The 138320-nt window shown below is 49.4% G+C and overlaps 6 protein-coding genes across 12 annotated transcripts in view; 4 read left to right on the forward strand and 2 right to left on the reverse strand.

Annotated features, from left to right (window-relative positions):
* Positions 1-2496: 2496 nt before the first annotated feature.
* On the forward strand, positions 2497-12445 carry Bok (BCL2 family apoptosis regulator BOK). The gene is made up of 4 exons (XM_090355196.1): positions 2497-2742; positions 5101-5229; positions 8828-8991; positions 10173-12445. Exons 1-4 carry the CDS (start codon positions 2520-2522, stop codon positions 10296-10298), a joined length of 642 nt encoding a protein of 213 aa, XP_090211322.1. The 5' UTR covers positions 2497-2519; the 3' UTR covers positions 10299-12445.
* A 5185-nt stretch (positions 12446-17630) lies between these two features.
* On the reverse strand, positions 17631-56313 carry Thap4 (THAP domain containing 4). Of its 4 annotated transcripts, none has more exons than XM_090355198.1 (6): positions 56149-56313; positions 52604-53760; positions 30660-30819; positions 27977-28086; positions 26908-27011; positions 17631-17915 (listed from the first exon to the last, which is right to left on the reverse strand). In XM_090355198.1, the coding sequence occupies exons 1-6, from the start codon at positions 56223-56225 to the stop codon at positions 17796-17798; spliced, it is 1728 nt and encodes a 575-aa protein (XP_090211324.1). In that variant the 5' UTR covers positions 56226-56313; the 3' UTR covers positions 17631-17795. The 4 variants fall into 4 exon arrangements, with proteins under 4 accessions (XP_090211324.1, XP_090211323.1, XP_090211326.1 ...); XM_090355197.1 differs by lacking the exon at positions 56149-56313 and adding an exon at positions 55349-55659; XM_090355200.1 differs by lacking the exons at positions 52604-53760; positions 56149-56313 and adding an exon at positions 40238-40334.
* Positions 56314-56540: 227 nt separating this feature from the next.
* Atg4b (autophagy related 4B cysteine peptidase) lies at positions 56541-83841 on the forward strand. Its single transcript, XM_090355201.1, has 13 exons — positions 56541-56829; positions 67351-67452; positions 67594-67665; positions 70173-70271; positions 71440-71541; positions 71859-71931; positions 72901-72980; positions 75732-75925; positions 78305-78383; positions 78736-78881; positions 80921-80977; positions 81339-81432; positions 82224-83841. The coding sequence occupies exons 1-13, from the start codon at positions 56820-56822 to the stop codon at positions 82295-82297; spliced, it is 1182 nt and encodes a 393-aa protein (XP_090211327.1). The 5' UTR covers positions 56541-56819; the 3' UTR covers positions 82298-83841.
* A 1081-nt stretch (positions 83842-84922) lies between these two features.
* On the reverse strand, positions 84923-91105 carry Dtymk (deoxythymidylate kinase). Of its 2 annotated transcripts, none has more exons than XM_090355204.1 (5): positions 90953-91105; positions 90101-90209; positions 88574-88664; positions 86630-86755; positions 84923-85411 (listed from the first exon to the last, which is right to left on the reverse strand). In XM_090355204.1, exons 1-5 carry the CDS (start codon positions 91080-91082, stop codon positions 85301-85303), a joined length of 567 nt encoding a protein of 188 aa, XP_090211330.1. In that variant the 5' UTR covers positions 91083-91105; the 3' UTR covers positions 84923-85300. The 2 variants fall into 2 exon arrangements, with proteins under 2 accessions (XP_090211330.1, XP_090211329.1); XM_090355203.1 differs by having other exon boundaries at positions 86630-86827.
* A 6074-nt stretch (positions 91106-97179) lies between these two features.
* On the forward strand, positions 97180-114615 carry Ing5 (inhibitor of growth family member 5). Its single transcript, XM_090355202.1, has 8 exons — positions 97180-97250; positions 99239-99310; positions 105254-105420; positions 106875-106986; positions 107089-107182; positions 108961-109096; positions 109248-109309; positions 110884-114615. Exons 1-8 carry the CDS (start codon positions 97214-97216, stop codon positions 110924-110926), a joined length of 723 nt encoding a protein of 240 aa, XP_090211328.1. The 5' UTR covers positions 97180-97213; the 3' UTR covers positions 110927-114615.
* A 2922-nt stretch (positions 114616-117537) lies between these two features.
* The window catches only part of D2hgdh (D-2-hydroxyglutarate dehydrogenase), a 21583-nt gene continuing 800 nt past the window's right edge, over positions 117538-138320 (forward strand). The window contains exons 1-9 of one of the 3 annotated variants that reach the window (XM_090355205.1): positions 117538-117592; positions 118163-118466; positions 119444-119501; positions 120968-121107; positions 121861-122054; positions 124985-125153; positions 127681-127824; positions 128969-129111; positions 133783-133948. In XM_090355205.1, the coding sequence (XP_090211331.1) occupies positions 118172-118466; positions 119444-119501; positions 120968-121107; positions 121861-122054; positions 124985-125153; positions 127681-127824; positions 128969-129111; positions 133783-133948 (1309 nt within the window). In that variant the 5' untranslated portion in view covers positions 117538-117592; positions 118163-118171. Of the gene's footprint in view, positions 117593-118162; positions 118467-119443; positions 119502-120967; positions 121108-121860; positions 122055-124984; positions 125154-127680; positions 127825-128968; positions 129112-133782; positions 133949-138320 lie in introns of those variants that run through there. The other 2 variants (XM_090355206.1, XM_090355207.1) reach the window with 2 other exon arrangements.

Raw genomic sequence — 138320 nt, forward strand, 5'->3', positions numbered from 1 at the left:
CTGAGGTATGTTCAAGGGCCCTCATTACCATGCACCCTCCCAGGGCAGCTAAGTAGGTCATCTGAGAGCTTACCACACAACAGGCTGCGTAAGTATTTTCTGTGCTGCCAATTGAACTCAGGGTCTCACATTTGCTGGGCTGGCAACCTAGCAATATTGAGCGATATCTCCAGGACTTCTTCCATTACTTAATTTTGCTTCATGCCCAGGTCATCCTGGGCTGCATAACTCCTTGGTAAGACCACCACCAGGCAGCCATTCATGAGATGAGGTCTCTAGGACTTGTAAATGCAAGGTACTGATGGGTTACACTTGTCATCCTAGCTTCTCAAAAGTCTGAGATCTGAGGACTGAGGTTCAAAGCCAATCAAGGCAGAAAAGTGTGTGAAACGCTTATCTTCAACTAAACAGCAAAAAGCCAGAAGTGGAAGAGTGGCTCAAGTGGCAAAGCACAAGCCTTGAGAGAAAAAGCCAAGGAGGAGCTTGAGGCCCTGAGTCCAAGTCCTAGTCCTGTTACAGATACTGACATAGACAGACAGACAGACAGACATGCACACACGCACACAGAAAATAACTGTGGCCTTGAATCACAACCCCCCAGCCTCACACCTCAAGTAGCCAGAGTCACAGGCTTGAGACACTGTACTGGGTCAAACAAGTTTTTTGTGATGCCGGGATTTGAACCCAGGGCTCTGTCGTTCCTAGGCAAGGGTGGTCCACTGGAGCCATTTTCCAGCCCTTTCTGCTTTGTTCTCATCTGAACCTTGATCATTCTCTGGCATCTTCTGTGTAGACACCCGCTGAATGCCCCACGTCCAGGTTCGTCAGTGGAGGAGTCTCGAGCTTGCCTGGGGGCCTGAATGCGGATACTCGGGATGTCACCCCGAGTCGGTGAGGTCCAGTTGTGAGCCGCTGCAGTCGGCAGTGACCTTCCTAAAACTCAAGTCCACAGAGGCAGGGGTGGCCATTCCCGCAGCCGTGGGTGGAAGCGCGGCAGGGCCGGGCTCCCGGGCTTCCTGCGATGCGCTGGGCCGGTGCGGGGGTCCCTGCAAAATGGTCTGCAAGCAGGCGCTGGGGGGCTGAGACCTGAGGATCCGGACTCAACGCCGGCCCGGGCACCACAGGACCTGAGACTCACCTCCAAGGCGCGCGGGCGGGTGGGCAGGCGGGCAGGCGGGTGGGCAGGCGTCCAGGGGAGCGGGCGGGCGGGCGAGTGGGAGGGCAGGCGCCCAGGCGAGCGGGCGGGTGGGCAGGCGGGCAGGTGGGCGAGTGGGCAGGCGGGCGGGTGGGCGCGCGGGCGGGCGAGTGGGAGGGCGGGCGCCCAGGCGAGCGGGCGGGTGGGCGAGTGGGCAGGCGGGCAGGCGGGCGGGTGGGCGGGTGGGCGCCCAGGCGGGCAGGCGGGCGGGCAGGCGGGCAGGAGAGTGGGCAGGCGGGCGGGCAGGAGAGTGGGCAGGCGGGCGGGCAGGCGGGCGGCCGAGCGGGCGGGCGGGCAGGCGTCCAGCGGCGGGCTGTGGCGGCCCTGCTCCCCGAGAGCCCCGCGGACTCCGCCCCGGTCGCCTTCCCTTAGAAGGCGAAGCCCGGCCTCGCCTCCGGGGGCCTCGCCCGGCCCGGCGTGGAGCGCGGCGCCCTTCCCGCGGCCGGATCCCCGGGCGTGCGGCCGGGTCCCGCGCTCCGGGCTCGGGCGTGGACGGGCGGGCGGGGGCGGGGCGGGCGCGCGTCCCCCGGTTTGAATGGAAGCGGCGGGGCCGGCGGCGGCGGGCGGCTCCTGAAGCCGGAGACCCGAGCTCTGCCCCGGCCCGGGCCCACGACCTGCGGCGCGAGAGGTGAGCGGGCGGGCGCCGCGCCCTCCCCGGCGGCGAGCCCGGGACGAGCCGCGGGCTGGGTGGTCCGGGGTGGGCGGCTTCGGGGCCCCGCCGCCCCGCCCGCCTCGTCCCGGGCCCGCTCCGGAGGGCGGCTGCCGACCTGCCCGGGGCCTGGCGGGGACCAGGGGCGCTGGCGGGGGACTGGGGCGGGGGCTGGCAGGGCTCCGGGAGGCCTGGGGCGGGCGCTGGCGGGGACCAGGGGCGCTGGCGGGGCCTGGCGGGGCCCTGGCTGGGAGCTGGCCGGGCGGTGTCCGCCGCCCGCGGGCCTGGAACAAAGCGGCCTCCCGCGGGGCCTCCAATCCCGGCCGCCGCGAGCAGCCGCGTGAGCCCGAAAGGACTGGACACCAGGTTACGAGGACTGGGACTCAGCCGGGGTCTCGCGTGGACCACCGCGCCGCCTGACCCGCGGGGCTCCGGGCCGCGGGGAGGCTGCGCCCCGCGCCCCTCAGGCCTCGCCAGCCCCGCGCCCCCCGCCCCTCAGGCCTCGCCCGCTCCCCGCCCTCCGCCCCTGCGCCCTCCGCCCCTGCGCCCTCCGCCCCTCCGCCCTCCGCCCCTCCGCCCTCCGCCCCTCCGCCCTCCGCCCCTCCGCCCTCCGCCCCTCCGCCCCTCAGGCCTCGCCTCCGCCCGCAGGCGCGGCGCCCCGTCCGCGTGCCGGCCATGGAGGTGCTGCGCCGCTCCTCCGTGCTGGCCGCCGAGATCATGGACGCCTTTGACCGGTCGCCCACCGACAAGGAGCTGGTGGCCCAGGCCAAGGCGCTGGGCCGGGAGTTCGTGCACGCGCGGCTCCTGCGCGCCGGCCTCGCCCGGGGCGCCCCGGAGCGCGCCGCCCCGGCCCCCGGGGGCCGCCTGGCCGAGGTGTGCGCCGTGCTGCTGCGCCTGGGTGAGTGCGCCCGCCGGCTCGGAGGGTGGGTCGAGGGCCGCCGCCCACACCGGCCGGGGCTTGGGGGGCGCAGGGGCGCGGGGCGGGGGCGCGGGGCGGGGCGCGGGGGCCGCGGGGGGCGGGGGTCGCGGGGCGGGGCGCGGGGGTCGCGGGGCGGGGCGTGGGGCCCCGGGGCCGGCGGTCCCGCTCCGGTCTGCCTGTCGGCCGGCTCACACCCGAGACCCCGGCCCGCCCGGCGCTCAGACTCTGGGAAGAGGACCGGTTTAGCCACTGAACCTCCCGGTGACCCTTGGACTCGGCTGGGCTCAAAGCCCTTTGCGGGACCGCGTGTCCCGATGTTGGTTTTGGAAAGCCGGCCTCCTCCCAGCCCGCCGGGGGGGGCAGGCGTGGGACACTGGGCGCAGTTTCTGGGGTCACAGAGAGCTCAGGATCTGGACCCAGGAGGGAGGGATAGCAAACTCCTGCCATCTGCTCCCCTCGCCAGCCAGCCAGACCGGGGGTCTGTGCCAGGAAGGGGAGACGGCCTGGACAAAGTGCCAGTCCTGGGCTTGAACCCAGGGCCTGGGCACTGTCCTTGGGCTTCCTCAAGGCTGGAGCTCTACCCCTGACCCACAGCACCACTTCCAGCCTTTTCTGTGTATGTGGTACTGTGGAATTGAACCCAGCGCTTCATGCATGCTAGGTGAGCACTCTACCACTAGGTCAAACTCCTGACCCCAAAGACAAGGTCCCAAATGGATACGGGAAGCGCAGTCCGTGGAGGCCCGAGGGAAGGCCTGTGATGGGTCCCTGGCCTCTTGGGCTGACCCTGACCCTGGTGTGGGCTGACCCTGACCCTGGTGTCAGCTGTCACTATTTTGTGTGGCTCCCCTATGGGCATGTTGGGCTGGTCACAGAAACGGGGCTGTGTAGACCTGGCTTGCCCCAGGGTACGTGAGGGACACAGTCCATGGGATCAACGTTGTGCTGCCAGGAGGGGGACAGGGCACCTGAGAGTGGGGAGGAGAGACCCCTCCCTGGCATGGAAAGAGGCCAGAGGAAGCGGGGATTGAGGACTAGGCTGTGAGATCTGTTTGATCGGGAGTCCTCCGGGGCCATTCCCAAGAGGGCTCTGGAGTTGATGCTCTGTGACCTCCTCAGAAGCCCAGGGCTCAAGGCAGGGAGGAAGTCCTGCTTGACTCAGGCCTGCTGCCTGATCCGGCCAGCTTCCATCCCCTCAGACCTGCCTGGACCTTCGTCCCAGGCTCTGGGAGCAGGCACAAACCTTGCCCTGGCACTCCCCGCAGGCAGAGCCGTGAAGTCCTTCAACATCTTCCCTTCGATGTTGGGGTTCTAGAGCACAGCCCCTGCCTCCAGCTGAAGGGAACCCCAGAGACAGCTTAGACGTTAGAAGGTTCTTGTTCATGTCCACATACTTTTTTTTTGTCGTCTCAGGGTGAATCTCTTCCTGGTGTGGCGCTGGCATTTCCAGTGTGCCCCCCAGCCCCTCAGGCCACCACGAACAGGAAGCAGCCCACATTGTGCCATGTTGTGCCCCCACAACCAGTCCCCAGAGCCCCCCAGGACGTGTAGAAACAGATGCGCTGTTCTGCGAATTCCCACGGCAGCCCCCCTCCTCTGGACAGCCCCTTGGTTCTGTTCTCCTTCTAGGCCTTCGTGAGACGGGGGCCCTGACTGGCGCAGGTCCAGCGGGCAGCATTCGGCTGTTTATGTCGACTGCGCTGGGGACTCCCAGTTTGGGGCAGTGTGGATCTGCAGGCACCCTCTTCCCACTGCTTGCCCATGGCTGCCAGGAGAGGCAGCCAGGCTTGTAGGAGGCATTCCCTCGGCCTGACATCCAAACACGCCCTCTTGCTTGGCATTGGCGGTGAGGATGGTGTAGGGCCCAGGATCAGCCTCTATAGGTTGGTTCACTGAGCCATCACCGGATGGCGATGGGCCCTGTGGCTCCATGTCCCTGTGTGGCAGCCAGGGGCCTAACACCAGAGTGCAGGCCGGAGGCCTGTGGGGGCTCCCTGCCCTATCCTTCACCAGGCTGGGCTCTGGCTGCCTGCCCGCTTCCTCCTGCTGCCTGAGCAGCCCAGCCGGCTCTTGCCTGCTGTGAGTCACCAGCAGGCAGGGCCTATGCTCCTCCTCTGTAGGATTCCCGCCCCACTGCCCAGCTAGACTGGCCCTGGGGGGCTGGGCCAGCGCCACAGACAGGACTGGGAGTGCGGTGGCACTTCTGGTCTCCAGCTGGGAGTGGGTGGGATTCAGCCTGGGGATCAGGTGAGGTCGTGTGACCAGTGTGGCCCGGGGTCACCGTGGCGGTGGGGGCCGGGGTGCAGCGGACCAAGAGTCCTCTGCGTGTCCGCACAGGAGACGAGCTGGAGCAGATCCGGCCCAGCGTGTACCGCAACGTGGCCCGCCAGCTGCACATCTCCTTGCAGTCAGAGCCTGCAGTGACAGACGCCTTCCTGGCTGTGGCAAGCCACATCTTCTCCGCAGGTAGGACGGGTCCACTGCCCAGGACGCCCCGGGAAGGGCCAGCATTGTGGGTGAGGGTGGCCTCGCTGAGAAGACCAAGACCCAAGGGAGCCCATGAGGCAGCCTCACGGGTCCTGGGGCTGCTGGAGCACACACCTGACCTAAGCTGTGTCTCATTCCCACACGTGTGCCTCTGCTGAGGCTGAGGGTCCTTGGCGCAGGCCTGTCCAGCCGTGTGGTTCAGCACCGGGCCGGGTTGTGGTGCTCCACGGACGTGGGTGTGCCCCTGGGCCACCAGGGGTAGCTGCTGGCCGGACTCGGCCTGGGTTTCTCACAGCATGGTGCCGGGTTAGAGGGCGTGTCCAGCAGCATGTTCTGGGCCGCAGGTGGCAGCCTGTTGCTGGAGTTGCTCTCACCTGGCTGTGCCCACGCACACCTGTGAATGTGTTTCCCTGAGGCAGGGGTGAGCTGATCTGGCCACTTCTTTTTTTTTTTTTTTTTCTTTCTTTTTTTTTTATTGTAATTAGTAAAAGGGTTACATGATATTTGCCAGGTAGAAGGTGCATTAATTCACATACATTGATAGCCTTTCACATGTCTTGGTACCCATTTCCCCCCCCCACCCCCCTGATCTGGCCACTTCTGTGGCCCCATTTTTGCCCTTCCCCTAAGTTCAGCCCTTGTTCTCCTTGTACTCAGAGCCAGGCTCATCAGGCACTAAGGGACTCATCTCACAAGCTTTCCTCTGTCCTAGCCTGTCCTCAGAACCCCGCTGGACACCTCCTCCTGTCCTCTGCCGAACCACACTGGATGCCTCCTTTGTTCTCTGTCCTGTCCTCAGAACCCCGCTGGACACCTCCTCCTGTCTTCTGTCCTATCCTTAGAACTCCATTGGGCACTTTCTCCTGTCCTCTGTCATTGGAACCTTCCGGATACGTCCTCCTGTCCTGTCCTCAGAACCCAGGACACCTCCTGTCCTCTGTCCTGTCCTCAGAACCCAGTCAGACACCTCCTGTCCTCTGTCCTGTCCTCAGAACCCCGCTGGACACCTCCACATGCATCACATGCGCCTGTCCCGGGGTCTGCTGGGAGGGGAAGCTGTGGTCAGGCTGGGGAGTGTTTTGGGACCCAGGTCAGCCAGCGTGACCTGTGTGGGAATGTGGTGAGGGCTGGGCTCTGCGGAGTGGTCCGGCAAGCATTTGTTGGAAGAGGCAGCCAGTGAATCTCAGGGGGGAAGCCAGGAACCAGAGCCAGGCAGATTGGATGGAGGGCCACCTGTATCCTCTGGAGGCCTTTCTGCTTGCTCCGGGTGGCCATCTGCAGATCTGACTCCAGCCTGTGAGACAGGCCTGTTTATGAGCCGCAGGCTGCATTTATAAGGAACATTTCCTGCTGGGGACACAGCTTTGGCCTGATGGCTTATGGAACTGGGAGGTGGGCTAGGGCCCTGGATGGTGTTTGCGTGAGCAGGGAGAGGGCCAGGGCCAGGATAGAGAAGCCCATTCTGCCTGCTTACCCTTGCCCAGGGCTGGACTGTCTGGCCAGGGACACTGGCTCCGGGAGGTCCTCTAAGGGTGTCCAAGAGGGGAGAGTGGGGAGGGCAGGGGAGAAGAGCAGTATATCCCTCTTCCCAGATTGCTGATGCTGCGGCTTGAACTCAGGGCCTGAGCACCGTCCTTTTTTTGTTGTTATTGGTTGTGGGGCTTGAACTCTGGGCCTTGGCGCTGTCCTTGAGCTCTTTGGCTCAAGGCTTTTTTTTTTGCTCAAGGCTAGCTCTCTACCACTTGAGCCACAGTGCCACTTCCAGCTTTTTCTGAGTATGTGGTGCTGAGGGACGGAATCCAGGGCTTTGTGTGCTAGACCAAGCCACACTCCCAGTCCACCTGACGGTGGTCAGCAGCAGGGGTCACCCACTCAAGCCCCTGGAACCTGTCCCTCTGTCTTGTGGCAGAGTCCACACCCTGGTCTGTCCTCTGCTGGGGGAGGGGAGGTGATAGACCACGACTGCCTATGGGGTGAGGTTCTTAGGAACACAAAGGGCACTGAGCTCATCTGCACCTCGTAGCTGTTGTGAGCAGTGCTGCAGTGGGCACTTGTGAGCACGCCCACCATCTGCTGGTTTTGAGCTTGCAAGAGGCCATCTGGCTGGGGGAAGAAGGACTATTGCTGGTGGCATGCACTGTGGCCTCTCAGATCCTGTCACCCGCCAGCAACGCTAAGCCTAGTACCTGGCCTTCACATGGCTTTACATCGCTGGTGACAGTCTGCAACTCAGTTTGCCTTCCTGAAAGGATAGGGAGGAGGACATGTTAGTCCCCCCATCCCAAATCCTGGGCCTTGAACTCAGGGCCTGGGCACTGTCCCTGAGCCTCTTTGTTCTCAAGGCTAGCTCTACCACTTGAACCACAGTACCACTTCTGGCTTTTTCTTTCTTTTTCTTTTTTGTTGGTCACAGGGCTTGAACTCGGCCTGGGCACTGTTCCCAACCTCTTCAGCTCAAGACCACCACCCTACCCTTGAGCCAAGCCCCACTTCCCATTTTCTAGAGTTTCATTGGAGATAAGAGTCTCAGGTCCTTTTGTGCCCTGGCTGGCTTTGAACCTTGATCCTCAGATCTCAGCCACCTGAGCAGCTAGGATGACAGGTGTGAGCCACTGTGCCCAGTTCACTTCTGGCTTTTTCTGAGTAGTTTATTGGAGATAAGAATCTCCCTGACTTTTCTGCCCTGACTGTTTTTGAACATCGATCCTCAGATCTCAGCCTCCTGAGTAGCTAGGATTTTAGGTAAGAGCCACCAGAGCCCAGCTAGGAGACATGTTGTTTGAGCTTCTTGTTCCTTTTGTTTTCCTTTGGCATCAGGTTTGAGCTCAGGTCTCACCCTTGCTCATGTGGATGCTTTGCCATTTGAGCCAGGCCTCCCACCCCACTCCAGATGGAATCCCCTGGTAGCCCAGGTATTGTCACATGATGTGCCCCTGCCACAGACTCCCAGCTGACGAGCTTAGTCTTTTTTACCCCCTCCCTGCTTGCCATGCAGAGGGTGAACCTGGAGCCGTGTGCAGTGCTAGGCAGGTGCTCTGCCACAGAGCCACCTCCTTAGCCCTAACCTGCCCTGTGTGTGGTTCCCCTCTCCCCCAGCTCCGTATTAAGGAAACGTCACGTCCCATGGCTTTCAGGGGAAGGTTCCTCCCACAGTGCCTCCCTCCATCTGCCCTCTTGTGGGGATGTCCCCATCTCCGCCGGGCCCCAGGTCAGTGGAGTGGAGAGTCACCTCCTGTGGCCTCGGCTTCTTTATAGAATGCATAGACAGACCCTGTCCTGTTTAGAGACATGGACAGCTGGGGATGAGGCTCCCTGAAGCTCCCCTCTGTTTTCATTGTCCAACTCCAGGTCGGCCTGGGCTGGTAGGCAGTACAGGACTGACTGACCTGCCAGAGAGGAGGCCAGGTGCCCACTCAGGGTGGCAGGCTGCAGAGGAAGGCACCTGGCCCCGTGCTGCCATCCCTGGTCACCAGCCCAGGGTGGGGAGAAGGGGCTCAGGGAAGTCCAGCCCATCCTGTGACCCCGTGGACATGGGTCTCGGTGTCCCTGGCTGACAGGCAGCGGTCTCTTCCTGCAGGCATCACATGGGGCAAGGTGGTGTCTTTGTATGCAGTAGCAGCAGGGTTGGCTGTGGACTGCGTGCGGCAGGCCCAGCCTGCCATGGTTCATGCTCTGGTCGACTGCCTGGGGGAGTTTGTGCGCAAGACGCTGGCGACCTGGCTGCGGAGGCGTGGAGGATGGGTGAGCCCTGTGTGTGTGTGTGGGGGGAAGGGTGAGCCCTCTATATGTGTGTGGGGGGGAAGGGTGAGCCGTGGCGGGGGGCAAGGGTGAGCCCTCTATATGTGTGTGTGGGGGGTGGGGCACCTGAGTGCTGGTGCTGGAGGCGGAAGAGAAGACATAGGGAGGACAGCGGAAGAGGGAGATGCAGGCAAAAAGCACCAGGCTCCTCTGCTCCTGGATCCCACACTGACATGTCCCCTGACCCCTGTTCAGCCCAATTTCTGCTTCTTCCCATATTCTGGGCCCCCAGAATATGCTGCCCAGAGTAAGCTTGTAGGAAGTAGGCAGCAGTGGTGGGTGGGACTCAGGCCCCTGCAGGACTTATCTCCATACTGTGCACAGCACCCTCACCGTCCTCCTCAGAGCCCCGCCCCACCCACCCCAGAGGAGGGGAGGCAAGGCCTAGAGGGGTGGGTGTCCGGCCCTCCTCCATCGCTCTGCCCCCACGTGTGACCTCCCGGCACCCCCTCTGCCCCTATCATGACTCATGGCTGTCTGGAGCCCCTTCCCACCACCACCTGGCTGGCCAAACTGCAGGTGCACTTGGCTCTGGGATTGGAGGCTGCTCTTCCTGGGTGTAATCTAGAGTGTCCAGGGTCACCTTGGGCCAATCTGAGGGGACAGACATTTGGTTTGAGGACTCATGGGGTTGAAGTCAAACAGCTGACGGGCTGAGGCCCCATTGAGATGCGAGGCTGCCTGCTCTGCAGAGCCAGCCATGGAGCCAGGGGGTGGCCAACAGGTCCAGAGGGACTGTGATGAGCACCATGGTGTCCACACTGCGGAGAAGACTCAGGGAGAGGCAGAAATGAGAAGCCATGGAGTAGATACTCTCCAGAAAGGACCTAAGACATCCAAGGACTCTCCTTAGTTTTCTAGAAAACTCAGCCATGGCTCTCATTTCACAAAGAAAGGTCTGAACCTGAGATGACCCTTCCTGACTGATGGGGGTGGAGGTCGGGCCCCTCTCCACACCTGGAGCCCTGCTCTCCCTTTTCCTGTCCAATTCCTGGTGCCCTGATGGAACTTTTAATTAGCTACAAACCTACCCAAGAGTCCCCTCTGTGCTCAGTAGACATTCTAGTGCTAGGATGCTAGGACCCTGGGGTCTGGTCGTCTGACTGTCTCCTCTCTCCCCACAGACTGATGTCCTCAAGTGTGTGGTCAGCACAGACCCTGGCCTTCGCTCCCACTGGTTTGTGGCAACACTCTGCAGTTTGGGCCGTTTCCTCAAGGCTGCCTTCTTCCTGCTGTTGCCAGAGAGATGAGCTGCCCATCTGGTGTCAGGGGTCACAGCCTGGACCCCTGACCCTGGCCTGGGAGGTCTGCAGACACTGAGCCCAGTTCCTCTGCAGACCCCAGCCTCTGGGAGGGGCAGGGGAGAGGGCAATCTTTGAGCTTAATGTGTTGAGTTTGGAGCAGGCCTCAGTGCTACCTGTGGCCCTTCTGGAATCTTTGCCCAGAAAGTCAGGGCCAACTCGAGGCCACAAGGGAGGGGACCTGGCAATACTACAGTCTTATTTGATGCTCTAATCTGAGCTGGCTTTAATCCAATCCCTGTGGGTAGCAGGCCCTGCACATTTCTTTTGAGGGCAGCTGTGGCCTGACCAAAGCAGGAGCTATGGTTAACTGGCTTGTAAGCAGAGCATACCACTGATATGCTGGTTGCTTAAGCCATTTCTAGAGGGAGCATGCGTCCCCAGCCTATGGTGGGCTGTGTGGTGGAGTCCCAGGGCATGAGGCTCGGGTGAGCATGCCCAAGAGAAGAATGCGAGAAGGCTGGTCTGCATGAGTTGGATCCTAGTAAAACTTGACCCAGTAAAGGGCAAATGGGACCCTGGCTCTCTGCTTTCCTTGCCTGTCCTTATGTGACCACCACAGATGTGTCCAAGGTCCCTGGAGAATCAGATGTGAGGAAGTCCAGCCCTCAGGATGCACTAGTTCTGAACCATCCTTAGCCGCCAACGTCAGCGCTCCAGGCCGGCCGGGCTCCTGGGCACATGCACAGCTCCGCCTGGCCTAGTGGTTGGCATTCTAAAACAGCCCTGTGGAAAGTAGCTCAAGCTTGTTTCCCTCTTAGACAGGGTCACTGTTCAGTGGTCTTCGTAGGAAACTAGGAAGCATGGAGGTCTTCTCTGAGAACAACAGAGGAAAGGTTTCTGAGCTTCTCGCAGACTATTTAGATTAAAAGGTTCTAAAGCAGGCTGGGAATTTAGCCTAGTGGTAGAGTGCTTGCCTAGCATGCACGAAGACCCAGGTTCAATTCCTCAGGACCACATACACAGAAAAGGCCAGAAGTGGTGCTGTGCCTCAAGTGGTAGAGATCTAGCCTTGAGAAAACCCAAGGACAGTGCTCAGGCCCTGAGTTCCAGACCTAGGACTAACAAAAAAAAAAATAATAATAATAATAAAATAAAAGGTTCTAAAGCATTTTCCAACAGCAGAAATTGTGATAGTCAGAGTCTGATGTGGCAGTAGATGAAAATATTGCGATTGGGAGCTCCTAAACCAGAGACCAGGCCCTAAGGCCTTGAGCAACTGCACCAAGCTAGGAAGCCCTATGAGACTGTCTGATGGATTCTGATTGCACCGGACAAAATGATGGAAATGAGAAGTGCAGGGATTCAAATTCCCAGCAGAAGCACCCACTAAAAAAGCCCTCAAAATGACGTCTGCCCCAAAAGAGACCCTGCGTGCCTCAGCTGTGGGTTTGCTACCCATTCTAGAAGCTCATCCTTATAGCGGCCCGGATCACAACAGCCTCCCCGGATGCCTGCTGCAGTAAGGGCATTCTTGTCACTCAGGGAGGCCTTGAAAGTTGCTAGGGGACACCGAGTGCCTGGGTCCTGATGTGTCACTACAGCCAGTGGACATGGCCTCCGGCCTCCCAGACAAGCATCTCCCACCATCTTGGGACAACCACCCCACAGCGCCTGAGTGTGAAAGCCAACCTGGAGCTTGCCCTGCGTATCACAGGACTCCAGCCCAGCCATCTTTGCATTCTAGACTGCAACTAAATATGACATTTTCCAGGCCCCAAGAGAAAAGGCATGTGGCACTTCTAAAGACCTTGGTTTTTTGGGACCGGGAGTGTGGGCAAGTGGTAGAGTGCTAGCTAGCATTGAGAAAACCCACAGGCAGTACCCAGGCCCTGAGTTCAAGTCCCACGACCGCATACACACACCTTGGTTTTCACCAGGTGCTAGTGGCTCACGCCTGTAATCCTAGCTATTCAGGAGGCTGAGATCTGAGGATTGCAGTTAAAGCCAAGCCCAGACAGGCAAGTCCATGAGACTTATCTCCAAGAAACTACACAGACAAAGCCAGAATTGTGCTGTGGCTCAAGTGGTAAAGTGTTAGCCTGAGCCGTGGAGCTCGGGGACAGAGCCTAGGCCGGGAGTTCAAACAGAGAGAGAAAGAGAGAGGGGGGGAGGGAGAAAGAGAGGGGGAGGAAAGAGGGGACCCATGAAGTATGTGTGTGAAGAGAGTGGAGGGCACACAGGAATTTACTGACAGCTCAACAACTGAAGTTTTCATTGACTTGCAGGTAGGTGGAGGGTAAGGTAGGGCAGAAACCAGGGCCCCAGTTGGTTGCTGGTTGGTTGGCTAAAAGGTGGGCCAAGGTGGGCCACAAGGCTGCTGGCAGTGCTTACCGCTTGGGTGAATAGGGAAGCCCTCCAAAAACTAGGGTACCTGGAATGTGGAGAGGCTCTGCCCCTCACCAAGTCACCTCGGTATTCTTTTGGGGTGCCAAGCCTCCTTTGGCCTTCAGTGAGCACCTCCTGTTCCCAAGAGTTCCATTCAAGACTGCTGCCCTGCCAGCCTCCAGCGTGGGTTTGGTTGCCTCTACCACCTCAGCTTTGCCTGCCAGCCTTTGTGGGGCTGGAGGCAGGCCTGGTGTCCATCCTGGTTGCCGGAAGCCTCACACAGGTTCCCTCTAGTTTGACCCACTAGAGCAAGGCAGGTGCAGGACCATCTCACTTTGGTAATGGAGGCAGCCTTCTGCTTCCATGTGCCCCACAGGGTCCACGGGTGCCCATGCTCATACTGTGCATGTACACTCCAGGAATGAGTGCTAGCTGCCTGGCTGGGCAGGGCCCCCAATCTGTTCAGCCTCATTGGGACCTGTCCGCCCTCCTTGACTTATGCTTAGTTCACAGGACAATACTGGAGAGTGGACACCTGGCCTTCCAGCCTGTTTCCCCTCTGTAGCACAGGGCTGAACCTGAGGCTGCTCAGGTCTTCCAAGCAAGAGTCCCAGAGGACAAGGATTTTGTTAGCAAGGTCCCCCAGGACCCCTCAAAACCAGTCCCCTCCCCTTCTGCAAAGTCCTATCTCCCAGCCCTAGGAAATGTGAAGGCTATGCCGTGGCTGTGTGGAGTCTAATTCTGGTGGAACCCTCTGTACGACTGCCATTCAAGGGGGGGTCCAGTTGCTGGCAGATGGAGACAAGAGAGCAGGGTGTGGGGGAAAATCTGATGCTCGGGCTTCTGCCCTTCTTGGAACAAACTTTAATAATGTTTTATTAAAAACTCAGAAATGGGCCAGGTGAGTCCATGGGCAAACAGAGGATTAGGGCCTCAAAAACCATCCTTCAACACTCAGCACCCCTGACTCACATTCACTCCTGGCACAGTGTTCGGGGACAGTCGGCCACAGCATCGCCACGCTGGCCCTGCCCCCTTCCCACACACACCCTGGGCACCCCAGATCTGCCATTCCTGCCCCCCACTCACATAAAAAGATGGGGGCTGGGGCCCAGCACCCCACCTTGTTTCTGCTCTTCCCCAATAAAAATGAGGGTGGGTTCTGAAAAAAGAAAGAGAAATAGGCCAAGTTCTGGTGGCTCATGCCTATAATCCTTGCTACTCAGGAAGCTGAGATCTGAAGAGTGTAGTTTGAAGCCAGCCCAGGCAGGAAAGGCAATGAAAAACTTATCTCCAATGAACTACCAGAAAACCAGAAATGGAGCTGTGATGCCTGACAAAAAAGTTTTAAAAACTCAGAAAGGGGGCACTGGTGCTTTATACCTGTAACCCAAGCTACTCAGGAGGGCGAGGGATAAAGACTGTGATTCAGCCAGCACAAGCAAAGCAAACAAACATCTATGAGATTAATCTCCAATTAGCCAGTGAACAACAAAGAAAACCAGAAGTGGAGTTGTGGTTTAAGTGGTAGAGCCCAACATGAGAAAAACTGGAAGGAAGCTGGGCCTGGAGATCTGAGGATCAAGGTTCAAAGCCAGCAGGGGCACAAAAGGACCTGAGACTCTCCTCTCCCATTAACCTTTAGAAAAGAGGAAGTGGGGCTTGGCTCAAGGGTGGTAGCCTTGAGCTGAAGAGCTCAGGGACAGGGCCCAGGCTGAGTTCAAGCCCCATGACCCACCAAAAACCAAAAAACCCCGCAGGGACAGGGGCTGGGAGTGTGGCCTAATGGTAGAGTGCTTACCAAGCTTACAAGAGGCCCTGGATTCAATTCCTGGATACGACATACACAGAAAAGAAGCCAGGATGGTGCTGTGACTCAAGTGGTAGAACACTAGCCTTGAGGAGAAAGGACAGTGTAGGCTCTGAGTTCAAACCCCAGGGCCGGGGAAAAACCATGAGAAGGGGTATCAATGTGTGAGAAGTAATGCCCCTACTATCTGGTGAGTGTAACTGTAACCCCTCTATACAATAAAAAAAAAATTAAAGAAAAAAGTAGAACAGTGCCCTGGTTCAACGTTCAAGCCCCAGAACTAGCTCTGTCACTCTTGCTCCCCAAACTCAGCCAAAGGAAAGAACGAGACGAGGTGCTTATGCTTTCTGAAATTGATGTAGTCAACTAAGCTCAACTGGGGTGAGTCTCCGCCAATGCACGCACAAGGAGAGAGGAACCACATGGCACCAAGCTTCCCAGGGAAAGGCTGAAGGGAAGGGGTGAAGAGGCCAGGGGTCTCCAGGGATCTAGTGATGCAGCACTGGTCTGAAGGGAAGGGGTGAAGAGGCCAGGGGTCTCCAGGGATCTAGTGTGCAGCACTGATCTGAAGGGAAAGGGGTGAAGAGGCCAGGGGTCTCCAGGGATCTAGTGTGCAGCACTGATCTGAAGGGAAAGGGGTGAAGAGGCCAGGGGTCTCCAGGGATCTAGTGTGCAGCACTGATCTGAAGGGAAAGGGGTGAAGAGGCCAGGGGTCTACAGGGATCTAGTGTGCAGCACTGATCTGAAGGGAAAGGGATGAAGAGGCCAGGGGTCTCCAGGGATCTAGTGATGCAGCACTGATCTGAAGGGAAAGGGGTGAAGAGGCCAGGGGTCTCCAGGGATCTAGTGATGCAGCACTGGTCTGAAGGGAAAGGGGTGAAGAGGCCAGGGGTCTCCAGGGATCTAGTGTGCAGCACTGGTCTGGCATGGGTGGATCCCTAGGTCTCATCTCCAGCTCTGCAAAAACAGAAGGAGGGCAACAAAAGAAGCCCATGAAACAAACACGATGACACTCAAGCTGTCCTATGGGGCAGTGTGAGGACCGAGCACCATAAGAGCAATACTGGCCCACGCACATATCCAGCTTCCAAACCCTGACAGGTGGTTGGGGATCCAACACAAGGGAACACTGCCCTGGTCCCATGCTCCTAGTTCTACTCACCTCTAGGCAAAAGCCTAAGCCTCCTCCAGTCTGCTCTGTGGTCGGTGTGCACACACAGATGTGGGAGGTGCAGACTCCCCAGCACTCCGGGCTCTTTCAGCACTGTTCAGCGTCCTGGTTTTTCTTTTTATTCTTTTTTATGGGTCATGTGGCTTGAAGCTTGAACTCTGCCTGGGCGCTGTCCCTGAGCTCCACCCTACCCTTGAGCCAAGCCCCACTTCCCATTTTCTAGAGGTTAATTGGAGATAAGAGTCTCAGGTCCTTTTGTGCCCCAGCTGGCTTTGAACCTTGATTCTCAGATCTCAGCCTCCTGAGTAGCTAGGATGACAGGCATGAGCCATTCACCCAGCTCCTCCTGGTTTCTTTCAGGAGGCTTGTGGACCTAGGGCACCAATCCTGGGCTGTGAGAAAGGAGAAACCCCCTCTACCCTGCTGCCTTTCCCCAGAGTTCCAGTGGTGGCCCCTGCAGCTGCACTGGTGGGTGTTAAACTCCACTGTACCACTGGAGCATCCCTGACTGCATTACATGTGTCTGCATGCCAGGTGAGGCTTCTGATGCAATGGGGTGTGGTGGTACACACTTGTAATCCTAGTACATAGGAGGCTGAGGGTATGAAAATCTCAAGTTCAACGCTAGCTTCAGTAACAGTGAAATTGAACTATCTCAACAAACAACAAAGCTTTGCTTCATTTTCAGATACATTACAATCAGGTCATTACAACTGAAATTTGCTTGCGAATTCCAGTAAAAAAAGTGGAAGAAACCGGATGATAGGTATTGGGTCTTTGGATACTGATGAATGTTTATTGAATAAAACCCCACAAAAAATGAAAGCAATGTTCTATTACAGTAATAAATAAAAGTGGCACAATACTGATAAAACCTCTATCTTCAGAAGGTGTTTTGAATTCTTCACTCTTAAGAGTGATGAGAAATAGCTGGATTCTGTAGGCTCATGCCTATAAAGTTAGCCTGGGCAGGAAATCTCCTGAGTAGCTAGGATTACAGATATGAGCTACCAGTGCCTGGTTTCCATGAGACTTTTATCTCCAATTAACTCCCCCCCCCCCAAAAAAAAAAGCCAGAGTAGAGCTGTGGTTCAAGTGGCAGCTTTGAGCAAAAAAGTTGGATAGGGCTCAGGCTCTGAGTTGAAGTCCTAGGACCAAAGACCAGTGCACGAAAACAAAAACAAAAGTGATGAGAAATAACCATAGTCTTTTCATGCTACGTCATCAACCTTTAACTCCTGCTTCAGTGTTGCCAGTGCCACCGTGCCCAGAACTGCTCTGCTTTTGGCTGTCTTTCACCTTCAACTTGTCTAGTCTGTTGAAGATGAATAAGAAGTTTACATCTTGTTAAAACTGCAGGAAGATGGAAGAGACAGTCCATGTGTGTGTCCTGGTGTGTGTGTGCTACTCCTCCTTTTGCTCAAGGCTAACACTCTACCACTTGATCCATAGCACTGCCTCTGTTTTTTTTTCAGAGTACAAGACAAGAATATCACAGAATTTTCTGCCCAGGATAGCTCTGAACTGTGACCCTCAGATCTCAGCCTCCTGAGTAGCTAGGATTACAGACATGAGCCACCAGCATCTGGCCCTCCAACAATTTCTTTCTTTCTTTTTCTTTTTGCTAGTCCTGGGGCTTGAACTCAGGGCCTGGGCACTGTCCCTTAGCTTCTTTTGCTCAAGGTTAGTGCTCTACCACTAGAGCCCCAAGTGCCACTTTCAGCCTTTTCTGTGTATGTGCTACTGAGGCATCAAGCCCAGGGCTTCATGCATGCCACGCAGGCGCTCTACCACTAAGCCACATTCCCAGACCCTTCCAGCATTTTCAGACACACACACACACATCAGGAAGTAACCTAGGATGCAGGTCAGTGGTCAGCGCTGGTCTAAAAGCAAAGGCTGCACAGGGGTAGGATGAGAAGAGACAGCAGAACGTAGTCTAAACCGGGATGATAGTCAGAATCCTCAGCCATAAAAATAAAGGCCTTTTATTTGGTTTTCTGTGCCATTACAGCAACCTCTGGACAACACTCCTGGCCCAGCAGTGCCCGTGCAGCCACCCCCTGCGGCAGGACCTGAACCGCTGGGACTGGACACAGGAGCTGGGCCCCTTCCAGGGCTGTAAACTCACGCAGGGTCATGGGGTCACCTTCCTGTAGGTGACGTGAAGATGCTGGGTCATTGGCTGTGTACTGGTCGCCATGGAGACAGTCTGTTCAAGTTTGCCTTCGGAATTCAGCCTGAATTTTCGAGTAATCTGAGCAAAGAACAAAACAAAGCACCTAAGATTTCACTTTCAAAAGATTCAACCACCAAGGAAGCACTGACCTGTGCCAGGCACTGGCAACAGCCTGTAGCAGGCCAGCGCCCCCACTCTCACCCCCGGGTACTGCCTGGTCTCCATCGCCACGGGGCAGGCCAAGACCAAGGTGTTCTGTCCCATGCCCTTGGCTGCTGCCAGAGCCACACTGAATGTGGTCCGGAAGCTGCCTATTTCCTGCCTCAGCTAACATCCGCTCAAAGTTGTGCAAAGTGCTTTCCTGGGAGCTGGGGACCAGCACTTTTGGAGCCACGAATCCACCAGCCTAAACCATGGTGGCTGTTTCCACAAGACTGGGGTGTGTCCTGAGCCAGTCCTTGTTTGGGGATGCTGGGTAGTACAGGTGTAGCCATGCGACCGGCGGCTACGGATTCCACCCATCAGGACACTTGGAGCCGGTTCCTGCCTTGTGGCACGCAGACTGCTCTGTGACTCTTCAGCCCTCTGCAGAGGGAAGCTCAGAAGAATCTTTAAAGCTGCTGTGGTGGCTCACACCTGTCACCCTAGCTACTCAGGAGGCCGAGATCTGAGGATCAAGGTTCAAAGCCAGACCAAGCCAGCCTGGGCACTAAAGTCCCCGAGACTCCTATATCCAATTAATCACTAGAAAATGGGAAGTGGGGCTGTGGCTCAAGGAAGTAAGGTGGTAGCTTTGAGCTGAAGAACTCAGGGACAGTCGCTAGGCCCAGAGGTCAAACCCCATGACCTACAAAAAATAAACAAACAGGGGCCGGGAGTTTGGCCTAGTGGTAGAGTGCTTGCCTAGCATGCACGAAGGCCCGGGTTCAATTCCTCGGTACCACATACATAGTAAAAAAGCTGGAATTGGTGCTGAGGCTCAAGTGGTAGAGCTCTAGCCTTGACAAAGTCCAAGAATAGTGCTCAGGCCCTGAGCTCAAGCCCAAGACTGGCAAAACAAACAAACAGTCTGGCCAGTGGTGGCTCATGAATATAATCCTAGCTTCTCAGGAGGCTGAGATCTGAGGATCTTGGTTCAAAGCCAGCCCAGGTACTAAAGTTCCTGAGACTCTTATCTCCAATTAACCACCAGTAAACCTGGAAGTGGCGCCGAGGTTCAAGGGGGTAGGGTAGTAGCCTTGAGCCTTGAGCTCAGGGACAGAGCCCAGGCCCAGAGTTCAAATCCCATGATCAACAAAGAAAAACAACAAAACAAAACATAGATAGGTGCTGGTGGGTCATGCCTGTAATCCTAGTTACTCAGGAGACTGAGATATGAGGGTTGTAGTTTGATGCTGGCTGGGGCAGGAAAATCTGTGAGATTTATCTCCAATAAACTATCAAAAAGCTAGGAGAATTATGGTTCATATGGTAGAGTACTACCCTGGAGCAAAAGAAGCTCAGGGAATCACCCAGGCTGAGATCGAGTCCAGGACGAGGGCAAAACCAATCAATAAGACCTTTACCCTTTAAATGTGTCCTTTGAAAAGGACACAGAAGTGGAGAACAGAAAAAGTAGATACCCAACTAAAAATAATGGGCAGAAAATCCAAAAAGAACCTAAGGAGAAAAAGCAGCTCACACATGTATTCCTGGTTGCTTGGAGTTGAGACTGGGAGGGCTGCAGTTTGGGGTAAGCCCAGGCAGGAAATTTTGCCAGACCCCTTTTTTCAACAGAAGCCTAAAATAAGAAGATCTAGGCTTGGTTATGCAGGAAGCAAAGTTTCAGAGCAATAGGGTACCAGTGGCTCATGCCTATAATCCTAGATACTCAAGAAGCTGAGATCTGAGTTCAAATCCAGCCTGAATGGTAAAGTCTGAGGCTCTCTCATCAATTAACTAGCAAAAAAGTTGGACTGGAGCTGTGGCTCAAGTGGAAGAGATGTAATGTTTCAGCCAAGTGAGAGTGTAAGGAGATGTTCAAGACCTGGTATTGGCTCGCACACATGTGCAGAGGCATGTGTGTGTGTGTGTGTGTGTGTGTACAACACACATATATATATACAAAAGCACAAAAAGAGCTGGATGCAAGGCTTAGCTGTATAGTTCCTTAAGTCCCAGAATAAAACCCTGGTACCAGCAGAAGAAAAACATCTTTGTTGTTGTTGTTGGTGGTGGTGGTCATGTGGCTTGGATTCTTGGTCCTGAGTGTTGTCCCAGAGCTCTTCAGCTCAAGGCCATAGTCCCACTTCCCATTTTCTAACAGGTTAATTGGAGATTAGAGTCTCATGTTCTTTAGGGCCTGGGCTGGCTTTGGACTGCAATCCTCAGATCTCAACCTTCTGAGTAGCTAGGATTACAGGCGTGAGCCACATGCCCAGCAAGAAAAAGATCTTGCAGGACTGCAACACTACCATAAACCAAACAGATACATATTCCCCTCAAGAACCCATAGACATTTTCCAGGACAGAACATGTATTATGCCACAAATGAAGTTTCAATAGTTTAAAAGATGGCTATCACATACATACCTTCTCCAATCACAGCAAAATTACAAATCAGTTACAGACACTGGAAAATCCATCAGGCACTGGTGGCTCATGCCAGACTGACATCCTAGCTACTCAGGAGGCTGAGATCTGAGGATTGTGATGCAGAAAAGTCCCTGTGAAACCCTTATCTCCAATTAACCACTCAAAAAGTGGAAGTGGGGCTGTGGCCTTGAGCTGAAGAGCTCAAGTGGTAGAGTGTTAGCCTTGAGCAAAAAAAGAACTCAGAAACAGCAACCAGGCCCCAAGTTCAAGCCTCATACCTAGAAGGGGGGGGAGGAACTGGAAAATACACAAATTCATGAAAACTAAATAACACACTTTGAACAATCAGTAGATCAAAGAAAAAGCCACATTGGAAATAAGAAAATAGTAACAAACAAAAAAATTAAGACTGTGGTCCCTGGTGCAGCACTGACCACTTGGTAGTGAGGCTGAGACTGCGCTGAAGGGGCTGTGGAGGCCGGGGTCTGGCTGGGGACAAAGAAGGGCAGTGGTCAGCAGTGGGGGGAAGCTTGACAGTCATCTGACACAGAAGAAATATATACCCCACCACACACACAAAACTCAGTCTCATGTGGATTAATGGCCTGTAAAACTTCCAGGGGAGCTGAGTACCAGGGCTCATGTAAATGAATAAACAAAAAAATAATTAAAAAATTGAATATTGCAAATTGGCAAATGACATTTTTTTTTAAGAATTCATTTTATTTATTTTCTTTTTTGGTGTCAATCCTAGGGCTTAAACTCAGGGCACAGGTACTGCATAATTCTGCTGTGCACACATGACAGTTCTGGGGTCAGATTGCGTTGATTATCTGCTTGGCTTTCTGAGATATCACCACTGCTCATATCTTGATCATGAAAGCAGGCTAAATTTCCAAGCTACCTGGAGGCAAGGCCCACTTCCTGTTTTGTTTTCTGGAGGTCGATTGGAGATAAGAGTCTCTGGTCCTTTTGTGCCCTGATTGATTTTTTTTTTTTTTTTTTGCCAGTCCTGGGCTTGAGCTCAGGGCCTGAGCACTGTCCTTGGACTTTCTCAAGGCTAAAGCTCTACCACTTGAGCCTCAGCACCACTTCTGGCTTTTATCTATGTATGTGGTACCGAGGAATCGAACCCGGGTCTTCATGCATGCTAGGCAAGCACTTTAACCACTAGGCCAAACTCCCGGCCCTGCCCTGGTTGACTTTGAACCTTGATCTTCAGATCTCAGCCTCCTGAGTAGCTAGGATTACAGGCGTGAGCGACCGCACCACACTCAGGCACAACTTTTGATTAAAACTCAGCAACTTTTATATATTAGTATTCCTCCCAGAAAGTTACATAGAATGATCTCAGACTGTATGATGATTTCCCAAATAGGTCCCTGAATCCATGACTCATGTAGATTTTCTGCTGTATGTGGATGTGGAAATTGGGGATGTGCAATTCCTGTTTCTGGTGACCATCATCACATGATACGCTGGGTAACTCCTCAAACTACTTCCTGGTCTGTGAAACATCTTAGGGAATCAAACATTTGAGGATGGTGCATTACAGTTACACCCTCCTGGGCTTAAACCAGCTTGCTACCTTTATCTTCTTCAATCTGTTCTCCATGGCCATCACGTGTTACATGTTTCTTCTAATCTCTCCTAGTAGCTTCATTTTCCCTTTCACCACGTCTCCTTTTGGAATAGCCTTCCATTTTGATAACTCTAGACCTATGGGTCTATTTTATTCGGCAAATGAGATTTTTTTTTTTTGCAAATGAGATTTTTAAAGATACAGTCAGAAAACTCTGGACTTAATGGGGAAGACACTTTTTTTTTTTTTTTTTGCTAGTCCTAGACTCGGGCTCAGGGCCTGAGCACTGTCCCTGGGTTTTCTCAAGACTAGAGCTCTGCCACTTGAGCCACAGCACCAATTCTGGCTTTTTTCTATGTACGCAGTACTGAGGAATCCAATCCAGGTCTTTGTGCATGCTAGGTAAGTACTCCACCACGAGGGCAAACTCCCGGCTCTGGGAGGACACGTGTTTTTGAATACTGGAAGGTTGTAAGACCTCACTACATATCTGGCTACAAAGTCCCAGGAAAGTCCCAAAGTTTTCAGTTTTATCAAGACCTTATTTTAGTCTAACATTAAAATAGGGAGAAATAGAAAAAGAAACATTTTCTCATCCTCATGCAGGAAATGAGTTAAAGACTCAAAATAGTGCTTCCTGTCCTGTAGCTTTTATCTGAGCCGATGGAATAGAGGTGACCCTTACATCCTGGTTCTGAGTGGGTAAGATGAGGTACCCTTCAGGACGTTTTTTGGTGTCAGTCCTGAGGCTTGACCTCAGGGTTTTGCTCAAGGCTAACACTTTACCACTTGAGCCACAGCTCTAATTCAGCTCTCACATTTGTACAGTGTACAAATGTGGTGGGACAGACAGGAGGACCTTTCAAAGACAGTCCCTTACTTCCTGCTCTCTGGGGTTTCTATGTGCTTCTTCCTGGTCCTTAGTTCCGTGACCTTGATAGCCCAAAGTGGAAGCCCATATCTCCAGGCACATGCTTTCAGTTTCTGGGAATCAAGCCACTTCCCAGAGGACTTGGGGGCAGGGCCATGAGGCCTTCTCCGTAGCTCCAGAGCTCAGATCTGCCAACTCCATTGCTCTACCTCCACTCTAGATATATAGAAGAGCCACCTTTTGTTTAATTGGTAAAACGCAAAGCTATTTTTTTTGTAAGAATAAGTAAAATCAAAATAGTAGAATCCAAAACTCTTATAGATAACCTTCAGCAATATACCCAAGAAAAAAATTCATAGGTATACACATGGTATTAGTAGAATGAAAGAGAAGCTAAAGAGCAGGCAAGGGGAAAGTAGGACCCAGTGTTCTTCCATGATTCTGTAAAACCAGATGAACCTGACACTACTTAGGAAATATAAATATTCAGATGAAGTGAAGCCGAAAATCTGGATTGATGAGTAGTCACAGAGGCACTGGAAACCTGTTGATGACAGATAATCCGCAAGGATGTTTGTCAAAGAACAGAAAAAGCTAAAAAGTTTCTAGTTCAATATGGGAAGAATGATGATATCAAATTGGATGATGACATTTGAAAATAAGTTATTTACTATATTATGAAAAATAGCATTTATCTCCCCAAAGCAAACAACTCAATATTTGGAAAATTATTACAATTCAAGGCAGTCATAGCTTCAAATGGGAAAAACACAGAGTCTTTCCAGAAGAGGCTGTAAAAAGCATATAATAAAATTTAATTGTTTTCAGAGCCCAAGATTATAGCTATAAGAAAATTACAAGGGTCCAAGCTCAACACAGATGCTGATATTTCAGCTGTGTGTAGTCTCAACTACACGCAGGCTGGGGCAGAAAGACTGCTTGAGCCCAGGTACATGTGACCAGCCTGGTCAAGAGGGAGACACAGTCTCTAGAGCAAAAAGGAAGATTCCTCAGAGCCATCAATAACTAGAGGGACCTGGACGAGAACACAATAGCAGACTCACAAAATGAAAACTGGTACATGCAAAAGCAGATTTGAAGGTCAATATCTATTCAAAGCGTCTTTTTTATATACTATCTGATAAGTATAATATACTATGGAGGCATTGGTAGCAGCACACTAGATAATAGCAAAGGGCGACCTTGTGTTAGTACTGGGGCTTGAACTCAAGCTTGAGTTTTTGACTGGCTTTTGCTACACCTCCATTTCTAGCTTTTTGCTGGCTAAGTGGAGACAAGATGTCTTGGACTTGTCCGCCCAGATTGGGTTCCAACCTCAAACCCAGATTATCAGATCTCAGCTTCCTGAGTAGATAGGAATTAAGTGTGAGCTACACCCAGTTGTTCCTTTCTCTCCCCTCTTCCCCCCACCTTTTTTTTTTTTGTGCTAGTCCTGGGGCTTGAACTTAGGGCCTGGGTGTTAGCCTGAACAGAAAACCAAAAAGCTCAGGGACATCTCTCTACCACCTGAGCCACAGCTCCAATTCTGTTTTTTTGGTCATAAACTGGAGATAAGAGTCTCATGGACTTTCCTGCCTGCATGATCCTCAGATCTCAGCCTCTCGGGTAACTAGGCTTGCCAATATAAACCACTGGTGCCTGGTCTCTTTCTTTCTAGAAAGCATGGTATACATACTGGTGGAGAAGATTCACATTCTAGCCATATTGGTAAAATTAGCCAGGGAGACCACATTGGTAAGAGAACTCCTACCAGCGAACAGAAATTATCATGGCTGCAAAGATTTCAAGCTTGGAATAGCCAGTAATAAGGAAGTTCATCAATTTCTTTTGGATCTAAAACCTTAATGTGATGTCTCAGTAAAAAAGCTTGGAAGCCCACCAGGAGTTGGGCTTAATGGTAGAGTGCTTGCTTAGCATTCATGAAAACCCAGGTTCGATTCCTCAGTACCGCACACACAGAAAAAAGCTGGAAATGGTGCTGTAGCTCAAGTGGTAGAGCACTAGCTTTGAGCAAAAAGTGTCTAAGCATAGTGTCCAGGCCCTAAGTTCAAGCCCCAGGACTGGGAAAAAAAAAAAAAAAAAAGCTTGGAAGCCTAGCCTAGCATAACACAATGTTTTTTACTTCAAGGACCTCTGATATCCTATGTGGGTCTCACGGACAGTGTGATAAATAGAATCTTTTACGACTGATGATAGTGAGGTTTTTGGGAGAATCAAAGAGAAATGCTATCCTATGTTCCATTTACTAACTGAGAAAATGTCATCTGGTATATTCACAAATATTATATATATATATATTCACACATACATATACATGTGTGTATATATATTCATATATATGCATATATATGTATGTATATACACATATATCTTTTTGACAGTTGTGGGGCTTGACTTTAGGCCTGGCGCTGACCCTGAGCTTCTCAGCTCAAGATTAGTGCTCTTCCACTTAGATCTACAGTGCCATTTCCTAGTAAAATAATTTTTAAAAAAATCTTTTTGTATATTAAAAATAAAAACAAATAAAAGATGAAATGAAAGCCAGGGTATTGGTGTCTCATGCCTATAATTCAAGCTACTCAGGAAGCTGAGGTTGAGGATCACAATTTATAAACAGCTTGAAGGGAAGTCCACGAAACTCTTACCTCCAATTAATCATGAGAAAGCCAGAAGTAGAACTATGGTTTAAGTGGCAAAAAAAAAAAAAAAAAAAAAAAAAAAAAAGCTCAAGAACAGCACCTAGGCCCTGAGTACAAGCCCCAGGTCCAATACATACACACAAAAGAAAAAAAAGGAAAAGTACAAGGGGCAGTGGGAACCTGAGTCCAGATGCACACAGCAAACACCCAAGTAATGCTAAATAGCCTTGCAGCCAGGGCAGAAAGGAGTGTACTAAGCCACAGGCCAGAAGACATGAGACAAATAATGAAATCAGATTAACAGCCATAGCTCCTACTAGCTTCACACTAATACACATTGGCAAGTCCACAGTTCACTGCTCAACGGTCCTCTCTTCCAATAAGAGAAAGAAATAAAATGGCCTTCAGCCATAAAGGTTTATTTATCAGATTTGAAAGACCTAAGAGATGGAGGCGAAGTGGTGAAGAAGTGGGGGTCTAGTGACTCACATGCAACGCTAACAGGAGTGTAACTGTTAAGAAAGTAGCTGGAACTGGGCGTGGTGGCTACTCAGGAGGCTGAGATCTGAGGATCGAGGTTCAAAGCCAGTCTGGGCACTAAAGATTGACAGACTCTTATCTCCAATTAATCGCCAGAAAAGAAGTGGGGCTGTGACTCCAAGGGTAGGGTGGTAGCCTTGAGATGAAGAGCTCAGGGACAGCGCCCAGGCCCAGAGTTCAAGCCCCATGACCCACCAAAAAAAAAAAAAAAAAGAGAAGAGAAGAAAAAAGAAAGCAGCTGGTGTCATGGTTCAAGCCTCTAATCTTAGCTACTTGGGAACATAGTTTGAGATCAGCCGGGCTGAGGTCAGTTTCAAACCAGCTTTGTGAGATTTCACCTTGACTTAGGCTGGACAGGGAAGCAATGGCTGAGTACCGTGGCAGGTGCCTATCAAATCAGCAACAAAGGGAAACATGAAGACTGCAATCTAGGTGGACCCAGGCAAAAAGTGGTATCTTATTGCAAAATGGGCTGGCAGTGTTAGCTCCCTGCCTAGCAAATACATGTGCCAAGAATATCTTCTTGCCAGTATCCACCAACATCTAATATGGAACTATCCTCTGATTCACTATGAAAAGTGCATCCAACAAATATATTTGCAGAATTGTATGACAAATGAAAACATTATAACACAAAAACAAAGGGCTGCTTGCTGTAGGAAAACAACTACCTGTCCCACAACCGGGCTGACACCCTATGGTGGGAAGTTAAGGAATGAGACAGGGCCACAGATAGTCCACCTAGCAAGTGAAGCAGGAACACAGGTGGGTTAGAGGACAGAGTGACTCCATCAGCTACTTTGAATATTCCACAGAAGCACCTGAGAGGACAGGCTAGCTTACCTGCTCTACGTGGGGCTCCTTGGCAAAGGAGATCCTAGAGATGGAGTGGGAAGCGATGCACAGCTCCTGCCCATTTACCTCACCCTCCTCCACTTCCACGATACCTAAAAGGGAAGGCCAGTTAGTTTACCTCCTGGCTGCTGCTCATACCCTCCCTGGTCCTGTGCTGCGTGGTGAAGATTCAACTGGAAATCTACACTTTGCAACCATCCAAGTATCATATTTCTCTTTGTACTTAGCCTTTTGGATATCAAGACAGAAGACACAAGTGTTTTGTTTATGATGGTACTGGGGCTTGAGCTTCAGGACCTTTAGTACCATAGAAAGATGTCCTATCACTTAAGCCACACATCCAGTTGCACCTTTTTTTGTGAAGCAGAGTTTCATGTTCTCTAGGCTGGTCTGGAATTTGTGAACATAAGCAATTTTCCTGTCTCATCCTCCTGAGTAGCTGGGAAAGCAGGTCTAGGCCACAGGGGTCACCTTTTTGTGTTTGCTTTCCTCTTCTTATAGCACTCTTCATGGACAAGTAGCTCATGAAGAGCCACTCCCATAGAGGTGTCTTGGACCCCGACCTTCCTACCTGTACTCCTCAAAGGGCCAGCCAGCTAGCCTTGGGTGCAGCTCCACCCCAGGAAGAGCCCAGCCTGAGGAAGGGGAAAAGGATGGATGTGGGTAGCCTCTTGGCTTCCTTCTGTCTTCTTCCACACTACTCGTTCCCTGGCCAGCTCCATGCCAGGCTTGGAGTGAAACTCATCTGGACGAGTAGGCAAGGTTACTTTGCAGGTAAGGAGCTTGGCTGACTTCCGGGCAGACTCTATAGTCAAGCAGGCTGCTCTTGGACTCCTATCTCTTGATCAGCATCTGCTGGGGCACATAGGTACTAAAGGAGGGAGGATGCTAGGAAGAGGTCACACTGAAGTTCACAGCCTGTAGAGCACCATGTCTCCACTGCCCTACAACAGACGTTCAAGAACAGGGACACACCTGGAAGTCACTTGAGACGGGCAGCCCACTGACCAGCCTGCCCTGTTGCCCCTTGCCCAGGCTCCAGCCAGGCAGGCAATACCTGTATTTTGAGCGCTGACAAAGGCCACCTTGTTGCTGTCGGGCTTGAGGCGGATGAAGCCACACTCTCTGTGCATTGGTTTATGTGTGTCCGGGTGGAAGGAATTGAACCTGGATGGGAAGTTGAAGAGGTGAAGCAGGCAGCTGACCTTACCATAGAGTGCCTGGCCTGCTGGCTGTCACGCACCCTTGGAAGGAATAGCAGCCCTGTGGCCATAGAACAACAGAGCAACAGAGCTGTGTAATCTGGGAGGTGGTCCTCCAGGCCCCACCCCTCAGACCCCTTCTTATTTTTCCTGATTTTTTTTTTTTTTTGAATCTAAGGCTTCCAGCATACTGGTCAAGGCTCCTAGCCCCAAGAACTAAAAAAAATAAAAAATTATGGTAGTATAGGGGCTAGAACTCAGAGCCTTGTGCTTCCACTTGGCTTTTTTGCTTGTGGCTAGTGCTTTACTTGACCACAGCTCTACTTTTTTATTGTCTGTCATGGGACTTGGACTCTGGGCCTGGGTGCTGTCCCTGAGCTCTTCAGCACAAGGCCATCGCCCTACCCCTTGAGCCACAGCGCCACCTCTGGTTTTCTGGTGGTTAACTGAAGAGTCTTGTGGACTTTTTTGACCGGGCTGGTTTGAACCAAAATATTCAGATCTCAACCTCAGATCTCAGCCTCCTGAGTAGCTAGAATTACAGGTGTGAGCCACTTCTATGGTTTGAAGATAAGAATCTCAAAGACTTTTCTGCCCAAGCTGACTGGCTTCAGATTTCAGCCTCCTAAGTGGCTGGGATTACCAGAGGGAGACACCAGCGCCTGGTGGGGAATTTTTTCTTTTTTCTTTTTTTTTGGTCAGTCCTTGGACTTTCTCCAGGCTAGAGCTCTACCACTTGAGTCTCAGCACCACTTCCGGCTTTTTTTCTATGTATGTGGTACAGAGAATCAAACCCGGGTCTTTGTGCATGCTAGGCAAGCACTCTACCACTAGGCCAAATTCTCGGCCCTGGGAATTTGTTCTTAATGTGGTGGTATATTCTCTCCCAGAATCTCTCTTGGCTCTCTCATCCTTCATGATTCTCAATCCTAGGCACCCCATAAATACTGTGGGCAATCACAATCTTGGTTTGTTCCCATGGTAGAAAGGAAACAAGCACTGAGTTAGGGTACAATTCCTAGTTAGTTCTGGTCATCATTATGAATTTATAATGATAAAGATGAGGAATCTCTGAAGGGAGAGCCCAAGCCCATGGCTTATGAACTGTCTACCAGCATGGTGAATTGCACATAGGATCTATCTTTACAATTCCTATATATTGTTGCTATTTGATCTGTCTTCAAGATAACCCCTTCTAACAGACATATATTTTATATAGCAGTCACAGCCTTCCAAGATGCTAGGATTAGACACAGGCCATTGACACACAGCTCTCAGCATATTGGTAAGACAGGGCCTTGCTAACATTTCCTTACATTGGTCTTAAATCACACTCCTCTCCTTTCTCCACCCCAAATATCTGTTTCTTTAAAAGTTACTTCTGGGGTTGTAGCTCAAGTGGTATATCACCAGTCATGAGTGAAAAAGCCAACCAAGAGTGTGAGGTCCAGAGTTCAAGCACCAGTACTGGCACACATTCAAGGAAGAATCAGAATAATAGTACTGTTTTCTTGTCCTCTTGTCTTCAGTAACACTACAGTGATAAAATTCTGTACAGGAAGCTGGGTGTGGTGGCTCACACCTGTAATCCCAGCTACTCAGGAGGTTGAGATATGAGGATTAAGGTTCAAAGCCAGCTCAGGCACAAACGAACCTGAGACTCTTATTTCCAATTAATCTCTAGAAAACCAGAAATGGGGCTTGGCTCAAGGGGTAGGGTGGTAGCCTTCAGATGAAGAGCTCAGAGACAGCGCCCAGTTCAAGTTCATGCCCCATGACCCACTAAAAAAAAAAAAAAAAAAAAAAAAAAAAAAATTCTGTACAGGAATAGTGACTGAAATTAGGGATTTAATTAAGCATGTGTACTTACTTAATGCTTAGATTAACAAGCCTGTAATTTTTTTTTTTTTTGGGTGGCTAATGGGGCTTGAACTCAGCCTGGGCGCTGTCCCTGAGCTCTTCAGCTCAAGGCTACAGCCCTACTCTTCAACCAAGCCCCATTTCCCATTTTCTAGAAGTCCTTTTGTGCCTGGCCTGGCTTTGAACCTTAATCCTCATATCTCAGCCTCCTGAGTAGCTAGGAGTACAGACATGAGCCATCACGTCCAGCCTGTAATTTATATTCTACCTAACATCTTAAAATATAATGGAACCAGGGGCCGGGAGTTTGGCCTAGTGGTTGAGTGCTTGCCTAGCATGCATGAAGACCCGGGTTCGATTCCTCAGTACCACATACATAGAAAAAAAAGCCAGAAGTGAGTGGTGCTGAGGCTCAAGTGGTAGAGCTCTAGCCTTGAGAAAGTCCAAGGACAGTGCTCAGGCCCTGAGCTCAAGCCCAGGACTGGCAAAAAAAAAAAAAAAAAAAAAAAAAAATATATATATATATATATATATAACGGAACCAGAAAATATCATTTTTACCAACCCCATGTTTCAGCTGTTAGCTTCTGGAAAGGAAAAAGCTGCTTTTGTGTGCTCCTGCCTGTTGCTGGGATTACTCTCTGATCCAGGCAGCCCAGGAGGAGCGTTATGACTTACGAGAAGTTGAGCATGGGCTGGCCCACGTGGGAGATGTGCACCTCCTCCAAGTACTGAAAAGGCTGCCGTGTTGGGAAGGTTCCGGCTCCTGGAGGGTCTGACAGCCAGGTGCCCAGCATCCAGGACAGGGGCTCCACCACTGGGTTCATCTTGGGAGGCTCTGAAACAAATAATGAGGCAGTGAGGGGATCCTTCTATCAGCAGCCAGCTGTGTTTCCTGAAGGAGTGCACTGCTACAGAAGGATGCCTTCAGCAGATGCATCTGAACAAGTTGTAAGATCTGTCTTCAGGATCTCTGCAGGACACACAAAATACAACCCAGAAGGCCTGTGGAGTAAAGGGAGGACTGAGAGTAGCTCCCAGTTGAGTCAGGGATCCTAGAATATGGATTTAACAAAGGAGATAGTGAGCAAAAGGAAGAAAATGGAGCCGAGGGTTGCAGAGCAGTATGATGCCAGGGAAGTGTTATAGGTGGGACTAGAGTTTGAGGCTGTTTGCAGGCGATGGATTCTCCCTTCCTGCTGGGTTACTGGAGGGCTTAGCTTTCTCATCTCACTAAGGGTACGGGTGAGGACCTGCCCACCTGTGCTGAAGCACCAGGACCAGAGCTCTGAGAACCCCTCAGCCTATGACATCACAGAGCTTCAGACTGACCTCAGCAGATGTTGAGATGCAAGAAATACAGGGGAGGAAGGAGGTCCAAAGTGCCCGGGATGAGAACACCAAGGGCAGCTAGCACTCATGGCGCAGTGGTGGAACTGGGGCATGAAGCAAGAATGGAAGTGGGCAGAGAGCACCAAGCAGGCACAGGAAAATCTGTCAGCCTGCACTGGGGTGAGGGAAGCCCATCCCTGCTCCAGGCCTCCTTGCCTTCTCAGGGTACTTGTTAAAAGCTGCAAAGCAGCTGTAAAGGAAGGATAAGACCATCCGAACTGAGATAAAACTTCCTAATTACATATAAGGGAACTTCATAATCTGGATTATTAACAGCCCTTGATGGAAGAACTTGATGGCAAAGCCTGTACATACTGTCACCTGAGACTACTCAATCATCTTACTCTGTATGTTAGACACTTCTGGGAAGAGAACATTAAGAGCTTGTCCACAGAATACTCAACCATGCCTCCTGGAGAGCTCTAGTGAGGGCTGTGAGCCTCATATAAACAAGTGAAATTACAGGGTATACTAGTGGAGAGCCAGAAAGGGAATGAGGGCTGTTGGGGAGACTGGTAGCAGAGGTTGGCCTGGGCCTGATGGCAGAGGTAGAAATAATGCAAAGGACAAGGTTCTAGATCTACTTGAAGGGCAGAACTGACAGTTGGCTGATAGACACAGAAGAGGTCACCTGGAGGTTTTGGTCCTGAGCAGCTGAGAAGACAAGCTGCTTGCTCTAACTGAAAAAGATGTGGAAGATAAAGAGCTCAGAGAGGAGGTCTCATAGACGATAATCCTCAAAGCCCACTCATCTGCCTCAGATGAGCTCTTGGGCCTGTGAATGTGTGGAACATATACCAGGCAGCAGTGAGAAACCACTGTGCAGTCTGCTTTGCCTACCCATGGGCTGGACTCTATACTACACTGAACACAGCCAAGCTTCTAAAGCCCCTGCACTGTGGTAGTCCCAAATCGAAGCTCTGATAGGGCGTTCTTACCAGTTGATCATTGATCTTCAGCTACAGTGCGGGGCTGGCACAAGCTTGGCCACCTTGTACCCTGGGGCTTGGGATCATGAGATTGGTTTGCTAGTAATCTAATGTCTAGAACCCCCTCCAAATCCCCAGAAACAGTGACTGCAACTGCAACCACAGCATATACACAAGCTCTCCAGTGTGGGCTCCACTCCATGTGAGTGTGGGCAGGAGAAGACAAATGCTGTGCCCCAGGGGGGTCTTTGTGGGGTCCCAGAGAGGCAGGTGGGATGTCCTGCACGTTGCTTGGGAAATGCCAGTTCTTTACAAAGCCCTTCTCACACCCTTTGGAGACTGCTAGGCTTGAAATCTCACATGAAAGCTCGCCCTAGAAGCATGCAGCATGTCTGTCAGTGGGCATGTGCTGCGAGCCTGTGTGTCCTGTATGTGGATTCTGTGAGTACATATGGTCTGTGAGTATGTTCCTGTCTGCCAGCACTCTTGTCTCCACTCTCCTCAGAAGTTTTTTTGTTTTGTTTTGTTTGTGGGTCGTGGGGCTTGCACTTGGCCTGGATGAAGGCCCTGAGCTCTTCAGCTCAAGGCTACTGCCCTATCCTTAGATCTGGACATTGTCCCTTAGCACTTCAGCTCAAGGCTACTACTGCCCTACCCTTTTGTGCCTGTGCTGGCTTTGAACCTTGATCCTCAGATCTCAGCCTCCTGAGTAGCTAGGATTACAGGCTAGAGCCACTGCTCCACTTCAGGAAGTTTTTAATCTGTCCTGTAGCCAGGAAGGAGGGGATGAGCCATGTCTGCTCCCTAGGGTGGAAGGCTTGCAGAGGAGGCAGTACAGAAATTCTGGCTTCCTTAGGAAGGGCCTGCCTGCTCTTAGGAGGCAGAGCTAGGACTGGTCCTGACCACAAGGATCCTGTCCCCGCTTCAGGCCCTGTGTTCTGGATCCCAGACCTACAGCTTACTAAGGGGAAATTTCAACAGATGCAGTGGTGGCAATAGCACCAATCCACCCCAGATCTAGATGTCCTCCTTCAGGCCAGTACCTGCTTGAGCCTACAATGGCTAGCCTGCCCATCCTGGCCTCCTGCCCCTTTATCTCTACCCCTTCCTGTACGGCCATGCTCAACCTCTCTCCCAGAGTCCCCTGGTCCTCTATTCATTGCTAGATGATACCTTCTACCTTCAATAACAAGCCTTGCCAGGCATGGTGGCTCACGTCTATAATTCTACTCAGGAAGTGGAGATCTGAGGATTGCACTTCAAAGCCAGCCTGGGCATGAAAGTCCATGAGACTCTTACTTCCAATTAACCACTAAAAACTGGATATGGTTCTGTGGCTCAAGGGGTAGGGTGCTAGTCTTGAGCTTGAAGAGATCAGGAACAGGGCCCACACCCAAACCAAACAACAAAAAACCAAGCCTGATCCTCTCTGAGACAGTGACTTCTGCCCCTCCCCCACTCCTGCGTCCTACTGGGGAGACCCTGAGGGATCAGAAGGGAAAATCCTCAAATACTGAGGGTTAGAGATAAGGAAAGATAAGTCAGAGATAGAAAAAGGTAAACAATAAAGATAACAGACAAGGACAACAATAGAAAAGAATCAATAATGGAAAAAAAGAATAAGGACAACAATAGAAACAAGGACAGAGATGCAGAGAGAGATCAGAAAACCAAGATAGAGATTTTTTTTTCCTTCTAATTTCTGGGACTTTAATTTAGGGCCTTGAACTCTAGGCTTGACGTTTTCACTCATAGCTAGAGCTCAACCACTTGACCCATGCATCTACTTCCAGATTTTTGCTGGTTAACTAGAGGTTAGAATTGGGTAGGTTGGCAGGGGCTGGCTTCAAATTATGATTCTCAGATCTCAGCTTCCTGAGTAGCTACTACTCTAGGTGTGAGCCACTGGCACTCAGCTTATCTGAGGACTTTTCTGGGAATATGATCAATAAGTGAGTATCATCTCTGCCAATTCTAGGAATTTAGGAAAAAACGAAGATGGCAATCAAAAACTTTCCCCTAACCTAAATTTTCAGGGGAAACAGATCATAGATATAATCCTCAGTCACCTAGGGCCTCAACTAAAGGACAGCTGAATGTAAGAGGCTGGGATCCAGGCAGGATTCTGAACCCTGAGGCCTAGGAGGTTCCTCTGGTCTTAGATGTAGACAGGCAACTCCTATATTCAGCAGATGCTGGTACACTTGGCAGTATGGTGATGTGTGGTCAGATCATCAGAAAACCAGACACTCCTGGTCAGGTGTGCTGCATATGGCACTCAGAGGAAAAGTGTGTTTGCAGCCACTGCTTTCTACCAGCTAAGTGTGAAGCACTACAGGGCAAAGGCAGGCAGTTACAGAATGGAAAGAAAGTACAATGCAACTTACCAACAGAACACACTGTGGCTACCACACCACATCCTCTTATTGAGTTACGTTTGAGATCAGACTCTGTAGTCCAGGTTGGCAGTGACCTGGTGATGCTCCTTGCCTCAGCTTCCATAGGGCTGGAATCACAGGGGTCTGCCACTATGCCTGGCCACCACAGCCTTTAGAAACTGAGTCTATGGCTGGTGTTAGGTTTCTGCTTTTGGTTTCTTTTTCCTTCCTCTTTTTTTCCCTTTGGTCATGGGGCTTTAACCCTGGGTCTGGGAGCTGTCCCTGAGCTCTTCAGCTCTACCACCCTACTCCTTGAGCCACATCGCCACTTCCTCTCTTTTTTTTCCTTTATTTTTATTTTTTGCCAGTCCTACAGCTTGAACTCAGGGCCTAAGCACTGGTTTTGGGCTTTCTCAAGGCTAGTGTTCTACCATTTCAGCTACAGCATCATTTCTGTTTTTTTTTTTTCTATGTATGTGGTATCCAGGAATCGAACCCAGGGCTTTGTGCATGCTAGGTAAGCACTCTTACCACTAGGCCAAACTCCCAGCCCTTTTTTCTTTAAATTAAAAAACAAATGTTATTCTAAATATGATGTATAGAGGGGTTACTTTTTTATTTTTAGGGAGCAGTGGAGGAGAGAAGAAATGGAGGGAGGAAGGGTGAACAAATAAAAGTTATGGGATTCAGTATACACTATGCGGAACTACGCTATTTGTAGACAAGGATGGGAGGGGGAAACTGAGGTAAAGCAAAGGAAGAGGTGACATTGTCCAAATTGTACTCATTATCTGACTTAAATTGAGGCAGTTGCCTTTTCTGAAGACTGACCATATACTATACACATAAAACTTGAAATGGCAAGAAAACCAATGGTGAGTCATGAGCTGGTAGAAGTTGGGAGAGGGGCAGAAGAAAAAGCTAAATTAAATCACCAGCCAAATGGAAGTAGCCCAGGAAATTCTGTTATGGGGAACAGCTCCAATACAAGACAGAGAAGAGCTAAAAAAAAAAAAATCAAGAAACAATGAAATACAGCAAAGCCTCTTCACTGCTGAACGCCTCATGAGTATGAAGCAGGGCCCAGGAATTCCGCTGTAAGAACAGGCTAACAGGGAAACACCGGGTGGCTGATGCCTGTAGTCCCAGCTACTCATGAGGCTGAGATCTGAGGATCAAGGTTCAAAGCCAGCCCGGGCGCAAAAGGACCCAAGACTCTTATCTCTAACCTCTAGAACATGGGAAGTGGGGCTTGGCTCACGAGTAGCATGGTAGCCTTGAGCTAAAGAGCTCAGGGACAATGCCCAGGCCCAAGGGTAGGGCAGTAGCTTTGAGCCAAAGAGCTCAGGGAAGGTGTTCAGGCAGAATTCGAGCCCCATGACCCACCAAAAAAAAAAAAAAAAGAGAACACAGGTCCATACCAGCATCAGACATGAATGCTGCCTACCGCACGATGCATCACAGAAGTGGAAACAAGTAAACAAAGGCAGTATGTCCCAGACCATAAATACTGGTTAGCCCTAAAAAGAAATGAAGGCGGCACCAGTGGTTCACATTTATAACCTGAACTACTCAACCCTAAAAAGGAATGAAGGCGGCACCAGTGGTTCACAGCTACCATCCCTAGTTACCCAAGAAGCTGAGGTTAGAAGATGGCAAGTTGAAATCATCCAGGTAGAAAAGTCTGAGAAAGTCCATTTTCAATTAACCAGCAAAATGCTGACTGGAAGCATGACTCAAGTGGTAGAGTGCCGGCAAGCAAGTCAAGTCCACATGCAAGACCCTGAATTCAAGCTATGGTACTGGCAAAAGAAAAGAAAAAAAAAGGAAAAAAGGAAGACTATGTTAAAACAAGAGTAAACTTTTAAAAACATCATACTCTGTCCAAGAAGACAGTCTCATGGATGTCCATCACACTAACTGAAGACAGGTGGTCAGTGTTTCTCCATAGCCCCAAGACTACAGCAGATAATACGGCAGTAAGGCCCTCACAGCTAGCCAACATGTGCCACACATAGGCTACAGACATGAGCTGTCAGCAGGGCAGCAGAGGCCACATTGGTTCACCTGAAGGGTGGCTGGTCCAGAGATAGGCTGTAAGTATAAGATGTGTAAGTATAAGATGTGCCCTGTGCACTGGCTTTCGAAAAACAATCTAAAACTGAATTCCTTTTTTTTGTTCAGTCGTGGGGCTTGAACTCTGGGCCTGGGTGCTATCCCTGAGCTCTTCAGCTCAAGGGTAGTGCTCTACAACATTGAGCCACAGCACCGCTTCCAGTTTTCTGGTGGTTAATTGGAGAGAAGAGTCTCACCCACTTCCATGCTCAGGCTTGGCTTTGAACCACAATCCTCAGCAATTAGCCTCCCAAGTAACTAGGATTACAGGCATGAGCCACCAGTGCCCACCTCGAATTACATTTTGATTCCAAAATTCCAACTATCTTGATCATTTTAAATTAGTGGTTGTCACATACTGAATAATGTTTTAAATAATAAGGGTTAGATAAAAGTAGTTTTATTGAAGTGGTGCTGTGGCTCAAAGGAGAATACTAGCCTAGTGCAAAAAGAGCTCAGCAACAGTCCCAGGACCTGAGTTCAAACCCCATGACTGACAAAAACAGACGACAACAACAAGAGTATCTTTTTCACCTTTCTAAAGTGACAATTTAGGTGGCACTGGACAAGCACCATCCATATTCAGCACTGGGACTAAGCACTGTTTCCTCTCAGGAACTGCTGTGTAAGACAGACTTTATCAGGCCATGTGAGGGGGCCTAGCAATCCAGGGCTTGTTTGGGATTAAAACAGCCCACCTCCTAAACACTTACTCCAATTTTTAAGAATTCTGTGGCGTGGGAACCCCCACAGCCTGTCTGTGTGGTTCATGGGCTGCCACTGCCTTGGTCAGGCCAGGGGGGCCTACTGGATGCAGTAGCCACAGCTGCTCTACAGCACTGATCATCCTGTCCTCTTCCTTTCTTCCTCTGGCTGGAGCGTGTAAACCTTGTACACCTGACCAATGGCTGATGAACTCTAGAAAAATGTTTGCTCAGAGTATAATTATGGCCTAAACCTGAAATGACATCCTAATGCTTGCTTGAATGCGTGGTGGCACTATGTAGTGGAGATGCTACATTGGTGGCAGGGTCAAGTTGGAAGAAGTACATCAGTAAGCATTCCTCTGGGGCAAGTTATCCTGCCTATTCTCTCCCCCCTCCACCCAGAGTCTTGAACTCAGGGCCTGAGCAGTCCTTGGGCTTTCTCAAGGCTAGAGCTCTGCCACTTGAGTCACAGCACCACTTCCAGCTTTTTCTATGTATGTGGTACCGAGGAATCCAACCCAGATCTTTGTGCTTGCTAGGCAAACACTCTACCTGTAGGCCAAACTCTCGGCCCTCTCTCCCCGCCTCTGTTTTATTCTCTGTCTGCAATGAGGTGAGGAACCCTCTCCATCCTATGTTCCTGCTGCCACGTTCTGCTCAAGTGCATGTGGCCAGGACACCAGGGAATAAACCCTCCGAAACTTAGACCAAATGAATTTTTTCCCCTTTAAGAAGTTCTCTAATAATTTGGTAACAGTGGTGTAAGAATAACTAGCAAGTAGGCTTCCTGCTGTATTCATTGCACTGGCTAGCACACTTACTGGCTGCAATCAGGAGGGACTGACCCACTCACAGAAGTATTCAGTTACCAGCGCAACAAAAAGCGAAGGGACAGAACAATAAAACTCACCATAAAATATCTGTGAGAACTTGGCTATAGGGTTGGTGAGGAAAGGGGAGCATTAGCCTGGAGCAAGAACCAGGCTTCTGCAAAGTCTGGCCGGGTTTAACTGCACATCCAGAGTCGAAATGCCTTCATATAGAGAAGAGAAAACAGTGCCAAGTGCTGCTACCTTCGGCTTCCCTCAGTTCTAGGCAGATATTTTTGTTGTTGTTAAACTCGGGGCCTAGGCACTGTCCTTGTGCTTCCACTTCCAGCTTTTTCCGTATATGTGGTACTTAGGAATGGAACCCAGGGCTTCCTGTACGCTAAGTAAGCACTCTACCACTAGGCCACACTCCCAGCCCTAGGCAGAGATATCTAAGAGAAGGAATTCAGACAAGATGTCAAAAAGGGTCAATCACAAGGAGATGCAAAGGAGAGAGAGATGGGGGAGCCTCAGCAGAAATCAACATGGGTTTGCTCCAGAAGCATTCTGTGGTCAAGTCATGGGCAGGTCCAGAAAGGTGAAGGACTAGGACAGGCTGAACTGGGGCAGAGCCTCTGAGTCAGGCCACCAGACCTACAAATTGCCTGGCATCCAGCAATTCCTTTGGGCATGTGTGTATGAGGCACGTCTTGGCTGTGCTGTGCTGTAAGAGTGTGATCTAGGTTTTAGTCTGTCCTTCCATGCTCAATAACACGTGTCACCACATCTAGGTGAGTCTTGCTCAACAGGAGCTGCAGGAGGGAGGTACTGGTGTTGGGAGTGAGGACTCGAGAAGAGGGGCTGGAGAGGGGAGATCTGGAGCCAGTGTGACAGGATCACCAGAAGAACCACACAGGTGATGGGTCAGAGAAGCCAGTGTCCAAGGCTGTGGCAAGACTGTGAAGTACTGTGTTCCAGAAAAGCTGAGGAGGTAGACAGCAGTCTCAGGCCTGCACAGACCACCAAGGAGGACACCTGGGCAGAGGACTGGTAGTCCTATGGGGGAGCAGGCAGGGACAGACTGCAGATTTCTGCTGCTCATCAATTCTGGCTGAAATTAATTCATCAAAAGAGGTTGTTAAATTAATGTGACTAATTAAATTGATTTAAACTTGTTCTATTAACTGTGGGTCAGTGTGACATGGGAAACACACATTGATCCTTGGCAGGCCCATCCACAAGTTCAGCAGGTCCTTCAGAAGGAGAACTCGGGTACCCTGCACCCACATGTCCAGGGCTCCTATGTGGCAGGAGAGGTCCCTGTCACAGACAGGGGCCAACCACACAGCACTTGGAAATGAAAGGAGAAGCAGGATGAGGAGAGTCTATGGTGACACTAGAAGACCCATGCCAGGGTAAAAACTGGGACTAGAAGTGAAGGGAGGGCCACCAAATCCATATACCAGGCGGGTGCCAGGTGTTTGGCCTAGTGGTAGAGTGCTTGCCTAGCATGCATGGAGATCCGGGTTTGTTTCCTCGGTACCACATACACAGGAAAAAGCCGGAAGTAGTGCTGTGGCTCAAGAGGTAGGGCGGTAGCCTTGAGCTGAGGGACAACACCTAGGCCCAGAGTTCAAGCCCCAGAACTAATTATTAAAAAAAAAAAAAAAACAACACACAACAAGGAAAGAAAAGGAAGAGGAGATGGAATAAAAAAAAAGAAAAGAAAAAAAAATATAAGGATCTAGCTTATTTGCAACTTTCAATTTCCTTAAATAAATAAGACAGGTTTCTATATATACTTTTTCTGATTTCATTTTTCTTTTATTATATCTCCAGCAAAATGCAAAAATAGAAATTTAAATTTTCTACAAATAACATTTAAATTTCCATTTTTATGTCCCTAGACATTGAAAGCAGGCTTACCCATCCCTATGTTTTCTGAACTCCAGCAGGACACACTGTCAAGGTTCCTCAAGGTTGTTTTCTGCCAATTGACGGGAAATGTTTGTACCTGGCTGCTAATGTGCTTCCGGAAGTGAATGACAAATCCTAAGAGAGCATTCTGGGAAATGTAGTCCACTATCAAAGATGACTTCCCACAAGAAAATAGAAGACAAGTATTGGAAGCCGTGTGCAGGGTCAGGCTGGCCCATGAATCTGCATCACTGAGTAAGATAACCACACAAAGAAATAAGTTTGTCACGTATGAATGCCATGCTTCACTTTGAGCTATATCATCGGTATTGTGAATCACTTTCTGCTGAGACTTGATTACCATTGGCTACGAATGTGTTATTGCTTTATCACTCTCTGCTGAGACCTATAGTGAGAGTAAACACGTGGACCTGCCCTACCTTTGTGCTGATAAGCTCCTATACCCTGTATTAGCTGAATGGACTTTCTCAATAAACGAGCCTTCCTACTTACTATGTCAACTGAACAGGAAAGCAAAGAACTACTTCATTAGATGGGGAAAACACATTGACCCAGGCACATAACAGAAGCTAGAACAGTTATTCTTAGGGCTTCTGAAGTGTAGTTTTAGATCTTAAAGTCAGCTGGTCTGGCTGGAAGAGTAGCTCAAGTGTAGAGTACCTGTCTAGCAAGCACAGCTCCCCAAGTTCATACACAGTATTGCCATTAAAAAAAAAGAGAGGGGCTGGGAGTTTGGCCTAGTGGTAAAGTGCTTGCCTAGCATGCACGAAGACTCGGGTTCAATTCCTCAGTACCACATACATAGAAAAAAGCCAGAAGTGGTGCTGAGGCTCAAGTGGTAGAGTTCTAGCCTTGAGAAAGTCCAAGGACAGTGCTCAGGCCCTGAGCTCAAGCCCAGGACTGGCAAAAAAAAAAAAAAAAAAAAAAAAAAAAAAGATAGCGAGAAAGCAGACCTCCCACTTATCTTGGCTTGGGGATAACATGAAGTCATGAAGTCGGGACAGGCTCATCAGCATAATGGGATGGGAGAGCTTCCAGGTTTCAATTTCAGTGGTAAAAGGCATGGAAATTACATTCCCATCCTACAGTAAGAAAAGGATAGATGGGAACAAAGAAGGAAATGAGGCCAGTGGCAACTCTCCCAAAACAGAAGCAGCCCAGATTAGTATACTTAGGGCACAAATGATAGAGGGGCTGGGAGTTTGGCCTAGTGGTAGAGTACTTGCCTAGCATGCACGAAGACCTGGGTTCAATTCCTCAGGACCACATACATAGAAAAAGCTGGAAGTAGTGTTGTGGCTCAAGTGGTAGAGCTCTAGCCTTGAGAAAGCCTAAGGACAGTGCTCAGGCCCTGAGTTCAAGAGCCAGGACTAGCAAAAAAGAAAAAGAAAGATAGAAAGAATTACTCTGACAGAGTAAATAATAGAAGTTTAAGCCCTCTTATTTCTAGAACTCCAGGATTTGAATATAACCTAAGAATTCAAATTTCTTCCTGCTACCTATTACACCAAATTTTAGTAAGATCAGCTAATTTTAAGCTATTGGATCCATGCCTCGAAAACGTTGGTTATTAGCCCTTCCCATAATAATTAACATCATCACATTCATTTTCTTTTTCTTTTTTTACTCTCACCTTAGGAACCTTAATTGTTTTCATAATCTCACACTGAATAGTAACATGAGTCAGATTAGAAATCAATATACTTGCAATAATTCATTAATAACATTAATAATGCTCTACTGAAGCAGCTACAAAATATATCTTACCCAGGGACACTCAGGCTAGAGATTCCCAGAGGACCTAGTGACAAAAACAGGAAGATAGAGGATGTTGAAGCCTCTGGCACCTATTGCCACCATGGAGAGAAAACACCCCCACCCAAGTCAGTTCAGGGTGCTACCTCACACCAGTTTACCTCCCTTTCTGCCATCTACCCCTCATTGCTGTCCTGGATGAGCTCCTGCACTAGCCCTCAGACCAGGCTAAAAATCAAAATGGAGCTAGATATGGAGGCATATACTTGGAATCCCAGAACTCAGAAGGCTGAGCCCAAGAGAGTAATAGCCTGTGGAGGGCTTGAGGAATCTTAACTGTAGAATGTGTGCTTAGCTGAAGCCAATGAAATCACTCTTCACAGGCAAGGAAGAAACACTTCAGGTAAAAACCGAGGGAGTTTATTCCTTGCAAGGAGTATGGAAAGACTTTCATGGAAAAGTACATGATATAGTTCAGAAACAAACACGCACCAAGAAAGGAAGAGCATCATCAAAAAAATAAGGTAAAGCAAATCTCCTTTTTTCTTTTGCAGTGCTCAAGACTAAACTCAAGGCTTCACACATGCTAAGTTTCTCTTATTCTTTTTTTTTGGGGGGGGGGTGGGGAGGCTTGAACTTGGGTCCTGGGTGCTGTTCTTTTATTTTTTGTGGGTTATAGAGCTTGAACTTAGGCGCTGTCCCTGAGCCCTTTAGCTCAAGGCTATCACCCTACCCTTGAGCCAAGCCCCAGTAGCTAAGATTACAGGTGTGAGCCACTAGTGCCTGGCTCTAATTCATTTTTCTTTTCTTTTCTTTTTTTTTTTTTTTTGTCGGTTGTAGTGATTGAACTCTGGGCCTGGGCGCTGTGCCTGAGCTTTTCAACTCCAGGCTACTGCCCTACCCCTGGGCCTGGGTGTTGTCTCTGACTCTTCAGCTCAAGGCTACTGCCCTACTCCTTGAGCCACAGTGCCACTTCCAGCTTTCTAGTGGTTAACTGGAAGTAAAAATCTCACAGTCTTTAGTGCCCAGGCTGGCTTTGAAACTTGATCCTTAGATCTCAGCCTCCTGAGTAGCTAGGGTTACAGGCGTGAGCCCACCATACCCTGCCTGGATCTTATTCTTTTTTTTTGTAGGTCATGGGGCTTGAACTTGGCCTGGGCACTGTCCCTGAGCTCTATAGCTCAAGGTTACCACCCTGCCCCTGGGCCTGGGCACTGTCCCTGAGCTCTTCAGCTCAAGGCTACCACCCTACCCTTGAGCCAAGCCCCACTTCCCATTTTCTAGAGGTTAATTGAAGATAAAAGTCTCAGGTCCTTCTGTGCCCTGGCTGACTTTGGACCTTGATCCTCAGATCTCAGCCTCCTGAGTAGCTAGGATTACAGGTGTGAGCCACCAGGCCCAGCTCTGGATCTTATTCTTAATTAACCTTTTAGTAACTGTGTTATTGTACTTGAATAAAGTGAAATGACTGACAACAATCCATTCCAGAAAGAAGAGGGACTGTGAAGGGCAGAGGAGAAGTATATGGTGTTGCTAAAGATGGACTTGACTAATTCTGAATGTTGCAGCACCAGAGTCTGAGACTCTTATCTCTGATTAACCACCACAAAGCTGGAGGTGGAACTGTGGTTTAAGTTGTGGAGAGCTTGATCTGAGGGGGAAAAAGTTAAGGGACTTAGTGAATGATGTAAGTCCTCTGAATATCGAATGAACTGTTTAACAAACTGAATACCAGCAAGTGGGGGTGGGGGTGGTAATTAAGTGGGGAGGGGGGAGGCACAGGAATGGAGAAAGGGTAAACAAATGCAGTCTTACCACATTCAATGTATATTATGCAAAAACTGAACTATGTATCTTGAGGGTAGGGATGGCATGGGGAAAACTGGGTAAAATGGAGAAGGTGACATGATCAAGAGGTATCAGAACCGGTTTAAGGAAATGCTGACTCTCTGTAATTTAGAATTAAAAAAATAAAAAAATTTAAAAGGGACATCACTCAACACTCAAGCCCTGCACTCAAGCTTCAGTACTGGTAGAGAAAAAAAAAAGACAAAGGAAATTAGGGAATAAAATAAAAGAAGCAAATAGAAAGCAGTTATAAACATGGCTGATATTAATTTCAATAATCACTGTAAATAAAAATGGTTTAAATATGGCAATTAAAATGTCAGCAGATTTAAAATAAAAAGACAATGAGAAACCTGCTTTAAATACACATATGGCTTAAAAGTAAAGAGAAGATTGGTTATATTGGTACTTATTTATGAATTAATACTTGAGAATCTGAGACAGAGGGGTATTAAGTTTGAATGGATCTGGAACTCCAAGACTATATATATATATATATATATATATATATATATATATATATATATATATAAAATATATAAAGTGTGACTGTCGTCTCAGAAAAAGGAAGGAAAAAAAGGTAAAATACAGGCCGGGAGTTTGGCCTAGTGGTTAAAGTGCTTGCCTAGCATGCATGAAGACCCGGGTTCGATTCCTCGGTACCACATACATAGATAAAAGCCAGAAGTGGTGCTGAGGCTCAAGTGGTAGAGCTCTAGCCTTGAGAAAGTCCAAGGACAGTGCTCAGGCCCTGAGCTCAAGCCCAGGACTGGCAAAAAAAAAAAAAAAAGGTAAAATACACCATGCTAACTATTTTTTTTAACACTATTTATAGTAATGTCAGAAAAACATTTACCAAGCATAAAGAAGGATATGTCATTACACTGAAGGTATCAACTCTTCAAAACATTGGAGGACTCACTCAGTCATAGGGTTTAATGTCCTTCATGACAGCATCAGATTTGGTGAGACAAGTGGTTAAGACTGAATGGAGAAGCAGATGTGTCCATTCTTACAGCTGCCAGAAGAGGACAGGTCAAGCAAGCAGAAAGTCAGGAATGCTACAACTGAATGTCCACAGCCCCACCCAAGAAGGACCTAACAAGGTATATCAGTACTACTTTAGCAAGCAACACATTCCTCTCAAATTCACCTGGAACACTTAAGGAAGACCACTTCCATGTACTAGGCCATTTGAAAGACAGAAATGATGCTGCATCATTTCTGCTCAAATAGGAGTTAAACTAGCATGCTCAATGGAGTTAAACTAGAAAATTAGAAGTGCAAGGGATTGGGGTGACGTGTGGCTCTAGAAAGAGCCCTTGTCTGAGTTGCTTTAACACCACCTCAGCCAGCCCAAAAGTTCTCTGAACCACTTTCTTTGGGATTTTCACAGTGCCCTCTCTGTGGAGGCATCAATGATTAAATCATTAGCCGTGCAAGATTAACTCAATCTCCAGCTAGCACCTCTCCCCTCCATAAAAGCAGGGTGGCACTTTCAAACTTTCTAATTATCAGGCTGATTCCATCCCTCACAAGTGGCCTCTTTAGCACAACACCCCACTACCTCTTCTCTACCTCCCTCCACTGGACAGGGGCTTATAATGAATAACTAAAGATATATACCACTTAGGAAATTCTAAAGGTTTTAGGAGCTCTGTGCCGGAACTAGGCATAGAACAATCTATATTTCTTTCCTTTTCCTTCTTTCTTTAGCTGATAGTAGGGCTTGAACTCAGGGCCTCACTCTCACTTGGCTTGCTTGATTACTACTATTGCTTTACTACTAGGGATACCCTGTAGCATGCATTTTACTAGTTAATTGGATATAGAATCTCATGGACTTTTCTGCCTGAGTTATCTCTGAACTTCTATCTTCAACCTCCCCAGTAGCTGGGACTACAGGCATAAACTACCAGTGTCTGGCTTCAAATCTATTTCTTTTCTTTTTCTTCTGTTCATGGGGTTTGGATTTGGCTAGGGCACTGTCCCTGAACTCTTCAATTCAAAGCTACCACCCTACCCCTTGAGCCACAGCACCACTTCTGGTTTTCTGGTAGTTAACTGCACATAAGAGTCTCTAAATCTATTTGTGTGTGTGTGGGGGGGGGTATGGGGCTTGAACTGGGCCTGAGTGCTGTCCCTGAGCTCTTCAGCTCAAGGCTACCACCCTACCCTAGAGCAGCCAAGCCACTTTTCCTATTTTCTAGAGGTTAATTAGAGATAAAAGTCTCTGGTCCTTTTGTGCTTGGGCTGGCTTTGAACCTTGATCCCCAGATCTCAGCCTCCTGAGTAGCTAGGATTACAGGTGTGAGCCACCCTGCCTGGCTCTATTTCTTAATTACATCACAACCTCATTTTGAACCAAGGATTTGGCATTTCATCACAGCTTTTAATCTCATCCTATTCTACCTAGAGATGGGAGAAGAAAAGGAGATAAAAGACATATAGATTAGAAAGGGAGGGGGACAAGACAAAACAAACAACAAAAAAAAATACCTCACAAGTATCTCTTCATAGAGAATCTAAGACTGCAGAAAATCCAGTGAATCCAAAACAATAAAAACCTCCTGGAAACTCTGGGCACTGGAGGCTCATGCCTGTAATCCTAGTTACACAGGTGGCTGATATCTCAAGATTGGTGGGCACAAAGCCAGTCTGGGAATAAAAGTTCATGAGACTTTTTTTCTCACTTGGTTATGGGGCTTGAACTCAGGGCCTGGGCACTGTCCCTGAGCTCTTCAGCTCAAGGCTACTGCCCTAACCCTTGAGCCACAGCCCGACTTCTGGTATTCTAGTGGTTAAAGCTAAGAGTCTCATGGACTTTACTGCCAGGGTTGGCTTTGAACTGTGATTCTCAGATCTCAGCCTCCTGAGTAGCTAGGATTACAGGTATGGGCCACCAAGACTCTTATCTCCAATAAACTACTCAACCCCCCCCAACCCCCCAAGTGGCACTGTGGCTCAAGTATAGACTGCTAACTCTGAAGATAAAGAGGCTCAGGGATGGTACCCAGACCCTGAATTCAAGCCCTAGGACTGACAAACAATATAAAAACTCAACAGAAAAAGAAACAACCCAATCAAATGGTAGGCCAGGGATCTGGACACTTCACCACAGAAAATATAAGGGTGGCAAAAAAAAAAAAATCATACCTCACTATAGAACAGTCAATTAAAATAATGAGGTACTTCTATACCTGCTGAAATAGTTAAAATCCAAAGATCTGGGAACACCAAATGTTGAAGGATGGGAGTAACAAGTCTTCTTATTACTTTTGACATTGTCAAATAGTGCACACACTTAGGAATGTAGCTTAGAAGTTTCTAACAAAGCTAAATCTATGATCCCGTAACAACTTGTAGGTCTGTAACAAATTACAATGAAAACTTACATCCATATAAAAACCAGCAAGTAAGCAAGGAATAGCATTGCAGAAAAAAGGGACAGAAGGGATACATTGAGGCTGTTCTGGGAAATACAATGAATTCTCTATTGAAAACAAAAGAAGGCTACAGGCTCATGCCTATAACCCTGGCTACTGAAAAGGTAAAAATGGCTAGGGCATGATGGCTCACACCTTGTAATCCTAGCTACTCAGGAGGCTGAGATCTGAGAATTGAGGTTCAAAGCCAGCCCAGGCACTAAAGTTAAAGTCCACGAGACTCTTAGCTCCAATTAACCAGCAGAAAACTGAAAGTAGTTCTGTGGCTCAAGGGGTAGGACGGTAACCTTGAGCTGAAGAGCTCAGGGACAATGCCCAGGCCCAGAGTTCAAGTCCCACCACCGACAAAACAAACAAACAAAAAGGTAGAAATAGGGAATATCATGGTTTGAGGTCAGCCTGAGCAAAATGTTCAAGAATCCATCTCAATCAAGAAAAGCTGGCCGGGAGTTTGGCCTAGTGGTTAAAGTGTTTGCCTTGCACGCACGAAGACCCGGGTTCGATTCCCTGGTACCACATATATAGAAAAAGCCAGAAGTGGTGCTGAGGCTCAAGTGGTAGAGTTCTAGCCTTGAGAAAGTCCAAGGACAGTGCTCAGGCCCTGAGATCAAGCCCAGGACTGGCAAAAAAAAAAAAAAAAAAAAAGAAAAGCTGACTGTGGTAGTGTACATATGTCATCTCAGCTATGTGGAAGGATCATAGTTCAAGCTAGCCCGGCATAAATGCAAGACTGTACTGGAAAAACAACTAAAGCAAAAAGGAATAGGGGCATACATAGCTGCCTGCCTAGCAAGCCTCATGCTCTAAGTTCAAAACCTGAACTGTGCTTTAGCTGGCACCAGGTGTCTGGCTTAGTGGTATAGAGTGCTTGCCTAGCATGCATGAAGACCCAGGTTCGATTCCTCAGTACCACATACATAGAAAAAACTGGAAGTGGCACTGTGGTTCAAGTGGTAGAACTCTAACCTTGAGAAAGCCCAAGGACAGAGCTCAGGCCCTGAGCTCAAGCCCAGGACTTGGGCACTTTAAATGGGACAAAGGTTTTCAGTGTTGATAAAAATCAGGAAAAATGCATGCATCTAACAATGTCTTAGCACAGCAAGATTTGACATATACACAGGAGAAATGGGAAGGTCCAGAATCTCAAGGGACCAATCTTCCATCCCAGAAATTAATGGACTGAGCAAGCACCTAACAGGAAGTCAGGTAACAGATCAGCTGATTCACACTGTGAGCAAAACCCCAGCCTTGGTGGGCAGGGGACCATGGAACCAACAAGCAGGTAAAGAGGACTAATCCTTTTTCAAACCACAGCACAAGTCACAAAAACAGACTGTGTGTGAAGCCACAATGTAACTTCAAAGGATTTCAAAGAGTAAAAGGCTCTAAAAGGCTCCAGATTATAGAACTAGGGTTTGATACAATAAAATTTAAAGCAGCTGTGTGCCAATGGCTCACATCTGCAATCCTAGGTACTCAGGAGGCTGAGATATGAATTTGAAGCCAGACCAGGAAGGTAAGTCTGTGAGACTCATCTCCAAAAAAAGCCAGAATTAGAGCTATTGCTCAAGAGGTACAAAAAGCTGAGCTACCAAAAGCTTAGGGACAGTGCCTATTCCCTGAGTTCAAGCAAGCACCAGCACACAGACACAAATTAAATTCTTTTTTTTTTTTTTTTTTTTTTTTTTGCCAGTCCTGGGCTTGAGCTCAGGGCCTGAGCACTGTCCTTGGACTTTCTCAAGGCTAGAACTCTACCACTTGAGCCTCAGCACCACTTCTGGCTTTTATCTATGTATGTGGTACCGAGGAATCGAACCCGGGTCTTCATGCATGCTAGGCAAGCACTTTAACCACTAGGCCAAACTCCCGGCCCCACAAATTAAATTCTTAAAAAAAAGTTCTGCTTCTTCCCTCATCCACTTGAAAGCTTCTAGACCACTACTGTAAATACTTGTAGGGTTAAAGAATGAATCCCAGGTACTCAGGAGGCTGAGATCTCAGAATCACGGTTCAAAGCCAGCTCAGGCACTAAAGAACGCAAGACTTATCTCCAATTAAACAATAGAAAACTGGAAGTGGGGCTATGGCTCAAGGAGTAGGGTGGTAGCCTTGAGGTGAAGAGCTCAGGGACAACGCCCAGGCCCACAGTCCAAGCCCCATGACAGACAAAAAAAAAAAAAAAAAAAAAAAGAAAAAGGAAGAATAACTTATGATTCTATAGACGTAATGTTTTATTACGTAGATTATTATGTAGCTAGGACTATAGGCATGAGCCACCAGAATCCAGTTTCCTATACTTTTTTTTTCTTTTTTTTCCAGTCCTGGGCTTAAGCTCAGGGCCTGAGGACTGTCCTTGGATTTTTCTCAGCCTAATTTTGATTATGTTCTAAAATCTAAGTGCCAGTGATTATACAGAGATACCCTACCTGAATACTTGTTTGTTAAACATGTCATTTGAAATATGATGTAAAAATCAATGTCAATAAATTCTTTAATAAAAAAAAAGAAAGAATTGAGCTGATGCCAGTGGCTCATGCCTAGTTATGCAGGAGGCTGAGACCTGAAGATCAAGGTTGAAGTCAGCCTGGGCTAGAAAGTCCATCAGACTCTTATCTCCAATAAACTACTTGGAAAAAGCCGGAAGTAGTACTGTGGCTCAAGTGGTAGAACACTAGCTTTTACCAAAAGAGGCTCAGGTATAGTGCCCAGGTGAGTTCAAGCCCCAGAACTGGCACAAAACAAAGAGGGAATTGAAGCCCAAACAGCATGAACAAATCTGTGGGTATATCAGTGGGAGAGAACACCTAAGCCACAATTACAGGTGTCAGAAACATACCAGGACCAGAACAAGGAAATAAAACCAAGGGAAAAAGGAGGATCAAGTAAGTAGTAACAATGTAGATAAAGTTAGGACTACTTACTTGGGAAAAAAAATACTAGTTACAAACTTTGGAAGTCCAAGAACAGAAAAATAAACAAATAGCAACATTAAGTGTGAGAACTACAAAAGCAACCTAGAATTTTAAGGATACAGTGTACTTAAACACCAATTGGACTCAACTCCACTGGGGCTGTGCTTCTCAGGGTGGCCTGGAAACTTACCTCTTAGGATGTGCTGTTTCTCTGCCAGTCCCAGAGGCCCTAGAACTCAGAGGCCCTGGAACTCATTCTGTCTGAAGTATTAATCATATATTCACTGACAATAGATGAAATGAACAATGAAGTAAGAAAATGCTTTCTCCATATGTATATAACAAAGGATACTGCCATCAATACAGAGTATCTTAAAATCAAGTTTTAAAGTACTCAAAAGTAAAATAGGGGGAAAGCCAGAAACATAACAAATAAACAGATATACTCTACTTATTTGCACTGGGATAAGCATATGTTTGTAAAAGTACAGAAAGTGATCTAAAAGACTACATACCCGTGTGTGTGTATGTGTGTGTATGTGTGTGCACACTTACACATGCCAGAACAGGGGCTTAGTTTTTTCACTCATAGCTGGCAATATACCATTTGAGGTATATTTTCATTAAGGCATTTTTTTTCTTCTATTACATGATGCGCCTTTTATTTCTCTAACATTTCTAGAAGGAAGATGACCACTAAAGCGTTTTGCTGGCTATTCGGAGATGCAATCTCTAGCCTCAATCCTCAGATTTTATCCTTCTGAGTAGTAGGGTTATAGATGTTAAGCCATTGGCACTCAGTTGGATTAGTAATAGCTTTTTTGGTAGTTTAGTAAAGATAAGAATTTCACAGAGGGCCGGGAGTTTGGCCTAGTGGTTAAAGTGCTTGCCTAGCATGCATGAAGACCCGGGTTCGATTCCTCGGTACCACACACATAGATAAAAGCTGGAAGTGGTGCTGAGGCTCAAGTGGTAGAGCTCTAGCCTTGAGAAAACCCAAGGACAGTGCTCAGGCCCTGAGTTTAAGCCCAGGACTGGCAAAAAAAAAAAAAAAAAAAAAGAATTTCACAGAGGGCTGGGAGTTTGGCCTAGAGGTGGAGTGCTTACCTGGCATGCATGAAGCCCTGGATTCAAGTCCACATTTACAGAAAAACCCGGAAGTGATTCTGTGGCTCAAGTGGTAGAACATTAGCCTTGAGAAAGCTCAAAGACAGTGTCCAGGCCCTGAGTTCAAGCCCCAGGACTGGGAAAAAAAAAAAAAAAAAGGCAGTCGAGGTGGCTCATGCCTATAATCCTAGCTACTCAGGAGGCTGAGGTCTGAGGATCGAGGTTGAAAGCCAGCCCCGGCACTAAAGACTGTGAGACTTTTATCTCCAATTAACCACTAGAAGACCGGGAGTGGCACTGTGGCTCAAGGGGTACGGTAGTAGCCTTGAGCTGAAGAGCTTGGGGACAACACCCAGGCCCAAAGTTCAAGCCCCACAGCTGACAAAACAAAACAAAATATCCCATAGACTTTCCTGCCCAGGCTAGCTTCACACTGTGATCCTGGGAGCTCAACCTCCTGAACAGCTAGGACTAAAAAAGTAATCTACCAGTGCTGGCTCCTATACTTTTATTTATTTTGTTTGTATGGGGCTTGAACTGGGGGTACGAGAACTGTCCCTGAACTCTTTTGCTCAAGGTTAGCATTCTCCACTTTGAACCACAGTGCCACTTCTGGTTTTCTACTAGTTAATTAGAGATGAGAATCTCACAGACTTTCTTGTCTGGGCTGACTTTGAACTGTGATCCTCAGATCTCAGCATCCTGACTAGCTAGCTGCCAGAATCTAGTTTCCTATACTTTTCTTTCTTTCTTTTTCTTTTTTTTTTTTTTTTGCCAGTCCTGGGCTTAAGCTCAGGGCCTAAGGACTGTCCTTGGATTTTTCTCAAGGCTAGAACTCTACCACTTTAGCCTCAGGAACACTTCTGGCTTTTTCTAAGTATGTGGTACCGAGGAATCGAACCCAGGTCTTCATGCATGCTAGGCAAGCACTCTACCACTAGGCCAAACACTCAGCCCCATCCTATACTTTTCTAAGAGTTTACTTAGTCACTTTTATTTGCACTGATATCCTAACGTGGCTGGAACTGTGTCCAAATAAGCAGGCAATAGCTTTCCCCATTGTATGGGAATGCTAAACCCTCAAACAGAGCCTCCTGTGACTGACTGCACATGAGATCAGCCCTCCAACCTGGGTTTCCTGGTTTCATAAAGTAAGGCTACCAGGAGAGCCCCTCCTGAGACTGTAGAGAACATGTAGTCACAAAGGACTCAGGGACTGAGTCACACTTCAAGGAGACCTCTCCTAGCTGGTGGGAAGCAAGGGAGCACGCGCACTGGGTACTGACCACAACTGGGGGACAGCAGGCCACTCAGGTAGGGGAAGCTCACTCTCCTCAGCTCATCCAGCTTCTCCTGCAGCTTGCGCACCTGGCTATCAGAACGGCTGACCCTCTGCCGAAGACTCTTCAGCTCACCATTCTTCTTTTCTACCTGTTCCCTCAGGCAGCACACCTGGCTCTTGTTCTGCCGAGAGGAGAAGCAGTAGGAGTGTAGTGAGTCGATGAGCTTGCAGGCCCCAGATGCTGACAGGATAACCTCATTGATGGACATGGGGCTAGCGTCACTGTGCTCACTCTGCACGGCTTCTGCAGCTGGCTTTGGGGTGACATCGTTTGGAGGGGCAGAGGAGCTCTGGGAAGGCTTCTGAGGTGTTGCTGTGAGTGATGAATTTGGAGGGCTATGAGCTACACTCTTGTCAGGCCCCAGGTTACTCCCACTGCAGCTTGGCTCCACATCTCTCTTCGGTCTCTTTCGGTCTATAGGATCTCGAGGGACAGATGGCCTCTCTCGAGTATGCTTGGAGGAGAAACTGTAAGAGTGAAGAGAGCCTATAAACTTGCAAGCCCCAGACCCTGGAGGGGTAAAGTCCTCCATGGAAATACCACTCTTATCTGCCCCGCTCATGTCCGTAGAAGAGGTGGCATTTTGGTGGCCAGCCTCTGCAGCAGACATTTCTACCTCTGCCTGGCTGCCCACCACTGGAGCGATCATTCTGTCTCCTGAAGTTCTTTCCGAAGACTGCTGCTCCTGCTCCCAACTGACAGCAGTGGTGGCCTCAGGTGTGGTGTCACCTTGCAGAGCAGGTCGCTTCAACTTGCGTGAGTCTGGCCTGGCCATTGGGTTTTCACCAGAGGAAGAGGGGACTGCGGCTCCTCTCCCAGATGTGCTGTTTGTGTGTCCCCTCATGCTCCCAGAGGCCTTGCTGGTATCCTTTCTCCTAGCCCGGCCATGGCCTCCAGACCCTCTCTTACTCTCTGAGAGGTGGAAGATGGAGGGGACCGCAGTGGGCTTGAGTAGGCGGTGCTGGTCCTCCAGCCTTTTGGAGAAGCTGTCTTTGGTGAAATGTTCGCTACAGAGGAATGAGTACTTGGTAGGAGTCCAGTTTTCCCTCTGCACAGCTTTTAACCACTGGATCAGGCGTTTTGAGTCCTTTAAGGGGAACCTGTGGGACAAATGACACAAATAATTAGAAATGATTAAATGTCTCTGCCTGGTGAATGAGGCTGAATCTGGCAAAAGAATTTCATCTGAATTTTGAAAACAATGAAACTTTTAAGAAGGGGAAAAAGGGCAAAGGAGTTTTACAAGGGGCTGGGTTTTTTGGTGGGGATACATTATATGCACATATAAAAAATATCATCACGAATCCCCCCTGTCTCCTATAAAACTGAAACAAGTGTTTTTTGCAAGCATCTAAACTCATATTGACTTCATCTGCTTAAACATAATTTGATAAGGCCCTTAAGACTATCTTTTATTACAAGTCATTACTGGAATGGAAAAAAAAAGAGGAAAGTCTCCTGCTTTCCCCTTCAGGAGTCCAAGCCGCTGGGCAGCTAGAAGTGAAGGACACCAGTGTTCCTGGCTGTGGCAAATGAGTATAGAGGATACATGTGGACAACAGGAAATAACTCTGAGAAGCTGACCGGCTACTGGCCCTGCTGGTACCTAGAAGGCAAGACTAAGGTCATTAAAACCAGGATTGCATCCAGGTTTACCAAACCAGGTATCCAGCCTGGTGTCAGCCCCAGTGTGTCCCAAGCGGCTGAGGACATGGAGACAAGCTCTAGACTAGGACTTAAAAAATTGTAGTTCCTTGATCCTCTGTGTTCCCACCACAAGAGTCACCCAGGCTGGATGAACATTATTCCGAGCGAAATAAGCCAGTCACAAGAGGATAAGTACTATATGTACTTCAACCAACACAGTAGGATACTTATACAGGATGCTGAGAATAGTCAAATTTATATAGACAAACTAGAATAGTTGTTGCCAGCAGGTGGAGGAGGGAGAACTGGAGATAGTATTTTGGCTTCATAAGATAAGAGTTCTAGAAATGGATGGTAGTGATGGTTATTCAATAATATGTATGCATTTAGTCCCACTGAACTGTAAGCCAAAAATATTTAGGAACAGAGCACTAGTGTCTCATATCTGTAATCCTAGCTACGCAGGAGTCTGAAGATGGTTGTTTTTTTTTTTTGGCCCATCTCAGGGCTTTGTTTCTAGGCCTGAGCTCTGTCCCTGAACTTCTTTTGCTCCACTCTACCACTTGAGCCAGGAGCTATTTCCCACTTTTTCTGAGTAATTTCTTGTAGGTAAGAGTTTCACAGGGCTGGCTTTGAACGGCAGTTCTGAGTAGCTAGGATTAGAAGCATTAGCAACAAGCACATAGCCCATGAGATTCTTATTTCCAATTAACTACCAAAAGGCAAGAAGCAGACCACTGGCAAGTGGTAGAGTGCTAGCTAGGCTGGAGCAATAAAAAACCAGGGACAGTGCCCATGCCCTAAGGTCAAGCCTCAGGACTCTGACTCTGGCTGACTCTCTCCCACTCTCTCTTACACACACACACAAGGGCTAAAGTGCCCGACTAGCAAATGCAAGAATTTTATGTGGATTACGCCATAATCTAGTCTCTTGAGATTCTGAATGTCATTTCTTCTTTATTATCTATGAAAGGTAATTTTATAATCACGTCTTCAATGGGACAAGGTACGTATTTAAGAAAACTCAGACCAACGACCCACACTGGGAGGCCGAAGGCGGCCGCAGTGGCCAGGATGGGTCCCAGCGGGAGGGCCTGGCAGATCCTCTGCCTCCTTTCTCGAGGCTTTAGGCGCCTGCCTCCTAGGGACCCCCAGCCTGGACATCCTTTGCCCTCTGCCATGCCCAGTGCGGCCTTTCTCGCAACGTTTCGCCTCCTTTTCACCGCCGGTCGTGGGCCTCGGGCGGCGCGCCAGGCGGCGGCGGCGGCGCCCCGGCAGCCGCGGACCCTCCCTCACGGTTCTTCGGGTAAACTGACGACCCGCGAGTTCGGGCGAACGCCGAGAACTTTCAGTCCACAACACGTGCCGGTTCCCATCTTTGAAACTGGGACGGAAGCGCGGGCCGGGCCCGGAGGAGCCCCTCGCCCGCCCCGGCCGGCACGGCCGCGGACCCCGGCCCGGGCCGAGGAAGGGAGCGGAGCCGCGCCCGCGGGACCACCGCGCCGTCCGCGCCTCCCGGAGCCGCGTCCCCGGAGCCCGCGAGGGGAATTCGCCCGAGGACGCGCCTTTCCGGATCGCCCTGCGGGGCCCGGGGACCCGAGGGGAGCCCGCAGGACCCGCGTAGGGGCCGGGGCCCGGTCGCTGCGGGAATTACGCGGTGCTCGGGGGCCTCCCGGCAGCGAGCGGCGCGGCTGCGGTGGCCCGGCTCAGAGACCGCGGCCGGGCCAAGGTCACACAGCGCCCGGCCGACGCCTTCCGGGCCCCCCGCCCCGGCGGCGGGCGCGCGGCCTCAGTTTCCCCGGGCCCGGCGGGCCGGGGCGGGGGCGTGGCGGGCCGCGTACCTGTGGAAGGAGACGGCGCGCTTCTCGCCCTTGCCCTGACGGTTGGAGCAGTTCACGGCCGCGCAGCAGATCACCATCGCGGGCTCCGGCCCAGCGCGCCGCCGGGCTCTGGCCCTCGCCGCCCCGCCGGTCCGGCCCGCCCCGAGGGAGCGCGGCGACACGGCTCGGGACGTGGGCCGCGGCTGCGCCGTACGGCAAGATGGCGGCGCGCGGCCCCCCGCCCCGCGCCGCGCCCGGGCGGCCGGGCTTCGGCGTGGGGCCGCGGGGCGTCGCGGCGGCGGCGGCGGGCGGGCGGAGGGGCGCCGGGCGGGCGGGCGCGGGAGCCGCCCCGTGGGGCCAGTCCGTCCGGCGACTCGCGCGAGCGGCCATCCGTACGACAAGATGGCCGCGTCCTCCCGGCGGAGCCCGTCGCGCCGGCCGGGCCCCCGGGTCCTTCTCTGGGGCAGCGCCGCACCTGACGCCGGGTTCCCCTCCGGGAGGCCGCGGCCCCGCCTCGAACCCCCGGCGTCCGGCCCCGCCTCTGCCGCCGCGCCGCCCTGAGCGGCGATGGCGGCGTCCGCGCTTCCGCGCTCGGCTCCCGCGGCGCGCTTGGCCCCCGCGGCTTCCCGTCGTCGCCTCGCCCGGCAGCCAGTCGGGGCGACGCCGGGTCAGTCCGCGGCCGGCCTGGGAAGATGGACGCAGGTGAGGAGGGCGGGCGTGCGGGCTCTCGCCGCGGCACTCCCAGAGTCTCCGCGTCCCGGCCCGCCGCCCCTCGAGGCCGGCGGGGCGGAGGGCAGCGGCGGCGGCGTGGGGCGGCGGGCTCTGGGGCGGCGGGCGCTGGGGCGGCGGGCGGGCCGGCCGGCCGCCCCTCCAGGCCGCGCCCCGGCCCCCTCACGCCGCGCCGGCTGCCGGCCTCCCCGCGCCGCCGCGCTCCTCGGGCCTCGCGGGCCTCCCCGGGCGCCGGGAGGGGGGCGGTGGGGGTGGGCGCGCGCTCGGCCCCGGGCCCCCGTCCGCGGCCCCGCACGGGCGGGCCGTGGAGCCGGCCTGGCCCCGCGGACGGCAGCAGTGCGGTCCGCGTAACTCGTCCGAAGTTGCCGGTCGCTGCTCCGGAAACGGCAGCGCGGGCATCTTTTGTTTTCGGATTGGATTCTGCGCCGGGGCGCCGGGGTGCCGGGGCGCCGGGGTGCCGGGGAGTCGGGGCGCCGGGTGTCGGAGTGCCGGGGCGCCGGGTGCCCCCGGTGCGCGGCCCGTCGGCTCCCCGTTTACTTCGCTGGCCAGCCGCTTTGGAGACGCCTGTCCTCCTGAATGACGTCGCGTTTGTTTTTTCGTCCCCTGGCAGCGGCATCGTACCTGTGCGTAAACCTTTCCAGGGAAGAATGTGTAATTAGTGTCCCTTTGGACACTTGAGTGTGTTAGGCCGTCGGAGGAAGCCGGATCTCTGGCGGACCCGGGGCTTCCCAAGGAGAATGCTAACCAGATGTATATTTTGTGAGCTCCAAAATCAGACACTCCTGTTTGCCGGAGGCTTGGAGTAGAAGCCCTAAAACCGCTTACTTACCCACTTTTTAGGTATTACTGCTTGAATATGTAACACTGTTTACATGAGAGAAACAGCTAAGCTGGAAAACAGTTTACATCAGCCTTATTACCAAACTTCACATGAATATAAATGCTACAAATGCAACTGTCTGTGTGGCTAACTGATACTTTAATATGACAGTGAATGGTACTTGTGTGATCAAAGTAAAGAAGTTTGGATTTGAAGACCTGAGTTGATGCTGATAAAAAAACATTTGAGGAGCCTGGGCACTGGTGGCTCATGCCTGTAATCCTAGCTACCCAAGCAGCTGAGGTCTGAGGATTGAAGTTTGAAGCCAGCCTGGGGTAGAAATTCCATAGGACTCTTATCACCCATAAGCCACTCAGAAAAAAGCTAGAAGTGGTGCTATGGCTTTAGTAGCATGCTAGCCTGGAGCAAAAGAAGCTCAAGGCCCTCAAGTCAAGCCCCAGGAGGGGTACAAAAAAAACAAAAGGACATTTTTAGGACAGGGGTGATCTAGTTTTATGAGGCCACAGAAGTCCTTTGTTGCGTGAAGGAACAGATAGTATGTTTCTTTTCTTTTACCAGTCCTGGAGCATGAACTCAGGGCCTGAGCACTGTCTTTGGGCTTTCCTCAAGGCTAGAGCTCTACAGCTTGAGCCACAGCACCAGTCTGGCTTTTTCTATGAATGTGATACTGAGGAATCAAACCCCAGTCTTTGTGCATACTAGGAAGCAGTCTACCATTAGGCTAAACTCCCGGCCCCCAGATAATATGCTTCTATCAGCTACCAGAGGCTGCCTGCCTATACTGATAGTTTTGTGTAACTCCAGAATGGTGTTGTAAATACACAAATGGCTCTTGACAGGGGAAAAAAAGGGTTTCCCATCCATTTAAGAGTTTGATGCTTAAGCTTAAGAATATTTCAAGGCTCACGATGGGCCAAAAACAGAGTTTGATGTAATTATTTTCCTTCTGACATAATGCTGGAATGTCCTTTTGTGGTCCACTCTCCTCTGATCCCTGGAGTCCTTGAAGATTGTTTTCTTCCAGCACGTGTAGTAGGTTTTTTTATGGTTCTTATAAATGCTTATTCCATAAGCTACATCGATTACTGACTGCCAAGTATGTGTGCCAGGCATTGTTCTAGACCCTAGGACTAAAGAAATGGACAAAACAAGCCAGGCAACAAACTTGGCACCAGAGGTTCACACCCCACTATTCAAGGTGGCCAATATCTGAGGGTCACAGTTTGAAGCTAGCCTGGACCTTTCATTGAAAGTTCATGGAACTCTTGTTTTTGCCAGTCCTGGGGCTTGAACTCAGGGCCTGGGCACTGTCCTTGGACATTTTTTGCTCAAAGCTAGCACTCTAGCTCTTGAGCCACAGCTCCACTTCTGGCTTTTTTTCTGAGTATGTGGTACTGAAGAATCAAACCCAGATCTTCGTGTATGCTAGGCGAGCACTCTACCACTAGGCTACGCTCCGAGCCCCAAGTTCATGGAACTCTTATCTCCAATAAACTGCCAAAAAGCTGGTAATGAGGCTAGCTGTGTCTTAAGTGATAAAAGTCCTAGCCTTGAGCAAAAGAAGTTCAGAGACAGGGCCTAGGCCCTGAGTTCAACCTCCAGAAAAGAAAAAAGAAATAGACAAAACAGAAAACAGTGTCTCTACTCCCTTGTCATTTCCCTGGAGGCCGGGGATGAGAGTCAAGAGGTATTATTGCTGGTGAGGGAAGAGTGCTGTGTAGGCCCTGCAGTAGCGGATTGGAAGGAAATGCAGCCACAATGGCTAGGAAAGGTCTCATTTTGAAGGTTACATTTTAACTGAGACCTAGAAATGGTACAGGAGGAAGGAATTAGGAGTAGCCTGGGGAGTGGGTGTGCTCAAATCCAGAGACCCAAGTCCTGAGAAGCTAGAGTGGAGGTTGGCTAGTCATTGGTGAGGTCTTGAGCCTCTCTTCTGAATAGGATAATGACCCTTTGGAAGGTGTTGAGAGGAGAAGTAACATTATTAGATTGAGGTTTAACTTGCCCTGGCTTTCTTTTGAGAATGAACTACAGAGGCAAAGTCAGAAGCAAGGATAGCAAGTAAGGAGTTCCAATACGATGGAGTAGAGAGATTTAGATTAGGGTGGAGAGAAGTTTTGGCTTCTTACTGTGTGGTAAGGTCTAGACCTTAGGATTTGTTTTATGGTTGGAAGTTGAGAGAAGGGTTTTTTGACTGAACTGAGAAACTTAGATGAGGAGGCCCTGCTTGGTGGAGAACTCTCAGGACTTTGGCTTTGTGTGATGAACGTGAGGCACTTGCCAGATACATGTTCAAGTAGTGGTGTCAGGGGACCTTTGGTTCTGTAATCTTGAAGCTAGGGGAATAGGCTAATGCCAGATGTGTGCAGTGTGCTATATCACATGTGGTCACTTAGAATTGGAGTGTGAGTGGGGAAGGATCCCAGGATTGCTGATGTGGGGAGGTGGCAGTTTAGTTGTGTTTTCTACCCATCCCCAGAACTATAAACAGATTCCTGATTCTAAGAGTCATTGTATAGGCCAGGACCTAAGTAGCTACACTGTCTACTACCTTGGGAACAAATCCTGTGTCTGATGCTTACATCTCTAGTGCTGCTTCTCATTGTGTCTGGCATGTGATTGATAGTTGGTGAGGCAGAACTAAAGTGAGCACTTAAATATTCCTCTGCTACATGTTGAGCATTCATAGTTCAGACATTAAAAATCCAAAATGCTGCAAAATCTGAAACTTTCAGTGCTGACCTGATGCCGTAAGTGCAGAAATTGCACACCTGAACTCACATGAGAGATTTGCTGGAAATGAAGCATGCATAAGGCATTGTATTCCATCCTCTCAGAGCTGCAAAAGAGAAAGACAGATACTGTCTCTCTTTAGGCATTTACCCCAGCATTTGAGATATAGAGACAAGAGCATCCATTACAAGTTTAAGGTAAGCCTGGAGTATACAGCAAGATCATGTCTCAACAATCATACTAAAAGTATTTTTACAAAATTGTCTTTAAGGGCTGGGAGTTTGGCCTAGTCGTAGGATACTTGCCTAGCATGCATGAAGACGAGGGTTCTATTCCTTGGTACTACATAAATAGAAAATGCTGGAAATGGTCCTGTGGCTCAAGTAGTAGAGCCTTCAGAAAGCCCAAGGACAGTGCTCAAGCCCTAAGTTCAAGCCTTTAGGCTGTGTATATAAATACAGATGTTGTGCTTAGATTTCTCATCTTTTCCCAAGATATATGTGTAAAAATATTTCAAAGTCTCGTCTAAACAATTGGGATAAAGAAACAACCAACCTATACAAGAAATGCAGTTTTTAGAGTTGATGCACAATGCAAATCTGATCTGTTAGCATAAGATATTAATGACTAAGAAAGGCTGCTTGCTAGAGAGCAGTGGGTTTTAATGTGCATTCTGTCCAGCATGTTCACTAAGGCACTATTTTCTAGTTTCCTGACACCAAAATTTTGCCTTCTGCATGCAATGTTTTCAGCATAAGAGTTTCCCAAAAGAAGAAGAAAAACCTTCTGCTAAATTTACTTAGAAAGTATAGTCTTGAAGAAAATATCTACCTATTTTGAGACAGGGTCTTCCTGTACAGGCCCAGGGTGACCTGGGGTCTGAGATCCTGCTGCCTCAGCCATGATTACAGTTGTGCACTATCCTACCCAGCCAAAAAATGTCTTAAAGATGAGATTCATTACAGGAATCCCTGGAAAATTGCTCTCCTGGTTGTGGTTCTCCTTGCTTGGGTGACCAGAACTAAGTAAGTAGGAGCCAAGGAAGTGGGGAGAAACTAAATTCATTGAGCATAATATCCTATTTTTCTCCCTATCATGTTAATACTTTTAAATTATAATACTTTTTCTTATGGATTGCCATATTAACAAAGTACTTTTTGCTGCTTCTTCTAGTTATAAAACAAGTCCCAGCAAAAGGATGGAGAGTGCTTTATCATCCTGCTTTTCCTCCATGTCAAATTCAGATCTTTACCTGGGATCCTGGAGACTGTTTTTTTTCTTCAGGGTTTGCATTCTTTATCTCAGGAGCCATGTGCACTGCTTCATAAGTGATGTGATATGGTGTGTAAAAGTAAAAATATAATAAGGGCCAGGCCTTTGGATTAAGGAATGTCTGTGGAGAAGTGCAGAGGTTGTTGGCTTCAGACAGAGCAGAGTCCTTATGCTGGTCAATCTATATGTCCTTATGCTGGTCAATCTATATGAATGCCAGTCACTGTGAGCCTACGTTCTGCATCTGCCCTGAGTTCACACAGTGTTGGGCAGACAGAGCTGGTGGTGTTATTCCATTGCCTAAGTGTAGAGAGAGACTTAGAGAAGTAAAGGCGTGCATAGTACAGCTACCAATATTTCTGTCAAACAAACCTTAATTGAAATTATAGTGTTATATGAGCCACTGGTTGCTCAAGCCTATAATCCAAGGTACCCAGGAGGCTGAGATCTGAGGATCAAAGTCTGGAGCCAAGTTTGAGGAGACAAATCTGAGAAAGCAAAATGCCAGATGTGAAGTGTGACTCTCGTGATAGAACGCAGGACCCTGAGTTAAAGACAAGTGTTTGGGTGTGTGTTTGTTTGTGTATGTGCACGCACATGTCATCGTTAGTTAGTAAGGTGGGAGTCTGTTCAGAAACATTTCCTGAGCCTTTTTCCTGTCCTCAGCTCATATGTGGGGACAAAGGGTAGGAGGTCCTCTATTCATTCATTGTTCTAGTAGGAGTCCCTATAGCATTGGTTCTAATTTCTTAGAGTAAAAGATCAAGGATCCTTGAGCCTATCTGCCCATATATAGGCTGGCTTCTGGCCTTTAAATGCAGCCTTTTTTTGCGGGGGGGGGGGGTGAGGGGGGCCAGTTGTGGGGCTTGAACTCAGGGCCTAAGCATTGTCCTTGAGCTTTCTCAAGAATAGCATTCTACCCTTGCATTGTCCTTGAGCTTTCTCAAGACTAACACTCAACCCTTGAGCCACAGCACCATTTCTGGCTTTTTCTGTGTATGTGGTACCAAGGAATCAAAACCAGGGCTTCTTGCATGCTAGGCCAGCACTCAACTACTAGGCCACTCTCCCTGCCCCAGCCATGTCTTTTTTTTTTTTTCATATTTTTTAATTGTAATTAATAGAAGGGTTACATTATATTCATCAGATAGAAGGTACATTACTTCACAAATATTGATACCCTCTCTGGTGTCCTGTTTCCCATTTCCCTCCCCCCTCCCCCCAGACATGTCTTTTTTAAAGAATGTTTATGTACTTGAATTTGTAAAAACTGACACTTGTTCAGTTCTTCTTTGTCAACACTTAAGTTTGGAAACAGTGTATTTCCTTCCTTTCCACAGTGTCCTAACTTTTACCATTTCAAAGATTCAAGAAAGCTGGTCCAGAAAGTACCTTTAATACACTCACAGTAGAGTTCAGAGCTCTTTTCATACACTGAGTTGTTTTCTTTTCCCTAGCTCTAGTAGGAAAGCATAATTATTTCCATTTTACCAGGGAGGGAACTGAGGCACAGAAAACATTAACTTAACTCTGGTACTGTGATTAGGAATGGTACTGTGATTAGGAATGTCTTCAAGGCTATGATGCTTGCTCTCACAGTTCCCTGTGGACTGCAGAATGGTGAAGAAGGTCTAGCCCCGAGGAAGACTGTTGGGAGGAATGTGTGTACAGCACACATGACATGTCCACTGCTAGTCTTGTGGCAGGTATGACTTACCCTAGTAGAGGGCAGGGTGGAGGTCTCTCCACAGAAGGTCCATGAGCAGTGGGGCAACATTGGGTGTTTACTAACTCATCCACATTGGTGCTGTTGGGTGGCTCCTGCGAAGCTGGGAGTAGCAAAGCTTTATAGCTTTTCTTCCTTGGTATTTCTTCATCCCCAAGCTGGCTGTTGATTTAATGGTGCTGCACAACCCATAATTTTCATGGCTATGGTAGATTTGGTGATGCATTTGAAGTTAATGGAATACCTCTTATTATTTTCACTCTTAAGTTGGCTTCCTCAACTATAACATTTGCTAATAAACCTAAGAAATTTGCGTACCTGCATTTTGCTGTTTCTGAAGTGAAGTCTCAGTTTCAAAGCTGCCTAGGTATTGTCGCCTTACTCTCAGAGTGAGCTTTTTTTTTTTTTTTCTGTTTTCTTGTCCCATAGTGTCTTTCCTTTATTATCTATCTTATCTGTCTATCTTATCTATCTGCTTCCCTCCCTACCTATATCTATACTCTGAGTTGCTGGGTTATCAGCAAACTCTGTTTCTTATCTGTATGGGTGTTTAGTAACTCCTTTTTCTTTAGGGCTGGTTTCTTCCCCTTCTAGTGCTTCCAGGTAGTACACCCTGGCCTATAGTTAAAGCTGATTCCTTGAGAGGGCCTCAGACATCAGGAGACTATCCCAGCATTGTGGAATTGCTCTCCTGCAAGTGTTGTTAATCGATATTCCACCAGGTTGTTTCTATCCTTTTCTCTTCAGAAAAACTCTTTGGGTGTTTATTGTTTAAAGCTTAGAAATCAATGAACAGCAGTGATTTAAGAGTGGACTTCTAGGATGGAGCCCATCGCTATGCTCCAGAACCCCAGCAGAGTGCCTGCATGCCCACCATAAGTACTGTTCTCCCTCTGCATCTGGGAATGTTTGTAATACCTCCCAGCCTGTGACTGGAAAGTAGGTGGATATAATTAACCCTTATGGGCATAGTAATGATATGTGTACCCTCAACCTGTGGTAATGATTCCAGCTGATACCGATGCCCTTTTCTGCTGGTAAGCTGCCAGGAAAGTCTTTCATGGAAGCTTCGCAGTTGTGTGGCAAAGAATCCTACTATCTCATTTTATGGACAAGGGATTTTTCTACACTCTGTAGTTGGACAAATTGTTCAAGATCCTAAAACTTATGAGTGACCTGGCTGCTATTTAAGGCTGAACTGCCAGGGACCAGGGCCAGCACCTGTTCCTTGCCTTTCCAAGAGAAGTATGAACAGTACAGGGATGTGCTCACAGTGTGTGTCTGTGTTCATCTCTACAACAGGCATGTTCAGGCACCCTAACAAGGTGCCTGAGAAACCTATGCTATCAACTTACATAAGGTCAGTAAAAATTGAATAGCAATCTGTGTTGATACGAAATGAAGGACAAACACGAGGAACCTGCAGGCATGGTATGACGCCATCTGTTTGCATGAACTAGCATGTGAGGATGTGGGTAGTATAGCCCTAGGTTGTCTTCTTTTAAAAAAGGTAATTGTTCCTGGGTATGATAGTACACATCTACAATTCCAGTGCTTGGGAAGCTGAAGCAGGAGAATCTCAAATTCAAGGCTAACCTGGACTCTTGTCGTTCATATATAGATAGACAAGATTAACATGTACTTAGTTGTCACAAAAAATAACATGCCATTGTGATCAAAGTGGGCACATGCTGTTTTTTCTGCACTTGGAGGCAGAAGCAGGCGGGAGGATCACAAATTCTAGGCTAGCTGGAGCTGCACAGTGAGACCCTGTCTAAAAATTACAAAAATAAATGAAAAAAAATGAATTCAGATGCCTGGAAGCTCATGTAGTGTCTTTGGTTTTCAGAAGGCTCCGTAAAGCTGTGGGTGAATGGTAGAATGGCTGGGCACCATTGAAGTGTGAGACAGCAGAGGAGCTTTATGTATGTTGAAGGGTCTCGAAGGAGCCGTTGGGCTGCTCCTTAGTAGAGCTGTGGTCCAAGTGGTAGAGCCCCAGCCTTGAGCAATAAAACTAAGGGACAGGACCCAGTCTGAGTTCAAACCATAGTATTGGCAAAAAAAAAAAAAAGGCAGCTGGAAGGGTGATGCCACTATGAATGCTGTGCATAGTGTACCTCCCCTCTTGGGCCTTTGGGCTGCTGCCAGGACCTCCTAGAGAACATGCAGAATGTGGATTTCCTCAGCCATAGTTTGGTGGACAAGACTCTGGGCCTTTCTCACTTCTTAGTGGAAGCAAAATAGCTCAATGATGATCTGTTTCATTGTTAGCCTGTCAGGTAGACACCTGGCTCTTGTGAAAGCTGGAGACACTACCCTTTGGGAGTGGCCTCAAAGACATGTTCCAGGCTTTGATCTGTTTACTTCTTGGCTCCTTTGAATATTTTGCAGAGGGGTCAAGCTCCCAGTTTCCCACCTAGAAGTAGCACCCCATTCTTTGGATAACTTCCTAGCCAAGAGATGGGGGGTGGACTAGAATCCCATAAGCTCAGTGAGGCTTTGCTTTCATCACCCTAGCTGCACATGCTATAGGGTGATATTGGGAAGCTATAGGTTGTCTGCAAGTGCATATTCCACGCTGTTTTTATGACCACTAGTCTGCAGGTACAAAGGGTATGGTTTCAGTTTATTTTTGTCCTTAGGTTTGTAACATTTTAAGTCTTATCCAGGTGCTTTGTTTGTTGTTTGTTGTTGTGCTGACCCTATCTCTTCCTTCCTTGTCAGCTGTGAGCCTGTACTGGTGGATTAGCTCTAACTCCAGTCCCCAGTCCCTAGCAGACCTCACCTCCCACTTGTCAGCAGTCCCCACCCCCCCCCCCCACTTCTCAGCAGACTCCACCCCCCTCCCACTCCTCAGCAGAGCAAGTGCCTTGTGGGCTGACCTGTGGAACTCCACATGTTTGTTCACTAAAGCTATGGGAAGTTCTGACATAGGATGTGCTGTTTGCTGCAAGAATTTATATTGGGATCTATCTTCACAGAAATACTGTGGGTGATCTCTTTGGTAGTATTAGTATTAGTATTTGTGTGTGGGGGTCATGGGACTTGAATTTGGCCTGGGCGCTGTTCCTAAGCTCTTCAGCTCAAGGCTACTGCTCTACATTTTTTTTTTTTTTTTTTTTTTTGCCAGTCCTGGGACATTTTTTGCTCAAGGCTAACATTCTGCCATTTAAGCCACTGCCGCCACTTCCAGCTTTTTCTGTGTATGTGGTTCCGGGGAATTGAACCCAGGGCTTTGTGCATGCTAGGTCAGCACTCAACCACTAGGCCACGCTCCCGGCCCATACTGCCCTACTCTTGAGCCAAGTCCCACTTCCCATTTTCTAGAAGTTAATTGGAGATAAGAGTCTCAAGTCATTTTGTGCCTGTGCTGGCTTTGAACCAGATCCTCAGTTCTCAGCCTCCTGAGATTATAGGATTACAGCCACCACACCTGGCTTCTTTGGTATTATTTTATATGCCATTAAGAAAGTCAGGGGCTGGGAATTTAGCCTAGTGGTAGAGTGTTTGTCTAGCATGCACGAAGACCTGGGTTCGATTCCTCAGTACCACATACATAGAAAAAGCTAGAAATGGTATTGTGGCTCAAGTGGTAGAGCCTCTACCTCTAGCCTTGAGAAAGCCCAAGTAGAGTGCTCAGACCCTGAGTTCAAGCCCCAGGACTGGGAAAAAAGAAAGAAAGAAAGACAGATATGACTGGGAATGAGGCTTAGTGGTAGAGTGCTTGCTTAGCATGCATGAAGCCCTGGGTTTGATTCCTCAGTACCACATAAACAGAAAAAGTGGAAAGTGGTGCTCTGGCTCAAGTGGTAGATTGCTAGCCTTGAGCACAGAGAGGCCCAGAGACAGTGCTTTGAATTCAAGCCCCACGACTGGCAAAACAAACAAACAAAAAACAGATGTATCTCTTTGGTTTTCGCAGCTACTCTGACCTATGACACTCTCCGGTTTGCTGAGTTTGAGGATTTTCCTGAGACTTCAGACCCTGTTTGGATCCTAGGTAGAAAATACAGCATTTTCACAGGTATGGGCCTCACTAGTGCCACTCTACTCTGCTTCTGCAGAAAGCCTCTTATGATTGTGATTGCTGTCTGTTAAATCTCTTATGATATTTGACTTACAAACTGAAGGCTTTGTGTGTCTTCCTCTTTTAAACAACCACTAGAGAAGGATGAGATCTTGTCTGATGTGGCGTCCAGACTGTGGTTTACGTATAGGAGAAACTTTCCAGCCATTGGTAAGCACCTCACTTTTCTACAACCTACACCTTAACAGTTTTAACTCCATGCCAGACAGCTCATTTTATCCCCAAAGCAACCCTGGATAAATAAATTGTCTGAGGTTCCTCCACCCAGTAGTGGCAGAGCTCCATTCCAAACCTAGGCCTCTACTTCTTGCTGGACAGTTATATTTTCTGCCAGCAAACCACAACTTGTTAATTGGAGCTTAAAGTCAGCCTTAAGGATCATGACAGCATTTGAAACATGTGGTAGAGTGCTGGCCCTAGTAAGATAGCATGCTGCCTCAGAAGATTTGGGGTTCCAGTTGTATATTTGAGTGTGTGTCCTAGGTCTTCTAATACCAATGTGCTTTTCATCTTCAACCGGGGGCAGATTGAAGAGCAAGCGTGACATTAAAGTACATTCCATTAAAAGTGATTCTTTGGGTCCCACTATAATCTTAGCTTCTCAGGAGGTCAAAATCTAAGGATCACTGTTGAGTGAGGTAAGCCAGGACTGAAGGAACAGAAGGCACATGTTCTCCTTGATATGTGAATATTAGATCCAGACAGACCTCAGTATTCAGGTACTCAAGGTCATTGACATGAACTTGGAGATATAAATATAACTGTGTAGACATATAAATCTATAGTAAGATATATATTCTATAGACATATTGATATACAGATCAATATGTATCCATGACATACAAACTCAGCTTAATTTTAATTTTGTTCTTAAATTTATGTGCCAGTGATTGCATATAGAGATTCCATTCTTGAATACTTGTTTGTTAAACTTGACATTTGAAATATGATGTAAAAAATCAGTGTTATTAAAATCTTTTAATTAAAAAAATGTAAGGATCACAGTTTGAAAGCACTCTGGCAGAAAAGTCTGTGAGACTCTCAAAAAAAAAAAGTCAGAAGTAGAGGCTGGGAATTTGGCTTAGTGGTAGAGTGCTTGCCTACCATGCACGAAGACCTAAGTGGTAGAATACCACCTTGAATGAAAAAAACCTGAGATAGCGCCCTGGTCCTGAGTTTGAGCTCCTGTACTTGCACTGACGCATGTGGGCACATAGACACACACACTCACAAGGGTTCTTCTATCAATGTGTACCCAGAAGTGGATGGAGATTGGAGACCTGTGTTCAGCCTTGCCCTTTATAGCCAGAGACCCTAGACTGGCCATTTGGGACCAGGCTGATACCATATGGCCTCTGTAGCCAGGTTACGAGTTGGCTCTTTCCCTAAATGAAACCTGCCCTTTTTTTCATTCTTTCTCCAAAAGTGACATAAATTGAATAGACTGGCTTTATGTTCTAGAATACTCAGAAATAAAATCCGTATCACCATAGGTTTAGTTCAGTAATTCATCAAATAGGGTTTGGGAATAGTCATTTAGTCCACAGATCTTAGATTCCAATGTTGCACCTTCTCCAAGCTTGTTCTTTACATGGCCCTGGTCCCTGGTGACCACTTCAGGTTAAGGGGAGGAAATCAGGGCTAGAGAGGTGCCTTTGGTGTGGAGGAGATAAATGTGGTATTGTATGGCAAGTGTCTTCTCTGTACTCTGCAGAAATGACTTTTTTTTTAAATTTTAAATTTTTATTTATTTTTTTATTTTTTGCAATTCCTGGGTTGAGTTCAGGGACTGAGCACTGTCCTTGGACTTTCTCAAGGCTAGAGCTCTACCACTTGAGCCTCAACACCACTTCTGGCTTTTTTTTTCTATATATATGGTACTGAGGAATTGAACCCAGGTCTTCATGGATGCTAGGCAAGCACTCTACCACTAGGCCAAACTCCCAGTCCCACGAAATGACTTATTTGTATTAGAAGTGAGGTGAGGATGATAGGAGGAATGATCACTCCAATGCCCTGCAGGCTGTGCCATGTTCCTATATGGGAGCAGCTTTACTGAGGGAACAGAAGTGGGAAGAGATAGGCCAGCGCCCTATGCTCTCTCTCTCGTGCCAGAGTGTACCTTCACCAGCACATTGTACCTTTGCTAGTACAGTGTACATCCTTCTTCCTCGTCACAGCTCTGTCATGGCATTCCACTGAACTCTTACTGAGGGCCAACAGGATAGTTTCCACATGTTGGTTATATATTGTCATTGGAGTACATACTGACTTTCTGCATCCCAGAAGTGGACATGGAGTGGGCAAGGCCTGAGGTACACGTGCTGCAAGTATGGAGAATTGTCAGTAATCACTGTAGCACATGGCCCCAGTTCATACTCAGGAACACTGGGCATCATGAACCTTTGAATCCTTGCCTTTCTCGTAATTTTCCTTGGTTAACTCTGTGTTTTTTGGATTCATCTTGGGGGTTATCGGTTCAAAGCTTACCAGCCATTCCTGTTGTTCATGACTGGCTCATTCATATATTTTTCCCACTTGGAGGGATATGTAAGAGTCAGTGCCATGATATGGAGCCAACCCCTTGCTCCTGCCTAGGACTCGTGGCCTCTGTTGGGCCATTTTATGCATATGCTTCTCTCTGTCTGCCGTAACAGGAGGAACTGGCCCCACCTCAGACACGGGTTGGGGATGCATGCTGCGGTGTGGACAGATGATCTTTGCCCAGGCCCTTGTGTGTCGACATTTAGGCAGAGGTGAGTCATAGTGATTGAGGGAGGCTGTATGATGAGGGATATTCAGAATACACCATAGGTAAAACCCAAATTAGAATTTGGAGGCTTCTAGTGTAATGACCTATTGGTTTTGTTATGTTGTTTTGTTTTGAGCCAGTCATGGGCTTGAATTCAGTGCCTGGGCATTGGCCCTGAGCTTCTTTTTGTTCAAGGCTAGTCTCTACCACTTCAGGCACAACACCACTTTGGTTTTTTTGATTATTTATGGAGATTAGTGTCTCACAGACTTTGCTGCCCAAGTGGCTTCTAGCTGTAATTCTCAGATCCCAGCCTCCTGAATAGCTGGGATTGTAGACATGAACCACCATTGTCTGGCCACCTATTGGTTTTTATTGATTATAGAAACTGATTTTAGAGTGTTGATATACCTGTTTATATTTTTTTAATTATCTTCAAATTTGTCTTTGTAACTGTATTTTACTTTCAGTCTGGATTTGTTTTGATGAGTTTTGTATATTTGAAATCCTTTTTTTTTTTTTTTTTTTTTGAATCAGTTGTAAGTCTTGAACTCGGGTCCTGGAAGCTGCCCCTGAGCTTCTTTTTGCTCAAGGCAAGCACTCATCACTTGAGCCACAGTGCCACTTCTGGTGTTCTGGTGGTTAATTGGTGATAAGAGTCTCATGGACTTTTTATGCCTGGGTTGGTTTTGAACCGAAATCTACAGATCTCAGCCTGCTAAGTAGCTAGGATTTCAGGTGTAAGCCACCAGCTCCCAGCTGTAAATGTATCTGTCTGTGATTTTTTTTTTCCTTTTTGCCAGTCTTGGGGCTTGAACTCAGAGTCTGGGCACTGTCCTTGAGCCTTTCTCAAGGCTAGAGTCCTACCACTTGAGCCACAGCACCACTTCCGGCATTTTCTGTGTATGTGGTGCCGAGGAATCTTAACATAGGGATTCATACATGCTAGGCAAGCGCTCTTACCCCTAAGTCAAACTCCCGGCCCTCTAATGGGCCACAAACTGCGATCCTCAGATCTCATTCTCCTGAGTGGCTAGGATTATAGGTGTGAGCCACCAGCATCTGGCTTGAATTTGGCTTTTTACTTTAGAAAGGTTCAAAGAACTTCTGGGGTACATCTGAGCTGAATGCTATGTAGAAGAAGGATTTATTTTTGTGTTTGTTTCCAATAGATTGGAGGTGGGCACAGCGGAAGAGGCAGCCTGACAGCTACTTCAGTGTCCTTGGTGCTTTCCTGGACAGGAAAGACAGCTACTACTCTATCCACCAGATAGGTGAGGACCCCCAGGGACGCGCTGTCCTCTGTGGAGTTTGGAGTGAGAAGACACTAAGTCACTGGCCCCTGTGACTCCTGGGACTACTGTTGGTGGTCCAGCAGCAGCTCAGACCCTAGGCTTGCACTCCTCTTGCCCGTGCTCCTGTACAGAGGCTGAAAACTAGGTTCCATCTCAAGACTGGCAGACCTGGGTGGGTGGATGTTCTGTCCACACCTCTCTGTAAAGTGTTTGCTGACACCACATGCCTCAGAGGTGCAGGGGGTATTAGGTTGTCCGTGGTGGTTATGTTGCTAATCTGGGTTTGTTTCCTGCAGCTCAAATGGGAGTTGGTGAAGGGAAGTCTATTGGCCAGTGGTATGGGCCGAACACTGTCGCCCAGGTCCTCAAGTACGTATCCAGCCTATCTCTTCTTTTTCTCTGGGATAGCATGAGCTTTCCATGCTCCTTGAGTGTTGGGGGAAAAAAAAGGGTTCTGTTTTTTTCCTTATAAGACCAGTAGGACCTCAAGATGACCATACCTGGTTGTGTTTTGAGTGGGATTCATGTGTCCTGGTAAAATGAGTGCCTTCCTCTTGGACCCTAGGGTGGGCCTGGTCTCTGGCTCCTAGGCCCATATGGAATGGTAGCTTCTGGGTGCTGGAACCATGGCAGCTTGGGTGCTGTCCCTCCAGGTGTGGCACATGTCTCAACGTCTGCAGCTTGGTCAGAGCTTGCTTTGCTTTCTTGCCTCATTTATTCTGAGTAACATTTGTCCCTTTGGACTTCCAGCACTGTAATTCCTCTGAAGTGGCTCTTCCTGCCCTTTCCAGGGACTAGCCTCTTCTATCCCGCCTCCTCATAGTCATTTGACCTGATTCACCATTCCCTGTGGCTATGTGCCCTGGTAGCCAGAATTTTTAAGGGACTCTGAGCCAGTGCCTCAGTGCTCACTCTCTCTACCGGGCTTATGCCTGATGTATAGCACAGCTGTCTCTAGCTGTAGCTTTCCCTCAGTGTCTCTGTACAGCTGTTTGCCTTCTCATACACAATGGCCCATGCCACCCCACATTGTCTGTGGCAGCCCTTTCCCTGTGAAGGTGCCAGGGGAAGGGCTGCTCAACACGGTGGCCTGGGCTTGGATCTTGCCTGTCCAAGACCCAGGCTTGTGTTTGGGTGTCGCCCTTGTGTAGCCCAGGGTCGCTCTGTGCACTTAATTCCTTATGAGGGGCAGCTGGCAGTGAGGAATAGCCTAGTTCATCCTCAGCTTGCTTCCTGTTGCTCTTTCTGAGACTCGGTTTTTCCCTTTGGGGAGCATTCAGTTACTGATATTTTCCTGGGATCAGAAAGCTCATGGCCATGTTCTCTTGCTTTCTGTAGGAAGCTTGCTGTGTTTGACACTTGGAGCTCCTTGGCGGTTCACATAGCAATGGACAACACTGTAGTGATGGAGGAAATCAGTAAGTGGCTTAGGGTTCTAGCTGACAAGGAGGAATTATGGGTGACACATGTTTTCCCTGCTGAGTCTACTAAGGAGCCTCACCTGGGAAATTGTGAGTCTTAGAACAGTACTAGCACTCCCCTGAGGGTGGAGGGCTACACAGAACATCTGGTGACATTGTTTTCTTGCTGTGCACACCAGGTCCTCCTTTCAGTGTGATCTACAGGCCAAGGTTGGGTGTGGTGGCACAGGCCTGTACATGTAACACTAGGGATCTTGAGGTAGGAGGATCCTTGAGTCTAGGAGTCAAGGCCAGCCTAGGCCATGTAGAAGACTCTATCAAGAAAAACAGAGAGACAGAATAAAAAGCAGTATGCAAGAAGTAATCAACCTCTAGCCACTGTTGGTGGTTCACACCTGTAACCCTAGTTACTCAGGAGGCTGAGATCTAAGGATTGTGGTTTAGGGCCAGCCCGGGCAGGGAAGTCTGTGAGCCTCTTGGTTCCAATTCATTACTGAAAAGCTGGAAATGATACTATGGCTCAGAGTGGTAGGGTACTAGGCTTGAACACAAAGACTAGGCCAGCACCCAGGCCCTGAGTTCAAGCCCAAGACAGGGGAAATGAAAGGAAGGAAGGTAGCCAGCAAGCAGTATGCTGAGTAGGCTATGTTCAGCTATACTCAGGCAGGGATTCTGGCTAAGTGTCCTTCTGTTTGTTAATGTGCCGCAATGAGGTGCAAGAACAACGTTTGAGTAACCCCATCTCAAGAAAGAAGTATCAAGTGAAGGAAGTGCAGCCAGAAACCAAAGGGGACCCCAGCAGGCCAGAATTGATGTCTGAAAGGAAAGCCCGGGCTTTAACAGCTATTGTTGAGCAAGGGCCTGTCCTGTGGTATAGCCATAGTGACTCTACTTTTGTATTTTAGTGTCTATTCATATTCTACTCAACAGCACCTTTTCCCAAAGAATATCACAAGAAACTGCTTCAAGTCCAATTCTATTAGCGTTCTAGCTGTAAGCTGTTGGCCTTGGGTCCACTAGAAGTGAGAGGCCCACGGATGTGGGCCACCACAGGGCATCTGCCAGGTCATGCTCCTTGGTTGTCTTCACTGGTGTATTGGCAGTGTTGGGAGGGGCCTGGATCTGGCCTAGTAAGGAGCATCACTGACCCCACAGCTGTGGGCACTGCCAGGACAAGTTGTCCTTCCATGAGTCTTTTTCCTTGGGAGAGGTCAAGCTAGAAAGGCACCAGGGCAAGGGCTTTTTCTGTGACTCTTATTTCTTGAAAAAAAATTTTTTTTATAAAACTAGGAAAAGTAGGAAGAAATGCTAGTGATTTTACCACTCAGAAATAACACTATCTAAATCAACAAAGTAAATTAGAAAAAAAGGGGAGAAAATAATAGCACCCTAGAAAGAAGTGTTCTTTTCATGTTTTTAAAAACATGCCAGGCACTGGTGGCAAACACCTTTAATCCTGTCTACTCAGGAGGCTGAGATCTGAGGATTGAGGTTCAAAGCCAGCCTAGGCAGGAAAGCCCTGGCGACTCAGAATAGCTGGAAGGAGAACAGTAGCTTAAGTGGTAGAGCACTAGTTTTGAGGGAAGAAGTTCAGGGACAGCGCTCAGGCCCTGATGTCTCAAGCCTTAGAACCGGCAAAACCAAATGAAAATTTAATACCAGTGCAAAAACAGCCAAGAAAAGGAGTGGGAGAAAAAAACCAAGGTCGCTGAATTTAAGCTTCCATAGAAGTAGTTTAGAATAGTGGAAGTTTCCAAAGGAATAAGAGAACTTTCCCCTAGTTAGGTGAGAGTTGTCTTTAGCACTAAATGCCCCCAACTTTTTGTTGTTGTTGTTGTTGGTTGTGAGGCTTGAACTCTGGGCCTGGGCACTGACCCTGACCGCTTCAGCTCAGGGCTGGTGCTCTACCACTTGAGCCAAAGCAGCACTTCCAGTTTTCTGATGGTTAATTGGAGATAAGAGTCTCATGGGACTTTTGTGCTCAGGCTGGCTTTGAACTGTGATCCTTAGATCTCAGCCTCCTGAGTAGCTAGGACTACAGGCACGACCTACTGGCTCCCGGCACCTCCAACTTTGTAAAATCAGAAATACTGAAATAGCCAGGTGACGTGGCTCTCGCCTGTGTGTGTGTGTGTCTGTATCTGTATCTGTGTCATCCTGGGGATGACGCAGGGCCTGAGCACTGTCCTTGGGCTTTCCTCAAGGCTAGTACTCTACCACTTGAGCCACAGCACCACTTCCGGCTTTTCTATATATACAGGACCAAGGAATTGAACCCGGGTCTTCGTGAATGCTAGGCAAGCACTCTGCCACTAGGCCACACTCCTGGCCTATACAATAATTTTTTTTTTGCCAGTCTTGGGCTTGAGCTCAGGGCCTGAGCACTGTCCTTGGACTTTCTCAAAGCTAGAGCTCTACCACTGAGTCTCAGCACCACTTCCAGCTTTTTTTTTATGTATGTGGTACCGAGGAATCGAACCCGGGTATTCATGCATGCTAGGCAAGCACTCTACCACTAGGCCAAACTCCCGGCCCCATATACAATAATTTTTTAAGTTGACTGACTATGCCTGGAAAACATTTGTTCTCTGTGAGTAGCAGGGTTCTAGGAAAATTTGGTTTTCCTACTTACATTTTAAGCACTTTCCTTCTTAGTGCCTTTCTTGATGGTGCCATGGTGATTTGCTTGTTCCTTGGGGAGACTTGCCTACCTTGCTTGGCCTGTGAAAAGCCCATTTTTTTGTCCAGGAAGGTTGTGCAGGGCTGGCCTTCCCTGTGCTGGGGCTGCTGCACTTCCTGCAGATTCCGAGCGGCACTGTAATGGCTTTCCTGCTGGAGCTGAGGTCACTCACAGGCCATCACCCTGGAGACCACTAGTGCTTCTCATCCCCCTGCGCCTGGGGCTCACAGACATCAATGAGGCCTACGTGGAGACATTGAAGGTGGGTCTTGAGAGTGGCTGTGGTCCTCGGCACTTCCTTCCCAGGCTTCAGCCACTTCCAGCCTGTGGTCAGCAGTCCTGGAGAAGTGTAAACAACCAGTAAAGGGATGGGAAGAATGGTAATTGATCAAGAGAGGCAGGAAAGGCTTTAAACAGAACAAGGTTTTTGAAAATTTAAACATCAAGAACTTCATAAGGAGTGAGCCAGGTGCGGTGGCTCAAGCGGATAGCATAGTGGCTTTGAGCGGAAAAGTTCAGGGGCAGCACCTAGGCCCAGAGTCCAAGCCCCATGACTGACAAAAAATAATAATAATAAAATAAAAAATTAGGAAAAGAACTTCATAAGGTGTCCTCAGGCCCAGGAGGCTGACACTCAGGTCTTGCTATGTCTGCCCACTGAGGAAGGGAAGCTCTGTGAGAAGCCTGAGACCCTTGGAGAATTCCACCCCTATGTGACTCTACATCCCTATCTGTTCCATCTGTACAAAGTCCCTTTGAAGCTTCAGTTGATTCAGAATGTAGGTTCAGGAGCTAAATGAGATTCTTACATGAAATGGAAACTTGCCTTTTGTCAAAAATCTGGGTGCCAGTGGAAGTGTTGCTGTTGCTTAAAGTGGTAGAGTGCTAGCCTTGAGCAAACGAGCTCAGGGACAGAGTTTAGGACCACAGTTCATGTCCCATGACTGGCCAAAAGGAAAACAAAACACATTCATTTGCCTAGTGCTGGTGGCTCACACCTGTCGTCCTAGCCATTCAAGAGACTAAGATCTGAAGATTGGAGATCAGAGCCAGCTTAGGTAGGCTATTAATCAACCGAAACCCGGCAACAGAACTGTGGCTCAAATGGTAGTGTTGGCCTTGATGAGTAAGAAAGCTAAGGGACTGTGCCCAGGCCCTGAGTTCAAGTCCCTTTACTGGCACGTGCGTGCATGCACACACATGAGTGTGTATACACACACACACAAAACAGTATTCCCTTCAGATAGTGTTTCTGGTCTCAGTTTTCCCTCTTCCTCTGGCTCTGTGACTGCCTCTGCTATAGTCTCAGTGTCAGCTCCCCCTTTAAGAATTTTTTGTTGTTATTGTAAAGGTGATGTACAAAGGGGTTATAATTATACAAGTCAGGTAATGAGTATGTTTCTTTTACACAGTGTCACTCCTCTCACTGTCCCCCAGTTTTCCGTCCCATTCCTACTTACAACATAGTATCTAGTAAATATCACTGCTGCATTTTTTTCACCTTTTGTCCTTTCATTTCTATCCCCCCCCTTTACCCTCCTAAAGACTGATGAGTACAAAAAAGATGAAAACAAAAACAGTGACAAAGATAAAAAAACAGTTTCCATTTTTGGGTGCTGTGGCTCATGCCTATAATCCTAGCTACTCAGGAGGCTGAGGATTAAGGTTTAAAGCCAGCCCGGGCACAAAAGGACCTGAAACACTTATCTCCAGTTAACCTCTAGAAAACAGGAGGCTGGGAGTTTGGCCTAGCAGTAAGAGTGCTTGCCTAGCATGCATGAAGACCTGGGTTCAATTCCTCGGTACCATATACATAGAAAAGGCTGGAAATGGTGTTATGGCTTAAGTGGTAGAGCCTTGAGAAAGTCCAAGGACAGTGCCCAGGCCCTGAGTTCAAGCCCCAGGACTGGCAAAAAAAAAAAAAAGAAAAGAAAAAAAAGTTAAATAAATTAAAAAAAAAAGGGGAAATGGGGCTTGGCTCAAAGGTAGGGTGGTAGCCTTGAGCTGAAGAGCTCAAGGACAGTGCCCAGGCTGAGTTCAAGGGCCATAACCCACCCTGAGCCCCCCCCATGTATATATATATATATATATATATATATATATATATATATATATATATGTTATATGATGAGATGCACTTAGGTTGCTCCTTTCCTAAGAGTATTCTCCTTTGGTCTTACTGTGTGTAAATGCCTAGAGACCTGTCTCTGTGTATTTTGGGTTTAGCTTTCACATATAAAAGAAAACATGTGCTATTTGTCTCTCTGACCTGACCCCTCACTTCATGTGATTTGTTCTAGGGCCATCCATTTCCCCGCAAATGACTTATTATTCTTTGTAATGGCTGTGTGTAGCCGATTTCTCCTTGCCCACCCCTCACCTGACTTGCCTGTATCCACTTCTCCTGCCTCACTAGGTCAAATCACCTCCCACCCCTGTCCACCACCTGATCCTGACCTGTGTGTACATGCCCACTTTTTTGCAGGCCACTTCCCTGGTGCTGTGGGACGTGCTGGAGTTGTACCTGCTCTGGGTGTGCTCTTGCTGGGTCCCATGGCTGGGGTGAGGTGGGGTATCTGTGTCTGCCCAGGGGTGTCTTCTGGCTTGGACAGCAGAACTAGTGTGCTCCTCTTTTCCACAGCACTGTTTCATGATGCCCCAGTCCCTGGGCGTCATCGGAGGGAAGCCCAACAGCGCACACTACTTCATTGGCTACATGGGTAAGTCCAGTCTGGGTGCTGTAGTTCCACAGTAGGAGTGGATTTAAGGGCTTGTGTGGGCTCTCCTCCCTGCCCCCCTCACCACACCTATGGTGTGAGAATCAATCGTGGAGAAGCAGTGTGCTCCTTCCTGTGAGGGCCTATTCCTGATGCCTGTTTCAGCTGGCTGCTGGGACTTCCTGTGCATCTTCTTTTCCTTGACATTCCAGTCCCCTCCCTGTCTTCTGCCTGCTGCAGTTCTGTTTGGTTTGTCCGGTCAAGCTGACTTTGGTGTGGCAGGTGGCCTGTGCCTGCTTGTTCCCTGTCCTTTGCCCAGCGAACTGCCTTCTGACTTGTTCACCATTGTTGTCAGGTGAGGAGCTGATCTACCTGGACCCCCATACGACACAGCCTGCAGTGGAGCTGAATGACAGCTGCTTCATCCCGGACGAGAGCTTCCACTGCCAGCACCCTCCCTGCAGGATGGGCATCGGGGAGCTTGACCCGTCCATTGCTGTGGTACATTCAGCACACAGACCCCGAGGCAGCCGTTCCTCCCTTGCTCACTTGGCTCAAGGCCAGCGGTGCTCTACCACTTGAGCCACACTTCTCCTTCTGCCTTTTTGGTGGTTGATTGGACTGTACTGCCTCAGCTGGCTTTGAACTCCAGTCCTGAGTAGGATTACAGGTGTGAACCACAAGAGCCCAGCTAAGTAGCTGTTTTGAGTCATTTTGTGACAAATCCTATGTGAGAACAAAAGGCAAAATGTGATCTTTGCAGTTTTTCCAACATTGCAGTTTCTTGTTGATATGTTTGGAAATCCCAAGGCTTTTGAAAGTGTGAACAGTAACCATCAATTCTTAGGTTTTTATCTGGAGATCACCCAGGTGGTTGGCTAGAGTGAGAGTGTGAGCTTGAGTGTGTCCTGTAAGCATGAGGGGATGTGTTTTCCCCACTCTTGACACAGTGATCTGTTGAAGAATGTGTCTCTCCTTATTTATGTAATGTTTCTGGGACCTGGTTCCTTGAAATGAACTACTTCTCTCTTTTGGATGATGGTGTGGTGTTTGGTTTATGCCAACCTGCCTACTCCCGAAATGTATTTGGTGAAGGAGAATAAGAGCTGAGAACAGTTACAATGCCTGCCTTTGTGCCTTCACCACATCGTGGGCTCCACAACATGAACGGTCTGGTTGGTGGAGAATGAGGCAGATCATTTTGACAGGGTACAGCTATGGACACCACCAGAGCACAACTCTCACTCCCACTTCCCAGATACCCAGGGAGGGCATTGGGGACTGGATGGGTGAGCTGGAGCTCTGCGGCTCAGACTTCCATCAACCTACTTGTGAATTCCTCCTCTAAGATTAAGTATACTTTTCACAGTGAATGTGTCTCAGTAACTCACAATGATTGGTACCATCAGTAGATTGCCAGCCCCCGTGGTGGAGAGAGACCAGAAGGTGCTGAGAGCCAGCATGGCAGTCCTATGTCCATCCTGCCATGGGCAGAGCAGGCCTTCTTTCTTCAGTCTCTGTGTCTGTACTTGAGTGCATCCATACCCAAGTGTGTGCAGAGCAGGAGTAGGAAAGAGCACCCAGGTTGATTTATACCCATCTTGAGGTATAATTATAAAATCTTTTGTCTGCGTTTTGCCTTTTTTCTTTTCATGTAAGCATCTTGTAAATCAGGGAGTTTTGATAACTCATTACAAACCAGTGGTTAGTACAGTGCCGGGCTGTTCTTGGCAGTGCCGTTTCCTCATGTCAGACCAAGCTCAGACCTACTTTCTGAGCTGCTGCCTTAAGAATGGCTCGTCTTTGTTGTTAACCCCTACTACATGGCCAGAGGGGCTAATCCACTTTGCCCTGATATATCTTCAAAACCTCTCATTCTCAGAAAATCAAATGAGGCTTGGAAAAAAAAAAAAAAAAGTGGGTATGAATGCTGTTGGCTCACATCTGTAATCCTAGTTACTTGGGAGGCTGAGGTTTGAGGATTGCAGTTCAATGCCAGCCTGAGTAGAAAAGACCATGAGACATTTATCTCCAGTTAAGCAGCAGAGAGCTGGAAGTAGAGGTGTGTCGAGTGGTAGAGTGCCAGTGGTAAGTGGAAAAGGCCAATCAAGAGTGTGACCCTGGGGCCGGGAGTTTGGCCTAGTGGTAGAGTGCTTGCCTAGCATACATGAAGGCCCGGGTTCGATTCCTTGGTACCACATACATAGAAAAAAGCCAGAAGTGGTGCTGAGGCTCAAGTGGTAGAGCTCTAGCCTTGAGAAAGTCCAAGGACAGTGCTCAGGCCCTGAGCTCAAGCCCAGGACTAGCAAAAAAAAAAAAAGTGTGACCCTGAGTTCAACCCCAGTTCTTTCTTGCACACAAAAATAAAAGTGCTGATATGGGTATATCAAGGCAGAGGGTTGGATCATGGGGTGCAGAGAGTGTAGAAGGCCTGGCCATGTAGTGGAGGACACATGGGAACCCTGACAGTGGTGAGTGCAGTGTTACCTCCTGGTTCACTCCAGACATGGCTACTCTGCTCCTACTCCTTCTCGTTGTAGGGGTTTTTCTGTAAGACCGAGGAGGACTTCAGTGACTGGTGTCAGCAAGTCAAGAAGGTCTGTATCTGCCCCTTCCCAGCACCAGCCCGGGACCCCTAGGGACACAGGTTGGGAAAAGGCCACATCTGGGCATACCCTGGCGGAAACTGCTCACCACTCTTCATTCTGCCCCACACGGCTGGGTAGACTCAACAGGGCAGGTGTCGCACACACACTCAATACCCCATGCTAGCATGGGGGTGTTCTAAGCCCGAAAGCTGCCCTCCTGCTCCAGCCTCTGCAGGCAGGCATGTCAGTCACTATGAGTTTTGCTGTAACTTCTGTTAGTGAAATGGGAGAACAGACAGAAACCTGTGCAGTCTTCAGTGTGTAGTCACTCGCTGCTGCCACCTATCTTATAACTGCTTCTCCTTGACAGCTGTCACTACTTGGAGGCGCCCTGCCCATGTTTGAGCTGGTGGAGCAGCAGCCTTCCCACTTGGCCTGTCCAGACGTCCTGAACCTGTCCCTTGGTGAGTGCTGAGGCTGCGGGACCGAGTCCAGGTGGGATCGCCTGCCTGACTGCTGTTCACACCCATCTCATATACCCAGATGTGGCCAGCTTGCTGCTGTGACCCCCAGGGGCAGTGAAATGAGGTCATCTGTGTCACAGATGTGGAGCATCTGCCACCCTTGAGCTCGGCAGTGGCAGAACCTGCCAACCACCCACCCACCTCCTTTCTCCGCCACCCCGGGCCACTTAGCCAGGGTGCTGTGGCATGGAGCCAGTAGCCATTGTATTACTGACCCCTGGGACTCTGACCAGTGTACTTGAGCTGGTCTCTCACCATGCAGGCCAAGATAGTGGAGGGCCCTGGGGCTTGCCCTGGGCCAGTTGTATGTGGTTAGGTTAGTCCTCAGCCAGTTAGGGCAGTCGTGTGTGTGTGTGTGTGTGTGTGTGTGTGTGTGTGTGTGTGTGTGTGTGTGTGTGTGTGTGTGTGTGTGTGTGTGTGTGTGTGTGTGTGTGTGTGTGTGTGTGTGTGTGTGTGTGTGTGTGTGTGTGTGTGTGTGTGTGTGTGTGTGTGTGTGTGTGTGTGTGTCCATGCCCATGCAGTCGAATGAGGTGCTGTTAGCTTCTCTTCAAGGACTTTTTGTTCCTCAGCAGGCGTGAAGTGTCATCGTGGGTCTGGGTACACCCTGTCTATTCTGACTTCTCAGTCAGGAGAGGCCAAGGCCTTTGTTGGGTGGAACTGCAGGGTTGGACGATCTATTCCAGGTTCTCTCCCTCTTCCACTCTGATGAGGTTTCATCCTATTCCTTCCAGATTCTTCTGATGTAGAGCGACTAGAAAGATTCTTTGACTCCGAGGATGAAGACTTTGAAATCCTGTCGCTCTAAAGATCCTGGATTGGGGATGGCCTCCATGGCCCTTCCTGGGACATTTTGAGAATCCAGCCCTGCCTCGGGCGCTAGGTGCCACCGCATTCCATCCATCCAGTCCGCCCCTGCCAAGTGCTGCGTGCCTGGGGCTGCCCCTGTCCAGAGGGCTGCCCACTCTGCTCGTGGACTGAGGACTGCACTGTCCTGGAGGCCTTACTGCTTGGAGTCACACTGCTCAGCCCAGAACACACACTGGGGCCCATTCCACACAAGAAGCCGCCTATCAGAAAGCCCAGTACAGCAGGTCCGCAGCCTGTAGTTGTCCACCTGACACTGCCAGCCCTGTGTCAATGCATTGGCTTTGGTCCTGCTTTTTCCTAGGTGCCAGCGCCTGGTTTATTTGGAATTAAAGCCCTATTTGAAGTTGTTCAACATAGACACAAATTTCTGGGGCACTTCCTGGGCCAGAGTCTCAAGATGTTCCAGTTGGCATTACAAAGTGATGTGTCCTTGCTGGGCAGGGCAAGCTTTTAGTCTGCCCAGTGTGGTTTATCAAGGGCTACCTCAATTGGGAGAGAGGTGGAAAGAAATACAGCCTGACTTCTCTCTCCCTGCTTTGGGGAGAAAAGTATTCAAGGAGTGGGACACATGGAAACCCAAAGATAGGGCCAGCAAGGATGGACAGGGCCAGCAAGGATGGACGCCTGAGCTGCAGGACAGCTGCCGTGCCCCAGGGCGCCTTCTGGAGCCGCAGTCCTCAGGATACCACCAGGGTGCAGCTTTCTGACTCCTTTCAGGGGCTGATGCATTTTGAGACACTCCACTTGCTGCTGCTGTTTGCTTGTTGCACCAGCGCCCCCTCGTGGGGGCGGGGCAAAGATGCTCTCTGCCTGTGAAACTCCTCCCTCACTGGTGGGAGGAGCTTGCTGCCACCTTAGACTTCCTCCATGTTCTTGCCCTGCTCAGAACTTCTCTCCTGGGTCACGGAAGTTTTAGGTGGTTTGGGCCCAAAAGGATGGAAATACTCCCAAAAGCTTTGTGGTCCATTGCAGTGGGGTAGGGCAGCCTGTCTCGTGGTGTCGGCAGAGCGTTCAGCCCTGGCTCAGCACCTGTGACCTTAGCACGCTGGCTTCCTGAGCCCTCAGATCTCCCTCTTTGGTCTCTAAGGGAGCTTTCCTCTAACCAGGGGGCATAAGCAGGCTGGCAGCAGTGGTGGCACTGTCTTGAGAGCCCTTCTCTTGGGTTCTGCAGAATGGCTAGGCAGGAACTGCTCCCCAACTACAGCCCTAGATGCTCACCAAGTTAGGAGGGGCCACTCCATCCACCAAAGTGTTGATGATATAATGTGTTTCCCCCATTCTTCCCTCCCTCTCTCCCACTTCCTTTCCATGGGAGGGTTGGGGTGGCAGGTAAGGCTGGGTGAATTTACATTCCTTTGGGGGCTCTGCTTCCTGAGTCCAGGGACCATGGCTCTGCTGTGGCCCAAGATCTTGCTGCAGATCCTGCCGCGGGTCCCAGAAGCGGGCTGGTGGGTTACTACCACCAGAGAGAGCCCGTGGTTGGAGTTTGTTCATTCTTAGTAGTGTAGTTGGCAAATAAGTTTCAGTAGAAACCAAAGTTTGTGTCTATGGATTTTTTTCCCTTTGATTAGTTTTTAAGTACGAATGCTTAGGCTCATCCCATCACAGACAGGCTTCCGTCCAATAGCAAAGGGAGCCTGCCCTGCTTCTGGCCTAGGTGAGAAGACACCTGTCCTCACCCGTGTTATGTGAACATGTGATCCCAAAAGAAACCAAATGCTTAGGTGAGGACCCCTCGCCTAAGACAGAGGGAGGTGGTGAGGGCTGTCTTCTTACTCTGCCTTGGGGAAATCCTGATGGACAAGTCTAGGTGATTCCCACCCAGCCTCTGGTTTTAGTGCAGGCCCCGGGTGCAGTGGCTTGGTGCCAAGGCATGCCTCTCAGAGAGCTGTGCTGCCCCTGTGGTTGCTGTGTCATGTCATGCACTTACTGCTACAACATGTTCTCACGGTCCTGGGGGGCTGCAGGGGAGAGCGCATACCTTGCATCATCTGGCACCTAGAGCACCAGCATTCTCCCACCCTCAGGACTGCCAATGCTACATCTAACACTGATCTGCAGCCTGGTTTAAAGAACACAGGGACCAGGTGCTGTAATCCTAGCTGGATTGTGGTTCAAGAGGTAGAGCTCTAACCATGAACAACAACAACTCAGGAACAGCAAGACCTCAGGACCAGCACACACAAAAAAGAGTCCCCCCCATGGAGGGTCTGGAGGCATGGATTATGTGGCTAAGTACATGCCAATACCAACACAAAACCCAGATCTACCCACACAACCACAACAATTCATGTGGAGGCCCACCTGTCACCTCAGGGGTCCCTGCCTTCTATTCCAGCATTGTCCATGTGCTCTACCCAGGAGATGCTTGGTGCAGGATGGACATCAAATCACCATCTTGGGGTTACTGAAAAATTCTCCCTCATGTTCAGTAGAAAGGAAGGCAAAGTTAACATAGGTGTGTTCAGAAAGGGTACAAAAGGCTCAGCCTGGGGGAGGTGAGACCCTTGAGCAGGCTCTTCCCCAGGACATATTCCATTCAAAGCCAGCTGGTACCTATGAAAGCTGCACCTACCGCAAACACATTTTCAGGTCAAGTTTTATTAGTGACTGTAGGAAATTCTCTCAAGAGAAGTCCAACCGATTGCCATTTTCAATGATCTCGGTTAAGTGACAGTCATTGAAATTCAGTAAGAAAACACCTATGTAAGCTGCAGGTTGGGGGAGTGGGAGAAAGAAGACACCCTTGCTTTCCTTGGCACCCATACCGCTATCCATGCACCTGGGTGCGCTCCCGCTGCAGGTCTCCAGGGGTGGCTCAAAGGTCTCTGCCACTGAAAAATAGTTCCTAAGACAGTGAAACCCGAATAGTATCAAGCCTTGCAGGTCTTCTCACCTTTGGAAAGGCTGCAGGTTCTGGTGCTGTAGCAGGAACTCCGGTTTATTTCCACAGCTCCCCCAATGGGCTCTGCACGGCACTGAGGATGGCATCTTCAGATAATGCACAGATTTCCTGATGGATGTCCTCAATGCTTTTGGAAGCATCAACTACCTGTTCCAACAGGGGATGCAGGAAAAAAGAACCTATTAAGTCATCACACGTCACCCACTACCACCTTCTCTTCTGCAGAGCACGTGATGCTTGGAGGTGGCTAGGGCCCCAGCAAAGGCAGACCTGAATCCCGTCAGAGACACAAATTCACAGGAGTGCTTTCTGCACGCCTGCCACAAGGAAGATGGTGTGCAGCGGCCCACCTTGTTCTAAGCCAACCCAGCAGACAAGTGACAGAAAAAGACACCGGCTTGCTTTAGGACCCCCAGTGCCCAGACACTGCTTCCAAAAGGGAGCTATACAGCAGGACCTGACGGCTGTGGCCTGCTTCTTCCTGCTCAGGGGTTGAAGGCTGTCCTAACTCAGTTGTGCTGCCTGGGTCTTGCAGAGAATCAGAACAGGTAGAAACCTCAATTCCAGAAGAAGTCTGGGTGAAAATCAGATGTATGTGCCAGTGTTTCTAAGTTGTCTCTCCTACTGCATGTCTGGGAGTGGCACTCGGCTCTGCAGGGCCTTTCCAGGAAATTTTGGAAGCTCTCAGAGCTATAGAAGGAACACGGAGTTTACACATCTCGTAAGGCTGTGACCATATGTGAAGGAAAACTACTTCCTCACATATGCCAGCTCTTATGCAGCAGTTTGCCAACCCCTGCTTAGTCACAGAGCCCTTGCCCAGATCCTCTAGGATGGCATTGATTTACTGTCCTTCCAGTCTGAGGAGCACATTGTTCACCCTTTCTGGTCTCTGCTGACCCTTGGTCAGTGCTATATATGGCTGCTGCAGAGCCACAGCTGGAGGCTTTACCCCACCCTTTCTGTGGAGCCCCGAGGGCTGCTGTGTTCATCACCTTTGCCTCACCATACCCTGTTACCAGGTTTCCCTTTGCTCCTGCTGCCTCTAGTCAGTAAGCATTGTTGACCCTGGTCCTAGGAATCGGCCTCAAGCTCTCTTGTAGGACTTGCCTCTGCTCTCCCCACAGACATGGACGCCACCCCTTTTCCATGCCTTGCTCCCACTGTGGCCCCAGCTCTTCCCTACGTATTGGTTGCCCAAATCTCTTGCACACAGCAGTCAGAGTGGTCTGTTTTATGACAGGTGCCTGCAGAGCTCTACCAGAGCCTCAGCCCTGGTGCTGACTGACTGTTCTCACACATGCCTTGAGCAACTCCTGGGAGATGCACACTGGAAAACAGGCCATCCACACAGGGTAGACTGACCTTCCAGTTCAAGGTTGTGTCTCTCATGAGCTGGTGGAAGCACTGAAGAGCCCGCTCCTGGGCAGCCCGGTTCTCGTACCGCTCTTGGCCAAACTCCCCCCTGGCCACAGCATCCGCCAGTTGTAACTGAAGAAACAGGATCAGGTCAGGTTTGGGAAGGCCCACATCTGGCTGTTTGCACCAATCCAGGGAAAAATTCTGCCAATAAAGGACCCAACAGTAGGTGAAAATAAGCCAAGTGACGTCTAATCTTTGGTTTCAAAAGTCATAAAGGAGGGGAAAAAAACCTTCACCTTTACTAAGACACAAAGTACACTTAGAATTTCTAGACAGCAGTGGCTTTTCAAATGACTGGTCCCCCCTATGTCACTGCAAGTTTTCCTTTGCAAATGCCTTATGTGCAAATGGTACCCATGTGACAGCACCCATACCCTTGGGTGGGCAGAACAAGTGACTTAGCTCCAAACCTTCCAAGTGAGAAAGCACAACCTAGCCAAAGCTGGAAGGAGAGCGCAAATGGCTCAAAAGATAGGCACTGAGCCTTGGCCATCACCCTGGACTCAGTCTTCCAGGAAGAGCAACCAGGCTGTCATGCTGGAAGCCCACTGCCTGCCTAACCTGTCTGACAGGGCTATGCCAATCTCATGCAGTTCCCATTTATTCACCTGGCCAGAACACTGAAAATGGGGTCCTCATTTCTGGAAAAAAGATAGGCTAGAAAGCCCTCCCTGCCCAACACACATACACTATGATGAGGATACAACACTAAGGGCCCTTCCCGCAGGGTCTGTGGAGCCAGTAGATGGTCATAAGGAGATCAACCAGGAAACAGGTCCATAGCATAGGGACATTTGCTTTGTAATCCTAGCTATACAGAAGGCTGAGGGGGTTGGAATAATGGCCCAGGAGCTAGAGGGCCAGCTAATGAATGAAAGCGTCAGATACCAAGTTCAAGTTCCAGTTTCAGGCAAAAAAAAAAAAAAAATACAAAAGGCTCCAGGCCAGCCTGGACAGGAAAGCCAGTGGAAGTACAGTTCAAGTGGTAGAGCACTAGCCTTGACTGAAAAAGGTAAGGACAGCATCCAGGTCCTGATTCAAGTCAAAGTACCAGCATAACAACAAAACAACAAAAAGAGAATTTTTGAAAGGCAGACAATCTATATTGATATATAGATATAGCTATCCCTTTAATCCTAGCTACGCAGAAGGCTAAGATCTGAGGATGGAGGTCCAAAGCCAGCCAGGAGCACCTGTGGCTCATGCCTGTAATCCTAGCTATTCAGGAGGCTGAGATATGAGGATCACAGTTCAGAGCCAGGCACTAAAGTCTGTGAGACTCTGATCTCCAATTAACCACTAGATGAAGAGCTTAGGGACAATGTCCAGGTCCAGAGTTCAAGTCCCACAACTGACAAAACTGCCCCCTCCAGGGCTGGGAATGTGGTGGCCTAGTGGCAGAGTGCTTGCTTAGCAGGCATGAAACCCTGGGTTTGATTCCTCAGTACCATATACACAGGAAAAACCAGAAGTGGTGCTGTGGGTCAAGTGGTAGAGTACTAACCTTGAGCAGAGAGGAACAGAGTCCAGGCCCTGAGAAGCCCCAGGACTGGCTAAGAAAAAAAAAGAAAAAAAGGGACTGGGAGTGTGGCCTAGTGGTAGAGTGCTTCTCTAGACTAAAAGAAGCTCTGGGTTCGATTCCTCAGTACCACATACATAGAAATGCTCTGGCTCAAGTCGTAGACAGCTAGCCTTGAGAAAGCTCAAGGACAGTGCCCAGGTGATGAGTTCAGGCTCCACGACTGGCAAAAAAGAAAAAGAAAGAAAAGGAAAAAAAAAAAAAAAAGAATGAGGTGAATGTGCTTCTCTTGCAGCAGCCAACCATGTGGGCCACCCCGGCTACCCTGAACCCGCCTAGGGCCTCCAGCAGGGCACTTCAGCACTCACCTCCTTTGCACTCGTAAAGGCAACACCAGAAAATGCGTATCTGTCCACCACAAGGGTCACACCCTGGCTTAATTTCTCCTTCATCAATGGCCTGAAAAATAAGAGAGGGCTCCTGAGCCCCAGAACTGATTTGGCTGTCCTTGAATCATGCTCAAATTATCCTGACAGTGCAATTCACAATTCACAGTAACAATTACAGTACACTGATTATTTTTTGCCAGTCCTGGTGCTTGAATGCAGGGCCCGAGCACTGTCTTTGGACTTTTCAGTGTTAGAGCTCTACTACTTGAGCCATAGCACCACTTCTGGCCTTTTCTATGCATGTGGTACCAAGGAATTGAATGTGGGTCTTCATGCATGCTTGACAAGTACTCTACCACTAGGCCAAACTCCTGGCCCCACAGTGATTTTTTTTTTCTATGTATGTGGTACTGAGGAATTGAACGTGGGTCTTCGTGCATGCTAGGCAAGCACTCTACCACTAGGCCAAACTCCCAGCCCTAGCCCTCACAGTGATTTTTTAAACCATATTTTCATTTAAAATAAAAAGCTCCAGGACAGTGCCCAGACTCTGAGTTCAAGCCCCAGGACTGGCAAATAAGAGGCTGGGCATGGTGGCTCATACCTATAATCCCAGCTACTCAAGAAGCTGAGATCTGAGCAGCAAGGTTCAAAGCCAGTCCTGACAGAAAGATCTATAAATCTCTTATCTCCAATTAAGCATAAAAAGCCAGAAGTAGAGCTGGGGCTCAATTGATAGAGCACTAACCTTAAGCACAAATGTTCAGGGACAGCCCCAATGCCCAGAGTAAAAGCCCCAGGACTGGCAAAAAAAAAAATAAAGAAAAAGAAACGTGCTTGGGGCCAGGAGTGTGGCCTAGCGGTAGAGTGCTTGCCTAGCATGCACCAAGACCTGGGTTCGATTGCCTGGTAACACATATACAGAAAAAGCCACAGTAGTGTTGTGGCTCAAGAGGTAGAGTTCTATCCTTGAGAAAGCCCAAGGACAGTGCTCAGGCCCTGCAATCAAGCCCCAGGACTGGCAAATAAATAAATAAATAATGTGCTTAAGCCAGATACCAACAGCTCATGCTTATAATTCTAGCTACATAGGAGGCTGAGATCTGAGGACCATGGTTCAAAGTCAGCGGAGTAAGAAGGTCCATTGAGACTTGTATCTCCAGTGAACTTCTGGCAAACCAGAAGTTGCTCTGTGGCTCAAATTGATACAGTTCTAGCCTTGAGTGTAAGAGGGCAGATATATCACCCAAGCCTCGAGTTCAAGCCCTACAACAACCAAATTAAAATGCTTAAGGGTGGAGGAAAAGCAGTGATTTTGCTCTCTGGAGACTGTGGAGCTGAGCAGCATCTACTCACACGGGTGCTGAGTACAGAACTTTACAAGCATTGAATCACCCTCTCCCGTCACCTGTCTTCCAGCAGCTTTCAGAAGTTGCTAGCTCAGTAGGAGAAAAGCACTGGGGTGGGTGGTGGGTTGGGAGTGGGGAGCAGTGGGTCAGTTTTTACGTTTGTTCCCAGCGGTTTGCAGAAAACAGCAGGTGCACGGCATGATCCTCCAGTTCGCTTTTTTTTTCTAGGTAGGAACTCAGAAGTTTGCCGATTTCGGTTGATCTTTCTAGGGAAAAAAATCGCATTGAAGTTAGGCTTCCCGTGTGCATGAGACTACAGCTTGTGCCTAAATTCTCATTCTAGATTCATCTTTATCAAAAGCTCTAGACAAGTTTGGACTACGTTTCCTAAGGAAAGGAGCTGTAGCTCCAGGGATCCGACTGATGAGTGAGGGGCAGCCAGGCCTTCACGAGAGGCGCTCGACGACACGGTCACTGGCAACACTGCCAAGTCGGGGCAGCTTTTTTCCAATCGCCTTCGCTTCTGTGATGTGAGCTGTACTTTCGGGGTCGATGGCCCGGCACAAATGGCTCACACCTCCCACCCACAGGATTGACTTCCTGAGGGTCTCAGTTCAAAGCCGGCCCGGGCAGGAAGGCTCACGAGACTCTCGTCTCCCACAAACCACCCCAAATCCGGTATGGAGCTGGGGTCGGGGGCAGCGCCCAGGCTCCGAGGTCAAGGCCCGGCCGGCGCGCACACGCGCGTGCGCACACCCGCCCCGGAGCTGGGGCCGTGGCTGGTGACGAGCGCACCGGGGGTGCAGGCAGCCCGAGGTCAAGGCCCGGCCGGCGCGCACACGCGCGTGCGCACACCCGCCCTGGAGCTGGGGCCGTGGCTGGTGACGAGCGCACCGGGGGTGCAGGCAGCCCGAGTTCAAGACCCAGCAGGTTCAAAACAAAACAAAACCCCAACCCGAAGGCAGCGCCCGCAGCCCCCCCAGGCCGCCCGCCCGCCCGCCTCGCGCACCGGGGAAGCGCAGCAGCTCGGCCCGGTGGCCTGCGGCGCACAGCGCGGCCACCAGCTTGCGGCCTTGAGTGCTCTTGCCCGCGCGGTCCACGCCCTCCAACACGATCAGGGCCCCGCGTCGGCCCGCCATGGCATCCGCCGGCCCGCGCCACACCGCCCAACTCCCGCCAGCCCCCGCGCCGGCGTCCGCAGAGATTGGCTGAGCGGAGGGGGCGTGGCTTTGTCCGGGGTGCGGCTTGCGGGAGGGCGAGGTCCGTCGAGGGGGTGACCCGTGGGGCGCGGCCTGGCTGGCCAGGGACGCTCCTTCCCCTTCCGGGACGGGTTCCCCACAGCTTCCGTAGTAGCTGTGAGCCAAACCTTGCACTCTTACCGAGCTCTCAGGAGGAGGGCGGCCGCAAGTGTGGACACTGAAACTGAAGGCTGTTTTCTAAGGAGTGAGCCCCGGATCCTGGGCAGCTAGGTGTCCCCTCCCCTGCTGCTGCTGACCTGCGCCCCCAGCATGCAGTGAGCAGACACTGTGGGAGCTTTCCTGCAGATAGCGGCACTTTCCAGGTGATCCCAGAGCTCAGGTTCTGCTATCCCTGAGCTTTTGTGCTCAAGGCTAGTGTTCTACCACTTGAGCCACAGATTCCACTTCTGGGTTAGCCTGGAAGCATGCTCCTGCTGAGTAGCCAGGATTCCTGAAGTGAGCCCCCAGTGCCCTGCTTCAGGTAGGCCACCCGATGCATAGTTCAAGTCTTGGGCAGTGGCTTCCTGCATGCTCCTCTATTTCTTCCAGGTACTTTTTGAGCCCTTGGTGACATTACTATGTCACCAGGGTAGCTTTGTAGTTCCCTGGCTGGACCCTCCCAGATTTGGTCTGGGGTTCTGGAAGACAGGATGTTATTCTCAATTACTTGTTCTCTTCTTGGAGCTTGACCTTGTGGCCTCTAAAGGCCAGGCACCCTGGTCAGGAAGAACTTTTAAAAGTACTTTATAGGGGCTGGTAGTTTTGCCTAGTGGTAGAGTGCTTGTGTAGCATGCACGAAGACTAGGGTTCCATTCCTCAGTACCACACACATAGAAAAGCCAGAAGTGGTGCAGTGGCTCAAGAGCACTATCCTTGAGGAAAGAGCCCAAGGACAGTGCTCAGGCCCTGAGTTCAAGCCTCAGGACCAGCAAAAAAAAAGTACTTTATGGCCAGGTGCTTGTGACTTGCACCCATAATCCTAGCTGCTCAGGAGGCTTATCTCTGAGGATCACAGTTCAAAGCCAACAAGGGCAAAAAAAAAAAAAAGTCTTTCAGACTCCATCTCCAGTTCATTAGCAAAAATGCTGGACTGGAGGTGTGACTTGAAAGGTGTGACTTGAGTGGTAGAGCACTAGCTGTGAGCAAGTAAACTGAGCAAGAACATAAGCCCTTGAGTTCAAGCTACAGAAATAAGATGTAGACCTAGAACCTGGCAACACTGGTGGCTCACACCTATACTTATAGCCACTTAGAGTGAGATGTGAGGATCAGAGTTCTAAGCCAGCCTAGGCAATGAGTCCATAAAACTCCTGCCCCCAGTTAACCACCAAAAAAGCTAGAAGCGGAGCTGTGGCTCAGGTGGTACAAAGCAGCAAAAAAGTGAAGGGACAGGGCCAAAGCCCTGCACTCAACCCCCAGTACCGGTACAAAAATAAGCAAACAAATAAATGTCCTCTTATGGTTCGGGATTCTTTTCCTGGCCCTCCACATAGAAACACACAAAGTTAGGGTCCATGTTTATATATAAATCATGGAATGAAGGCAGGTGAAAACACAGCTGCAGCCAGAAATCTCTCCTGTGATTCTGAGTCAGCCCTAAGGATCTTCGTTACCACAGCACAATCTAGTGAAGATAACCAAGCGTGGTATTTAATAATGAGAGCAGAAAAGGTCTGGCTAGGCACAGATTCTACATCCCTCACCATAGCATTGAGCAGTCACATATGAGTTCATGGACACCCCTGGAAGAGTTGTACACCAACAGTGGATTAGTAGGACAAGCTTGCAGTCTGGAAACCTGTGCAATTCATGTGGGCTGTCCAATAATTGTGTGTGCATGTGTGCGTGCGCGCACATGCGCATGCCAAAACTTGGGCTTGAAATCTGAGCCTATGTACAGTCCTTGTGCTTTTGTGGTCAAGGCTAGCCTTCTACTGCTTGAGCCATAGTTCCACTTGTGGCTTTTTTCTGGTTAACTGGAGATCAGTCTTATGAGCTAGGCGCCGAAGACTCATGCCTAGCTACTCAGGAGGCTGAGATCTGAAGATTGAGGTTCTAAGTCAGCCTGGGCACTAAAAGTCTATGAGACTCTTACCTCCAATTAACCACCAGAAAACTGTAAGTGGTGCTGTGACTCAAGTGGTAGAGCACTAGCCTTGAGCTGAAGAGCTCAGGGACAGTGCACAGGTCCTGAGTTCAAAACCCATGACCAAAAAGTCTCAAGGACTTTCCTTCCCCAAGGCTGGATTGGAACCATGATCCTCTGATCTCAGAATTATAGGTGTGAGCCGCCAGTGCCCAGCTGCCTAATGAACTTGAGGGTTATGTATCTCTCTCACAGAGGCACCTTATTTACCTCTACACAACAAGATGGTGTCCTTCAGCCTAGAAGGAGCTCTCCTTATCTTTGCCACTCACTGGTAGAGTGCTTGCCTACATACGTGAGGCCCTGGGTTTCATTCCTTGGTCCCACATAAACGTAAATATATTTGATATTAAATCATATATATATATATATATATATATATATATATGATCTCAGATCTCAGCCTTCTGAGTAACTAGGACTACAGGTGTGAGCCATGAGCGCCCAGCAGTGCTGCTTTTTCTTTTCTTTTTTTTTTTTTGCCAGTTCTGGGGCTTGAATGCACTGTCCTTGGGCTTTCTCAAGACTACATCTCTACCACTTGACCCACAGCACTACTTCTGGCTTTTTCCATGTATGTGGTACTGAGAAATTGAACCCGGGGCCTTCATGCATGCTAGGCAAGCACTCTACCACCAGGCCAAACTCCCGGCCCAGTGCTGATACTTTTAACTGCTTAGAGTGTGGTCCAATAGACATTCCCATAGATTGTATTTTCTGTACTTTGGCCAAACCTAGGTTTCATCAGACTTTTTATTTTTGCCAGTCCTGGGGCTTGAAGTCAGGGCTTGGTCACTGTCCCTGAACTTCTTTTGCTCAAGGCTAGCACTGTACTGCTTGAGCCAAAGACCAACTATGGCCTTTTCTGTTTATTTTGTACTGAGGAATTGAACCCAGGGCTTCGTGCATGCTAGGCAAGTGCTCTAACATAAAGCCACATTCCCAGCCCCCAGACTTTAAAAATCTTTGCTAATTTGTTAGGGAAAAAAAATAACAATACAATCTCAAAAGTCTTACATTGATTTAATTTTAAATGAGACTAAAGATATATATATATATATGCATATATATGCCTAGCATGCATCATGCATGAAGACTGGAGTTTGATTCTTGGGTACCATATTCATAGGAAAAGCTGGAAGTGATGTTGTGGCTCAAGTGGTAGAGCTCTAGCTTTGAGGAAAGCCCAAGGACAGTATTCAGGCCCTGAGTTCAAGCCCCAGGACTAGAAAAAAAAAAATGCCAGTTTTTCCATCAATGATCCTGCTTTGACTTCAGCTGATTGTTCTGTAAAGACAATAACAGCAAATAAAGAAAGGAAGGATTAGTGGTAGAGTGCTTGTCTAGAATTCTCTGAAGCCCTGGATTCGATTCCTCACTACCACATACATAGTAAAAGCTGGAAGTGGTGCTGTGGCTCAAGTAGTAGAGCACTAGCCTTGAGCTCAGGGACAGTGCCTAGGCTCAGGGTTAAAGCTCCAGGGATGGCAAAAAAATAAAGAAATAAAAATAAATAAATAAAGGAAAAGAGGAACTGCTTTGGTATAAGGGAGGATTTTTGAAATGTAAGGTTTTGTTCTTAACTGGTTGTTCTAAGCTGGAAGTAAGACAGAATACACACCTTAGATTTTTGAAGAAAATAGCAGAGGATGTGAGTATATGTTAAAATTGCTGTATTCCGTCACTCTGGTTTTTTTTTTTTTTCCCCAGTTCTGGGTCTTGAACTCAGGGCCTGGGCACTGTTCTTGGACACTTTTTGCTCAAGGCTAGCACTCTGCCACTTGAGTCACAGCACCATGTCCAGCCTTTTCTGTGTATGTGGTACTGAGGAGTCCAACCCAGGGCTAGCACTCTACCTCTAGGCTATGTTCCTTACTTAATTCAAAAAAAATTTTTTTTTCCTACACCTGGGGCTTGAACTTAGGGCTTGAGCACTGTCCCTGAGCTCCATGTTAGCACTCTACCCATTGAGCCAAAGTGCCTCTTATGGCGTTTTTTTTTTTTTTTTTTTTTTTTTTTTTTTTTTGCCAGTCCTGGGCTTGAGCTTAGGGCCTGAGCACTGTCCTTGGACTTTCTCAAGGCTAGAGCTCTACCACTTGAGCCTCAGCACCACTTCCAGCTTTTTTCTATGTATGTGGTACCGGGGAATCAAAACTGGGTCTTTGTGCATGCTAGGCAAGCACTCTACAACTAGGCCAAACTCCTGGCCCCCTCTTCTGGCTTTTTCTGTTTCTGTGCTACTGACATTCAAATCCAGGGCTTTGTGCATGCTAGGCAAGCACTCTACCAATAAGCTACATTTCCAGCCTCTGGGTTGTCTATTTTTGAACATCAAATCTCAGGGACTTTGCTGTTAGGGCAGGTTTCAAACCGTAATTCTCTGGATCTCAGCTTCCTGAGTAACTAGCCTTAAAGGTGTGACCCACAGATGCTCACCTTTCCCTTCTTTTAATGGAAGACCTAAAATATGGGAGTGGAGAGAATGTAATGAATCCCACATGTCCATTGCCAGCTTTAGAAATCAGGAATTTGGGCAAATTTTATTTCACTTGTTACTCCAATTACTGACTCAACTTATTTGGAAGCAGTTCCCATTCTGTCACTTCACACCTGAATGGATGAGCCATGTTCACCTGCTGGGCCTCCTTCTACTGACTGGGGCAGCATGCACTGGAACTCAGATCCAACACTCAGCTGATGCATCCACATGGAAGAAGCATAGCGCGCTGATCGTTCTGCCCCAGAGGCTCTACTTTGCCCACATCAGGACTGAAAACGCCAGTTATCCTGTGATTAACAGGGAAAATCTAAAGAAAATAAGATGTGAACATAAGGATGGACGCTGGTGGCTCACACCTGCAATTCTAGCTACTCGGGAGGCTGAGATCTGAGGACGGAGGTTCAAAGTCAGCCCAGGCAGGAAAGTCTGTGAGACTCTTATTTCCAATTAACAACCACAAAGCTGGAAGTAGAGCTGTGTCTCAAAGTGGTAGAACACTAGCCTTGACCAAGAGTTCAGGAACAGGCATCCAGGCCTGAGTTCGCACCCCAATACTGGCACACACACAAAATGTGTCCATAGGCTGGGTACCGGGAGCTCCTGCCTGTAAGCCTCGTTACTCAGGAAGCTGTGATCTGAGAGGTGCGGCTCAGGTCGTGGAGTGTCAGAGTCCAGTGAGTGCGAGGCGCTGAGGTCAAGCCCGATTCCCCCGCCCCCCACGCGGCGGAGGAGTGTCCCGAACCTGTGGCTCAGTTTTCAGACACGAAAGGTGTGCGGTGCTGGCGTAGGCGAGATGCGAGCCTGGGGGCCTTTTGTGGCAGGCTGGCTGTGAACAGCGATGCTCAGCCCTCGGCCTCCCTCCGGAGTGGTTAGGGTGACGGGTGCGGCCGCCGGCGCCGGGGACTGCGAGGCAGGGCTGGTAGGCGGGCACACGGCGCGCGGGCCGTCACGCTCGGCCAGAACCGACTCCTGGATCGTGGCCGGGGCTGGGGCGGCAGGGCCGCCGACCTGGGCAGGCCCTCCCGCAGGGAGGTCGGGGTCCCGGGCGCCCTCGCCGGCCCGCCCCGCGGAGGGCGCCTGGCAGCCAGGGGCCACAGGCGGGAGCGCCACGTCCGCTGGGGCCGCACACCAGGGAGGTCAGAGCCTCATCAGGGTGGCACGCGGCAGGAACCCGGCTCTCGCCCCGGCGCCGCGTCCGCGCCCTCAGGCCCGGCACCGCCTCCTGCGGCGAGCCTGCCGGAAGTCCGGGGGCGGGGCCGCCGTCGCCCCGCCTCCTAGACATCCAATTGGCGTGCGCGGCTCATGAATAGTGAGCGCGCGCCGCCACCCCGCCCCCGTCCCGCGGCACCGCTGCCCGCGCAGACCCCGAGCGCTGTCGCGGTGAAGATGGCGACCGCTATGTACTTGGAGCACTACCTGGACAGTAAGCGCCCCGTTCGCGCCGCCTCCCGTGCAGGGCTGCCCGGTGCAGATCCCGCACGCTCCGGCCCGCGCACAGACCCCGGGGAGAGGGTGGGGAGAGGGGCTCGGGCGGCCGGGGCCAGGCCGCGGGGCCGCGGGCGGGCGCGTGGCGCGGGGTCCTGCCTCCTCGGCCGCGCCAATTCCAGGTGCGTCACTGGGGGGCGTGCTCGTTCGCGCGGGGCGGGGCCTGCCTCGGCCCCGCCCCGGCAGCCTCCGCCCCCGGCCCCTCCCACCGCCCGTGGCCCGGGCCTCTGCGGGGCGCGGGGTCTCCGGGGCCGCCGGGCCGCCCCGGGCCTGCCGTCCTCCGAGCCCGGGTCTGGGGCTGGGCGCGGCGGCAGAGTGGAGTGCGCTCTCCGGCGTGGCCCTCCGCAGGCGTCCAGGCAGGAAGTGGAGTGCGTTCCCTTCCCCCGGGATCCTGTACTGTGGGCGGACCTCCCCACCCCGGGGCGGGGGCCGTGGTCTGCACTTCACCCGGGAGGAAGTGTCTCCGGGAAGAGGCGGTGATCCTGCCATGCCCGAAGCGGGATCCGGGGCGTTGAGCAGGCGTCGGGGAGGCCCTTCTTTGGGCAGCTATGAAGTGACAGCATGATGGCTTCTGTGTGCTGTGGGCACCTGCCGGGTTGGAGAAGGCCCACCTCCCTGCAAGTCTCCCCTGTACTGTTGGGGTTTTTTTATTTTTGACCAGTCCTGGGCTTGAGCTCAGGGCCTGAGCGCTGTCCTTGGACTTTCTCAAGGCTAGAGCTCTGCCACTTGAGCCCCAGCACCACTCTGGCCTTTTCTGAGGAATCGAACCCGGGTCTTGGTGCATGCTAGGCAAGCGCTCTACCACTAGGCCACACTCCCGGCCCCTATACAGGGTTTCTAAAGTTCATGGAAGATTCGTGCTGGGTACCAGCAGCTCACATCTGAATCCTAGCTAGTCAGGAGGCCGAACTCTGAGGATTGAGGTTCAAAGTCTACCGAGGCAGAACAATCTGTGAGTTTACTTCCAATTCATTACCAGAAAGCTGGAAGTGGAGCTGTGGTTCAAGTGGTAGAGTACCAGCCTTGAGCAAAAATGCACAGGAATAGCACCCAGACCCTGAGTTCAAGCCCTCAACTGGTGTGCCTGTGGGAGTGTGTGTGTGTGTGTGTGTGTGCGCGCACACGTGTGTGCGCGCACACACACACACACACACACATGACCTTAAGATGTATGGGAAGTAGAGGTGTAAGTAATGAGAGTGAAGGCCCAAGCTTGATGAAAGTGTGTGGGGTTGGTATGGACTCGAGGGTGTAGTGCAGGTAGGAGGGCACAGAGGTCTCCTTCTTGATCGTCCTACAGGGTTGCCACTAGCCACAGGGACTGTTTAAATAAAATTAAGGAGTGAGCTCCTCAGTGGCACAGTATTGACATTGCTTGCTAGCCCCTGTGGCTGGCTCTGCTTTGTTGGGTAATGTGCCAAGAATGGGTTGACCCTTGCATCTAGCCTGTATGCAGTGAGGTCTGCAAACTCCAATGCACTAGACCTAAGGGCAAAGAGAGATTCAGGAGGACTCAGTTTCTGACTTGAGCCTTGGACCTTGCAGTTCATGGTTGTTTCCCTTCCCTCTGCAGCTGTTTCCTGTATTCCCTACTAAATTCTTTTGCTTCTGGAGGCTTCTGAAGCATGTTAGCTTCTTTTAGCACTGTGTGGTATCCTAAAAAGAAGTCAAGCTGGGCGTAGTGGCTCATGTCTATAATCCTAGCTACTCAGGAGGCTGAGGTCTGAGGATCTTGGTTCAAAGCCAGTCCAGATACTAAAAAGTCCGAGAGACTCTTATCTCCAATTAACCACTAGAAAACCAGAAGTGGTGCTGTGGCTTAAGTGGGTAGGGCAATAGCCTTGAGCTCTTTGGGCTAGCTGGTAAGACATCAGGTTAAGGTCTGGGATGCAGACGTCTTCCTGAGAGCTTTCATATCCCTTTCAGGCATTGAGAACCTTCCCTGCGAACTTCAGAGGAACTTCCAGTTGATGCGTGAGCTAGACCAGAGGACAGAAGGTGGGTCCATCCAGAGCTACCAGGGAAAGGAGGTTCAGGGGGATGCAAGGTGGCAGAGAGCTTGGCGGGGCAAAATGGGCATGCAGAACTCAGTGCAGTGGGGCTGTGGCCCCGCTTGGGGCATGGTTCAGCATCCTCAAAGGAGTGCTGACATTTTTTGTTGTTGTTGTTAGGAATAGTTATTATTTTATTTTGTTTTGTTTTTGAGACAGGCTGTTTCTTGTAGCCCAAGTTGGCCTGGCACTCTAGATCCTCTTTCCTTATTTTTAAAATTTTTTTATTTTTGGTTGGTCAAGAGGCTTTAAACTCTGGGCCTGGGCGCTGTCCCTGAGCTCTTCAGCTCAAGGGTAGTGCTCTGCCATTTGAGCCATAGCACCACTTCTGGTTTTCTAGTGGTTAATTGGAGATAAGAGTCTCACAGACTTCACAGACATCCCCTCCTGCCCCCCTTCCCCCATTTAGGGGCTTGAACTCTGGGCCTGGGCCACTGTCCCTGAGCTTATCATCTCACGGCTACTGCCCTACCTCTGGGCCTGGGTGTTGCCCTGAGCTCTTCAATTCAAGGCTTTCTCCTACTCTTAATCCACAGCACCATGTCCAGTTTTCTAGTAGCTAATTGGAGATAAGAGTCTTATTCATAGTCTTTAGTGCTGAGACTAGCTTTGAACTTTGATCCTCAGATCTCAGCCTCCTAATTAGCTAGGATTACAGGCGTGAGCCACCATGCCCAGCGAGTCTGACAGACTTTTAGTGCCCAGGTTGGGTTTGAACCTCAATCCTCCGATCTTAGCCTCCTAAGTAGCTAGGATTTCAGGTGTGAGCCAGTGGTCCCTGGCAAAATCCTCCTTCCTTAGCCTCTTGAGTGGGGATGAGAAGCATGGAACACTGGCACTTTTTTTTTTTTCCTGGCACCTAAGTTTGAACTCAAGGCCTCTCATTAGACGTGCTTATCCATAGCTAGTGCTCTTCCATTTGAGCCACACTTCCTGCCCTATTTTTTGCTGGTTATGTTGGGAATAGTTTCTCAGACTTTTCTGCTGGTTGTCCTTGAATCATGATCCTCTAGATCTCAGCCTCCTGTTCTGTTAGGGTTATGAATTTGAGTCACTTGGTACTTGGCAAGCTCTAGTACTTGTGTGTGTGTGTATGTGTGTTTATGTGTGTGTGTATGTGTGTGTGTATGTGTGTGTATGTGTGTATGTGTGTGTATGTGTGTGTGTGTGTGTGTATGTGTGTGTGTATGTGTGTGTGTGTGTATGTGTGTGTGTGCTGACTGGAACTGTGTTCCTTAGCTTTTTAGTTACTTAGTTTGTGCTGGTTCTGGGGCTTGAACTCAGGGCCTGGGCACTGTCCTTGAGTGTTCTCAAGGCTATTGCTCTACCACTTGAGCCATAGCAGCACTTCATTTTTTTCTGTGTATGTGGTACCAAGGAATTGAACTCAGGGCATCATGCATGTTAGGCAAGCACTTTATTGCTAGACCACACTTCCTGCCCCAGTATTTAACTCTTGTTCCTAAACTACGTACTCTTACTCTTTTTTTCTTCTTTCTTTCTTTCTTTTCTTTTCTTTTCTTTTTTTCTTTTTTTTTTTTTTTTTTTTGCCAGTTCTGCGGCTTGAATTCCGTGCCTCGCCACTGTCTTTGAGCTTCTTTTGCTCAGGGCTAGAACTCTACCACTTGAGCCACAGCAGTACTTCCAGCTTTTTGTTTATTTATTTATTTTTTTATGTTCATGGGGCTTAAACTCTGGGCCTGGACGCTATCCCCGAGCTCTTCAGCTCAAGGCTAGCACTCTACCACTTGAGCCACAGCACCACTTCCAGTTTTCTGGTGGTTAATTGGAGATAAGAGAACTTTTGTGCCTGTGTACCGAGGAATCAAATCCATGGTGTCATGCACGCTAGGCAAGCACTCTTGTTCCTAAACCACATATTCTTTTTTTTTCCTTCTCCTTTTTTTTTGCCAGTCCTGGGCTTGAACTCAGGGCCTGGGCACTGTCCTTGGACACTTTTTTGTTTTTTTTTTGCTCAAGGCTAGTGCTCTGCTATTTGAGCCACAGCACCACTTCTAGCTTTTTCTGAGTATGTGGTACTAGAGAATCGAACCCAGGGCTTCGTGCATGCTAGGCCAGCACTCTACCACTAGGCCACGCTCCTAGCCCACTAACCACATATTCTTGTTGTTTCTTATTTCCAGTGCATTTCAGACTTGGTTCAGTTGGTTCATTGCAGTTGATGAATTCCTCTGAACAAGCCCTTTCTATCTGTATATGTAGACTTGCAGTTTGTGAGATCATTCGGTACGTTGGGCAACTGTGTAAGTAGTGAAAACTGCCACCAAAGTTGTATGCTTACCTGACACTTTTTGAATAACTAGATTTCTTGGAGTTGCTGCTTTATCTGACCTCTAGGCCTCGCAGAAGGTCAGCAGGTACCTTTTCCAGACCCCTTCTTGTCTGGTTCCAGGCCTTCTGTGTTTTATAGAGTTCTTCCAGGATTTCCTTCCCCCACTATTTTTGTCTTTTGCGCCTCTACTGAAACTTGAACTCAGGGCCTTGTGTTCTCACTCAGCTTTTATGTTTTAACCTATATCTCTACTTCTGTCTTTAGGTTGTTAATTGGAGATAGGAGTTTCATGGATATGTCTGTCTGGGTTGGCTTTGAACTGTGATGCTCAGATTTCAGCTATGATTATGGGTGTAATCCATTAGCACCCAGCTCCTTTATTTTGTGTGTGTGTGTGTGTGTGTGTGTGTGTGTGTGTGTGTGTGTGTGTGCGTGCGCACACATGTACATGTGTATGTGCATGTGCATGCACCAGTTCTCCAGCCTCCAGTTCTAGGGCTTGAACTCAGGGTCTGGGCTCTGTCCCTGACTTTTTGCTCATGGCTAGCCCTCTACCACTTCAGCCACAGCTCCACTTGTAGCTTTTGGTGGTCTCATGGGCCTTGCTCCCTAGACAGGATTTGAGCCATGATCCTCAGATCTTAGCCTCTGGAGGAGCTAGGATTGCAGGTGTGAGCCACCAGTACCTAATTTTTAAAATATAATTTTATTCTTATTATTAAGATGTTGTACAGTGGAGTTACATTTCACAAATGAGGCAATATGTACATTTTCTAATTGGACAGTGTCGCCCCTTCCTTTGCTTTCAATTTTATTTATTTATTTATTTATTTATTTTTGGTGGCCCTGGGGCTTAAACTCAAGACCTTAATGTCTTACTCCACTCATTGCTGACGCTCTAACACTTGAACCATGCCTCCAGTTTCACCTTTTTGCTGCTTAATTGGAAATTGAGTTTCTGCTTCTGCTGGCTTCAAACTTTGATCCTTAGTTCTCAGCCTCTTTAGTAGCTAGGATTTTAAGTGTGAAGCACCAACATTTGGCCCTGCTTACTTTTTTTTTTTTTTTTAATTTATGTACTAGTCTTGAGGATTGAACTCAGGGCCTGGGCACTGTCCTTATGTTCTTCTGTTCAATGCTAGTGCTCTACCACTTTGAGTCACAGCTCCACTTCCAGTTTTGTGTTGGCCAGCTGGAGATAAGAAGCTCATGGACTTTCCTGCCTGGGCTGGCGTAGAATCAAGATCCTTAGATTGCAGCCTCTGCAGGAGCTGGGATTACAGGGTGAGCCACCAGCACTCACTGGCTTACTCTTTTTTTTTTTTTTTTTTTTTTTTTAGAGGACCTGATTACCTGGATTTTTAATGTCCTTTTTATGAGTAGCTTCTTTGTTTGGTGGAGTTTCTCTTCTGGTAGCCTCCCAAGCACAGGACCTGGATGGGAGAATTTTGCTGGTGTTGCACAACTGAAAAGTCTGTGTAGCCAGTGGTTTGGCTGAGTATGAAACTCTAGGCTGATGGTCCTTTTCTCTCAAAATTCGGACATCACTGCATTGTCTCCTAGCTTGCATTTTAGTGTTGAGAAATCTGATGCCATTTGGATCCTTCTTTCCTTCCTTCCTTCTGTCAGTGGTAGGTCTTGAACTCTGGATCCAGGCACTGTCCTTGACCTCTTCAGTTCAAGGCTAGTGCTCTACTACCACTTCTGGTTTTCGGTTGGTTAATTGAAGATAAGAATCTAAAGGAGTTTCGTGCCTGAATTGGCTTTGACTTCAGTCCTCAGAACTCAGCCTTTTGAGTAGCTAGGATTACAGGCCAGAGCCAGCAGCACCTGGCTCTTGTTCTTTTCTTTTCTTTTCTTTTTTTTCATGTGTGTGTTTTGTTGCCTATCCTGGGGCTTGAATTCAGGGTCTGGGCAGGGTCTGGACATTACTTCTGGGTTTCCTTTTGCCCAAGGCTAGTGCTTTACCACTACAGCCACTGCTCCAATGCTGTTGTTTTGGTTGTTAATTGGAGACAAGAGTATGGTGGACTTTCCTGCCTGTCCTTGATTCTTAGAGCTCATCCTCCTGAATAGCTAGGATTACAGGCCCGAGCCACCAGCACTCTCTAGATCTTTGTTTTCTACTTTTCATGGCTGCTAACATACTCACCAGGCACATAGTTCACACTTTGTGGCTGGCATACTCACCTTTATTACTCTAGTCATCTTTGCTTGTGTGACAGCTACTTAGTCCTTTATAGAGGTGACTTCTTGTTCTTTACTGTTATGCAAGTTTGATTCTCTCTCCCCCGCCACCCTCTCTGTCTGGTTGACCATGGGCTTGCACTCTGGGTCTGGGTGCTGTGCATCCTCATCCCTCTACCTCTTGAGCCACAGCACCACTTCCACTGATTTGTTCTCTTTATTTACAGGGTTTGTCCCCACCCCCCCATCATGGGACTTGAACTCTGGGCCTTCGCACTGTCCCTGAGCTCTTCAGCTCAAGACTGCTGCCCTACCCTTGAGCCACAGTGCCACTTCCTATTTTCTGTGGATTAATTGGATATGAGTCTCACGGCTTTGTAGTGCCTGGGCTGGATTTGAACCATGATTCTCAGATCTCAGCCTCCTGAGTAACTTGTATTACAGGTGTGAGCTAAATTACAGTTTTAAGTTTCATGATAACATGCTTTGGTGAAGAAGAATGCTTGCTGTATTGGGCCTTTGCCACATTGGAAGTACTGTGGTTTGTAGTTTGTTGGTGTTGTGTCTTGGGAAAGGGGAGACCTGTGAATTAGGGCATCCATTCAGAAACCGCATCCCACATTTGCAGATGGGTTAGTAAATGCCTTGAAGTGAAACTTCCCGTGGATGGAGGCTTGTGGGCCCTTTCTAAGTCACTTCTGCCCTTGCTGCTCTTGGGTGGCACCTCCCCACCTGCAGCTGTGCATGTCCCTTCTCTGCCCCTTGGCATTAGAGTTTGGTTTGTCTTTCCCCTGGCTTGTGTTTTCATTCATTGTCACCTTTGTGGAATTGGTCCACATGAATGGGTGTGGCTGTACGCTCCTTGTACTCTGGGTGGAGTTCTGTGGTCTGACTGCAGATTAGATGTTGGGTTGTCTCCTGGTGCCTGAGTGCCTGTGCCCTTGGGGCACATGACCAAGGATGGTGTGCCAGGTCTTAGGTAAGATGACCACATAGCTTATCTTCCAACAGTGCTGACAACTTGAGGGATCTACTATGAGCTAGCCACCAGGTATAAAGCACATCCCATCCTTGGCTAGTGTTGGCCCACCTTTTTTTTTTTTTTTTTTTCCCTTTTTCTACTCCTGGGGCTTCAACTCAGGGCCTGAGCACTGTTCCTGAGCTTCTTTTGCTCAAGGCTAGCACTCTACCATTTGAGCCATAGTGCCACTTCTGGCTTTTTCTGTTTATGTAGTTGTGAGGAATCGAATCAGGGCTTTATTCATGCCAGGCAAGCACTCTACCATTAAGCCACATTCCCAGCCCATGGTTTCCCTTTTGTCCAGTACTTTAGGTGATGTCAGGTTGCTGCCAGTTTGATAACATGCTGTGCACCTTGGTACAGGGCTAGCTTCTCACCTGTCTCCACAGATAAGAAAGCAGAGATTGACATCCTGGCTGCAGAGTATATTTCCACGGTAAAGACTCTTTCATCTGATCAGCGAGTAGAGCACCTGCAGAAGATTCAAAGTGCATATAACAAGTGCAAAGAGTACAGTGACGACAAGGTGCAGCTGGCCATGCAGACCTATGAGATGGTGAGGAAGAGGGAAGGTGGGGGGGTGGGGCTCCTGCCTGAGATGGGGGGGGCAAGGGGCCAAAGAGTACAGTGATGACAAGGTGCAGCTGGCCATGCAGACCTATGAGATGGTGAGGAAGAGGGAAGGTGGGGGGGTGGGGCTCCTGCCTGAGATGGGGGGGGCAAGGGGGCCAAAGGGGCTCCTGCCTGAGATGGGGGGGGCAAGGGGGCTAAAGGGTACAGTGATGACAAGGTGCAGCTGGCCATGCAGACCTATGAGATGGTGAGGAAGAGGGAAGGTGGGGGTGGGGCTCCTGCCTGAGATGGGGGGGGCAAGGGGGCCAAAGGGGCTCCTACCTGAGATTGGGGGGGGAGAAGGGAACTCCTGCCTCAGATTTTTTTCTTTTTTCTTTTTGCCAGTCTTGGCTTGAACTCAGGGTCTGAGCACTGTCCTTTGGCTTTCTCAAGGTTAGAGCTGTACCACTTGAGCCACAGCACCATATCTAGCTTTTTCCATGTATATGGTAACTGAGGAATCAGACCCAGGACTTTATGCATGCTAGGTAAGCACTCTACACTAGGCCAAACTCTTGGTCCTGGCAGCTGTAGTTTTGTTTCCAGGCCTTTTTGTTTATTTGGTGGAGGAGCTTTTGCAAGTTTTGTGGTTATGTTTTGTTTTTTTAAATTTTGTGCTAGGGAATAAACCCCGGGCCTCACATGCTAGGCAAACACTCTACCATTGAGCTACATTCCCAGCTCTTGCCTTTATTTAGTTAGTTATATACAGTACTGGGTTGGACTTGAGATTTTGGTTGTCTAGAGTCTGGTACACTACCAGGTTTTGTGAAGTACAACTGAGGCATTGATTCAGTGCTTCACACTCGAGTTTTTCACTCAAAACTGGCAGTGTACCTCTTGAACTACATCTCTGTATCTACTATTTTTATTTAAAGTTAGATGTTAGTTTTGGTAGTGCTGGGATTTTGAACTTAGAATCTTGCACTTGTTAAGCAGGTACTCTACTCCTTGGGCCGTGCCCTTTCTCTTGGCTGGAGTCTTGTGATTTGGCCTTCAGCTTGCCTGGACTCTGATCCTCTTATCCACTCTTAGCAGCGGAAATTATAGACAGAGACCATTGCATTTGTCTTACTGGTTGAGATGGAGTCTTGCTGTTTAGCCTATGCTTTATTTGAACCAAGATTCTCATTGATCTTTGCCTCATGAGTAACTGGGATTTACAGGCATGTAAACAGGCCCAGACTTTCAAGAAATGTCCTTTTGTGGGCTGGGAGAGTGCTTGCCTGGCATGCACAAAGCCCTGGGCTCAATTCCACAGTACCACATACACAGAAAAAGCAGAAAGTGACACCGTGGCTCAAGTGGTAGAGCGATGGCCTTGAGAAAGCTCAAGGATAGTGCCCAGGCCCTGAGTTCAAGCCCCCAGGACTGGTAGAAAAAAAAATCCTTTTGCAGGTGGACAAACACATCCGAAGGCTTGATGCTGACCTAGCACGCTTTGAGGCAGACCTGAAGGACAAGATGGATGGCAGTGACTTTGAAAGCACTGGAGGACGAGGACTGAAAAGCAAGTCTGCCGAATTTTGTTTAAAAGTGTTAATTGCTTGATGAGTCTAGTCCTGTTTCAGTCACTTCTAGGAAAATAATGTGAGACTTTATTGTTTTACAGAAGGTCGGAGTCAGAAAGAAAAAAGAAGCTCTCGAGGTCGAGGCAGGAGGACCTCCGAAGAAGACACTCCAAAGAAAAAGAAGCACAAAGGCGGGTAAGAAGCTTTCTGTCCTTTTCTTCCAGAGGAGCATTGTGTGCATTTGTGAAGGATGAGGACAACAGGAAGAGCCCCTGGGTGAACACCAACCCTGGGCAGGGACTTCTGGCTCTGAGTGCTCAGCAGGTGCTAAGCCAAGTTGTGCTCACAGTGACCCTTGGACAGCTCTGGGGTTGCCAGCACTCCAGTGGGGCTACAAGGTCTGAGCCCCTGGGTGGAATGGTTTGTTGACGCACAGTTTCAGTCTCAGTTACCAGAGACTACTGAGTGCTTTCTGAGGGTGCCTTGTAAGCTCTTCTCAAGGAAACTGACTTTGGCTGAATGTGCACCTGTCGGTATTTATCTCTTCCTTATCTTATTTTGTTTTGCTTTGTTTTGTTTCTAGTGCTGGGCTTAACTGAGGGCCTAGCACTGTCAGGTAGCTTTTTTGCTCAAGGCTGGCATTCTGCCACTTGACCCACAACTCTTTTGACTTGTTGCTGGTTAATTGGAATTGAGAGTCTTTCTGACAGACCTGTCTGCTCAGATCTCAGCCTCCTGAGTAGTTAGAATTATAGGCATGAGTCAGTCTCTGGTGCTCAGCTGTTAATTCTCACGGAGAATAAGAGTCTCACGGCTTTTGAACTGAGATTCTCAGATCTCAGCCTCCTGAGTAGCTAGGATGACGTTTCTCTAACTTTTATGGTAGCTCTTTAAAGTTCCCTTCTGCAAACTAACATCTAATATCAGTGTCTACCTGTGAAGACCAGCTTTTTTTTCTTTCTTTCTTTTTTTTTTTTTTGCTAGTCGTGGGCTTGAGCTCAGGGCCTGAGCACTGTCCTTGGACTTTCTCAAGGCTAGAGCTCTACCACTTGAGCCTCAGCACCACTTCTGGCTTTTTTCTATGTACATGGTACTGAGGAATCGAACCCAGGTCTTTGTGCATGCTAGGCAAGCACTCTACCACTAGGCCAATCTCCTAGCCCTTTTTTCTTTCTTTCTTGATTTCAGACCTCTTTTTCTGCTTGTTTCAGGTCTCAGGTATTTTTTGTTTGTTTGTTTGTTTTTCTTCTTTCTTTTTTTGGTACCAGTCCTGGACCTTGAACTCAGGTTTTTGGCACTCAAGAGGTTGGTGCTCTACCACTTGAGCCACAGCTTCACTTTCAGATTTTTTGAAATTAGACTTTCAAGGACTTTTCTGCCTGGGGTTGTCTTCAAACTGTAATCCTCAGATCTCAGCCTTGTAGGTGGGAGACGATGTGGATACTGAACTTCTGTTCTTCCCCAAGGCGCACGTGTCTCTTCTCCAGTCCAGGCAGACTGAACTGGTAGTGGGTAGCACCTGCAGGAGACCCTGCAGTATCACTTGTGTCCTTGATGCCCTGTGACTTGGCTAGTGGGGGTGCTGCACCCTCATCCTCCAGACTGCCCTTGGTGATGATCCAAGGGAGCTTGTTTGTCTAACAATTTGCTCATGTGCTTACTTATTTCTTATTAAGTTCTTACTAAGTGTTGCACAGGCAGGGGTTTTGTGATATTTGTTGAAAATGCATATCAGAAACACATGCTGAAAATTTCCTCAGGCTTAAGTACCAGTCAGGAGATGGCAATCAGTTGGTCATATTGAGTAGTTCCCAGAGCCCATTTAGATATCCCGCTGGAGCTTTATTTGTCTTCAGACACTGTGAAAAGGAGCTTTGGGCGCACACGTGGCAGGAGGGCGTTGAGGGTCGGTGCCTGGTCCCTCATACCTCCCTCTTGTCACCTTGTGGTTAGCCTGCTCTTCCCACCCCCAGGTCTGAGTTCACTGACACCATCCTGTCTGTGCATCCCTCTGATGTCCTGGACATGCCTGTGGATCCAAATGAGCCTACATATTGCCTGTGCCACCAGGTGTCCTATGGGGAGATGATTGGCTGTGATAATCCAGACGTGAGTGTCCGGGTCTCGGGATGGATGTTGCTCACCGTCTTCAGCATGCTGAGTGACAGAGGCTCTCTTGACAGATGCTGCAGGGGTGGGACTTGGTTGGGGCTCCTTGTCTTCAGCATGCAAAGTGAGTGGGGTTCTCTTCTTCTTTCAGTGTCCAATTGAGTGGTTTCACTTTGCCTGTGTGGACCTCACCACAAAGCCCAAAGGAAAGTGGTCAGTATGTGGGTACTTGTTTTGCTTACTCCTGCCTGTGGCCTTGCCCTGAGGGAGGCGCTTAATGGCCTGGAGCTGGGTTGGCTTCCTGCTACAGCCTCTGTGCCTACTATGGCGGCAGCACTGGTCCTGGCTGGTGGGAGTGGGGCGAACTCGTAGGGACATCACGACCGCCCAGCTTACCCAGGGACATGGTGTTAAGTTTCTGTGTTTATACTGCTGATCCCTGCTGAAGAAGAGCTGTTCTGGCTCCTTTTGGTTGTTTTGTTTGCTAGAGGTGCTGGGTAAGGAATTCTGCCAGGGCGTTGCATATGTTAGACAGGTGCAGTATTGCTGGGACATACCCCATGCTCCCATCTTAAGTGGAGTCGACGTCGTCATCTTAAGTGAGAGGAATGTGGGAAAGTCTGACATGGGTGGGAAGCATGAGGATTAGCATAGGTCAGTGAGGGCCTTGCTCTGGGAGTTGATACAGGAGACGATGAGTTCTTTTGGTCTGCATCTGGTCAGTGTAGCTATTCAGAATGTTCTTAAGATTTCATTTAAGTAAAATCTTGGATTTGTTGATCTGCATTACAAGTGAGTACATGTTCTTAAACTGAAAGCAGGAATCCTATCCTCTTCACATAGTGGCATGCAGAACCATGGTAAGATCTGCTTGCTGTGCAGACAGATAGAAATTCCTTCAGGACAGCCTGTGGTCAGTGAGGATGAGTCGTTCTCTGATATTGGTGCAAGGCCCACAGAGGGAAAGGAGGGCTCCTGGGGCGCCCACTGATGCGTGTGTTCACTGCTGTGTGCACTGGCTGATGTGGGCAGTGTTTGTGCAGACATACCTCATCACAACTACTGACTGCTGCCTCACCCTTGCATGCCCAGGATGGTGCCCTGGCATTCCGATAAGGGATCTTGGCTGTGCCTAGTGCATGATGGGGACATATGGTGGGGGCTGTGGGTGGGTGTGTGACACCTTATCATGTAGCTCTGCTTCTGATGGGGTGACAGCTTCAAGCTGAGGAAAAGGCAGAAGAAAGAGCAGACCCGTATAGCTGGAAATGAGTAGATTTTTGTGTTTGATTTGAACAGAGTGAGGTTTTTTGTTTTGTTTTTTCCTGCACTTCCAAGTAGGAAAGGCTTAACAGCAGCAGGAGGGCGGGTCTGACTATGAGATCCTGTAAGCCTGGCGGGGCACAGTATTGGATGTAGCACTAGGCAGAGAAGCTGTCTGGATGAGGTGGAAGGCTCCTTTGCAAGTAAGGGCATGCCCTCAGCATGCCTATCCCCCTAGATACCTAGCTACAGCTCTGCAGTGGGTGCTGTGACCCTGTAACCAGGCAGGGAAGAGTGACCAGCTTTGTACATTCCATCATGTCTGGATGTGCATCTGTGAACATCAAAGCACAGAGATTCTTGTTTAATTTGCAGCCTTCCCCAGAGGGAAGGCCATACTGACTGTGGCGTCTCTGGCTCATCAGAGTCTACATACCCTGGGACATGGGGGAGGTGGAGACTTGGTGTCCTGCACATTGCAGAAATGACACAAAGGGCCGATCCGTGTGCCTTTTTCATCACAGGTTCTGCCCGAGGTGTGTTCAGGAAAAGAGGAAGAAGAAGTAAGGAAGAGGCTGGGTGCCCAGATTGAAGAGCAAATTAATATATTCCTTCCTTCGTGTTGCAATATATATATTTTTAATTTTAAAACTACCTTATTTCAACTGATGCTTCATAACTCAATGGCCAGTTATGATTTTGGATATTTTCTTAAATAAGAAACAACCATACCGTGTTTTCACAGATGAGCAATCTCAGAAGGATTTGCGACAGAAGTTATATACGGACGTCCCCCTTCCACCCAGCTCTGGCCATGGCAGCCTTCAGGCCAACCTGGGGCCATGGGTGGGTGTTTGTAAACTCAGGCTACCAGGCAAAGTACGTGATGGAGACATTTTAACCTGGCACACTGCCACCGTTTTGTGACCAGAATCAGCCTGAGTGCCCATCTGCTGTGTCCTGGTGCACGATACCAGAAGGCTATCTGTCACTCTGGCACAATGATGCCCCAGAGCTTTGCTCTCCACTCTGGTGGCATGGACTCTTGGACAGGACACCTCTGATGTGCCTGGAAGGGCAGGAGCAGATGCTCCTGCCTTGAGGTACACTGCCTTTTAGCATGGACTTCCTGTCCTCCTGGAGATTCACTTTTCCAAGGAAATGGCTCTCCCTCAGCTTCGGCTGTTAGTTACCACAGTCAGCACTGCCAAGCATGCCTACCCACTGGGCTGAAGTCCGTTTCTCTGGGAATTCCTGATACTTCTACTGTGAAGATGAAATTATTGTAATAGCATGAAGGTTGTGGGTCTGTGTGTCTATGAAGTGAGTCTGTCTACTATGAGCTGGTTTTAGAACTCTGTTTATGTTGCATACCACTAGACCAGCAGCTTACAACCAAGGGGAATACAATTATGTGACTTGATTTGTGAATTCATGTGCCCAATAGTAGTTCTGGAATGGAGGTAGATAGATATACTTGTTTAATTTGCATTCAGTAACCAGTGTTGAACAGTCTTTTTGGTAATAATTGGAGAGTATACATATACTTTGCCTATTGAGATACATTTGTGGCAGTACCTCATGTGGAGCTCAGTTGACTCAGCTATCTTTTAATGTATATTCTGAGTCTGTGACAACAAGGGAAGGACCAAGAGAAGCCTGTTCCATCCTCACACAGGAAAAGATCTGAGGTGTGGAATTCCCAGCCTAAGGAGAGGGAGGGTGTTTTCTCTTTATGGAGGGCTTTGGACTGATGTGCTGTTTCCATCTGGTGGCCACACTTCCATATGTTTTCCTTCCATTGTCCAGCTCTTCACAGATAGCCAGGAAGCTCCACGAGTCAGCTTGTGTTTATGAATGAGAATGAGGACATCAGGGACACTGAGGGCAGGGTGGCATGGGGACTATGATTCTCCAGATTCTGTTCTGGGTTGTCTGTCAGGGCTGAGAGCCAGCAGAGTGGCCTATGCTTGTGTCTGCTGTGTATGTTGGTTAGTGGTGTTGACCCTTCCCCAGTGGCCTGTGCGGCAGCCAGAGGTATCTGTTGCAGTAGCTCATCCATGTTGAGTCCTCAGGCTTCCTGTAGATATGCAGAAAGGAGAAGATGCTCAGAAAGGAGAAGATAGTGAGGTCAAGACTGGAGGGCACATCCCATTTTGCCAAGAATGAAACGGAAATACAATTTTTAGTTCCTAAAACCAAGTTGTAACACAGATATTTCCAGATTAGAGAAAATAAGTGTGAGAAAAGGATTTTTCTTTTTTCCTGGTGCTGAGGATCAAACCTGTGAGATCTTATACATGCTGTATTACTTTTTAAACAGGGTGTCCCTTTGTAGTACAGTTGGACTTAAACTTACCATCCTCCTACCTCAGAATCCTGAGTGCATGACCAGCTACTTTGTCTTTTTTTTTTTTTCCCTGGGTCATGGGGCTTGAACTCGGCCTGGGTGCTGCCCTTGAGCTCTTCAGCTCAGGGCTACCACCCTACCCTTGAGTCATGCCCCACTTCCCATTTTCTAGAGGTTCATTGGAGATAAGAGTCTCTGGTCCTTTTGTGTCCAGGCTGGCTTTGAACCTTGATCCTCGGATCTCAGCCTCCTGAGTAGCTAGGATGACAGGTGTGAGCCACCGAGGCGCCTGGCTACTTTGTCATTTATAAGCACAGGAAGTGTATGAATAAACACTGCCCTAGGAGCTGAGTTAAAATTGGCTTTATTCTGGGCTGTCTCTGCTCTGTCATCATTGGGTAGAAATGGTATTTGTTGGTTCAGGTGCTATGGGAGGCTGGTTAGGTTTTGTCTTCCAGCTTCCTTTGTCACTGTGGACTAATATCGTATTGGCTCTTACCTTTGCCAGTTACAATAATGTCAACAAAACAATGTGTACATACTTAAAAACAGGTTTGGGAATTCAGTGGTAGAGAACTTGCCTAGCAAGTGTGAAGCCTGTGCTTGACTCCAGCACCAAAACGACAGAAAACAGGATAAGATTTCTTGGAAGTCACTTGGTAGCTGATAGAGTTCCTGTCCTGATTGTCAGACCCTCTGTAAGCAAGAAGCACTGGAAAGAATGGCCACAGGTTGAAAAGAATGTGACACTTGAGAGGCCCCGGGGCCTCACGCCTGAAGATGTGGCCACCTGTGCTTATTTGAATCCAGGGTTAGTAGTGGGGTAGACCCTCCACGGCCACACCTGCCAAGCCAGACCCACCCGGAGGCGATTCTGCAGCCACCTGCATCTTGTGGACTAAGGGGATCTGAGCGGAACCCCTCACGTCAGGTCACTGTGGCAGTTGCCTTCCCTGTGCCAGTGGTATACATATCTTACCAGGAGGTTCACTGATGTGCTCAAGAGTTTTGTTCAGAGGGGGAAAAATCAAGTAACCTTCCTCATTTTCAGCATTGCATTATCAGTCAGCAATTAAGGAATTTTCCCAGTTGTCTTGCAGGAAAAGCAGTATGCTGTATTAAATAAAAAACTTATTAACTGGAGCCTCCGGAGCTGTGAATGTGCTAGTGCTGTGTGGCCTGAATCAGACAGGTAGCTGTAGGCTGGCTTTCCTGTCCATCTTGCAGATTGGGGGCCGTGTGGGTGGGTGCTGTAAAAGCAGCAGGGACCAGACCACCGGCTGGCTGTCTTCTAGTCTGCAGGAAGAGCCTGCTGGCAAGAAGGCTCGTGAGCACCTGGGGCAGCCCACCTGGTTCACGTCTGTCCACACAGCACCTAGAATTCTGTCCCCTCCCCTGTCCCTGGAGCTCTTTGCAAGGCCTGCCTTGAGCAGTAACTGTCTAGAGAGCAGCTTCCTCCTGTGACTGCAGAGCCAAGAGTCAGCCCTGGCTAGGGGGCTTGAAGGCTAGTTCTTCATAGTTTTGAAAGAATGAGGGATGCTTATTTCATGTATTAAAGATGGAAGGATTTCTTAGATTTTTTTAAGCCAGCAGTGATTGTTCTTCATTTTCTGTGCCGAGAGTTTAAAGCAAGGGAAGATTAATAGTGTCCTTGAGAGCATCTGGGAAGCGTCTCCTCGATCTGTGCTTTGTGGTTTCCTTCACCACACTCCATCCAAAAGGATGATGCAGCTTTAACATGAATGTCACATCCTATTTTCAAGGGATTATTACCTAAGTTCCCTTTGTACAGGAGAGATGTTATTGTAAATCTTTTTATTAAATAATGTAAAGTTGTATATCTGTATTTTTGGATCATGTTATAGATTATGGATATATTGTTTAATAAAGTATTTTTGGAAGCAAACATTTGGAAGTGAATCATTTTGGGAAAAAGGCATTGCATTTTTTTTGCCAGTCCTGGGCTTGAGTTCAAGGCCTGAGCACTGTCCTTGGGCTTTCTCAAGTAGAGTTCTACCACTTGAGCCTCAGCATCACTTCTGGCTTTTTTTCGATGGATGTGGTACTGAGGAGTTGAACCCAGCCCTTTGTGCATACTTGGCAAGCACGTTACCACTAGGCCAAACTCCTGGCCCCAAGGCATAGCATTTTGATGCTGTGCCAGAGATAATTGTGTCTCATGGTAACTCTGAAGGTATGCAGTGAGTTGGAGTTGGGTGGGGACTTCACGGGCCTAGGACCCTGGGCCTCACTTTGGTTGGGCGCTCACAAAGGCTCTTGGCTTGTCCTGTGTCTCCTCTGTGTTTTACCATCAAGGAGGATATGTACAAACAAGCATGAAGATGTCCTGGATTTCTTTATGAAGTACTGTCTGCTCTTCCTGGAGCAGAAGCTTGGCTTGCAGGGCTCACAGGAATGTTAGGACCCCTTGGGAACTGTTCTTGGTAGACTACTGCCACCAAACACCCTGGATTGGGGGCATAGTAACTTCTCACTGTATTGGAGTTTGGAAGTCTAAGGAGGAGGTCCTGACAGGTTTGGCTTCTGGTGAGGGTTTTACCTTGCGTTGTGGGCAGCACCTCACTGGGCTCTTCTGTGACAAGCAGAGGGAGCACTCTGGTAATCCCTGATAGAGGCACTGGCCCTCCTGGATCAGGGTCTCCCTGTAGAGCCTCATTTAACCATAACTGTGTGTTAGAAACCCTCCAGAAATAGTCATATTGGGGATATGTCTGTCTACCCACAATCTTCATGGTCATTCACACAAGGATTGTATTAGTAGACTTACACTAGACAAGCAGTTTTGTGCACTTTGAGCAGTGTTAGAAGCCCTCAGACACTGGTCAGCTAGATGAAGTAACAGGTCTCACTGAGCCAAGAAAAAGCAACTGTTAACTGGGTGCCAGTGGCTCATACCTGTAATCCTAGCTACTCAGGAGGTTGAGATCTGAGGATTGTGGTTCAAAGCCAGCCCCAGGCAGGAGAGTCTCAAAGACTCCATCCCCAATTAACCATCAGAAAACCAGAAGTGGCGCTGTGGCTCAAAGTTGTAGAGTGCCAGCCTTGAACTGAAGAACTCATGGTCAGCTCCAAGGCCCAGAGTTCAAGCCCTAGCATCAACTACCCTGCCCCACCACCAAAAAAAAAAAAAAAGAAAAAAAAGAAAGGAAAAAGAAAGAAAAGCAGCTGTCAGGCTTTGCTGACAGGAGGCATCCTGGCTGGAGGCTGAGATGGAAGGGCCCTGTGTATTATCCCCAGCATGTGTGTCCTCTGCACTTGTTCCAAGGCACCCAGACACTGCCTGCTGGCAGCTCAGCTGTGGGTAGCAAGTGGCTAGTTTTTATTTTTGGCTTGTAATAATATTTTTTTCAGATATGATTTTATGTTATGGCAAGGGTGGCCTGGTTGGTGACCTTCCTATTTGTGCTGACTGAAGTAGCTGGAAGGAAAGATCATCATATCCACCCCACCCCCCCTTTTTGTTTTTGCCAGTCCTGGGGCTTGAACTCAGGGCCTGAGCACTGGCCTTGGGCTTTTTCAAGGCTAGGACTCTACCACTTGAGCCACAGCACCACTTCCAGCTTTTTCTATTTAAGTGGTACTGAGGAATTGAACCTAAGTCTTCATGCATGTTAGGCAAGCACTCTACCCCTAGGCCAAACTCCTGACCCCAATATAAATGTGTCTGTCCATGATTCCATTTTATAAGCCTGCTCTCTATTCAGGGGTGCTGCAGTGATTTAGTGCCAAGGAGAGTTTGTCTAAGATGTTCCCTCTGCATCTCTGCAGTTCCTGAGTATAACTGACAAGACATCTCGACAATCATGACGCTTGCCTAGGGCCAAGGGTGCCAGGTGAGGTGCTAGCCATATCCCCGTCTGACTTGTACAAATGTGGGCAGACTGTAGGGTGCAGTGTGTGTTCTCACTGAAGCTATGAGCACCCAGACTGGACATCATTACACCTACATGTCTCAGCACATCAGTGTGAGCTGCTGGCCCACCTAGTACCAGTGAGCAGGGAATCCCTAGAGTCTCTTGATTGTAGTGGCCAACACAGTCACTATGTCCATTGTCTCACCGCAGTCTAATGTAGATACTCCTGCTCTCTGTCCTAGTCTGGCTTGGTGACATTTATATGTATATATGTATATAAATTTTATATATATATGATTTTATTTTTTGTCGGTTGTGGGGCTTGGACTCTGGCGGGCTGGGGCGCTGTCCCTGAGCTCTTCAGCTCAAGGCTGCCCTGCCCTTGAGCTGCAGTGCCACTCTGGTTTTCTGGAGGCTCTCTGGGGATAGTGCCGGGCTGGCCTTGCACAGTGGCCCTCAGGTCCCAGCCTCCTGCGTAGCGAGGACTTTGCCCGGCTGGTGACGCAGATAGTCTTAAAGTCCCACAGAACATCTTGTGGTCTTCCTTGGTGACAAGTGGAGTCAGGCAGACCTGACAGGGACGTGACCGGTGCCGGAGGTGCCTGGGGAGAGGCTCGGAAACGGGATGGGAGGAGAGCCCGCCCTGGACCCGGCTGCTCCCTCCTGGAGGCTGGGCCTGCAGGGGTGGCCGGTGCAGAGGAGGCCTCGGGGTGGGGCCTCCCTCCCCCTCCCTCGCCTCCTCCCCCTTCCCTCCCTCCCCCCTCCCCCTTCCCGCCCCCTCCCTCGCCTCCTCCCGCTTCCCTCCCTCCTCCCCTCCCTCCCTCCTCTCCTCCCCACTTCCCCTCCTTCCCTCCCCCTTCCCCTCCTCCCCTCCCGCTCCACAGGAGGGGACGGGACGGGGACGGGACGGGACGGCGGAGCCCCGCGCATGCGCATCTCTCCTGCCCCGCCCCTCCGGGCGGGCGGCGCCGGCGGTGGCGCTGGAGCGCGGACGGGCCTCGGACTCGGGTTCGTGCGCTGGAGCCGCGGGGCCGAGCCGAGGGCTGGGGTGCAGGTTCGGGGCTGCGGTAGAAGAGACGGGCGGCGCGCCCGTCGTGGGTGTCCGAGCGTCGGTGTGGGAGCGTCGGGGTCGCGTGAGCGCTCGGGGCGCGCCGGCCCGCGGGGCTGAGCCGCCGCCGCCGCCGGGCCGAGGGCGCCCTGCTGTCACGTGGCCTCTCCGCGCCGGGCGCCGCGCGTGCGCGCCCCGGGCCCTCGGGGCGGCCGGCCCTCGGCGGTCGGGCCCGGGTCCCGGAGTGGAGCCCGGCCCGGCCGCGCCCCGCCCTGGTGCGGGCCCGGCGTTCCCGGCGTTCGGCGAGGCGGGCCCGGCCGCCCGCGTCCCCGCCCGCGTCCCCGCCCGGGGTCCGCACCTGAGCCGGCGCCGCCCGGCCGGGCTCGTTGGCCCCGCAGACGTAGAGCTCTGAGTTTCCCCGCGGGAAGCGCCGCCGGGCCACCCGGCCTCCCCGCGGCGGGGTCACGGTGTCCCACCCGCCTCGGCCTCGCACAGCGCCCTGAGCCCCGCGTTCCACCCCTGCGTTTCAGGACCGGGCCATGGCGCTCCTCCAGATGACCAGGTGGCCGGCGCGGCTCCTCGGGGCCTCTCCAGGGTGGAGGAGGGCGGCCTGCGCTCCGGGAGCCCGCGCAGGGCCGAGGCGGCCGGGTCCTCCGGGCGCCCAGCCCCCCGGGGTGACGCGGACGCGGGAGCGCTACCGGGTGGAGCGGCTGCCCTTCTCCTCCGTGTCCGAGCAGGACCTGGCCACCTTTGAACGCATTATTCCTGGGAGGGTGGTCACAGACCCCGGCGAGCTGGAGGCATCCAATGTGGACTGGCTGAAAACGGTCAGAGGTGAGTCGGGGCTCGGGGTCGAGGCGTGGGTGGCAGCCGAGCAGAGTGTGGGGTCCCGGTCCCACTGCTTTGTGCCCTTGAAGACAAGGTATTTTGTGGTGTGACCAAGTTCTGAGATCAACAAACAACAAAAATGACCAAATGTTGGTGGTGCATGACGCGGGCGAATTAGGACAAATCAAGTGGGCTGACTGGAGCAGACGTCTGGAGTTCTGACACAGCCCCTCTTGCTGTGCTGGGCTGCTGTAAGCAAAGACTACAGCCCGGGAGTGTAAAACAGCTGTTAATAGGCCACAGAACTCCAGCAGGGCTGCCTCTCTCCAGAATCTCTAGGGCAGGGTACTTCCTGGTGCTCTGAGCGTCTCCCAGGCTCCTGGCAGTGTGATTGGCCTTTTCCTCAGTCTTCATGTGCGTTTAGACACATGGTCATTGGATTTAGGGACTCCCTTGTCTAGGATGAGCTCAACTCAAAATCTTACTATTACTTCTTGGAAGAAGGGGTTTCCTTATAGGGAAGTCAGCAAAGATGTAGGTGTATGGATAACCTTAGAAGGCCCCATATTCCACTGGATTATTGTGCAAAGTGGTCCAGACAAGGTGATCAGCACATGCACAGTCTGAAGGTGATATTTGAGGAGAGCCAGGCTTCTTAGTAAGTTTCAAAGGAAACACGACTGTGTGGGGAGAAACTAGCACACATCCCTGTTCCTAACAGCAAGTGAACGCAGGAACCCGCTGTCCCAGCTGTTGCTCATGGACCCCAGTGTTCAGATGGTCCTTCCTCAGTGTGACATCTGCAGGTCTTTAATATTACCTTGCTTTTAACCTTGCATGGGCCTTGTGTGGGCCTGAGAGCTGTGCTGTTTTGTTGCCTCACTGAGGAAGAGAACATGCTGGAGAGAAGATTATTTTGGAGTAGCTGGGAGGAAGAGATGTCTGGCCGTGTAGATGACTGAACTAGCTCTTCTTTGTCACAGGCTGTAGCAAGGTACTACTACGGCCCCGCACCTCAGAGGAGGTGTCCTGCATTCTCAGGTAATGGATGGTGCACAGCTAAGCATAACTGAAGTGCTGGAGGGCTTTCCACACAGCCACTGTTGGTGGTTGGGGCCCGTCTACATAGCTCCTCTTGGTGCCTAGGGTCTGATTACACAAGGTCCATTACAGTGTTCTGCAGCTCACTGCCTCATGGGTTCACTTGATGCTAGGGTAGATTGCCCCCAGTAGCAAGAGGATTTCTTTCTCTAGATCCCTACCTGTCACAGTCCTTTATGATTTGCACACACCTTGCCTGGGAGGAGGCCTCATGATCCTGAGGCACAGTCCGAGGACAGGTGGGCCAGAAACTCAGCTTGCTGAGTGAGATTGAAGAGAGTGAGGGTAGCAGGGTGCTAGTGGCTCATGCCTGTAATCCTAGATGCTCAGGAGGTTGAGATCTGAGGATTATGGTTTGAAACCAGCCTGAGCAGGAGAGTCCCTGAAACTACCCGAACAAAGCTGAAATTGGAGCTGTAACTCAAGTGGTAGAGCAAACTATCTTGGGCATCTTAGAGCAGAAGCAGCTCAGGGTCAGCACCCAGGCCCTGAGTTTAAGCTCCAGGACTGGCACACAAAAAAAGACCAAAGGCACTAGGAAGTAGGGGTTGTGTCCTGAGTTTCCTGAGTACCATGGGGCCTTTTCAGGACCCGCTTACTACTTTCTTCTCTCCCTCCCTCCCTCCCTCCCTCCCTCCTTCCCTCCCTCCCTCCCTCCCTCCCTAGTATTAGCTTGGCTAATACTAATTATGAATGAGTTCATAGCTGAACAATACTATTAACACAAGGCCTACAATCAATTCTCACCCTCCTCTCTTTCCTTCTCTCTCTCTTTTTTTTCTTCAGTCCTTGAACTCAGGGCCTGGGCCCTGTCCTTGGCTTTCTCAAGGCTAGCACTCTGTCATTTGAGCCACAGCACCACTTCTAAGGGAGGGAGAATGAGGGTCCTGGCCTGATGTCCCTCCAGCAGCCTTGGATGATGGGGGGAGAAGAGGGAGGGAGAATGAGGGTCCTGGCCTGATGTCCTTCCTGCAGTCTTTGAGGATGGGGAGATGAGAGAGGGAGAATGAGGGTCCTGGCCTGATGTCCCTCCTGCAATCTTTGAGGATGGGGGGAGATGAGGGAGGGAGAATGAGGGTCCTGGCCTGATGTCCCTCCAGCAGCCTTGGATGATGGGGGGAGAAGAGGGAGGGAGAATGAGGGTCCTGGCCTGATGTCCTTCCTGCAGTCTTTGAGGATGGGGAGATGAGAGAGGGAGAATGAGGGTCCTGGCCTGATGTCCTTCCTGCAATCTTTGAGGATGGGGGGAGATGAGGGAGGGAGAGTGAGGGTCCTGGCCTGATGTCCTTCCTGCAGCCTTTGAGGATGGGGGGTGGGGTAGGAGGGAGGGAGAGTGGAGGTCCTGGCTGGATGTCTCTCCTGCAGCCTTTGAGGGTGAGTATGATGTCCCTCCTGCACTTGTTTAGGTACTGCTACGAGAGGAACCTGGCTGTGAACCCCCAGGGAGGGAACACGGGCATGGTTGGGGGCAGTGTCCCAGTCTTTGATGAAATCATCTTGTCTACTGCCCTCATGAACCAGGTCATCAGCTTCCATGATGTGTCTGGTAAGCCTATGCTGCCTGTTTGGCCTGAGCTGGTGGGGGTTATCCTGTATTGGCTGCTGAGCTTGTGCCCAGGCAAGCGTGTATGCTGGCATGAGTGTATGGGAGAGAACCAGCAGCTGAAGCTTGGTTCTTCAGCCCGCCCTCTGGACATGTCACCAGGAGGTCACTCGGATGGTGTGTGCTTGTCATTCTGACCCCTTGACACTCCATTTCTCTGGCCATGGCTGTGCTTCCTTGAAGGTATGTGAGGAGTTGTAGTGACACATGTGGCACCCCCATAGTGCAGCACACAGTATGTCAGCCTCTTCCCTTCTCCAGTAGATGTGGGTGGTGCTCTGTAGTGGGACTCTTGAACTACAGGGAACTGGATAGCACCTCCTCCTCAGGTGCCAGCAGCATTGCACACCAGGAAGTATCCAGACATTGTCAGATGCCCTGGGCAGGGGGAACAGAGGTGCTACAGTTGATCACTACCTTGTCGAGGTCATCAGTCCCATTGGCGTGCCTGTGATATGCATGCGCATGGAATTTTTTCTCTATTTTTGCGTTTCCAATTTTTCTTACTTTTCATACACTGCAATCACAAAGGTAACTTTAGGTCTGAATGTCTTTGCTTGAGAGGTGAATGTGGGAGAGGAAAACTTTTTCTGGCACTGAGGTAGAAATTTCTTCTGGCTGGTTTACATCTCCAGGGTGGCTGGTGTGCTCCCTTATCAATGGCTGTGAGCCATGGTTCTTTGCTTTGCCCTGCAGGAATTTTGGTCTGCCAGGCCGGGTGTGTGCTGGAGAATCTGAGCCAGTATGTGCAGGATCACAACTTTATTATGCCACTGGACCTGGGAGCAAAAGGCAGCTGCCACATTGGGGGAAATGTGGCAACTAATGCAGGTGGCCTCCGGTTTTTGAGATACGGCTCCTTGCGTGGGACTGTCCTGGGCCTGGAAGTGGTGAGCAGGGACCCAGCATGGTGCAGCGTCAGCTATTCAGATGTCCTACCTTCAGTCTCAGGCCGTAGGCAGTGGTGCCAATACTTGAGGCCGTCCTAGTGGGTTGGGTATGTTCTACATCAGAAATCCCCTCAATGGCCTTTGGTCCCATCCTTGTGCTCTTGGATTCCCTTCCTGTGTGAAACGTTCACTGCCTCCTGGTTCATGTGAGGAGCCATTAGGACACTACTTATATAGCCACATTCTACCAGGGCCTGGCTGCCAGGAGCCAAAACAAGAAGGAAGGTCAGCCCAGGCTAACTTGTTATGGACTCATATTGTCACCATTTTCCCTTCCAAGACCCTTGTAGTTCATTTCCTGGAACACTCACCAACCCCAAACATTATGTCTCATGGTTCCTATTACATAGACTAAGCAAATAGCCATGTTTCATCTAAATTAGTGACCCAGTGGCTGTCTTCTGGCTGGCTGCCATTTACTTTAGGCACACACTGGCCTCATAGTCCAGAGCTGTTTGTGGTAAGCCTCTGACTTCACAGCCCACCAACTAGGCCTATGCAGGATTCCACACACCAGATTCTGATTTGGGGAGACCTCAAAACAGTTCAGTGTTCTGGTGTTCTGCTTCTCCTAACTGTGGTTCCCCCCACAGCTGTGATTCCCACCCTCCAGCTGTGGTCCCCACGTTCCAACTGTGATCTCCACCCTCCAGCTGTGATTCCCCACCCTCCAGCTGTGATCTCCACCCTCCAGCTGTGATCCCCACCCTCCAGCTGTGATCTCCACCCTCCAGCTATGGTCCCCACCCTCCAGCTGTGGTCCCCACCCTCCAGCTGTGATTCCCCACTCCCCAGCTGTGATCCCCACCCTCCAGCTGTGGTCCCCACCCTCCAGCTGTGATTTCACTCCCCAGCTGTGATCCCCACCCTCTAGCTGTGATCTCCACCCTCCAGCTGTGGTCCCCACCCTCCAGCTGTGATTCCCCACTCCCCAGCTGTGATTCCCCACTTCCCAGCTGTGATCCCCACCCTCCAGCTGTGATTCCACTCCCCAGCTGTGATTCCCCACTCCCCAGCTATGATCCCCACCCTCCAGCTGTGATCCCCACTCCCCAGCTGTGATTCCCCACTCCCCAGCTGTGATCCCCACCGTCCAGCTGTGGTCCCCACGCTCCAGATGTGATCCCCATCCTCCAGCTGTGATTCCACTCCCCAGCTGTGATCCCCACCCTTCAGCTCTGATCTCCACCCTCCAGCTGTGATTCCCCACTTCCCAGCTGTGATCCCCACCCTCCAGCTGTGATTCCCCACTCCCCAGCTGTGATTCCCCACTCCCCAGCTGTGATTCCCCACTTCCCAGCTGTGATCCCCACCCTCCAGCTGTGATTCCCCACTCCCCAGCTGTGATTCCCCACTCCCCAGCTGTGATCCCCACCCTCCAGCTGTGATCCCCACTCCCCAGCTGTGATTCCCCACTCCCCAGCTGTGATCCCCACCGTCCAGCTGTGGTCCCCACGCTCCAGATGTGATCCCCACTCTCCAGCTGTGATTCCACTCCCCAGCTGTGATCCCCACCCTCGAGCTCTGATCTCCACCCTCCAGCTGTGGTCCCCACCCTCCAGCTGTGATTCCCCACTCCCCAGCTGTGATTCCCCACTTCCCAGCTGTGATCCCCACCCTCCAGCTGTGATTCCACTCCCCAGCTGTGATTCCCCACTCCCCAGCTATGATCCCCACCCTCCAGCTGTGATCCCCACTCCCCAGCTGTGATTCCCCACTCCCCAGCTGTGATCCCCACCGTCCAGCTGTGGTCCCCACGCTCCAGATGTGATCCCCATCCTCCAGCTGTGATTCCACTCCCCAGCTGTGATCCCCACCCTCCAGCTCTGATCTCCACCCTCCAGCTGTGATTCCCCACTTCCCAGCTGTGATCCCCACCCTCCAGCTGTGATTCCCCACTCCCCAGCTGTGATTCCCCACTCCCCAGCTGTGATCCCCACCCTCCAGCTGTGATCCCCACTCCCCAGCTGTGATTCCCCACTCCCCAGCTGTGATCCCCACCGTCCAGCTGTGGTCCCCACGCTCCAGATGTGATCCCCACCCTCCAGCTGTGATTCCACTCCCCAGCTGTGATCCCCACCCTCGAGCTCTGATCTCCACCCTCCAGCTGTGATTCCCCACTCCCCAGCTCTGATCTCCACCCTCCAGTTGTGATTCCCCACTCCCCAGCTCTGATCTCCACCCTCCAGCTGTGATTCCCCACTCCCCAGATGTGATCTTCACCCTCTAGCTGTGATTCCACTCCCCAGCTGTGATCTCCACCCTCCAGTTGTGGTCCCCATGCTCCAGCTGTGATCTTCACTCCCCAGCTGTGATTCCCCACTCCCCAGCTGTGATCTCCATTCCCCAGCTGTGGTCCCCACCCTCCAGCTGTGATTCCTCACTCCCCAGCTGTGGTCCCCACACCCCAGCACTGAACCCCACCCTCCAGCTGTGATCCCCACTCCCCAGCTGTGGTCCCCACCCTCCAGCTATGATCCCCACCCTCCAGCTGTGGTTCCCACTCTCCACCCTCCAGCTGTGATCCCTACTTCCCAACTGTGGTCTTCACTCTCCAGCTGTGATCCCACATTCCCTTAGCCATGTTCCCTGTCTCAGGCTTTCCTGATTATATGGTAAGGTTGGAGTCATTTTGCTCCATCTAGGAAGAAAAGGCTTTCCTTCAGTCCAGTAGGTAATGTCAGGCCCAGTTCTGCTCCAGTTTTTCCCTAGGGCTCTTTGACCACAGTGGGAAGGCATGTGGGGGCTTTGTGGTTGGCCATCTTAGTGTCCTGGAGTTGAGTCAGTTTGCCCTGAATGTGGTAGCTAGAGTGATAGTCACCCCTGGAAACCAACCCAGGTGCTGTTGCTGAAGGCTTTCTCCCCATTAGGTACTCGCCGATGGCACAATCCTAAACTGCCTGACCTCACTGCGGAAGGACAACACAGGCTATGACCTGAAGCAGCTGTTCATCGGGTCAGAGGGCACCCTGGGAATCATCACAGCTGTGTCCATCCTTTGTCCGCCCAGGCCGAAGGCTGTGAATGTGGCTTTCCTTGGTATGCTCCCTCAGCCTACTACTGAGCGGACTAGTAGGGACTATGGTAACTGCTCTGAACTGCACTGCTCTGGCCATTTCCCCGGAGGGACCTTGATATGAGCGTGGGTACAGAAGGAGCCCTTTCTCCTGGCTTCTCTGAGCTCACAATCCAGGGACCTAGGATTTGGCCTTGAAAAGTACACATCTCCTGGTCTGCCATCCACACTTTTGGGCTCTGGTTTAAGTAGTGTGTAGTGTGAGATTCTGAGGGAAGTGGTGTTGCCTGGTATAGGTTCCATTGTACCTGGTTTCTCAGTTTCTAGCTCAGCATACCCGTACCATGTACCCTTATACCCCTTACCTTACTTTGCCACTCACACTGAGAACTGATTCAAGGGCAGACAAGGTGGTTCATAAGACTTGCTTTCTCTGCTCAGGGTCCATCTTCTCCTTTCCCTCCTTCCAGAGTGTGTGCTTATCATTTCCTCTTCAGCTAACCAGAGGTTACACAGAACACGATCTTCTGGTGAACTTAACTCACCAGGCTAATTTATAATTTAGTTCATGTCTGCCCTCCTGGGAGACACAATCAACTTGACCCCTGACTCTTACCTCTTCTTGTCATGGGTCTTGGTTCTGTCTTCAAAATCTTGTTATGAGCTGCTTTTTTTCTTTTGACAGAGCTAGGGTTTGAACTCAGTGCCCAGGTACTGGTCCCTGAGTTTCCCTCCCTCCCCCCAAGACTAGAGCTCTACCACTTGAGCTACGGTTCATTTTTGGCTTTTTTAGTGCCTAATTGGAGATATAGCTCACAAACTTTTCTGTCCAGGCAGGCTTTGAACCACAATCCTCAGATCTCAGCTTCTTGAGAAGCTAGAATTACAGGTTGGAGTCACTGGCACCTTGCCTTTTAAACTCTTCATCCACTTAAATAATGTTTGGCTGAAATTGTTTTCTCTGTAAATCCTTTGAGACTGTTTCCTATAGTCCAGGTCAGCTAGTTCTTGTGGCACCATGTGTCCCATGTGTGCTTGGCTGTCTTTGGTTGTGTGTATGTATTTTTTTGTTGGTTGTGGGACTTGAACTCTGCCTGGGCACTGTCTCTGAGCTCTTCAGTTCAAGGCTACCACCCTACCCCTTGAGCCACAACACCACCACTTCTAGTTTTCTGGTGGCTAATTGGAGATGAGAGTCTCACTGACTTTCATGCCTGGGCTGGCTTTGAACCTCAATCCTCAGATCTTAGAATCCTGAGTAGCTAGGATTATAAGTGTGAGCCACCAGCACCCAGCTTGGTGGTGTATATTATAGTTCATTGCCCCTGAAGAGCTGGTATGTGCATATGGGGCTTGAACTCTCAGGGCCATGGTCATGGTGCTGTTACTAAGCTTTTTATTTTTATTGTTATAAAGATAAAACACAGATGGGTTACATGTCCCTAGGTTTTTTGCTCAACGCTGTAGCTCTACCATGGGAGCCATACCTCCACTTTTGGCTTTTTGGTAGTTAAGTGGAGAAGAGTCTCACAGACTTTCCTTCCAGGATAGCTTTGAGCCTCATTAATCAAATCTTAGCCCCCTGAGTAGTTAGGATTACAGATATGAGTGTTTGGCTCTTTGCGGGGTGCTTTCCTCTAGAGAAGGTTTGTAGTTTTACTACGTGACCCCAGTCTTTCCCTTGAAGGGTTGGCACATTGGCCTTTCATCACAGGGTCTCTGGGGCTGTCTACCTGCTAACATATCCATTTGGTTCTTTTCTACCTCTGTATTTGATGGTTAGCCCCCTTGGGCTGCACTGGCTACTCCCCAGCTCTGAGTAATTCAGAGACCACAGTAAATGTGTATTGAATAATTTCTGGAGAAGAATAAGGCCTGAGAGAACCAGGCTTTCCGAAGCTCTTGTCTGTGGTCCTGTCTTTATTGGCTTTCCTGAGGTGGTATCTCCAGTTTGTAATGCCAACCCTGGTGCTATATGGCAGTTCCCTTTTTTTTTTTTGCCAGTCCTGGGGCTTGAACTCAGGCCCTGAGCACTATCCTTGGGCTTTTTCATGGCTAAAACTCTACCACTTGAGCCACAGTACCATTTCTGAATTTTTCTATATGTGTGGTATCAAGGAATCAAACCCAGGTCTTTGTGCATGCTAGGCAAGCACTCTACCACCAGGCCAAACTCCTGCCCCCCTTTTTTTCGGTGTCAATTCCAGGGCCTGAACTCAGGGCCTGGGCACTGTCCTTAGGCTTTCTCAAGGCTAGGGCACAATCCTTGAGCCACTATACCACTTCTGGTCTTTTCTGTATAGGTGGTACTGAAGAATCAAGCCCAGGGCTTTGTGCATGCTAGGCAAGCACTCTACTACTAAGTCATGCTCCCAGCCTGCAAGGTAGTTCTTAGGCATATTTTCTGTCTAGGTCTGGGCACAATGGACTTGTGGATTTTACTCTGTAGCACTAAGCCTCTGCTTATTTCTTCAAATTGGGTCAGCGTCACCACTTTGAAGGGGGATGGGTTCTTCTGTACAGTTCCTGATTCATTGTGATCCATTGCAGGCTGTCCAGGATTTTCTGAGGTTCTTCAGACCTTCACCACCTGCAAGGGAATGTTGGGGGAGATCCTATCTGCATTTGAGTTCATGGATGCAGAGTGCATGCAGCTGGTGGGGCAGCACCTCCACCTGGCCAACCCAGTGCGAGGTACTGACCCCCATGCAGCTGGACAACACTTTGCCCTGCTCCTTCTGTGCTGCTGGGCATGTGAAGTGGCTTCAGCCCCTGGATGCAAGCTCCCTGAGGACAGCACTGTGTGACCACAGTATGGATAGGAAAGCTGTTTTATTGTTTTTTGTTTTTTTTTTTTTTTGTTTTGTTGTTTTTTTTGTTTTTTTGCCAGTTGTGGGGCTTGAACTCAGGGCCTGAACACTGTCCTTGGACTTTTCTCAAAGCCAGTGCTCTACCCCTTGAGCTATAGCCCCACCTCCCATTTTCTAGTGGTTTATTGGAGATAAGAGTCTCAGGTTCTTTTGCACCCGGCCTGGCTTTGAACCACCGTCTTCAGATCTTAGCCTCCTGAGTAGCTAGGATTTAGGCATGAGCCACCATGCCCGGCTAAACTTATTTATTTATTTATTTATTTATTTATTTAGACAATCCTGGGCTTGAACTCAAGGCCTGGGCACTATCCTTGGGCTCTTTTTGCTCAAGGCTAGTGCTTTGCCGCTTGAACCATAGCACCACTTCCAACTTTTTCTGTGTATGTGGTACCAGGGAATGGAACCCAGGGCTGCGTGCATGTTAGGCAAGCACTCTACCGATAAGGCTACGCTCCCAGCAAGGCCATGAGACTCTTATCTCTAATTGACCACCAGAAAACTGGAAGTGGAGCAGTGGCTCAGAGTGGTAGAATACTTCTGAGCAGAAGACCTCAGAAGCCCCATGACCAAATAGTAGATTCTTAGGTAAGTGTAGCTTGGTATTCAGTGGCCCAGAGTGTGAGGCCATTATAGGCATTATAAATGGCCTGTCCCCAGGCTTGGGGACTGGTAAGTGGACAGACTAGTGCTGAGGGCTCACAGCTTCCCCATTCCACTGTGGGCCATCGGGAGGTCTGCAAGTAGACCCAGCAGAGAGGTTGAGGGCGAGTAGGGCAGGGCTTTGTGGAGTCTCCTTTGGGTCTCTTAGAATAAAATGCTTATTTATCCATCTAAAATTCAGCCTAGCCAAAGAGCGGCCTGAGCTTCACTGGCATCAGAGTGGCCTCTGCCACATGACTGGAGTGGTTCTGACTCTGGACGTTATAGGCTGGGCTGGTGCTGACTCTGCATTCTCTGCTCCCTTCCAGATAGTCCATTCTACATCTTAGTGGAGACCTCGGGCTCCAATGCAGGGCATGATGCTGAGAAGCTGGGCAGCTTCCTGGAGCAGGCCTTGGACTCTGGCCTGATAACTGATGGTACCATGGCCACTGACCAGAGGAAAGTCCAGGTGATCTTGTGCTGTTCATGGCCCTCCTTCCCTTCCATCTTCCCTCCCTTCTCTCAGCTAGGACAGCTGGAAGCATAACCTGTCCAGCAAAGTCAGGGTATGTATGTGGGCACGTCACCAGGCATGGAGAGAAAAGCTCTTTCAAATACAGTGATCATTTTCATTAATATTTAAAAAAAAAATCCCTCTTCTGCCCTGACCAGCAAGCTGCAGAGTGAACCTAGCTTCATGACCTGCCTGTAGCCAGTGAGCTATCTGAACGTAGAGGCAAAAGGAACTGTGAGGTTTGTGGGCAGGTCGCTTATGAGCCCAGTGAGTCCCAGGTTAGAGGACGTCCTGAGGAAGGTAGAAAAACAGGAAACTATTTTGGTTCTTAGTGGGAGAAAGACAAAAAGGTAGCCCTGGCAGGAGGGACTGGTGTCCCCCTCATTGGTGGGGCAGTAGGAGCTGGAATCAACTCCTCTGGGCCCTGGGTAGTGAGAAGTCCTCTCCCTGGTTTTCCACTGTGGTCCCTCTTCAATGAGGTACGAGCTAGCAGGGCACCTCCAGGCTATTGGGGACTAGCCAGACCTCTGCCCATTGTGGGGAGGGGTCTCTGTTTTGGAGACTAGACTATTTAGCTGTTCTGACAAAGGGGAAGATAGTAACATGCAGTGGGAAACATATCAGCCTTGGGCCTAAACCTACTTGGTTGGCTTTTTTTTTTTGGTCGTGGGGCTTGAACTCTGGGCCTGGGTGCTGTGCCTGAGCTCTACCACTTAAGCCACAAAATGCCACTTCTGACTTTTCTGATGGTTAATTAGAGATGAGAGTCTCATGGACCTTAGTGCCCAGGCTTTGAACTGCGATCATCAGATCTCAGCCTCCTGTAGCTAAGATTACAGGCGTGAGCCACTGGCATCCAACACAAATAATTTTTTTGTTTGTTTGTTTCTTTCTTTTTGCCAGTCCTGGGGACTGAACTCAGGGCCTGAGTCCTTGGGCTTTCCTCAAGGTTAGTGCTCTACCACTTGAGCCACAGCGCCAGTTCTGACTTTTCTATGTATGTGGTACCAAGGAATTGAACCCTGGTCCTTGTGCATGCTAGGCAAGCACTCTACCACTAGGCCAAACTCCTGGCCCCACAAATAATTTTTATATTTACTGAAGTTATATACAGGTAATGACAAAAATTACCTTGTACCAAACATTTCTTTCTGGTTGCATTAGCCCTCTTTTTCTAAGTATTGTGAGGTCACATTTCTGTGATAGCTAAATTTCAGAGTTTGTGGTGACAGATGCACTCCAGCTTCTGGTCTAAGCTTCTCCATCCCCACATAATCATTTCAGTCTTCAGTGGTGCTGCATCTGCCCCAGGGTATGGGATGTTGATTTTCCACTGTGGGTCCTAAGTACTCAGTCATTCTAGAATCCAGCATTGCAAACACAGTCTATATCCAGTCTCTGTGCTCCCTCCTCACCCTGGTTCCTGTGTCCACAGACCATATGTCAGCAGTTAGATCATGTAGTACTGAGCTGTTTTCAGCCCAGGATCCCCAGAGCAAAGGAGCCCTTGCTGGTCTGGTCATGCCCCCATGCCCACCCCATGTGCTTCTTCATTTGGGAACTGGGCTACGGCAGCCTTCTCTACTTGGCCTTCCAGTGGGGAAGAGAAGGGCAAACTGCAGGATGCATGAGGTCCTGCTGGAGTAGTGGTGTTCTGATGTAATTTGTTGGCCAGAATAGACTGAAGGCTGGCAGATGTGCTGTGTTAGAGGGGAGGAGGGTAGCAACTGTTCCTGTTCAGTGTGCTACATAAGCCAGAAGCATCCACAGCTGGGCCCAGTCGGTCTCTTTTCCCTAGGCACCTGTCCCCTAGTCCTTTCATGTCCTGGTCCAGTCTGGACTCCTAGCTCTTAAGAGTTGATGCAGGAGCAGCCTGCTGGCATCTGCTCTGCCCTTTCCCTCCTCAGTCACATGAGGCTGTGGTGTTCAGGCCTTGTGTTCCCATCACTCTTCTGCTATGTCCCTTCAGTGCTTCCTAGGAAAGGTACCAGAGAGACTGGGATCCCCAGCACCCTGCTCCACATTCATGCTGGTGCTGGGCCTTTTTCAGGTCTGCAGTTGAATGGGTCAGTTGTGGTCATGCACAGCACAAAGTTGAGTGACTTGAAGGTGTCACTCAGCTGTCTTCTCTTGCTGAATGAGCTCCGGGGAGGTGCTGTGTTGTCTTGCTTTCTGGTTCTTTGTAGACTTTTTCCACCAGAACATGTTGGTTTTCTGATGTAGTTTGCTGCCTGTTCTTCCTCCATATGTCTACTTAGTTGCCAAAACATGCTGTATATCTTTTTGCTATGAGAACCAGCCATCCCACTGGCTGGACTGTGGACACTGGGCCCACATACTCAGAGTGCAGGAGCCCTGAAGAGTGAGGCCTGGGAGGGAGGCAGCACAAATAGGGGATGTGGGAGGATAGAAAGATGTCCCCAAGGGGCCTTGATCAGCGCCCCCCCCCCCCATGAGGCAAGTGCATGCGTATTCTAGAACATTCCAGAAGTGCAAGGCCTGAAGCAGAGTATAGGGGGCAGCTGGGGAGAACAAGTCTTCACGGCTCCAGGGTGAAGAGAGTGGGCATTGTGCTGCAGTAGAGGAGTCTTGGGGAGCAGCTAGACTTGTCTGCATCAGAGGTTGGCTGGTTGGAGTGGTGGTCGTTGTATATGGCATGGTTGTAGTAGAACTGGGATCCTGTTAGATACTCTGGTTATGAGGGACCACTGTGTATTATTATTTTATTTTTTTTCCAGTCCTAGGCCTTGAACTCGGGGCCTGGGTACTATCCTTGAGCTTTCTCAAGGCTAGTATTCTACTGCTTCCACCACAACACCACTTCTGGCTTTTTCTGTGTCTGTAGTACCCAAGAATCAAACCTAGGGCTTTGTGCATATTAGGGAAGCACTCTACCCCTAGGCCACACCCCGGCCCCCACTGCATGTTCTTTAGGATGAAGCAGGGTGTGGTTTAAAAAAGCTCTTTTATATTTCTGAAATGATAGGGTTTTGAAGGACCAGCACAGCAATTAAAGTCAGGCTAGGCAGTTTGGCTGGTGAGGGTGGGTTGTGTGGTAGAGAGATGAGTGCTTCTCATGCACTTCAGATTTTTTTTTTTTTGCCTGTCCTGGGGCTTGAACTAGGGACCTGAGTACTGTCCTTGTGCTTTCTTAAGGCTAGAACTCTACACTTGAGCCACAGCACTACTTTCAGCATTTTTCTATGTATGTAGTACCGAGGAATTGAATCTGTCTTTGTGCATGCTAGGCAAGCACTCTACCACTAGGCCAAACTCCCTGCCCTTCAGATTTCTTTTCTTTTTTTCTTTTTTTTTTTTAAATTTTTTGTGGGTCATGGGGCTTGAATTCTGCCTGGGTGCTGTCCCCGAGCTCTTCAGCTCAAGGCTACCACCCTACTCTTGAGCCAAGCCCCACTTCACTTCCAGTTTTCTAGAGGTTAATTGGAGATAAGAATCTCACCATTTTTAGTTCTTTAGTGTCTGGGCTAGCTTTGAACCTTGATCCTCAGAACTCAGCCTCCTGAGTAGCTAGTATTACAGATGTGAGCCACCATGAGCCACTGTACCTGCTAAGACTTTTTTTTTGGTCAGTTGTGGAGCTTGAACTCAGGGCCTGGGCATTGCCCTGAACTACTTTGTGCTCAGGGCTAGTGCTCTACCACTTGAGCCTCAGCACCACTTCCGCTTTTCTCTGTATGTGGTAGAGAGGAATCGGACCCAGGTCTTTGTGCTTTCTAGGCAAGCACTCTACCACTAGGCCAAACTCCCAGCCTTGCCCTTCAGATTTCTAAAAGCAAATGAAAACCAAGTAAGCCATGAAGTGACCATTTGGGTGAAATAACTATTCCCCCTTATCTTTCTTGGCTTCTTTTACCTATTTTTTTTTTTTTTTTTTTTTTTGCCAGTCCTGGGGCTTGAACTCTGGGTCCAGGAACAATTCCTGAGTTTTTGTGCTCAAAACTAACACTGTACCACTTGAACCACAGTTCCATTTTTGGCTGCTGCTGCTTCCTCTTCCTCTTCTTCCTCTTCATCTTCCTCTTCCTTCTTCCTCTGCTGCTGCTGATCCTCCTCCTCCTCCTCCTCCTCCTCCTCCTCCTCCTCCTCCTCCTCCTCCTCCTCCTTCTTTCTTGTTTAGTGGAAATAAGAGTCTCACACACATTTCCTGTCCAAGCTGGCTTGGAATCACGATTCTCAGATCCTATTTTCCTGAGTAGCTAAGATTATAGGTTTGCGCCCAGCTGGTCCACCTCCTTTGCTTCCACACTGAATGCTCCCTTGTGTGCTTCTTCTCCCAGACCTTCCAGCCACCCAGGACCCTGCATATCCAGTCCCGCTGCCTACACTACTCTGTTTACATCTTAACCTGCCTAACCCAGGACAGCCATACCCAGGAGCCCTTGCCCATGCAGCAGCCCAGTTAGCTACCTGCACAGCAAGACCTGGATCCGTGTCTACCTTGCTCTCTGAGGTTCCCAGCAAGGATGCTACCTTGTGTCGGTGCTGAGACAGAAGCTGCAGGCTTCTAGGAAAACACAGATCAAAGTAGCACTATGGTAGTGATCATTGCTGTGGGCCCTGTCACAAGCAATGAAGTCTGATTGTCTCTTCCTCTCATACTCCTAGGTGCTGTGGGCCCTGCGGGAGAGGATCACAGAGGCTCTGAGTCACGATGGCTATGTGTATAAATATGATATCTCCCTCCCTGTGGAGCGATTCTACGACCTCGTGATTGACCTGCGTACCCGCCTTGGCCTGCGCGCCAAGCATGTGGTGGGCTACGGGCATCTGGGTAAGCAGTGTATCTGCCCACCACTGCTTTGCACACTGTGCACACAAGCTCTGTTGAGCTTTGCAGCCGAGCTCATCAGCTCAGTGCACACTCCAGCAGTGCTGCACTGAGGCTTTTATCAGTGACAGAGGAAGCCTGGCGTTCAGGTAGAGCTGTCATTATGTTACTGTTAGTGTCTGGAGAAGCCGGCTGCAGCATAGCATGGCATAGCAGCTGGCTTGGGCTGTAGGAGGTGGGGTTTTGCTGCACACAGGGTGGGAGGTTCGGATCTTAAAGCTCCCATAGGAGACCAGATCAGATCTTCGTAAGACTCTGCACTCCTCCCAGCCTTTCCAGTATTTGGTGAGTAGTTCTTTCGCTAGCCTCCTCTGTGGAATGCAGGATGTCAGAGCTGGTTTCACACTGCTTTGGTGGAGAACTCCCAGGAGGAAACAGTTCATCCCTCTCAGTTCCTGGTGCTTTCGGTGCAGTTTTCCAGGGCCCCATTTGCAGGAAGTGTGCTGGGGTGGGTGGAGTCTGTGGTGTGGCTGTGCAGCATGGAACTCCTGCTCCTGGTCCTGGAGCACTGGGGCTCACTTGCCTAACTTTTGTAAGATAGGACCAGGGCCACCTGTGGAGTTGAAGGTGTAATGAGAGGCTTGATTTTTGGTGGTACAGCACATGTGGTTTTGATGGGCCCACCTGCTGTGGGCAGCACCTTGCACCTGACGTGGAAAGATGCATCCTCACAACTCTGAGTGGTGGTGCCATTACTCTGTATCGTACATGTGGTCAGCAAACTCATAGACAACGAGTAGCTTGCCTGGAGTTACCCAGTTTGCTTATGGTACACTGGGAGATTTGACATGCAGCAGATGGTGACAAGGGACAAAGAAGAGAGCCAGGGCCACAACTCAGGACAGAGGCCTTGTTGTCTCTCAGGGCAGGTACGGAAGACTGAGCTGGCTCAGGGAAGCTGCACCCATGCCAGCATGCATGACATGCCACAGTACTGTCACCTGTGGACAGGAAGATGTGGAAAGCACCCTCACCACACTGAGGTGGGAGAGGGGTTTCTCAAACAAGATGCCACAGCTGTAAAAACCACTGAGGAAGAGAGTGGGAAGCCTGGTCACTTTAAACATTGGTACTTCCAAAATTTGGGTATAGCTTAAGTGGTTACTTTTTTTTTTTATAAACATGTTGCATTTTTACTGATCATTTACATTGTGACATATTTTGTGGTTTTGTGGTAGATATTACCTACATATACATTTGATCTATACAAATATATATCTTCTATACAGATACATTAAGATATGTGACATAGGATACTAAGATGTTTCATTTAGTAGGCACATTTCCTTAGTCTGTATTCATCTAGTAAAATTTCTTTCTGTTATCTCTCTTAACATTTTAAATAATCAAATCTAATTTTGTAGAATATTTCACAAGTTGAAACATTTCAGAGTTCTTTCCATCCCTCTCTCATTTGTCCATATAAGCTTTATATTTATTTATTTATTTATTTAGGCCAGTCCTGGGCCTTGAGCTAAGGGCCTGAGAACTGTCCTTGGACTTTCACAAGGCTAGTGGTACTGAGGAATTGAACCTACGTCTTTGTGCATGCTAGGCAAGCACTCTACCTTAAGTGGTTACTTTTTAAGAGCAGGAGCCAATATTGAACTCTGTCTCTGAGCTCTGAACTGTGTCTCTCAGATCTCAGCCTCCTGAGTAGCTAGGTTTACACTATGGCCCCACGAGACCTTAATTCTCTTGATATAGATTGAGCTAGAGAGAGAAGTTTCATTAGTCTCCTTGGCTATTTTTAGCATCAGATTTCATGTTAACCCTTACAAAAATATCATCAAGATTATATTTGAAAATCAAGTACTTGCTAGAGATGTTTTGTGTGTTTGTGCCTTAGAGGAGGATCCAAACTGTAGATAACAAAAACTTTGAATAGCCATAGTTAAAATTTTGAAGAAACAGTTTAGCAGTTTATAGAAGTCTTGTTTTTCCGTTGTATATGGCAATTTAGGATGCTAATCATGATTGACAACATTATATCAGCACTATCAAGTCCATCTTATTACAATTAACACATACCTACAATCCTGTTTAAAAAGAAAAAAGGCTAAGTGCATTAACAACTTGGTAATGTGTCTCTCTCTCTCTCTCTCTCTCTCTCTCTCTCTCTCTCTCTCTCTCTCTCTCTCTCTCTCTCTCTCTCTCTCTCTCTCTCTCTCTCACCCACTCACCTGTTCACCTGTACTGGGCCTTGAACTCAGGGCCTGAGCAATGTCCTTGGGCTTTTTCTAGGCTAGAGCTCTACCACTTGAGCCATAGCACCACTTCCGGCCTTTTCTGAGGGATCAACCCAGGGCTTTGTGCATGCTAGGCAAGTACTCAACCACTAGGCCATGATCCTGGCCCAGTAATATTTTTTTCTAAGCTTGGCATTTTTGAAGACTTACGTCTTTGGGGAACCTAAATATATTTAACACTCCCGTAGAGGAGCCAGCAGCAATTATCATTATATTTACATTATAGTTACACAGATGTCTTAGACATGTAAATTAATTTAGCTTTACTTGTTAGAGTAAAATTAATAGTCTGGTTAAAGACAAGAGATGTGCAGCCCTAACAAAAATGAAAGATTTAAAACTTTTTAGGTTAGGGACACTGGAAGTGAATTCCAATAGATTTGTTTTCTATTGTATAAGCATCTCTCTCTCTTATTTATTTGTGTGTGTGTGTGTGTGTGTGTCAGGGGGATCGTGGGACTTGAACTCTGGGTCTGGGCACTGACCCTGAGCTCTTCAAGCTCAAGGCTACCACCCTACCTCTGGGCCTACGTGTTATTCCTGAGCTGTTCAGCTCCAGGCTACCATCCAGTCCCTGGAGCCACAGCCCCACTTCCCATTTTCTAGAGGCTAATTGGAGATAAGCCTGATGGCTCACACCTGTAATCCTAGCTACTCAGGAGGCTGAGATCTGAGGATCAAGGTTCAAAGCCAGCCCAGGGAACAAAAGGACCTGAGACTCTTATCTCCAATTAACCTCTAGAATAGGGAAGTGGGGCTTGGCTCTAGGGTAGGGCAGTAGCCTTAAGCTGAAGAGCTCAGGGACAGCATCCAGGCCTAGTTCAAGTCTCATGACCCGCAAGAAAAAAAGAAAAGAGTCTTACATTCTTTAGTGCCCAGGCTGGCTTTGAACCACAATCCTTAGATATTAGCCTCCTTTGTAGCTAGGATTACACACCTGTCTATGTGTAAGTATATCTTTTATGCACAAGTGTATTCATTTAGCTATTCTATATTGCGTAAAAAGAGTACTTGCTAGGGCAGGGAGTCTGGCCTAGTGGTAGAGAGCTTGCCTGGCATGCACAAAGATCAAGTTTGATTCCTTGGTACCACATGCATAGAAAAAAGCTGAAAGTGGTGCTGTGGCTCAAGTAGTAGGGCTCTGGCCTTGAGAAAGCCTAAGGACAGTGCTCAGGTTCTGAGTTCAAGCCCCAGGACTGGCCAAAAAAAAAAAAAAAGTCATTTACATGTACTAAACTTGCTACTTCTAGCCCTATATGTTTTGCATACATTTGAATAAAATTTAGATACATATAGCCCACACAGTTTAATGGGGAATTAAATGACCATCATTTAAAACAAAAGGCTTATATAAAAATATATAAAATATACTTAAACTGATTTAATTAGGAGAGATTTGAAAAGAGAGATTTGTTTCGAATTCTGAATTTTCTTTCTCTGTTTCTCTTGTCCAGGATTTCAGGTGTTTTTCAACTTTACAATCTTTTCAGAGAATAATCTTTGCTTTGTTGGCCCCTTTTGTTGTTATTGGGCTTAACTTCTGGGCCTGAGCACTGTCCCTGAGCTCCTCAGCTCAAGGCTAGTGCTCTACCACTTAGGCCACAGTGCCACTTACGTTTTCTGATGGTTAATTGGAGATAAGAGTCTCATAGACTTTAATGTTGGGGGTGGATTTGAACCATGATCCTCAGATCTCAGCCTCCTGAGTAGCTAGGATTACAGGCATGAGCCACCAGCACCTGGCAGTTTTGTTGGTCCTTCCTATGGCTTATTTTCTGCTTTATTACTTTCTGATTATCTTTACTGTTTAACCCTTATCTTTTGTTTTATTTATTTATTTTTTGCCAGTCCCAGGGCTTGAATCCAGAGCTTGGTCACTGCTCCTGAGCTTCTCTTGCTCAAGGCTAGTGCTATACCACTTGAGTCACAGCACTACTTCTGGCTTTTACTGTTTATGTGGTGCTGAGGAACTGAACCCAGGGCCTCATGCATGCTAGGCAAGCACTCTACCACTAAACCACATTCTCAGCCCCTATTGTGGTCTATTTCTAATTTTAGACACTAAG

The sequence above is a fragment of the Megascapheus bottae genome, chromosome 21 (assembly GCF_031878675.1).
Source record: "Megascapheus bottae isolate mThoBot1 chromosome 21, mThoBot2.hap1, whole genome shotgun sequence".
Taxonomy (NCBI): domain Eukaryota; kingdom Metazoa; phylum Chordata; class Mammalia; order Rodentia; family Geomyidae; genus Megascapheus; species Megascapheus bottae.

What these genes read in the sequence shown, in the direction of transcription:
- Bok (XM_090355196.1), top strand. Translation starts at nt 2,520, where the DNA reads ATGGAGGTGCTGCGCCGCTCCTCCGTGCTGGCCGCCGAGATCATGGAC. An exon ending in CGCCGTGCTGCTGCGCCTGG is followed by an intron (nt 2,743 to 5,100) that starts GTGAGTGCGCCC and finishes GTGTCCGCACAG; the next exon opens with GAGACGAGCTGGAGCAGATC. An exon ending in TGCGGAGGCGTGGAGGATGG is followed by an intron (nt 8,992 to 10,172) that starts GTGAGCCCTGTG and finishes CTCTCCCCACAG; the next exon opens with ACTGATGTCCTCAAGTGTGT.
- Thap4 (XM_090355197.1), bottom strand. Translation starts at nt 55,488, where the DNA reads ATGGCAGAGGGCAAAGGATGTCCAGGCTGGGGGTCCCTAGGAGGCAGG. An exon ending in TGTCAGCGCTCAAAATACAG is followed by an intron (nt 27,012 to 27,976) that starts GTATTGCCTGCC and finishes CTTCCCTTTTAG; the next exon opens with GTATCGTGGAAGTGGAGGAG. An exon ending in AGGAGCCCCACGTAGAGCAG is followed by an intron (nt 17,916 to 26,907) that starts GTAAGCTAGCCT and finishes TTCTTTGCTCAG; the next exon opens with ATTACTCGAAAATTCAGGCT.
- Atg4b (XM_090355201.1), top strand. An exon ending in GAGAAACTTTCCAGCCATTG is followed by an intron (nt 67,666 to 70,172) that starts GTAAGCACCTCA and finishes CTGCCGTAACAG; the next exon opens with GAGGAACTGGCCCCACCTCA. An exon ending in CTACTCTATCCACCAGATAG is followed by an intron (nt 71,542 to 71,858) that starts GTGAGGACCCCC and finishes TGTTTCCTGCAG; the next exon opens with CTCAAATGGGAGTTGGTGAA.
- Dtymk (XM_090355203.1), bottom strand. Translation starts at nt 91,082, where the DNA reads ATGGCGGGCCGACGCGGGGCCCTGATCGTGTTGGAGGGCGTGGACCGC. An exon ending in GCAAACCGCTGGGAACAAAC is followed by an intron (nt 88,665 to 90,100) that starts GTAAAAACTGAC and finishes CTTATTTTTCAG; the next exon opens with GCCATTGATGAAGGAGAAAT. An exon ending in ACACAACCTTGAACTGGAAG is followed by an intron (nt 85,412 to 86,629) that starts GTCAGTCTACCC and finishes CTGTTGGAACAG; the next exon opens with GTAGTTGATGCTTCCAAAAG.
- Ing5 (XM_090355202.1), top strand. Translation starts at nt 97,214, where the DNA reads ATGGCGACCGCTATGTACTTGGAGCACTACCTGGACA. An exon ending in GCTAGACCAGAGGACAGAAG is followed by an intron (nt 99,311 to 105,253) that starts GTGGGTCCATCC and finishes CTGTCTCCACAG; the next exon opens with ATAAGAAAGCAGAGATTGAC. An exon ending in CCATGCAGACCTATGAGATG is followed by an intron (nt 105,421 to 106,874) that starts GTGAGGAAGAGG and finishes ATCCTTTTGCAG; the next exon opens with GTGGACAAACACATCCGAAG.